Source organism: Rutilus rutilus (assembly GCF_951802725.1).
Source record: "Rutilus rutilus genome assembly, chromosome: 17".
Lineage (NCBI taxonomy): Eukaryota > Metazoa > Chordata > Actinopteri > Cypriniformes > Leuciscidae > Rutilus > Rutilus rutilus.
Genome location: NC_140230.1, coordinates 26703465 through 26830774, shown reverse-complemented (window position 1 = coordinate 26830774; position 127310 = coordinate 26703465). Strand labels below are relative to the sequence as shown.

The window sequence follows — 127310 nt, the reverse complement described above, 5'->3', positions numbered from 1 at the left end:
AATGTCGGTAATTAGACAGTTGATGGTAGCCATTGACTTCCATAGTAGGAAAAAATTAAAAATACTATGAAAGTCAATGGCTACCATCAACTGTCTGGTTACAAACATTCTTTACAATATCTTCTTTTGGGTTCAGCAGAAGACAGAACAGCTTGGGGGTGAGTAAATGATGAAAAAAAAAAAAAAAATCATTTTGGGGTGAACTATCCCTTTAAATCATTCCATATATTTGCAAAATAATAATAATAAAGTAATAAAGCAAATTAAATAAATCTGTATTGAATAAAAAAAAAAGAAAAAAAAGAATTGATTTCATATTTATTGAGTGCATTCTAGTCAAACAAATATAAATAAAATAAGAGCATATATATATATATATATATATATATATATATATATATATATATATATATATATATATATAAAGCACAATTAAAATTTGCTTCAGAATGTGTTATTTTGCAGAGTAATATTTTTATAATGACAAATAACTATATTCTTAATATTTTAAATGTATTGTTATTCCAGTATGATAAGATAAGGTTATTTGAAGGAAAGTAAAGAACTAGAGGTAATCACCCTAAGTCCATATATTAGGTTCATGTCCTTGTGAAATTGTCCTTGCAATCTTTTTCAATACCACTTTTTCTTTATCAGGCATGGACACTAGTAAAGTATGATTCACAGTCTCCACTCCACACACCGTGGGTTGGCCAATGTTTAGCCACAGGCTTATAAAAGTGTTTCATGTGGTTTAAGGCAAAGGCCATGCTGAGTCAAGACAGGAAGACAGCACAGCCTTAAATCAGTTACTGCCCTTTAAAAACACTCTCTGTTTGACATGCAGCGCTGCACCAACCCACTAAATTGAAACTTAATGTTGTGGGTGCAGTTGTTTAGTTTTGGGGGATCTAAAATTGGATACGATCTCGAGGGTCTTGTGCATGCAAGAACCCCCCGGAGGTTTGCTGTGCTCATGAGAACAGAGGTACAGCATTATTTATCTATTAATTTACCCTTTAGTCTTGGGTGAAATCCTTGTGCCATGTTTATTTCACCTGGCACTGATGCCTGAGATAAGTCCCACGGATTTAGCAGTTTCTTAAAGTGACATTTCCACTTTTATATTAAACAAAGAAAATCACTAGAATGTTCTTTACACAAATGCAACATTTTATTTTATTTATTTTTTGCAAAATAATGGCACTGTATTATGACTCATAACCTTTAAAACCACCTGTCTGCAGTACGTATTTAAATATGAATAGGCCTCTGAGCATGTTAATATTAATCTAAAATAATTTCTTACATACATAAACTTTGTCCGTTTTGTAGCTTTGTTCCAGTATACTCATTGGTCTATTTCGTTAGAACTGCTTCATAAGTGAGTTGTGGAGATGGACTGGTTTACATCGTAATACATCAAATTATTATTTTATTCCAAAGAAATGCACATTTATCAAAAATTGACTCGAGTTATGCAGTAGTACTCTACTGCTCAATTAAATAGTGTGTGTACGTTTATCATTCCACACCAAGCGAAGAATGCCAATCTCAAGAACGCACGTAAGGGGGCGGGAACTCCAAAGAACATTTTCTATTGGCTGCGCTGCTCCGTCACTCACAGCATGTGCGTCATTTCCGTTGTCAGGTGGTGCTGCTATGGAAAGATGTGATCAGTTGTCCTAAGAAGGCTTTTCCCTCAAAACCTCTGTCGGTAATCGTGACATTTCTCCAGTTCGCGTGAAACAAACCGCTTTGTGGTGGAGTGTAAATGTCGGTGCGTCCCTGCTGAACATTTAGTCGGCCAGAAATGAGTGAGAATTAGTCTACGACAGAGGATTCCCTCGGCGGTTTTGGTAAGTTGTTAAATGGCCCGTCGGTCGGTTGAGGAGATTTTCACAGTCTGTTAAAGGGACACGGTGAACTCACTGGCTTTGTGGTATTTAATGTCGTCTTGAAATGCACGCTTTTGCAACGATTCAATTGTCGTCCGGTTAAATATGTTGAGATATTGACTATACAAGCAAGAATACAAATACAAAATAAGCAAGTTTCGCTCGCAAATGCTAAGGGGAGTCCAATAGGCTCGTTATTTTAAATAAGTGCACGAGCTTTTGTTTTCTTATACACATTCATTAAGTCATTTATACTAGTGGTTATTGTTATTCATTTTCTTGTAGCAGTTTGACAGCGTTCGTAAGTGTACGCCGTGTACTTTGTTGTGATCAACACTGCAGTGCTCCTGTCTCTATTCCCTCTGCTGTTGTTTAACTATAAATGGAAACATTAGTCACTTGTTTTTACACACCACAAATCTTAGACATCCAAATATCAAACAAAACGTGTGCAAAACGCGCATCTGATACGGGTTGCATCAAGCTGTCAGCCGGTGCCAGGTTCTAAAGTTTGCATGCAGTGACAGCTAGTATATTTAGATCTTATAAAATATTAAGATGTTCTTCTACACTGTGGATCAGAGCGTTTAAATCATGCAGAGATGATATTTCACTTCTCTAATGACTGTGATGTGTGCATAATGCCATAAGATGACCACACTCCATCCATTCAGTTTGTTGAATGCAAAGCAGTATGAGTAATCTTTCATATAGCATGGTTTCATCATCAGCATGTTGTTGTTAAAGGGACAGTTCACCTAAAAAGAAAAGAAAAAAAGATTCGGTCATCTTTTACTCGCTGTCATGTTGTTCAAAACACGTATGAATTATTTTTTTTTATTTCTTCAGTGGAACACAAAAGGAGATGTTAAGCTGAATATTAGGCACTGACAACCTTGGTCACCATTCATTTTCATTATGCTTTTTTCCATTCAATTAAAGTGAATGTTGACTGAGACTGTCTAGTGTCTCCTTTTTTTGTTCCACAGAAGAACGTCATCCGAATTTGAAACAACATGAGGGTGAGTAACTGACATCCTTCCTGAGAATTGTATTTACTGGCTCTGAAATGGATTCAATATTGTGTCTTTGTATGCATATGTGCATCTTAGTGACAGTGAGAGAATTTCAACCACATTCATGTTTGGCATGACCTAAAATGTATTACAGATGGTTTAATACCAACCCGTAGTTTAATTATTTTCCTTTCAGGTTGCAGGTCAAATTTTCAGTCTTGCTGTTTTAAAGATGTCGGCTCTCCAATAATGCATGTCAGAAGAGTTGATGAGAAAGCAATCACGTCTCTCGCCCCCGTCTGTCACATTGTCAACAGTCTGGGTCCAGAAAGACAAAAAGCTGTAAACGTGTAAAATGATCTGCGATAACAGCCAACTGTACCCCCTCCTACGTCCTCGAGACAAGCTGTGTGCTCTGTTGCAGAATTACATTTGAATGTCTATTTCATTCAAAATTACAATTCAACTAAGCTTATAGCGTAAATGTGAATCACAACTGTCTGTTGTAGCTCTGAATTCAAAATGTGGGTGCCTTTTTAGCTCTGCTTTGCATGTATTCACTATTAGAGCACATCGATTGATATTTTATCACTGGGATTTCATGTCCAGTCTCTGTATTGTCCCTTAATTTAAACAGAGTTGAGATTGATTTTGAAGAGCCCGGCGGGGCGCAGAACTGCCCGCGATGCTAAATGCGCTCCCCCACCCCCTGTTCGCATCGTGATATGATGTCTGGAGGCTGCGTGTGTCATGCTACCATTGGTGTCAAACAGCAGCATTTCATATTTCTGACAAATTGCTACCAGTGCAAACCCCAGGGCTTGTGTGAATCACACTATATCCGTCCATAGCACCACTTGACTTTCTGTAGGACCACAGAAACAGTCATCAGATTATACAAGAACCCTTTATCCAACAAAACAAGCAGGCGTCCTCTGAGATAAATAACTCTTTATCGTAAATATTTGTCCATAATTATTGCACTTTGCATGTGATCTCTGAACATTTTTGCTTTCGAAATGTTCCCTGTTACAGACCGTTCAGTATGAAAATCTTGTAATATGCAGATTACGCCACAGAGATTTGCAGATAAACCCATGCAGATTAAGGAACGGAAGGATTACAAATAGTGAAAGGAGGAAAAACATGAATCGCAGAGTGCAGAGTTCAGAGTTCCTCTTTATTTTAGTTCATTTGAGCTCCATCAGTGCTCAACGTTTGCCTTTCTCGAGCAGGTTGTGGTCTGTGGCACCATTTGTAAATGGGCTTCTATTGTCTATTATGGAAGTCACATAAACAGTTCACACCTGCTGCTAATCTTTGCTCATGCAAATGCATGTGGATCTGATGGGTTGCCATTCATACAGGGGCAGAGCTGTTAATGGCGTCTCACTGTTTTGAGGTGTCAGGGAGGGCATGGCTTTTGCTAGATTTCCTTCCCCCACCTGTTATTTGCCCTCTTTATGACTCACACTTTTTTTGGCAGTGTACTGAAAGACCTCATTGGGTTGGCTATTGACCCTCAAAGCAAGAATGCAATGAATGAGTGTCCTAGGGTTATATTGTTTGGGTGCGCTTGAGTTTTGTTTTTAGTCAAGAAGCCACGTTTGCATGTCAGGTTGTTTTTATCAATTGAGTATTGACGCCGACTCAATGTTTTTGGCCTTTTCAGATCTGCAGAATGTCCAAACGCCGTGCTTCGGAACGAGGGGCCGGAGAGTCATCTGGCAGACCCAGCAAGCTCCTTTGTCCTGGGATATCGGGCAACAATGCTAAGAGAGCCGGTCCCTTTGTTTTAGGTAAGCCACCCAGGGTAATGCAAGTGAATCTTCAACACTAGCCCAGCCCTATCTTTTTGTGTTTCTATTCAAGCAAGAGAAGGAGGAGGTATAGACTCCATTCGGAAGCCTGTGTTTGAAAAGAATTGCAGGAATGTTTTGGATTGACTGCTTCACTTCTGAATCCGCAGGTCTTTCCCTGTATGTCACTATCACACTACAGTCTTGCCTTTGAAATGCACCCGTCACAGTTGGAAATAGCAGTGTGATGTGGTGCAGGGCACTGTAATGAGAGTGTTTATGATTGGCTTCAAGGGGGATTGCTGTGCTCTGCACTGACACTACCTTTTGCATCTTTTCACACTCCTTTTCTCTATCCCTCCCCATCTCGACAGGCCCACGGCTGGGAAACTCTCCCGTGCAGAGTATAGTGCAGTGTTTAGCCAGAAAAGATGGGACGGATGATTTCTACCAGCTAAAAGTGAGTACTCTTTTAGGCCTCGTTTACATGGTATTAACATCAAATGGTCAGGTGATCTTTCACAAATCGTTCTAATATGGTGATTTCTTCTTATTCTCAATGTTGAAAACGGTTGCTTAATATTTTTGTTGAAATAAACTTTTCAGGACATTTTGATGAATAGAAAGTTCAAACAGCATTTACTTGCTGTTTTACATGCAGCATTTACATTTATTTAAAGTGTTTGCTGCTCCTTTTGATTAACGTATTACCTTTTTTTTTTTTTGTTTTTTTTTTTTTATCTAAACCTAAACCTAAACCTGACCCTAAACTTTTGAACGGTATTATGTATGTATAAGTGAAATGTAATTGTTTATTCAGTAGCTTCTCTGGATTCAGTAAGTTCATTCAGTGAATGATCCATCAGACATCTTTCTGAAGATCTTGATTAATTGGGGGAAAAAATCTATATGTTCTACCTACAATTTTTTTTATCCATGTTCACTTACTTTATTGGAGACCAGATCAGCAAAAAATTTGACAGTCTCATTCTGTATCACCTCACAAAAACCCTCCCACGTGATTCAAACGTGTCCTGACCAGGGAAGTGAGACTGCTTCTGAACACAAAAGCCCCTGTGTGTCTAACTGTTTGCATGAACCTTTGACCTGCCTCAACAAATCTCTACAATCCTGTCCAATTGATGACCGACTCTGGTTCAGAGATGACCATTAAACCTTTTTGTTTATGAACCATCCTGTTACTGGAGGGGCTTGACTGAAAGGTGATTGTCAACCTTTTGACCCTACTCTTCCATGCCCATGAGTCTAGTGTCTCTCAGATCGTTGTGCAGATGTGTTGAAGGACATGTGAGGGACTTATCTTTGTCTTCTCTGAAGATAAAGCCTTTAATGGACCCTCTGTATTGCCTCAAGATCGTTGATAGCTTAGTATTCCATCACATTGAAGATAAGAGACCCCCAGGACGGTTTAGAACAGGATCTAGTGGCGTGGTGTCTTCTTACCTTTGACCTTTTGTTGTAGATTCTGACCCTGGAAGAACGTGGGGACACGGCGGGAGAGACACAGGAAGAAAGGCAAGGCAAAATGCTCCTGCATACGGAGTATTCTTTACTGTCACTGCTTTCCAACCAAGAAGGAGTGGTTCACCATCACGGCCTCTTCCAGGTAAGACCAATCAGGAGTAGCTCGTGTAGAATGTGTCATTACAGTTTTTTTTAATGACTGTCAACATGCATTATTTGTGCAGCTGCTGGAATTGTTTGGCATCTTGTACATCAGGAGTGGGAAAAACTTTCTCAAATGGTTCTCCTTTGGGCCTCACAAATAGTATTTATTAATTATAAATCATTATGAAAAAACAAAACAATTTAGCATCATGCATTTTACACAGGACGAAATGTATAACGCAACTGAAAATTGATCATCCACAGAAAACGTGCTGATTGATCTCAAAATATACTATGTTTTGCTATAATGGTGCGTTTCATTTTTTTTCAGAGCTGAACCACCTTATCTATTTTATATCTTGTTTTTTTTTCTCTATTTCTATTGTTGGATGAGAGTACACAATCTGCCTTGACTCACCAAAGATTTGTCTTTTGAAATTTGAAATGCATCAACTTGTTTTGGAATCTGTCTGTGACTCTTTAAATCAAAATTGAATCGATTTGAGACGCCTAAAGATTCCCTCCCCTTGTGAATGTCCTCAGTCTCACAGCTTAATTTGTTCCTTCAGTTGTTTTCATTTTCATCACAAAGTGCTAGCAGTGACTCACCACTTACTTTCTCTTTGAGATGCTTTTACCCCTCCCTCTCTTGCGTCGGCTTTTTAACTGTATCATAGACCTCTCCTTTCTTCCCTGGTGAAAATCAGCTGCAGAACAAGCCGTACTGTGCTGTCAGGGCCATTCATTGAAGCTTGCTGTATTGATTGGTTTATTATAGCTTGTCTCTAGAGTGGGCCAGTTAATTATGGATCGCCTCTTGTGTTCGGAGGCGCAGTCATTGCAAACACAAACCACACTGCCGATCGATTTGTGGCCCTCATTTGACCCTGGTCTCAGGTGACCGAAGGAGGGCTTTTATCATTCAAGCTGTTGCACATGTCGAGTCATACAGGAGAATCGCTGCTTTCCTTTTTGTACCACCAGTCCATTAGCGTCATCTTGTACGTGAAACACAGTATTTTCTTCTCCACGCCATTCAAAAGCTTAATGGTGCGGTTATGTATCAGTTTTCTTTTTAGACACTGTTAAATGCACTGCTGGGTCGGCCAAGGCAAAGTCTTTTATGTTGTCCCTGCAATTATTGTCTGTGCAAAACTTTTATAATGCATTCTCTTTCACTTTTCTGTCTCAGGACCGATCCTATGAGATTGTCGAGGACATGGAGGCCAACAAAGTGCGGAAGATGAAGAGACGAATCTGTCTGGTGCTCGACTGCCTCTGTGCCCACGACTTCAGCGACAAGACGGCGGACCTCATCAACCTGCAGCATTATGTCATCAAAGAGAAGCGATTGAGCGAGCGCGAGGCCATCGTTATCTTCTATGATGTAGTGAGAGTGGTTGAGGCGTTACATAAGGTGAGCTGCCATGGTGAACTGGTTTTAAAGCCAAGACCAAATCAAAACCGGACGCATTCGTTTAAGTTTTTTTTTTATCTAATATTTATTTTCTATATCAGCTTTTTCGATTAGCACAAATCATTTTTAGTTTCAATATTAGTTAGTAAAAACTTGATTGCAATGCCAGTCACATTGTGTTCACTTTATTTGTATTTATTTTTTAGCTACTAATTTTTATTTTATTTTTGTACTATGGTTTCTGATGGATAAAATGTCCTGCAATTTTTTCTTTCCTCATTGAATTAGTTTGTTTTTTGGAAAGTTTGTCATATTGCAGAAGTAAAATGATTGCACATGACTTTTTTTTGCTGATTTTAATGTGTAATTCACCTAAAGTAATGTGGTGGATGATGCATGGCATTTATCTGTAATATAATATAACGTTGATTGTCAGGTTGCATGCTGTCCAACTTGTAGTCCCTATATCTTCTGGTATATATTGTAACCGTTCACTGTTTTTACCATTGTAGAAGAACATCGTGCATAGAGACTTGAAGCTTGGAAACATGGTGCTCAATAAAAGGTAAGACGTCTTTCCTCTTCCTTTTACCTGCTGACGCTGTGCTAGTGGAGTTTTCTGTACGCTCAGCTCTCTGTTGGGGTTTCATGGAGCACCGTCTGGCCTCATTGACCCCTCTCCTCTTGAGCTCTTAGTGCGAGTGTGATTCATCCCCACAGGCTGAAGAGGGAGGGGAGGGAGCAGCGGGAAACTATCCCAGTTAAAACGAACAGGCATGGAACGTGCCCCTGGTTCATTCCCTGGAAAAAAGGAGCGGGTGATAGAGCCAGGGAAGGGAGGGGGTTGGTAAAACCGCACATGCTAGCTTGAAGGCATCTGATGTCGGCAAGCATTGTGAATCAGATAGGTCTAGTGGAATTCCCAATCCCTCATCCATAAAGACCCTCTCCAAACACCATATGTGCCATGTTGCATGTGTTTCTGCCGTGTGTGGAATGGGAATGCTTCTAAAAACAGCTCTGTTGTCTCTGCCATTTCAACTGTCCTGAGGAACGAGAGAGTTACTGACTAATTGAAAATCCTCAGTTCTGCCTGTCACATTTGCCAGCATGTGTTGTTCGCCACTGAGTTCTCACATATTGTAGTTCGGTCACATAAGTGCCCAGCTTGTCTAATTACGAAACCCGTCACACCATATAAGCTCAGTGGCATGTGTAGAGAGAGGAGGAGTGGGTCTAGTTTCTTTCATCATCCTCTCTCTCTCTTCCTTGTCTCTTTACAGGCAACTGTACTTGCGTTCTGGCTGGTTGAATAGATGGTATGCATTATGCAGCATTTTTTGCCATTAACCCCTTCAAGCCCACAGAAAAACAAAGCCTACTGTTTTATTATGTAAAAATGCTTCTAACTTACATTACCTTATCACATTACCTACCTAGCGTTTTTTTGTTGTTGTTGTTGAATGAAATTTGATCAAACTTGACAGTAAAGACTTTTACATTGTGAAAAAAAAATGGGATCACTATTTCTTCAAATACACTGAATGGCTGCTTAAATTCAGCTTTGCCACACAGGAATACATTTTACAATGTATTTTAAATTGTAATAATATTTCAAAATGTTACTGTTTTTACTGTGTTTTTGACCAAATAAATGATTTATAAAACCATTTATAAAATGGTTTATACATTTATTTTTATTTTTTTATAAACATTAAAAAACAAATCAACCCCAAATTAATATTTCTTGGGAAACCTTACCCAGATGCAATTCTACATTTTCTCAGAAAAGAGTTGTCGAGTTATGAAATATGAACATTGAGTAACACGAAAAATGCCGTTTCAGTGCATTTGTTTTTGCCTGGTGTGGCAGTGCATTTTTTTTCTCTTTTTTTTTTTTTTTTCATCTTAATTTCTTGCATGTGCCATTGTTGAGTCAAGCATTTTACGCTTGTTCCATTGGAGTCAATTAAAAAGACTGGTATTGCATTGATGAACAGCAAAATAAAACATCCACACGTATGCACACTTGTCACTGGACCCTATGGTGATGAAACCGAGCAGTCTGGTCTGTCTGCTTCAGTTCAGCAAGAGAGCAGAACACTGTGTCCCAGCTGGAGATAATACAGCCCTCTGCCAAAGGATTCATAGCTCAGAGCTGAGTCACACTCATGTAACGCTGGCAGACCTCTCTCTCTCTCCCCCCCTCTCGCTTTTTCACTCTCCAAATACCCTTCTGATCCGACTGTCTGTGTGACCCTGCCCAGCCGGTAGACTGTTGGATATGGGTGGAATGGAAAGTACTCGGTATTAGTCATAAGTGGTCCATGACATGATACTTGGGCCTTCGAAAACGACTGCTGAATGTGGTTCTGACATATAATATCTGTGGAGCTTTCTGCATGCTGCAGAATCAACCTGTGAAGGCTTTATCATCAGCATTTTGTCAGTAACTGCCATGTAGTGCAGAAGCTTCTCTCACAATTCACAAGCGTTGGTGCCATCATTTCATACCTCCTTTCCCTACTTCACAGCTTACACACTCCGCTCTTTAGGGAGCACCATATGGCTGTCAACATTAAGGCTCTATAAAAGTGAACAAATTGCCTGATCTGCACATTTGCTTTCACTATTAGCTTTGTTCCTCGTACAGCACAGATTGCCCAAGCAAAGGAACTCCAATACTAAACAATTGCATCAAAATCCCACATTAACCTCACCCAGCAGAGGCAGTTCTGACCGGATTTCAACATTGAGACTTCCTCTTGCGTTTAAACCATTTAACTTTTCCCATCAACAGGGGCTAATTTTAGCAGCACTGAGAGACTGGGAGGCTTCTGGTCTCTTCACTTGAGCAGGAAGAGGAGAGTGAGCAATGAGAATGTCCTGAGGAGAAACACTTGCTGACTTTTTTTCGTTCGAGAACCAAAGCTCAAACAGTCATGATGAAGTCAGATAAAATCTTCCATTTAGAGTAAAACTATTACAAAGATTAAAACTAGCAGGAATTAGATGCTGCATGTAAAGAACGTCATGTAAGACAACCAGTTTGTGACATTTAGAAGCATGTCATTTGAAAATATTGCCACCATGTGAAATTGCTGTGAAAAAAATCTCCATTCAACACAAAACTTTAGCAAATTGTCGATGAGTGTGAGATATCTGGATCTTAGTGGATCCAGTTAATGCATAAAGATATTGTTGCATTTGATTCATTTTGTTAAATTGACTATTTATACACCATTAAAAGTACGATGAAATTGAAAACTTGAACAGATTATAACTTTTCACATAGTCCATTGTGACTAATCTCAACTCTCTTTTCACTTCTAATCTAATTTAATCATGACCCTCCTTTTTAAATGAAGATGGTAATGAGCCTTAAACCAGTAAGAAATTCTTCTGGGAAAAACAAAGCTTCTGGAACGAGCCTGTTTGTAACTGTTAGGCGTAAGTGTGACAGTCACTTTCAGGGTGTGAAAGTGAGAGCGTAACTGGGGAAGCATGGGAAAAGAGGATGTAGCTGAGAGATGTAGCTGTTGTGGTGGATGTTTTTTTTGTTTTGAATGAAGGGAGATTACAGCTCTTGACTGTGTGAATTCTCACATTGGAGGTCTCCCAGTTCAGCTCAGTCAGCTGACGCGTTAGTTTTGCTCATTGTAAATGTGAATGTGTTTTTTATATATTTCTCTGTATGTTGGTGTGCTTGTTTTCATCGCATGCCTGTCACTGAAAAAGTGCTGTTCTTTCCTTTCTGAGGTGCAAAGATTAGTCATCACCGAGCTTGTGAGAAGCCACAGGTGACTCACTTGTTTGTCAAGTGCAGTCACGGTGTGTTCTGTCATGTTGGGTTCTGCTTTCTGGAAAGGCAGAATGGCTCCCTGCCATAGATTAGATTTAATGACAGAGACAAAAATATCAAAGGCATGTTTGCACAGATACAAACATGACTCGCCTAACAACAGTTAGAGTTTAATTTTGATACGCATATATAGTGTAAAATTGTGTGTGTATGTACGTATATGTATGTATTCCACAATAATCCAGACAGTAGAAATGAATTGAATACAGAATTTGGAGTGGCTCTTTGAGGGGGAATTGAACAAAAACATAAATATTTCTGAATCAGATCGCAATACAAATTTCAAGAATTTAATTTATTCATTTCATTTTCATAAAGAGAATTTATGCCTTTTCTTTAGACACGATAGATTGTCATGTAATGAAAATAATGTTATGCTGCAAAGGAAGGGATAGTTCACCTGAAAATTCTGTCATCATTTACTTACCCAAAAACTGATGGGCCTTTAATATTTTCTTTATATAACATATAATTTTGTCTTTATTTTTGTCCTTTTGATTTTGTGGTGAATTATGACCTTTATTTCACAAGCTGTCTTTCTTGGTTGTTTTTTTGACGTCATCGGCATGTTGTGTTTGTGTGCTCCAGGACCCATCGGATCACCATCACAAACTTTTGCCTTGGCAAGCATTTGGTGAGTGAAGAAGATCTGTTAAAGGACCAGCGAGGCAGTCCAGCCTACATCAGCCCAGATGTCCTAAGTGGTGAGAATCCAGCTTTTCTCTCTGTGTGTGTTTCTGTTTATGTGTGTGACTCACATGACTCACCCTTCATGTCACCACTGTAATCAAAGCTCATAAACCCAACCACCTACACGGCCCTAATCAGGACAGCAGTCACAAACCGTCAGCATGGATGAGCAATAGTTACGTTTATTGAAGTCATTATTTGTGTTGTGTGCCGCAGGACTTGACCTGTTAGCTCAACGACTCGATACCAAAACTCTTCCCTTAAGCTTGTTAAGCTTGTTACAGATAAAATTAACCGCGGTCATATCACGAGGTTTATCTTTCCAAACAATCTCTTTCTTTGTGGAACCGAAGTTCACTCAAGTGATGTAATTTCAGTACACGAGACTCGCTGTTTATCTTGAGTCAAACATTTATGTAGTCGAAAGAGGTATATGTATATTTATGGAGTCAAAAGAGGAAATATTTGGACCTTTTATATAAAATTTAGTTTCTAAAAACATGTTTTAAGAAATACTTACGGTGGATGTCGATGGAGAATTGCACGCTTGCCCCGTGGAACTTCATTATAAGTACATTACTATCAGGATTTTTTTTTTTTTTTGCTTTTCACAAACTTAAATGTGGCTAGGCAATATTGTTTTTGTCAGTGTGCTACATATGCTGTCAATGGTTTAGCTTATGTTTAATTTAAAATATTACTAAATATTTATATTCTTAAAATATAAAATATTCAGGGGGCTTCAGCAGGCCAAATATTGTATCACCAACAATTGTTATGGTTACAATTAAAGTTACTTTCAAGCCACTAGAATATAGCATCAAGGCATCACAGGCTTCTGTCTGACACCCAAGTCTATTCCAAAAGGAAGGTGGCCTCCTGAGATACCTATTTTTTGTTTTGCCTAATTCAAAGACGGCATCAGCTTAGTGAAAAATTAAATAAAGCGTAATGACATTGATAATTAAAGGGATGGTTCGGAGTAATTTCAACCTAGGGTCCTTTGCACCATGACTTTGAGCCAAATATCCATTGTTGCTGAAAACTTTTTTTTGGTATATCCCAAAAAAAAATTCTGAAGTGTTGACAACTTGTATACAACTAATTGTTGCAAACTGGTACTACCAACAAAATATTAGTGCATTCCTGGAACTGGGCGTCGTTACACTACATCCTTATGCATCGCTTTCTGCCAGGACTTTTACGGGCTTTTCCCATATCACGGAAGTGACCTCGACGTCCGGGTTAGCGGTAGCATAAGCCATCAGGCAAGTGTTATTTAAATAAACTCCTGATGAACTTACAAACTTTCCAATGCCTCGTTTTATGAGTACAGAACCTCTTTGTACTACTGCAGAAGTTTGGTACCATTCCGGGCATTATTTACGAGATACAACCTTGGATCCATTAGCGCCTGCACTAAGCCATTCGGCTGATATCTCTAAATAAGCTCTAACTTTAATAATGTTTGACCAAGGGAAAAAAAGCTTCTAGAGGGGTGTTTGGCTCAAGGTCATGGTGCAAAGGAGCCTAGGTTGAAATTACTCCGAACCATCCCTTTAAGTACAAGTATGATTCATTCAAAACTGAAATGTCAATTTAAAAACTTTGTGTGCAGAGTGCTATTTGTATGAAATGGTTAAAAATCCCTGCTTTCAAATCTTTTTAGTTTAGTTGATGCTCTAGCTAAAATATCCGACAACACAACCTTTCCAAAACTGTCTTTCATGTGTTTTCTGGGTTTTTCCGAGACCTCTGTGGATGTAGGCTCTGGTTAGATGGTGCATTCCGAGCATGCATGTTAAATAGAGGTGCAGTCGAGCTCTTGTTTGTGGTCTCCATTCACAGTAAAATGACAGAAAGAAACTGGGAGTAAATCAGCCGAATATGACAGCAGAACAAAGGGAGAGCTGCTTCAGTGAGTCATCACAATGAGTCATGCAGAGAGGAACTACTCTTCCTGCTCTCTCTCCCTATCTCTCTCTCTCTCTCTTCCTCTCACTGTTTTTCCATTGCTCACTCTCTCTCCTCTACCCCTCTTTCGCTTTCTCATGCGTAGGGTCGAAGTAGAAAGAGAGAATGTGTACATTACAGAAAAATATACCATGCAAATCAAGCTGTTTACCAAACAGAAACCTACCCAATTAACCCCTCTTTGAAAACAAGCTCCCATGACTCATTTGTACTCTTTTGGCATTCTTTTGTCCATTTATGGTGGTAAACAAACCAGTATGGTGAGTGTGAATAGGTTTTGGGGGACTATATAACATGCTTCCAAGAGTGTCACCATCTTTTAAACACCATTTATAAGTTTGGGGTCAATTAGATTTTTTTATTTTTATTAATACTTCAGCACGGATGCATTAAATTGATTAAAAGTGACAGTAAAGACATTTACAATGTTATGATTACAAATGACAAATGTTACAAATGATTTCAATTTCAAATAAATGCTGTTCTTTTTAACTTTCTATTCATCAAAGAATCCTGAAAAAAATGTATCACGTTTTTTTTAAACAAAAATATTAAGGAGCACAACTGTTTTCAACATTGGTAATAAATAAAATCATTTTTGAGCACCAAATTAGCAATATTGGAATGATTTCAGAAGGGTCATATGTGACACTTAAGACTGGAGTAATGGGTGCTGAAAACTTATAACGTACTTATCTACGTACTTGTAGCGTTTGATACTGTGCCAAGAGAAAGTTTGAGTCTGATTGAATAAGCAATCTGTTGTAGAGCTGCCTGTTGAAATTGCACTTTGTGTTCCCATGTAGGTCGACCGTACCGTGGTAAACCCAGCGATATGTGGGCACTCGGTGTGGTGCTGTTCACCATGCTCTACGGCCAGTTCCCGTTCTATGACAGTATACCTCAAGAGCTCTTCCGCAAGATCAAAGCAGCAGAGTACTCCATCCCTGAGTGAGTCTCTCCATTATCTCTGTGCTTTGATATGAATCAAATGTGTTTAAACATGCTAATTAGCAAATATTGTGGTGGCCCTAGTTTAAAAGGATAGTTCACTCAAAAAAAAAAAAAAAAACCCACTTGTTCACATCGTGTGTCAAGATTTTCATTAAACTGTGACTAAAATTTTCTTCTGTTCCACACTTAAAATTGTCATATGACATTTGCCGTAGTATAAATAAGGAATAATTGATGATGGGCTGTTGAATTTTTAGAAAATAATGCACAACCGAGGTGGTACATAGACCCACACATAGTTGAATAAACAAATAAGGATTTTGCAGTGTGTTTAATACTAATAGTAATTATAATGAAGTCAATTTCACAAGAAGTAGTGGAGAAGTTCATTTGCGGGTGATTGCATGTTAGCGTCCTTGTTTCCATAGCGACGGAGTCTAGAGAACATGTGCCGTAACCGGGTGTAATGCACTTCTTTTTTTTTAAACCATGTCGAGCTCATGTCCTCTCCAGATATGAAAATGGTATCAATGGGTCTGTCCAGTAACTAATGATGAACGTAAGGCGACCTACACAATTTTATTTGCTCACACGGTGCGATGGACTTAAAGCAGTATACCATGACCGACAAATCCTTACTTTTAAAGGTATAGGCCTATTGTTTTTTGTTTTTGAATTTGGATAATCTCTTAATATAATATTCCATACATTGTCAGAGCTTGGTAGACGGGTAACTATTATATTTGTAGATGTTATTAGACGTATTAATTAATAGATTATAATTAATGTTATTTATTAATTTATCGTTTATAAAAATTAATCATATCATGCATAATTATGCATATTTAGTGCTAATAATGGAGGCTTGAGCCATTGATAGCAGACTAATGCAGTTATGAGAGAGATTACCTGAGTCTGTACGGTTCTCAACAGCGTTCGGCAGCAGCATCTCTAATAGCGAAACTGTAAGTTTATCTGCTTCAAGAACAGAGCCATTATTACCTCGCTAGTGAGAAATGTCATGTAGCTTTTAAGTTGCTAAACGATTTTACTGATAAAATAGTCAGCAGCGCTGACGACACGTTTCTGTGCGAGTGTATGTCCGTACCATAGACTGTAAAAAAAAAAGATGGACGACGCCCCTTCACTCTCTTCTATTGGTGAAAAGTGAAGCCACCAAAGTCCTAATATGGCGCTGACATCTGGCGCAGATTTGGGACCCGATTCATTCACCGCTGTCAATCATGACGTCACATTCCAGTTTTTATAGCATCAAATAACTAAGACCAAACTTATAAAAAAATAAAAATAAAAATAAACACTTAAACTTACATCAGCGTGATTAAAAACGACCTAAAATGACAGAAAACATCTTTGGAAAAAAATGTAAGTGTAATTTGATTTAGTGTCCATCGCGTCCATTAGACTTCATGGGGAGGTGGGGTTTATGACCTATACTGGGGACCAACCACCGGGGGCGATCGAAACGCTTTGGCTTCACTTTTCAGTACTTGTGTGGCATGCTTAGTCCATACTGTATGTGTGCGCTTTTGAGTGGGAGCGAGATAGAGTATGTGCTACATAATAAAACATAATTTTGTGGCAAAAACATGGAAATAATGTGCCGTTTTTATCCTATTGCTTACTATATTTATTTGGTTGGTCAGTGGTGTTTTTTTTTTTTTTTTTTTTTTTTTTTTTGTTGCTGTTGTAGGTTGTAAGGACCTTTTGTAATAACTGAAATCATTTGGCGAAGTGATATGGAACTGTAATGCGATCAAGACCTGCCTGGAACTACTTTAGCTGTGCATTTCCCTGAAAATAATTGCACACCTTAGAATTTTTTTTTTTTTTTTTTTGGTGAGCTATTACTTTCAATGAAGTCTGTGAAATGTTAATGGAAATGCTTATGCGTCTTTGTCTTTTGTTTATGCAGGGATGGGCGGGTATCAGAAAGTACGGTGTGTTTGATCAGGAAGCTTCTGGTGCTCGACCCTCAGCAGAGGCTCACTGCCACCGAGGTGCTCGAGTCTCTGAGCGCCATCATCGCATCCTGGTGCGTCTCATCTGATATGAGATCAGCTTTATAGTTCCATTTTTAGCCAAGAGTTCTTGTCAGAGTTCACATAACTTCTTAGGAATTCATGTAATGGGTGATGTCATGTTGGGTCAGCGATGTTGTCTCACCACAATTTTTGCAATCCATTGCAGTTTTCAATGATGCATTTAAAGCTCCCTTGGCTATACAGCTGAAAATTCCTATTTGTCATTGAAAGATTTTTATTTTTTAAACAGGCAATCTGTATCCTCACTGAGTGGCCCTCTACAAGTGGTGCCAGACATAGACGATCAGCTTAACCACCCCGAACATCTTCAGGAGGTCAGTACCACTCGTAGGAATTACAATTATATGAAAGTTTAAGGGTGAAGGGCATTTTTTATGAAACATTCACAGGACCCATCGTCAAAATTTCTGTGTCCACCACTCTAGTTCATCCAAACCAAACTACAAAATAGACTCAAGGTGTTAAATACCGGAATTATCCTTTAACTAGCATTACTATGATGAGGTTCTTACTGGCTCTGAAACAGTATTTTATTATATCCTCAGGCGAAAGTGACAGAGGAGTCGTCTCAGTATGAATTTGAGAACTACATGAGGCAACAGCTCTTGTTGGCAGAAGAGAAGAACACTATACACGAGACCAAGAACTTCCTCAGCAAGAGGCATTTCGGTAACGTGCCTCCAGTGAGGCGCCTCGGCCACGATGCACAGCCCATCAGTCCTCTGGATGCCGCAATACTGGCCCAGCGCTTCCTCCGGAAGTAGCCCCGCCTTTCTGCCCGTGGGCGGTGGTCACTGGGAGTGGAGCGAGCCTCCGAACTAGGCGCACACTTGTATGTACGGTGTGTGTGAAAGAATGTTTGTGAGTACGCAGCATGAGTCTGTCAGACACAAACAAGGGCCAAGGAACAGCTCAGTGCTCTGTTGCTCCATTCATCCACACAGGACACAGACTCTGCCTATGGGCGGCACAAAGGTCTAATGAGACTCTGACCACCAACACCACCTCCACCATGCCAATCCTTGCCCAAATCTCTCTCACTCACACACACACACACACACACACACACACACACACTTTCAGCAATACCCCAACAGAATCATGTAGCAGATGACACACAACCACCCTTCCCCACCCACCTCTCCCCCAGCACTTTCTACAGAAATGCCTCAGATCACATGATCAACCCTTTCGTTCTGTTCCCCTCAACCAGTTTGTCTGTTCCGCTCCCATCTGCATCTATGACTGCAAATCTACCTCTTACCATTTTTTCTATCTCTCTATTTCCTCCTTTCTTGGTCAGTTTTTAACAATGCTCTCCGTTCTTATGAAAGCAGGACTCCTTATGTTGAGGGGGAGACAAGCACAGGCTCAAGAGCATTAGCATTGTGGTTGTGTAACTATTCTGTGTCAAAACCAGTGATTGGTTTTTCCTCAATCTAAATAAGCTTTTCCCCCTCCTCTCCTACAATAACAGTAGCATTTTAAGTAAGATTATTCTCTTCTTTTTTTTTTTGCCATTTGAAGATGTTAAGTATAAGTTAGAAAGCTAATAACCTCATATTACTGAAATCATAGCAGCGCATGTTTCTCATTCCTCTATTTGAATGGGTTTCTGTTGGCAGCTAGCATCTGTGTCTAGATGCATACAACCAAAAGCTTAACTTGGCATCTAAACCGGCGTTACTGGTACGTTACTCTCCCCTTTTGCTTTCGTCCAATCAGAAGGCAGCATAAATATCAAGACCACCATTTCCTGTGCATTCCCCCAACTGTAAACAGAAATGTACATTTTAAACATGTTTTATGCCACTACAACGGACTCTCGAAAACTGAGCTGGGTGGGACAGCCATGGATATTGGTGTGTATATCACATAGGGACTCTTTGCGGGGCTGTGCTTGGAAAAAGATGAGGTATGGGACAGCTGGTGATGGGATGAAACTGTCAGGAAGCAGGGCGGCTGAGCCGGCAGTCATGCGGAAGTCTAAGCCAAGATAAGCCCTGTAAGCACAGCCCTTAAGCCCTCCTTTCCTTTTGTTTTCCTCCATCTATAGCGCTCACCCTCTGATAGCATGCCAAGCCATCAAAGTGCATCTTCTGCCATGTCCTCTATCTCCGGTGCTTTCGTTCCCCACACAGATTTCAGCTGCAGCTCAGGGATCGAGGATTGGCCGCTAGGGAACGTTTTTGGCCACCGTGATACAAAGAAACCAATTGCATAGGGGACTGTTTCTTTTTGTTTTTCTTTTCATTTTATTCCCTCACCTACCCCTCATTTCATGTATGGTTATTCAATATTTCAAGCTCATCAGGAAGGAAATGCCATCAAACTCACTCCTCTTAATCTGTTTCTCTAGTGAGAATTTTTGCAAGGAAACAGATTCTTAATCTCATTTGACTTTTCCAATCCCATTTAAGCTACCCCATTTGTATAAAGCATAACTGTGGGATATCTAGCCTTAGATTATCGACAGATTCTCAACCATGAGCAGTGAATATGTACTTTTGATGCTAGAATATATCTTAGTATACTAGGCGGTTGGCTTGCATGGACCTGTGGCTTAGTTTGCAATGCCTTTATGTCTGGCTCCACTCATGTCATTAGATGAAAAGGTCATTCAGGACTGTAGGTCTCTGAGCTCATGACTAGCAGCTTGACTTGTCCTTTTTAATCTCCACTTTGATTTCCTCTCTCAAAGACGTAAAGCCTGGTAGTACTTGCTTACCTTTCTGTTTTCCTTTTAATTTATTTGCTGTTTTAATTAATCTGCCATAGTAAATGTAGAGATCATATATCACTCGAAAGCATTGCTGTGATCTCTCACGTTTTTTCCCCTTCTATCTTCAGTGAAGGTTTTGTTTTATTGACTCTTTCCTTCTTTTTTTTTAATTCTTGAATAATTATTGCAACAATCCTGTCGGTATATTAAGCTACACTAATTAGGAGACTGACTTTGCATAGCTCTATTTTAAGTCAATGTGCACATTAGCATGACATGTAGAATCGATGTAGAGTTTATCTGGCGAGGTAAAGGATGATACCGCACTCTGGCCAGTGTGAAAGACATCGTAATGGCGAATGGGCATCAGTAGTGCAAAACCCAGTACAGGGTATTATTATTTTGAAGAATCACACCAATGTTCCACACAAGCCACCTTTGAAAGCATTAGTTTTTCCCAGCTCAATGTGAATTTATTTGGTTAAAAAGCAGTATTGTAGTGAATAATATGTGTGACTTGATGGAGAGGAGCTATTTGTGAGCAAATCAAAGTCCTTTCCATAGACACAAACAGGAGTGCCTCAAGGCTATATACTAGGTCCGCGTAGAGTTCTCACAAAAGCCATTATATCATAGCAAATCTGTACGGTTGCAATATGACTGCTGTTGATGTGGTTGTGTAGTCTGTACCCAAAACCTAGATGAAAGAAATTAGTACATTTTTGTTTAATATGCCCCCTAACTAAGTGACTGCAAGTGCACCCCCCACCCCCCATCTTGCATAGACAGTTTTGTGATGTCCAAATTCTGTCTGCAGCATGAGAAGCGTACTTTGTTGAGCTCTGTATACAGTTGAAAAGCAATTAGTGCATGATTCTAATTAGCAAGACGTGCCATAAGATGCAGCAGATATTGGAGAGAATGTGGTTGTTTTGCAAATGATGAATACTCAAACACAAAGACAGTGCAAGGGAAGATACTGAACATTAAGTTTGACTTTGAATTTCTTTTCTTTCTTTTTTTTTGGCCACTTTGTGCAGATGTTTCATAAATTGGGAGATTTCTCTTTAGAATGGTTACTTTTTTTTGCATCTTTTACTAAAACTGGAAAATCTAAATCTGATGTAAAACGAAACATGATGAAACTTGCCTGAACGTTTGATGTTGTAAGCTGCTTGGTTAGAATGGTGTCAAAGAAAAAAAAAAAAACTGGGTAATTGTACAGAGATGAAAAACAAATTTGTATAAAAGACATATTTTTGTACTTCATCAAATCTCTACATGCATGTCAGCAATAAAATTTGATATGGAAAATCTTTGTCTCTCTGTAGTTGAAGTGTATAAGTTTTATTTATTTTTTATTTGATTTTTTTGGACCAGTATAAAAAAAAAAAAAATATATATATATATATATATATATATATATATATATATATATATATTTATTTTATTTATTTATTTATTTATTTTTTATATAAACAGTATTTAAAATAATATCTTAATAACAGTATTATACTTTGTTCTATTTGAAATGATAACTTTTTATTCATTTTAATTCATTCTAAATGACCTTTAATTTTAAATAAATGTAGAATTTAGGGTTTTTTTACAGGTTTTTTTTTTTTTTGGCATTTAAGATGCAGTTCTGTCCTCTTGTGGTAGACGTGTGAAATTACATCCACGACTGTCTTCTCAGACTGTCTTTTCTGAATTAAATTGATTTGTTTGGGTGAAGTGATGTAGAGAGCAGTTCCAAAGTGTTTAATGGCATCCAGACTAACCTTTAAGATATTATTTTTTTATTATTTATTACAGATTCTTGTAAAAAAAAAAAAAAAAAAAAATCTGTATTAATTTTGAATGCTCTTTTAATCAGTTGTTCAATCATCTGTTTCCCCTTTTACAGAAGACTTTTATTCAAGCACTTCAAGTGTGTGTGTGTGTGTGTGTGTGTGTGTTCGTTAATCATCTGAACGTTTGTGTAGATGTTGGAGCTCTTAGGTTGCTGGTCACTATTCACCTTGCTCTCCTGTGTGCCAATTTTGTGTGCCAGAATAAGCTTCAATGTGGACCAAACCTTATTAGTCAAAGACATGGACACAGAACTATTTTGAAGCAAACCATATCAGTCCAACACATCAAAGTACATCTCCCAGAAGAGTTGCAAAACCAACTATAGCCTAATACTTTACAAGCCACTTTTCTGTTGAAAGCATATTTTGATAGCAATCACTCCCCTGACATATTCAACGCATGTGTCCTCCTGTTTTGTTGAGCGATTTGAACAGCAAGAAACATTCACAATGCACACAAGGCATCCATATGAGCTGTTGAACAAAACTCTGCTCGCAAAGCAAATTCTTCAGCTGTTTGTATTCATTTCGCTGTGCCTGTCCATAGTGTGCTCAAAACAACACATGGAAGTTTACATGTGAGCTCTCCAGAGCACAGTTTAGAACATCCTTTATTGATGATCTGGTTTCCTGTGAAACCATGCTCAGAATACGATATGTATTGGACCTGTTTCTTTATAAGGCTATTGTAACAGCTCAGGCTGCCTGGAGTTAATGTAGCAAAATGGAAGTGTTTGATGAATGATGTTACAGCAACCCTGGAGTTCAGTACTAGTTTTACGACTCAAAATCAGCTTTATCCAATGTGTGAACCGCCACGCTTCACAGCAATGCCCACATTAAAGACAGAGAACAGTGCTGGCTATAACTCAAAACACTGGGGTTAAATTGGAGACATTTATAGCGAATGCTTTGGTGTGGGTTGTGGAAATCTTGTGTACTGCAGACATACAAGTTTCCTGTCTTATAATAACACATATAATAAGACATTTTATATATGTATTCATTTATTTGGTAACATTTTCATATATTAATTAGTGCTGTCAAATCGATTAATCCAGAGGTGGGCAAACTTTTTAGACCAGAAGGCCACATCAAGCTTTGCTAACCAATTGAAGGGCCGCATACTAAATCCATGATAAAATATCTTTTATTTACACTGGAGGTATGCATGAGTTATTTATTTAAATATTCAATTATTTAGAATAATAAGACACTATAGGGCTGTTACCCTAGGTAGGGCTGATCAAATTAAATAATTTACACTGAAAAAATTACAATTGCATTAAATAATGTAATGAGATTGTTTTAAATAATACAAATAAGAAACGTTGGAAAGAATGATACTTTTAAACATAACACTAAACCACCAGTAGGTGGAGGCAGACGACCGTCTTAATGAGCGAGTCATTAATTCGTTCGTTCAAACGACTGATTCATTCAAGAATGTTTATGAATGGGTGGGTCATTGAATCTTTGACTCAACCGATTCGTTAAAAATGCTGAATAACCGTCCTAACCAGACGCGATGCGATAAGATTTCAGCGGCAAATAATTTGTCTGTCCACACTAGACGCTACGCGACTGCGTGATGCGTAAAGATCAATCAAAACCCACAGCCAATCAGAACAGCGTGTGGGCGGGCTCTCGCGGCAAGTGCACCAGCAACAGAGTAGCTTAATCTTGACGGCACTCGCAAAATATTCAGTAATCAAATACAAAAATAGTACACCATTTAAACATTTACATTATATAGCCTAAAATACATAGGCTACTGAGTTACTAAAACAATATTTGTCAGATAATACACTTGTTTGTTCACAGTTTGAACGTTCTTGTTACCATTTTTGTTTAATTTCAAGATCTGAGGTGAATTATCCATTGTTGCTTTTACAGCTACAAAGGAGCACCAACTTATATTCAAAGTCACATTACACGCTTTTAACATTAAATAAAGCACATAAACAGTAGGCTACCTGAGATTATCATTGACACACTTTGTGTTTGTTGTTCCAGCGAGACGTCGCAGAAAAATAACCGTGTCCTAAGACACAAGGGTGTAGTAGCCTACACTTCGCGTGTAGTTAGGACACGGTGTAAAACTCCCTCGCCGTAGTTTGAAAGTGTAGTTATTTAAATTTGTAAATTATTTTTTACATTTATTTGTTTTTATTTTCATTTGTTACATTTATTTTAATAAATTTTTATTTTATATTTTTTAATTTATATATTTAGACCAATGCTTGCTCTTCTTGTCTGGTATGAAAACTGCCAAGTGTAGTCAGATACAGTAGGTCAAGATACTTAAGAATTGCCATAAAATCCACCTGATTTGTCAAGTTACCAGGAGGTAATTACTAAAGTGAGAAAGAATTTGGAGCAGCTAAATATAAAGTTCATGAAAAGAGGGAATCGAATTAATGCCGAGAAAAAATCCACCTGAACTGCTTTTCTGGATACCAGTTTATATAGAGTTTCCCTCTGCTGTGACGGAGTTACATTATAGCTAAATAACTTCTGACTGTTTTAAAGAAAATGCTATCAAGGAAATAACTTAATGAAAAATATATTTTTTGATTTCTAGTAAAAAAATAAATAAGCCTGTTAATCCTCGCCTGTCAGCTTTCAAGAGCAGTGTGAGAAATCTTTTGTCTATTTTGTCAAAACAACTATTTTGTCTTACAGGTATGGAACAACTTGAGGGTGAATAAATTAGGTAAAAGACCTCTGGGGGAACTCTCTTGGTCTATGTGCTTTCATTCCTCTTGAACACATAGCTTAGGCTTTGACAGGATGCAGGGGATTCATGACAGGATACATTTGTTTCCCCCTCTGAGCAGCACTGGAGTTTTGTGTTGTGTAACTCCCTGAATATCTGTCTTTCTCAGTGACAGCTGATCTTAGTATATTGTCTCTTGAGTAAAGTTTGACGTCGTAGGGTCTTACAGATTTCTATCAGATCATTCTTGTACCCAATTAATCGCATACAGTACAGGTCAAAAGTTTTTGAAAGAAGTTTCTTCTGCTCATCAAGCCTGCATTTATTTGATCAAAAATACAGATTTTTTTTTTTAATATATATTGTGATATATTATTACAATTTAAAATAATTGGTTTTCAATTTATTATACTTTAAATGATCATTTATTTCTGAGATGCAAAGCTGAATTTTCAGGATCATTACTCCAGTCTATCACATGATCCTTTAGAAATCATTCTAATATGATGATTCATTATCAAAGTTGGAAACAGTTCTGCTGCTTAATATTTCTTCATAACCTGTGATACTTTTTTAGGATACTTAAAAAAAAAAGTAAAAAAAAAGCAAAATTTTTAAAAATAGAAATCTTTTGTGACAACAATATACACTACTGGTCAGTAATTTGGGGTCAGTAATTTTTTTTCTTTATTTTTTTTAAATAAATGAATACTTTTATTCAGCAAGGATGTGTTAAATTGATAAAAAGTGATAGTAAAGAAGATTTATATTATTAGAAAATATTTTTTTATTTTGAATAAATGCAGTTCTTTTTAACCTTTTATTCATCAAATATATTAGGCAGCAGAACTGTTTCCAACACTCATAATAAATCAGAATATTAGAATGATTTCTAAAGGCTCATGTGATAGACTGGATGTCACATGACACTGAAGACTGGAGTAATGATGCTGAAAATTCAGCTTTGCATCACAGGAATAAATTATTTTTTAAAGTATATTCAAATAGAAACCTATTATTTTAATATTTCACAATATTACTGTTTTTTTCTGTATTTTTGATCAAATAAAAGCAGCCTTGATAAGCATTAGAGACTTCTTTCAAAAATATAAAAAAAACGTAATGTTTCCAAACTTTTGACCTGTACTGTATGATGACACAATGATGTTCAGTGGTCACTCACAGTCCCTAATCCCCAATTTTTAAGTTTAAGCAAGAACATTCGCCTTGAATAATAGTCTTCTTGCTCTGTTGAATTAGGAAGGTCGCCAAGCAGTAACTGAAGTCTCTGTCGTGATCCTCCAGAGAGGATCATCTTTGTTGTCCATTCCATTCTTGACTCTTCCCAGTCCTCCATTCTGGGGCAGTATCCTCCATCCGACCCGAGAGCCCCATTGATTCCATTATCCGCTGGATGAGATCCAGACTCTGCTGTAGTGGAGGACGTGCTGAGTAACCTGCTGTGTCTCTGTCTCAGGGGCTTTTGTGTCCTTGACCTTGAGCGTATGAGGTATGACCGCTCTCACTGCTTTCCCAAAAGCTTTGACACTGACTTATCTGCCACCCTGTAAGGACTGAGCCTGTATGCATTATGTGTATGTATCTAACAGAGCCTCACGGCCCACACGTTTCTTACATGTTTATTCGTGTATTAAATTCCAAACTTAACTTGAACCTCATCTATGAAATATTTAAGTGTAAAGTGCTTTGTGCTTTGTTTAATTAGCTCTGAAATCATGTGTAGCGGAATAGCTGAATGATATAACATGGTGTTCATAATGTATTAAACAGTTCAAAGCAGATCAAAACTTTAACATAGCTTACTGTACAATATTAAACACTTTACCAAGAACATCAAATCACTACCATGAAACAAGGTGCGTTGTCATCTATTCTTCTTCTTCTTTTTTTTTTTTTTTGGCTTTTCAAGATCACTTGAAAACCTTGCATGAATGGGGTACACAGTGTGTATTTTTTAAGTATTGGTGGCACTACGTTTCATGTTTTTTTCTGTTGTGAAAAATATTAAATATATATACAACAACATTTTTTTTTTTTTTTACCAGGATCAGCTTAATTTAGATTCAATTCGTTGTAGTATTTTTATACTGTTCCTTTATTAATAATTGATTAAAGCAACACTATGTAATTTTTTTTACCTTAAAATAAGGTTCCCAAATTGTTTCAGTGGTTCTTCAAGTCGGAACAGGGTGAAAGGCACTTATGCCTCTGCTTTGCGGTCCTGTATCTGCTATAACCATACTATGTAAGATTGCCAGATCAGGTCGCGTTTCTGTAGTTCTAATGAGACATAAGAAAACGACAGATTTTACTTGCTTTACGGCAAGCGTTACAATAGTCATTATTTAGTTTTTCTTCGTTTCTGATGTTGCAATACATCATACTTTCATAAAATCATGCATCATACTCTACCTTGTTTGTGGACATCGTTCATTCCAAAGCCGGTGCGCTGGATAAACAGCGAGCGTGCGTGCGACAGTAGGTTGCGGGCGGCGAAATTATTTACGACAGCGGTAATGGACAATTCCGCTTCCAACCTGTAGGGGGACCGCAGAGGAAAAGTTCCATAGTGTTGCTTTAACATACACAAATAATTATAATAACAATAATAAGAGTAAAAATAGCTTTAAATGCAACCCACTGTGGTACTAGTTTTTGCTCACTCACTCACTCACTCACTTAGTTTTCAATTTTAAAATGTCTATTTAATTAACAAAATCACATGAGTCAGGGCTACATTGTATTTAGTGTTACAAATTATAGTAACAAGTTTGCAAAAATTGCAAGCCTCATGTATGCAGCAAAATAAACGGCTCGTGTAGACAATCAGCATTTCTGGAGTTTTAATTTTTTTTGTACTCCATTCATGTAAAGTGCTATATTTTAGAAACTGTATCTTTCTGAACTCGTCACAATCCAGGTAGGCCTACTCATTCTCCTAATTCTTTTCTTGCCATGTCTGCTTATTTCATGTGTCTCCGTATATTTGAGATTGAAAACAGGCTTAGAGTGAGGTTGTCTTTCTGCACTTGCCTGCTTACTGTGAACATCTGGTTTTGGGGTGAGAGTGACCTCTTCATTGGGAACCCATGTCTCCTCTGTCAACACTGAGGGATGCCAGAGCTGAGAGATGGACAGGGGTGCCTATATGACTGCGGTATGTGTCAGAGTTTATGGCCTGAGTATTCAGTATCCTGAGCATTCTTTTTCTTTTTTGTTAATTTTTTTTGTTTGTTTGTTTAAGGACCCACTGGGAATTTTCTAAAATGTTCCTCCTGTTCTGGGCAATTTTAGAAACACTCCCATTCCCATTTTATTGTCAGCCAGGGAATATCTGATCATTTCGAAAACTAACAACATATAATAATAGACTGCGTGTTTTATGGATATTCACGTCCACGGCACAAATTGTATGGGATGGGTAATGCTGAACATTTGTATTCAGGGTTAGATGTTTATCCAAATGTCCAGATTAATACAGTTCCATCATCGTTACCTGATCATTTAACAGCAACTCTCTCTCACTATCTGCACATCTCATTGAAATCTAAATTGAAATTTAGAGGTTAGTGGCCAAAAGTATGTGTATGTGAAAGTATCATGTACGTTAAGAGAGAGAGAGTGATTACGACTCTAACAGCTGTCCTCCCTTATACAGGCACATCTCTATGGAGAGACCCAGAGGAAGCACAAGTTCAGCTTCCAAGAGAGCTGGAGAGAAAAAGAAAAAAACATCAGGAAAGGCATCTAGAGCTCCATGTTTGATCAATCCTCTCACCACTGGGAGTCGAAACAAACTTTGGCAAAACACAGCATCTACATTCCTTTCAAACTGAAGGCAGGCATTCGTTGGTATGCAATAATGTTTTAGCCATGAGATGTGTTGAAAACAATGTTTCGCCACACCCGTGTCATTTCATATCCTGGCAACTGAAGTCTGTTGTTGTCATTGCTTTTGGCTCCTGTGCAAAGACATCTTATGAATTAAAGATCTTGAATTTTAGATCTTGTCTTCTTAAGTGGGAGAAAGCACATTTGGTAAAAGCATTACACTTAGGAAACTGGGTTGAATGAAACGTTTCTTTTTAATCCTTCATCTGTTCTATGGGTTACCAAGGATGTCTTTTTGTTTGGGGACAAACTGATGTGCAGTAAATAATGAAAAAAATGGTAAAGCATTGCTGACATATGAACAAGCTCAGACGTCTATCAGTGCATTTGAAATCAAGTCTTGCTGTGTGGCCATTAACGCCCCGCTAAGCCTTTAGAATTTCCAGTCCTCTGCATTTCCACTACTTGCTTCCTGTTCTCCCCGTCCTCTCCCGAGAGATGAGGGGGTCATTATTTAAGTTTCCTCTGTATAAAGCGAGCTTTGGTGTGGGTGGCTTGGCTGGAGAAACCTCCCTCGACATGCTATAATCAGAGAGCTAAACTTCAGACAAACTCATAATCTTAGCAAAGCCCATCTTCATAGGACATATCAGACACTGACAAAGAAAACTGTGTGTGTGTGTGTGTGTGTGTGTGTGTGTGTGTGTGTGTGTGTGTTTCCTCTGAAAGAGTTACTCATTACCGCTTCCAGTATTGGCACTGCTCTGACTTATCAAACAACCCTTCCAGTCTTTATGAGTAAAGCTTCCTCTTCTAAAGCTCAATGTGGTGAATATTGCTCTCATTTGAACTAAGTTGCTGTTTGAATGTTTGATGTCATGTATTATGAAGTGACTCCCACTTTCCTGGAATCCTTTTTGCACAGGAGGGAAAAAGAGAGAGAGAGAGAGAGAGAGAGCTTGGTGACATATACACCAGCCTAGTGAAGAATGGCAACTTATTAAGCTTTGTGGTAAACAGCTATTTTTACTAAGCTTTTCCTCTCCGGCCTCTCAGATACTGCTACATGCTCATCATGGGCTTATGTGGGAAACGCTAAATAGTGATGGGAGCTGTCTGGGTTTGGCCAAACCACGCAGAGTGACAAACTGCCTTGCAGGGTGCAATTGTCCCTCTCCCATCCACACCACCATGAAACCAGGGTGGAGTACCAATGGCTTCTTTTGTCATAGTTTATGACCAGAGATGCAATTGTGACCTGCTTTTTGCCAACCACCGTGAAGATAAATTTCCGGTGGTCTGGCACATAGTACTGATGTCTATTGAGCCTGTAGAAACAAATCCCTGCAGAATAATAATAATAAAAAACATTCAATTACATGTTGGTGGTTGCCAAGGAAGGAGTTATGTGGTTGTTAGGGTGTTCTGGGTAGTTGCCAGGGTATGCTAGTGGTTGCTAAGTTGCTTTGAAAGTTAAATAGGGGTTCTGGGTGGTTGCCAGGGTATTGCTATTTAGTTAACAATGTGTTTTAAAATTTAGAAAGGTCTTGTGGATGGTTGCTAAGATGTTATGTGGTTAATACAATGTTCTGGTGGTTGCCAGGGTGTTGCTATGTGGTTGCTGAGGTGATTTGAAAGGTGTTATAGGGGTTTTGCCATGGGGTTGCTATGTGGTTGTTAATGTGTTTAAAAAGTTATTGTAATGTTTAAGTGTTTTAGATGGTATAGCCAGGATGTTGCTATGTGGATGCTAAGGTGTTTTGAATGAATAGTGTGTTGTTAAGGCTTTCTGTGTGGTTTCCAGGGCATTGCTAAGTTGTTGCTAGGTTGTTCTGGGTGGTGATTATTTGGCTTAATATGGTTTAGATGCTCTTTTGATGTAAATACATGTATTTTGTTGGGTGTTTTTTTTTGTGTGTGCAAATTTTATTGCCCATCAGAAAAAAATTAAGTTTGATTGATTAAAAAAGTAATAGCAACGAGATTTGTAGTGTCATACATACTAGCACAACTATGAGCAATAATAGTGATACTTGTCATAGCATGCAAAAAGAAACCTGAAATATATGTACATAAAGTATATATGGGGGAGCTGAAACATTGAACGAAAGGAAAACCGCTCATCTCTGCTTCTGTTGGTGAGTTCAGTCCAAGTTTTTCCCCCCAAAGGTTGTATATATATACTCAATGGCATCATATCTGTGTAATGTGAGAGTGTGTGGGAGAAGCCAGAACTCTTTTCTGGGTGAGATATATGAAACACCATAAACCACCATCTGCTGAAAGGACTTGGATGGGATTTTACTGTGTAATATTATGGGCTGTAAAAATAACTCCTGCAAGAAGTTAACAATACATTATAGAATTGACGGGTGGATGTCTATACCACATTCTGCCCTCTAATTCACGCTTCTCACGAAATCTTTTTTTTGAAGGCTCTCCTACATGAAACTGTAATCTTTCCATCTCAAAGTGAAGTCAAATCTCTGTCTTTGGGGTATTAGGCAATCGTTCTGAAATCCTGTGAAATCAATAGAAATGAAATCCAGTTCCAATGACGAAATAGCAGTAACCATAACACAATAGGATTTCACAAGTGTCCCTTGAGCACCTAGAAAGCTTCAAAGTGTGCAGTCATATTCAAGTTTCCTCTGGGGTCATCGTCATGCTTTCTGACTCATTGGGAACATGTCTGTGTGATGAGGTTTTGGACCCTGGAACCTTTTTTTTCTTCTTCTTTTTTTTTAAAGGTTTCAGTTGACCCCAATAACGTGTGTGTGTGTGTGTGTGTGTGTGTGTGTGTGTGTGTGTGTGCATCTATAAAATTGGGAGGAAAAAACAAGTAACAGATGTAAGGCAAGCTCCTAGGCAAAGATAAATAAGTGATAAAAAGTAAAATGTGTGTTATATTTCCAAATGTGTGATTTTAACTGAAAATAGAAGGCATCTATAGAAATATGAATTTTATAAAAGCAGTTTGATGACACAAAAGCTGTGTCATGTGAAGGGCTTGAATAAGTTGAATCACTGAGTACAATTAAAGAAAAATATATAACTTAGTAAAAAAATGATTTCTCATATATGAGAAGAAAAAATTATAATGCAGTCACATTTGAAGATTTTTATGTTGCAGCACAAAAAAGCCACAGAAAAGATTGAATGTTTAAAATATTAGAATGTAGGGGAAATGTATTTAACATTTTGTAATATTAATATTATTTGTATTAGTATTATTTTGACAGTCTGCCCCAAATGATCTGGTACTATTTACCTCACAGCATTGCTTCATTTAATATTTCATGGCTATTCTTTAGCCGAATCATCAATCATAAGCTCTTTATATAATCATGTGACAGTTTGCTAGATTACCCACTGACACATCTTACCCCAGTCTCCCTTAATTATAGGCCAACTTGTTCTTCTCAATGAATATTGCCTGTATATCATTTATAGTGTTGTTGCTAAAGAAATGTAACTCATCAGTTTCTTTTGGATATGAATAAACCTCTCTATTTTGCCAGATTCCTGACTTTGCCAGATTCTGAAGATCCCTCTGCAGAAAAAGGTATGTTTCTGTTGGACAGCAGGCTCTGCTATATTTATCATATGCAAACATAATATTCCAGTTGATGCGTTATGTTATTGAAGTTCTGAATGAAAGTGTGATTGAGTTAATATCCTCTGTGAGTGGTGTTTATTTCCATATTTTAAAAGGCCAGAAGCTGCATTCATTTGTAAAAGATCCCCTTCATTTCCTGTCATAATGCATGTATCTGAAATATGTGATGGCAACAGTATATCTGTAGGGTTTTATGGAAGCTATGCATGGTTCAGATTAAGAAATGGTCTGAAATAACAAGGATAGAGGAACTATTTCAGAAGTCCATTAAATTAACCCGATAGCATCTTAGACTTTTCCTGTGTTAATTCAATTCAGCTACCAAAATAGGGTGGATTTTTTTGAACTTCGCAGAACCGCAAAGCACTTTCGAAATATTTAGTTTGGATTAAAAAGCCAGAGAATTCAATACAGTGGAAAGTTCAACTATCACAAGTATGAATATGTGATTTATATTAAGCTGGACCGAATAGAAGAAGAGAGAACCAATGATACTTTTGGGAGAAGGAATGGAAATGCATGACCTTTCTAAAAGGGAGGCAGCAAACTCTTAGCATTTGCCAGAGTCACAATTATTTTACCTTCTCCTCTGTTGGAATGTTTTTGTCCCTTGGCGCCGGCCCTGAACTTGTATTGCACAGCTTGGGCTTTGGTGCTGAAAAGCTTTACTGTAAAAAGAACTGTAAAGGATGAAAGTGGTGCTTTTGTTATGTATTAGCTGCCTCACATGTCTTTATCTACTTCTGGCCACCAGTTCCAGATACTGCAACATATGGGTATTTTAGCTGCAAGGGGACAATTTCAAAATCCTGAAACTGTTCAAACTAGTGAATTCAGTAAACATTTTCTTCAGTGAAGAAAGTAAACATTCCATTTCCATTTTATGTTGATTCTAAAATGTATTGCAGGACGTAGAACAATACTGATGGATAAAATTGTGTCATCAATGCAGAAGTAGATTGAGGAAGTTTTGTTGTTTTTTTCATCTAAACCATGTATGTTGAAGTCTGCTGCATGTGGTTTCCTCTCATGTGTAGTTGTTTATAGCTGGTTCTGAGTCAATCCCAGACAGGTGGAAGGAAGTGTCCTTTTTTCCTCTTTCGCATCAGCTGTGTTTACACTTGAACTCATAAATGGGCCACATACACCCATCTGGAGCTCTGGATGAACATAAACCCTGTAATATACTGGTGCTGGTGCTACACACTTTGCTTTTAAAAAGCATTGGTCTTGAATAGATCAGAAGTTCCAAAAATGTGTCTTTGATTAAATTATTTGAAACCGTACTCTTTTTATTTTTTTTATTTTTTTATTTTTAAATGCATTTCATAGCATTTTATATTACTATTACTATATTAATCTATCCATTTTAAATAACGCAAACCTGTAATCTAATGACCTTGTGCCAATTATTTCCAGCCATTATACATTTGAATGTACAATAAATCAAATTTTAAATTTCAATATCAAATTTAAACATCATGATATCATGGCTTTGGTGGAAAATTCAGAATTTTATTTTGTTATGTTCAACCCTGTTACTTTTAAAAACCATTTAAAAATACCAATATAACCAATGAGGTTCATTATCGTGTGTTACGTTTGAGCTTCCGCAAGAACCAATGAGGTTCATTATCGTGTGTTACGTAGCACGTTTGAGCTTCCACAAGAACCAATGAGGTTCATTATCGTGTGTTACGTTTGAGCTTCCGCAAGAACCAATGAGGTTCATTATCGTGTGTTACGTAGCATGTTTGAGCTTCCTCAAGAACCAACGAGGTTCATTCTCGTGTGCTACGTTTGAGCTTCCGCAAGAACCAATGAGGTTCATTATCGTGTGTTACGTTTGAGCTTCCACAAGAACCAATGAGGTTCATTATCGTGTGTTACGTAGCATGTTTGAGCTTCCTCAAGAACCAACGAGGTTCATTCTCGTGTGTTACGTTTGAGCTTCCGCAAGAACCAATGAGGTTCATTATCGTGTGTTACGTTTGAGCTTCCGCAAGAACCAATGAGGTTCATTATCGTGTGTTACGTTTGAGCTTCCGCAAGAACCAACGAGGTTCATTCTCGTGTGTTACGTTTGAGCTTCCGCAAGAACCAATGAGGTTCATTATCGTGTGTTACGTTTGAGCTTCCGCAAGAACCAATGAGGTTCATTATCGTGTGTTACGTAGCATGTTTGAGCTTCCTCAAGAACCAACGAGGTTCATTATCGTGTGCTACGTTTGAGCTTCCGTAAGAACCAATGAGGTTCATTATCGTGTTACGTTTGAGCTTCCACAAGAACCAATGAGGTTCATTATCGTGTGTTACGTAGCATGTTTGAGCTTCCTCAAGAACCAACGAGGTTCATTCTCATGTGTTACGTTTGAGCTTCCGCAAGAACCAATGAGGTTCATTATCGTGTGTTACGTAGCACGTTTGAGCTTCCACAAGAACCAATGAGGTTCATTATCGTGTGTTACGTAGCATGTTTGAGCTTCCTCAAGAACCAACGAGGTTCATTATCGTGTGTTACGTTTGAGCTTCCGCAAGAACCAATGAGGTTCATTATCGTGTGTTACGTTTGAGCTTCCTCAAGAACCAACGAGGTTCATTCTCATGTGTTACGTTTGAGCTTCCGCAAGAACCAATGAGGTTCATTATCGTGTGTTACGTAGCACGTTTGAGCTTCCACAAGAACCAATGAGGTTCATTATCGTGTGTTACGTAGCACGTTTGAGCTTCCGCAAGAACCAATGAGGTTCATTATCGTGTGTTACGTTTGAGCTTCCGCAAGTACCAATGAGGTTCATTATCGTGTGTTACGTTTGAGCTTCCACAAGAACCAATGAGGTTCATTATCGTGTGTTACGTAGCATGTTTGAGCTTCCTCAAGAACCAACGAGGTTCATTCTCGTGTGTTACGTTTGAGCTTCCGCAAGAACCAATGAGGTACACTATCGTGTGTTACGTAGCACGTTTGAGCTTCCGCAAGAACCAATGAGGTTCATTATCGTGTGTTACGTTTGAGCTTCCACAAGAACCAATGAGGTTCATTATCGTGTGTTACGTAGCATGTTTGAGCTTCCTCAAGAACCAACGAGGTTCATTCTCGTGTTTGAGCTTCCGCAAGAACCAATGAGGTTCATTATCGTGTGTTACGTTTGAGCTTCCACAAGAACCAATGAGGTTCATTATCGTGTGTTACGTAGCATGTTTGAGCTTCCTCAAGAACCAACGAGGTTCATTCTCGTGTTTGAGCTTCCGCAAGAACCAATGAGGTTCATTATCGTGTGTTACGTTTGAGCTTCCGCAAGAACCAATGAGGTTCATTATCGTGTGTTACGTTTGAGCTTCCGCAAGAACCAATGAGGTTCATTATTGTGTGTTACGTAGCATGTTTGAGCTTCCTCAAGAACCAATGAGATTCATTATCGTGTGTTACGTAGCACGTTTGAGCTTCCGCAAGAAACAATGAGGTTCATTATCATGTGTTATGTTTGAGCTTCAGCAAGAACCAATGAGGTTCATTATCGTGTGTTACGTTTGAGCTTCCGCAAGAACCAATGAGGTTCATTATCGTGTGTTACGTAGCATGTTTGAGCTTCCTCAAGAACCAATGAGGTTCATTCTCATGTGTTACGTTTGAGCTTCCGCAAGAACCAATGAGGTTTGTTCTCGGCCGTCAAGCAGGTTCGGTTCTGCTTCTGTTTATGTTTGCTGATAAATTTTTAAATGTGAATAAAAGCCTAAATTTAATCTGTTCATCATATAAAGCGATCGTGTCTCTTCAGAAAATTTGAACTAAACCTCATAGTTTTATGATCTCTTAATGAACTTTTTGAAGCGTCAAAGTGGTAGTTGTGGCTGTCAACTGAGGGACATTCGGAATTTGTGTTCCGAAGACGAACAAAAGTCTTACTGGTTTGGAACGATGTGAGGGAGAGAAATTGATGACAGAATTGTCATTTTTGGGTGAACTATCCCTTTAAAACAATACGCTTTCAGCTACCAAATAAATCTGTGGTACTCTTTTCAACATATTTTTACTCTTTTTAAATCCATTCTGCAGAATTCCACAGATTTTATCCACAAAATCAGTCAGAAAATGCGATTAAAAATCCACAGATTCCATTTGGGCCTTCTGATGGGTTTTAAATGTGTAATTGAGCAAGTTTCACGGAAACATCATCATGGTGATTATGAGGCTGCTCTGTGCAGCATGTGAGCTGAACCATCTGCTTCAATCCACAGTGTGTAAAGAGAAAGAGTGCTGGTATCCATCTCTGACCTGTGTGATCCATCTAACCTCTGAACCACAGCTGTGTGACTGGAATGAGCTGTGAACGAAGACATGTCTGTCACAGAATTTCAGGTCTGAAATCATGAAAGTATCCTTGTTGATTGTACAGGGACAGGATTGGGTTATTTGTGACTGTTCATTCAGTATGAGTTTGAAATGCCCCAGTATAGCATCTCTTGTTCATGATCATAGAAAGCAACAGCATATGGTGACTGAAAATCCTAAGAAGGGCTCATGGTTGATAAATGGTATGTTGAAGGTATTTTTTCCCCCCTGTAAGATAGCAATGTAAACAGCCTGACACAGTAAACGCAGATTACAAGCCAAGAAGATAAGTTAACACGGCTGCAGAATTCCACTGACCATATTTCTGCATTCCACTGTCACAGAGTGTTACTTTACTTAAAACAATATACAGCTCCATTATGTCCATGTACAACATGTCTTGTAAGCATATTAGGCTGAATATCACTTTTGTTTGTCCTGAAAGCGCCCTTCAAACTAAGAAATTTCACACTGTTCAAAACTTTGGGGTCAGTAAGATATTAAATGTTTTTGAAAGCATTATTTTCCTCAAATGTGTTTTTTTCTAAAGAGGACATGTTTAAAATGAACATTTCAGTCTAAAACAGAAGCTCTGGATAAGTCAGCTGTGCATGTTTGTACTTGCTGGGTAGTTATTTTTTCAGATGGAGGGGGAATAATGATTAGTCTTTTTATATAGAGTGATGTTTAAGGTGTCCTCACCTGTGAGAAAGCTGTGTGAAAGGAGATAGTGTGTTTGACTGATGTTTACTTCATAGACAGATGTGCAGATAAATGGCACATTTTCAAAAGAAACATGAAAGTATGGGTGTGTTCAGGTAATCACAGACTCCATATGCGTTTTAACCACCATGATTTGCATAGTATCGCTCAGGAAACTCATTTAGAATTATAGTGTAGAAGCACAAAAAGGTTAATCATTGTTAAAGCAGCCTGACACAGTGTTTGTATGCCGCTTTATTTCAATAAGTGACATTTTAGAGTGAAAAGGGATATAGGGTGAAACAAAAGTAGGGTGGGATTTGATTTTATCCATTGGGAAATAACTTGATTTAAAAAATTGACCTTTAAATAACAGGAACGCTGAGAGGAAGGGATGAAAATAAGGATAAAATAAGTTGTTTCAGAGGTAAAGCCAATTATTACATTATGATGAAAGATTATGAATTTAAACTTTTTTTAATTTTGTGAAACTACTAGAAAAAAAAAGAAACTTTACATGTGCGACTCATTTTTAGGGTTTTCTTTTGATGCAGAATTAGATAAGTAAAATGAAACAGGCCTTTATGAGAGAATTCCCGAGAGTCCCGAGAGAACTTAACCACAAGATACAGAAATGAACTGGCAGGCTAATGGCTGTAAGTTAACTGTGTGGTAACAACAATCCCAGAGTGCAGTGGTCCAGCTCAGAGTGTTTGTTTTAATGAATGTTGAGTCATTGTAAAGGAAGTAGAGGACATGGCATTGGGTCTGACCGCATCATGACACATATTCCTGTTATAACAGGGAGTTATTCAAATGTGCATCTGCAAATGTGCATGTTTCTGTGCGAACCATATCTTCCTGTTCGTCTTGAGTATACATTTTTCACCCTATATAATTCTGCTTTAGTGCATGTAAAAGTGGGATCCAAAATAGATCAACATTTTTATATTGCATTTTTCATTTCAAGTTGTCTGCCTACTCATTTGAGTGAAAATAAGATTTAAAAAATGATAATGAACGTCAGATTTTCAGTAACTATATGGTTTCCTCTATACATGTTTGTGCCAAACCCATGTTTCTTTGTAATAAAATGTTCTAAATCCTGTTTATTTTTTGTTTTAAATTAGACTTTTTAATGAGGTCTCAGATCTTTGGATCCTAATGTCGACATATCGTTAATTTGACTGGGTTCTGGCTATATGCACTTGAGCAGATATTGGAATATCCCATCAGTCTGTTTTGTGTCAGAGGTTGGGCTTGTTTGGCCCTCAGGCAGCGCGAGCAACGCTAACCTAACGCTAACCTGCAGTAAAGCTGCCAGCCTGGCTGCTCTCGACTTGCCCTATCAGCGCACCCCTGTAATATCCCAAAAGGACATTGTTCGCACACTGACTGCCCCCTGCCTGCCCTCGATGACCCATAAATCTGCAGCGCTGCTTCTCTTTTATAGTGCTGCTCGAGACTAAACATGCCACATGCACAGGATTTAGCTTAAAACACCTTCTGTTCTTTCTTTTTGAAGCTGTAATTTCCTGCATTTGCTTATTCGGGCAATGAATCTATGTCACTTGCCACAAAATAAGTGACTTCCTGATTGCACAGGCTTTTTTCGGTACTTCTGAGAAAAGAATGTTGATTACCAAATAATGTCAACTCATTTTCTTAAAAAAGAAAGAAAAAAGAAAAGAAGATTACAGTGAGGCACTAAAAGGGGCCACATTTCTGGAGGTTTATAATTTTTTATAAAAGCCCTTACATTCATTTTTCTGTTAAAACTTGTGTATTAACTGATTTGTGAAGTTGTTCTCGTCATTTTCGGTCATTTCAGAGGTTTAGGTAGTGTGTTGTCATCAGTGTTGCCAACTACTTTCAATGGAAATTAGCTGAAGCCTCAAAAAGTTGTCAAATGTCACTAGATTACATAATGCGCCAACTGTCGGCACTTTACATTTGTTTTCTGTTGTGACTGCACTATTAAAAGTGTGAGTTTTTTAATGTTTATGAATTGGCAATGATTTTTTTTTTTTTTTTGGTATAATCAACATTATGGCAGAAATGCTGTCAGTTGAGCTTAACTTATACTGAACTAGGAATAGTCTTTAATTTGATGTGGGGAGTATTATCGACATCTCTCATTTATAAACTCAACATGCTTTTCGTGCTCCAAGAATATGTCTTCTCACTTCACGAGAAATGAGAATTAATAAAAGAGAATAGAACCTGCCAGGTATATAATTACATTCTACATCTGTAACAACACTCTTTGGGTGACAGGAGTCAGACAGTCAGTCTACCTCCTTGTACATATAGCACAAAGGAAAGGATTGTGTGTTTTTACAGTGAGGATGTCTGTGAGGACAGGGATCCTTAGGGAGGAGAGTGGAAACCAGGAAGCAAAGCAACAGAGCAGCGGAGCATGGAGGTTGAGGGTGATGTGATGAGAATTTGATATCTAACCAGGCTAGGTCCCATGAGGCATAAACAGTCAAGATTTGGGGTTTTATTCACAATGAAGCCCTGTTAAAGGTATAGTTCATCTTAAAATGACAATTATGTTATTATTTATTCATTTTCAGGAAAAGGTTCCCTTTGCGTCCTCATCAATTGCCAATGATACAAGTAAAAGTATTTTTTAATTATTTTTGCTTCTAATGTGCAAGAACTTTTATATTAATCATCTATTTATTTTTTAAATGTTTGAGCCAATTATTTCCAGTCATCAAACATTTTAACAATAAAAAAAAAAAAAAAAAAATGTTTTAAATGTACTTTTATTGAAATTTAGGTTTCACTTTATTTTGATGGTCCCTGTAACACATTATGTTGACTATAAGTAACATTGCACCTACATGTCTACTAACTCTCATTAGAGTGTTGTAGAGTATTAGTAGACTGGTAGGGTTAGGGTTAGAATAAGTTGACATGTGGTTGCAAAGTTACTTAAGCCCCTTTCACACAGAGATTCCGGAAAATACATGGATAAAAAGACACGGGATTTGACCCGGGTTCGTTTGATTTTGGTTCATTCACACTGCCAGTGAATTTCCGGAATCAGAGAGTGCGTTCACACACAACCCGTAAAAATCCCGTAAAGACACGTGACATCGATGTGACCTTAATGTCCACACTTGTGCATTTTTTTTTCTGATTCGATCATAAACTTGCGCATTACGTACCGTTTCACAGCTGGCGAACGATCCTGGCTTCAGCGTCATCACTACGACACGGCATTATTACGGCTTTTGTTCACACAGCGCGCGTTCCGGGACTGAACATGGCAATGTTACTAGGTCCCCAACACGGCATCGATCCCGGCATCAATCCCGGGTCGTGTTTGCGTTCACACAGAAGGCGCTCTGGCAATTTGCCGGCAATTTCCCGGGTTCAAAGCGCTGTGTGAAAGGGGCTTTATAGTCAGTAGAATGTCTGTTGGAGGAGAATCACAATATAGTGGCAGATATTAAGCAGACAGTCTACTAAAACTCTAATGAGAGTTAGCTGACACATAGTTGCAAAGTAACTTATAGTCAACAGAATGTTCAAAAGGGGCCATCAAAAAAATTTTTTTACCGAAACTTAAATATCAAGATATCATGGCTTTGGGGGGAAATTCAGAATTTTATTTTGTTCTGTTCAACCCTGTTACGTTCTCTTCACCGTCTAAATTTTTTATAATACATTTAAAAATGAACGTTTGATTTTACAGACATCTTTTTGACCACATGGTTCTACCAGTAATTTTTTCTTTGTCTTTATCAGTATCTTAGAATATCAGTACTGACATCAGCCTTGTCAAGCTAAACATTCTAAAAAACAGGCCTACTGATCACGTGTAGTTCTATGTTTTGCTTCATTATGTTTTGGTTCTGTTTTCCCTGTTCTGGTTTGCTAGAGTTCCCTGTGCTTATTAGTTTCCATAGTTCCTAATTTACGCACCTGTTCTGTTTTCTGTTGATTACTCAGTCTGTGTATTTAAGCCTTCAGTTCATTCAGTTCTTTGTTCGGTCTGGTTTACATCTTTGCTTTATGTTGTTGTTATACTATTACTCTGAGAAAAGGCCGCATGATGCAACCATGAAGTTGCTATAAAATTGGAACAATACAACAAATTGGGTTTCTGCAGAATCGCTGCCCTGATAAAGGTAGAAGCTGATGATAAACAGGAACAGTAGCCTAAAACTCAGTGCAGCAATTGTTCCTGTGGGGCGAATATGTTAACACAGCTGAAAATCACTTCCTTTAGGTAGCATTTGGGTCTTATTGTGCAAGAACCATAAATAACCAGAGATTTCAAACTGACTTGCACTGGTTTCTTATTGGCAGACTAACTTGTTTACTCTTTAACCAAATTACAGCCCAGAACACGCCACAAGGCGCCCACAGACGGTGTTTCCTTCTGAGTAGAGACTTAGTGACTCCCAGCTGTGGCATTTTTGGGAAGGTTCATTTTGGGTCCTATACCTCTCTCTACAGCGCAGTATCACAGACAGGTCAACTCTCAGGGAATGAAGAACTGTCTCCGGTCCTACACAACAATGAAATCTGCCCTGAGGCCTGCTAGTGCTGGATGAACACATTGTTTGTTGTTAGTGGTATTTCATCTTTCTTGATGCAAATATGGCCTTTTGGTGAATATAGGCATAGCTACGTTGACGAGTTTCTCCACATGTTTCAGATTATTGAATTTTACCCACTTTGTTGTTTGCATGGCTGAAACTGCTCATTTTGCCTTAAGGTATAACATTTTAATGCAAAGTTTGACCAATGCAAAAACTGTGGGATTTTCAAGAGGAACATATGCTTGAGCATGCCAAAAAATATTTTCTTTAAGATTGAATTGAGTCCACTGATATTAATTTGCATGAGCTGTTTCTCCAGAAGAATCAAGCAAATCAGATAAAGGCACAAAATCTGTTTAATACAATTTTGCATTTCCCAATCAAAATGTGTTTATTCACACCCCGTTTCTGTATATACATGCTTGATCATAATTTGATTTGAATAACTGTTGAACTGCTACTTTCTGGTAATGGTAATAGTTCTAAATAAGCAATAGTGTAAAATAGTGCTAATTTGTATAAAGAGCTGTGTTTGCACTGAAACTAATGGCATACAAAAGGCTATATGTATAGGCTATGAAGCAGTGTGTTTTTAGAGCTGGTATTATCAAGAAAAAAATACAGAAAAGTGTTGTAAATGTGTCCTAAAGCAGGTAGGTTTCTAACATATTCTATTATCCTGTAATTTCATTGCTTTCCATTTTGTAGCTTTTCATGGTGCAAGATAAAACATTAGTATTTGACCACAGATATTTGAGCAAGGATGTGTCATAAACATCACGATAAATTGTTAGACAGAAAGACAGCTTTGTTAGCAGTCCGCATGTCACTATACCCTCTGGCTTCTCACAAGATCTTCTCAAGAGAATGTTGGTCCAGATGAGGATGGAGTCACATGGCTGCTTGCCGGAGGCTAACGTAAGGATTAGCCCTCTGTCTCTTGAGACAAGGAAAGTAAATATATTCTCAACATTTATTACCAACAGAAGTTACACAGCAAAGAATCATAGTTAAGATCTTTCATGTCCCTTGATGTTTAAAATGTTTTTAGCAAGCTACTTTTAATATCAGTAGGACTCCTATGACCATGTACTATAAATCTTTTATTGAACTGTACTAGTGGTATGGTAATGTAAATGTTAAACATGGAAACTCATTGAATGGAATTGTCAACCAATAAGATTATTGGCATTTAGCAGACTGGGTTATCAAACAGCTTTGAAAATGTTTGTCTTACAGAAAGCTAGAGCTATTCTTGCAGATTCAACTCATCCACTGTTCCATGAATTTAAAAGGCTTCCCTCTGGTACGTTATAGTATGCCTAGACTTAAAAGCAAATGGTATAGGCATTCGTTTATTCTCACTGCTGTAAGGCTTTTAAACGAATGTTGTGTTTGCTGTTTGTGTTTTGTTTGTGTGTTGACATGGTTACAAATTTTATGCTGCAACAAAAATTGCCCTTTGGGCTTATAAAAAACTTTTAACTTGAACTAATTAATATAAAACAAGTAGGGTATTTGAAGCTTAGGGTGTTGTTTACACAACACTGTTTTCAACTAAAAACGGAAAACGTTTTATATGTTTTGGTCGTTCATTTACACAACAACGGCGTTTCAAAGTGCAAGTTTTTGAAAACAATACTGTTATTGTCTCTGTGCAAATTTGTGAAAACGCTGACGTCACGCGCATATTACGTGTTCAGTCTTTAGTAGTTTTTCTTTACAAAGTGACATCGCCAACTACTGGTCTGGCAGGCATACTACAGCGTTTTAAATCGTTTTCGCGGATCACTGTGAACGAGGATCGCTTTTACAACGTTGTCGTCTGTACACAAAAAACGCTATGGAAAAACGTTTCCGTTTTCAGTAAATGTTGTCGTGTAAATGTGCTCTTAGTGTGAGGCATCAGATGTAAAACTGTGGATTTTGATGATTCATTTCTAAAGACTGCAGTCTGTCAATATACACCCTCGACTGCCTTTCCTTCACTGCTGGCATAATTACTGGTTTAGCCTTGTGAGTTTGTGACACCAGCGCCTCATAAGTGCTGATAATGGCAGCTCCAGCATTCCACAGGGGCTAAGCTACAGCTGGAGCCTCAAGGCTGACTGGAGAACTGGCCAAATACACACAGCCTCCCTGCACAACTATTTCCATAGCGTTTTTAATGTGTCTGTGTGTTTTGAGGAATGGATCTGTCAGGTCATGTGTTTTATCACACTGCCAAAATGCAACTATATGAAAACATCTTGGGGCAGTGTAATTGGCATTTAAGCGCTCTTAAGGGAACATTGCCTTATCTAGATTGAAAATTATGTGGTTTGAATTTTGTGGTGAAGGATCGTTTGTGAGTTGGTGTCTGTCTTTGTCAATCAACATTTGAAAATATCCAACAGCTTGAACACACAAGATGTTCTAACTCATATCATTATTAATATTTCTCATACTTATGGTTAGGGATTTGAACAAACCCTTAAATTTAAGTATTACATTTTTGTGTATAACTTGTCCCGCACTTGTTCGTATTACGGACTTGAAATGAAAAATCAAAATGTGAGACTTGTGTACACTTCTGTTCAATAGTTTGAGGTTGGTAAGATTTGATTAATGTTTTTGAAAGTGTCTCACCACAGCTGCAGTTATTGTGTATATTGTGAAATATTATTGCAATTTCAAAATGTAATTTATTCCAGTGATGCAAAGCTGAATTTTCAGCATCATTACTCTAATATTCAGTGTCACATGATCCTTCAGAAATCATTCTAATATGCTGATTTGGTGCTCAAGAAACATTTCTTATTATAATGAATGTTGAAAACACTTGTGCTACTTATTTTTTGTGGAGACTGTAATAGATTTTTTTTTTTTTTTAGGATTGTTTGATAAAAGATAGAAAGAAAGAAAAACTGTTTATTTAAAATAGATTTTTTTGCCTTTGCTGTCACTTTGGATTAATTTAATGCATCCTTGCAAAAAATAAAATAAAAAATAATAATTCTTACTTGGGATTGATAGATCCTAAATCTACAGTTTATGAAGCAATAATATGTAAATTATTATTTTATTTTTTTGGTCTATTTAGCTTGTTTTATTTTGCTTATGGCATCAAGTGAACCAGGACTTTGTAAGGTTTATTTTGTAATAATTAATTAAAATAAAAAAATCAAACCAAAAAAATGTATTAAAACATCCCAGTATCGCATAGCAACACCCTGCATCATGGTGGTTTTCCATTTCTTCAAAATAATATTCAAAATCTATTTCTTAATTCTAGCACTTTTTTAAAACATAATTCTCATACCCATAATGCACTACTCCTTATGTTAAACTCAAGTTTTCTAGCATCAAGTAATACAAGCATTATTTATTCTGAAGACCCTCATACTTTCATAGTATCTCCACAATCAGAAAGGAAGGAACTCAAGAAGGGTTGTGAAAGTGCTCAAGATTTTTCATCTCTCAACGATGCTTGGCTGCTGGGGTGTTGAACTGTTTATGTAATCCCCCCAGCCATCACTCCTCCCAGCCTTTTAGTCCCACTCACTCTGGTTTAAACCTTGTACACCCTTCTTCCCCCTCTTTTAGCATGGGGAAGAACACTGAGGCCTTGTGCTGGTCCAGGCTTGGGGTTCTGGGACCGGTGCCGACCACGGAGGGACAACGTCAGTCTCCCCCGAGCCATTTCCTGTCTTTACCCTCCCATCTAATACCAAACAGACCTCATTCTGCTTGCGTTCCCCGACAGGACTGAGCCAACGGGCGTGCCATAACCCTCCGTGCTCTTTGCACTTATCAAAAACTTCAGAAAAACAGAAAATGTCAGCTTGGAGCGTAGCACCATCGACTCTTTCATCTTATAGTTGTTGAGGGCAATGAGTTTGATCACTTCTGCTATAAATGGGTGTGGCAGTTTCTCGCAAAAAAATCGTATGTATTTGTTTAAAATATAAGAGGGTGGATGCTTTACCTGCAGGGAAATGTGACCAGTCCTTATGCATTAATGAGGTTAATTTGAAGTTAAGGTTCCAGGAATTCTCTAGCACATATTTGTGCATCAAAACATTGTTTTCCTATCCCACTTCTTATTTTTAAAGACTTTAGTGGCATGTTGACATTCAAACATGTTGCTCTTTTCTGAATGCAACAAAATCCATGATCACTGGCTGGTCAGTCACAATTTTGTTTAGGTGCCTGAAAATGAAAGAAATTGAAATAGGAAATATACTCTTTGCAAAAAAAAAGTCTTCTAGACTCTAAAAATTTAATATTTTTTTCAACATATTTTCCTTTCACCTTGAATACAGTCAATCTTAATTATTTTTCAAAAATGTTTAAATCATTTTGTTTTAACTTTTTTTTTATTACCTGGAAGGTTCTAATTATTTTAATACAGAAAATTAATCCTTTAAGCGGCTCATCAAAGGTTTCCTCTAAGTAATTATATGATTGCATTATTGTATTTTTATCAAATGAATAGATAAGCATGACTATACTGGTCTGCAGATTCAACAGAGCCGTGTTGAACCCTCTCCAGGAATACTTGGCATTCGTCTCAGCACATGGTATTTTTTATGCAATAGAATTAGAGATTTCACTATCTTGCTCCTGTTGCAGCATTTGAAATAGCTTATTCTTTTGCAGCTGCAATTATCTCAGTCAATTATCAGATTAGCTGTTGGCTGGAAAACTAGTGACTTCTCTACAGGAAAACCGGTCTCAATTAAAGACCTACTGTAAAAGGAGACAGAACAGTGGCAAACATCATTGGAGTACAGGGCATCCCCACAGCTCACAGCATTAGTCGATTATATTTGGTTCAGTCGGTTAAAGCTATTTTACTCTGTATAGAATCCATATAAAATTGATAGATAGATAGATAGACAGACAGACAGACAGGTCGGTCTCTGTTCCACATCTCATGACTTTCTTTTCATGCACATTCATCAGCTAACACACCTGGTGAGCTTTATCACCTCATTTCACCTCAGTTATGGTCTCAGCAGACAAGCTCGATCTTGCCTGTAATATCCTTCTCTCTCCACCACCCATTACAACAACTTTCTCACATGAACAGGTTTGTGCATCTTTAGACCTAATGGTCTACTTTTGACAAATATGCCACTGATAAGTGCACATCCCAAGCCTTGGATGTCCTTGTAATTTACTCCTCTGTGTTAAAAGGGAGCGCTGGGTTTATGTAGGACAGGTCCAACCAGCTTTTGCCTCCCACTGGTCTGTCTCCAATTTTGCTCCCCCATGCTCCCTACTGGCTTTGAAGAGCCGCTGCACTGGAGTGTAAATCACCCATAGGACAGGTGGAGATCTGCCAGCTGTGTGGAGATCCAGGCAAGGATGTCATAGGGGACGGAAAGCTTTGGTAAAAACCACTGGATCTTCTCTAAAAGTGGAGGGAGAGGTGAAAGTAAATGAAAGTTGGATTGGACAAACATCATTCATGTTCTCTATTACATCAACAGATATGATGCAAATGTTTTTGACAGATAACAATAACAAGTAGATTTTCTGGGGGGAAAAATGGGAGTGGTGCTTGCAGACAGTGTTTTAGAAATACATTTGTGGAGTGAATTAATTTTTTAACATTTAATATTTTTAAGGATTCTTTTACGAATGTAAAGCATTCATTTGAAATAAAAATATTTTGTAACATTATAAATGTTTTTACTGTCACTTCTGATCATTTTAATGCAACTTTGCTGAATAAGACTATTAATTCCTATTCATTCAATTCTACTGACTTTTGTATGTATTCAAAATGTAGTGGATGTATTATAAACATGTTATCTTAGACAGGCCTTTAGTCATTTTTGTGTTTTGCTACCACAGCTATATATAAATCCAAGTATTTGAAAGCAATTACTGGTAGTAAAACATAAAGTAACACGCTAAGTTTGTTGTTTTAAGTGACAGTAAACTTTTTTGAAAACAGTATTCAAGTGTTGTTCTGTACTGCGAACTGCTTTCAATTATGATTAGCTTGTAGCTTGGCAAGCTACAATTTCAAAGTAGCTTCCCCAAAACTGAAGCAAACACTCCCCTCTCAAAGGCTCTTTTATTCTTCTTCTGTTCTGTCATGTTTTATTCAGTGTGGAAAATCTTAGTTAATTGGTCTAAAGTTGGCTTTTCATGGCTGTTTCCTTAACAACAGGGGAAAGACCCTTTCTCCCTCCTTTTTTTCTTCCCCAAACCCTGCCCATTTAAGGCTGGACCTCTTTTTTTTTCCCTTTTCCTCCCTCTCCCTCTCCCTCTCCCACTCTCTTTCCATGTCTTTCTCTCTTCTGCGTGTGAGGACTGTGTGACAGCTTTTCCTGCTGCTCGTAGTGAACGGCTGAAAGGGAGTGAACACACGGCAGCTTGTAATGCGAACTAACCAGAGGCAAACGTATGTACTACTGAGCGGTCATTGGACGGGGCTGTAAAGACTCTTCTCAGTTTGGCCTGTGTAACGTATTGATGCCATCAGGTCTGGATTAAACTTCCCAAGAAGTCTGATGCGGTGTGTGATGCTGTAGGAGAACAACTTTGATATTTTTATGTGGTGAGTTTCTGATCTTTCAGCATGCCATATTTAGTGATATTAGTTGGTTCAACTTTAGTAAACCTGTTGCACTGTATGTAAAGAGATGAGAAACTGTTTCTTCAAAAGAACATTTGTGTCTTGTTTTTCAGCAAAAAAATATGTAAACTATATGTAAAAACTATAGTCTAAAACTATTTTAAGTCAAATTAAGTTTATTTTTGTATTGTTGTTCTTGCTTCTTGTTTTAAGCATAAACCTCACTTTATAGTAAGATTAAAAAAATAAAAAAAACATTAAGAATAAATTAATTATTCTCTATCATATTAGAGGAATTATTATATTAGAAATGTGTGTTTTTTTATATTTATATTTTTATTTATTTTTTCTCTGAAAAACAAAACGAGGATACTACATTTTACAACTATTTTCTAACTAAATTTGCATATTATTTATTTGTTTGTTTCTTTGTTTCTTTATTTTACACAAACATTTGTATGAATGTGATGCTGACTGTTGTAAATAGAACTCCGGCACGTGTCACATCTGTATGAATTTATTGACTCATATTCTCGTGAATCATGTCCTGGAAGGTTGTGATTTATGAATCCTCCAATCTGAGATGTCGTCTGTGCAGATGGAAGTTATTTTAGATCATTTTGCACTCATCAAGAGTGTTTGTGTGTGTCTATGTATGTTTCCCTGCAGGAGAGTTCAAGTCCTGGACAGAAGCATCCTTAATTGAGTTACGTTAGGGCTAGAGCTGCAGCTGTAAATTGGTTAATGTTTTACCGATATCAAAATAAACACCCAGGCTCATTGTGTGCTTATCTGCGGGAAGGTCAATAATAATGTAACTTGACCAGGCAGTTGAGCTGAGGGCTTCATGCATGGCCGATGTATTTCTTCAAACAAAAAGAGGTTTCCTGTACAAGAGCCAAGTGAGTTGTTAAAAGCCCCTGTGTTTGCATGCCACACCTTTTTAGTTACTACTAATTAATTATTAATCTACTAATTACTAATTAATCTTAAATATACCTTTGACACGAAACTCTATACGAAGTTTCGCACCTTTGAACAGCTGATTGTTAAAGTCTTTGTTTGTTTTGGCATGCAATGTTAGTTTGATTTATATCCCGATAAAGAGATGTGCCTAACTCGCAGCTGCTTTTTGTTTAGAGATGGCTGACTTGAGTTCAAATCCATTCAACCCTGCTCTGAGCATCTGCTCTCCTCTGCAAACTCTCTCTACTGCTGTTCAGTGAGCCACCTTATCTTCTTGAGTTAACAGTCTATAGATTTGGAGGGAGATCAGGGGTCAATCCCTGATCTTACTTCATTTCTGTCATGACAACTCTCTGAGGGTTTGTCATGGTAATGAGTATGACAATGTTGATATATTTGGTCTTGGTGGAATAGATCTGCAACGCTGCTGCTGCTGAGCAAGTACAGGACTTGCTACTGCCAATACAAGACACACTACTGTGAGCATGTAAGACATGCTGCTGCACAATATACATAAATTACCCATAGCAGATCTATACAGGTGGAGCTGGGGAAGGTGTAGGGTTTCTGAAAGCGTGCTGCACTGCTGAGGCAAATGCTAACCAAGTATTTAAAAGTTTAGCACACAAGCTCATTGGCTACTGATACAGCAGAAACCTATCTATCAGCTGTGCCCTGTAGAGAAATATGTGATTGCAAGCGTTTGAGTTAAGGACCTATTAGTCTGCACCATCTATAGAGTTTTATAACATAATTTTATATTTGTAAGTCCTGTTGTGTCCGCATTTCTGAATTCTGAGTAATCATAGAAAGCATTATAAACATGTCATAAAAGTGGTTCCTATGACTTTTGACATTATTATATTATATTATATTATATTATATTATATTATATTATATTATATTATATTATATTATATTATATTATATTATATTATATTATATTATATTATATTATATTATATTATAGCATTGCATTGCACTGCAAGTCTTCTTAAGACTTTTCCTCTCACAAGCTTTGTAAGACATTATTATAATAACATTTATTATTATAACACTAAATATCTTCACTTCCACTCTTAAATCAAATATGGCACTGAGAGATTGTTTTGTGATTTGATGACAATGTCATTTGGCTACAATCGTCAATGGCATCCACATGCATTTATGTAGTCTTAGTTGGTCTCGGAAGCTCTGAAATGGATAAAAAATATCGTATATATAAAGAAATTTCTACACACTTAGCCCTCAAATGTGTCAGCTCTGATCTAAAGACAGAATAGGGGAGGATTTGGGCACTGCTATGCCTTATCTGATTTTGATTGATTTAGTGGAATATTTACAGTGAAACTCCTTTTGCTCTGAGGGTTTGAAATGTTTAATGACTATGTCAGTATGTGCTTTTAAACACCTCCCAAACATTCTTTCTCTCCCCCATCTCTGTTTTTATGAGCTTGTTGATTTTGATTGAAAGAATAAATCCCCAAATCCAAATAATACAGCAAACCCCAGATAATATAACACAAAATCTCATCTGAGTGGTATGCATTCGTTCAGTTAATCCCATTGGCTTGATTTACAAAAAAGCTGAGAGTGTCAATCTCATTTTATGGAGCAATAATACAGTTAAAGGGAATTAGTAAAGCCATTGAAATGAACATGGGTGTGTACAAAGTTTAACATCATTCATTCTCTGTAGGCTCTTCTATTTGGCATTAATCAAAGCTTTTATTAGATATAAATCCTAACCTGAGTACTTGTGCTAAATGCTTTGATAAATCTCTATGGGCAGGATGGGGTTAACAATGCCCACCCACCCATGGGAAAGATGGACCACATGTTTTGCGTCGTACAGTAATCAGAGGGCCTGCGTAATGGATCCAGGATGTTTCTAGGGATCTGCAAAGGCCTTCAGGCTCAGATCGATCTGCAGATGAGATCATTGCTCTATTTGTGGAGCTTTGGAACTGGGATCACCTGAGGGTTAGTCGGCCCATCACCCACACACTCTCTGTGCTTTCAAACTGAACCCAAACAAGCAGAAACAAGGCTGCAGATGCACGTGATTAATTCAATCCAAATAACTCCCGCTCTCATTTTCATAATAGGTCTCCTTAGGGTTTTAAATCTAAAACAAGTCTTAATTTTAGGGTTTAATGAATGGGTAGAGATTGTGTTGTGTTCTCACACAGTACATTCCCATATTGAGTGTTTTGACCCTGTTGACCCTAGAGGTGGATAGAGGCCAAAGATTAGGGCATGTGAAAAGTGTTTTTCTACTCTGCATTTGCATAGAAAACTATTGAGGATCTTTGGCTCCATTGACACACACACACACACACACACACACACACACACACACACACACACACACACACACACACACACACACATCTGGTCCACATTAACACCCAAGAGCACAGCCCTCATCCACAAAACCCCCACTGACAACACAGGCTGGCAAATACTCCCTCTGTTATATTAAAAACATTGAATGGCACCAAACACCCAACATGAAAATAATTTGTTGAAGGGACTTGTAACTTTTAGCAGCATTATTGAAGTTTTGGACTGCATCCCAATTAATGTACTGTGTTTACAGTAGTACAGTACTACAGTAATAGTAATAGTAATGCACCTCTTGATGGAAATAACATCACAACATTTAGGTGCATCAGTTTATTGGTCAAGATCATTTACTGACAATGCAAGAGTCCAGCACTCTGTAAAGTCTATCCAGCACATTCCAAAGACTTTCAATGAATTTAAGGTCTGGAGTCACAGGTGCCAATTCATGTGTGAAAATGATTCTTCATGCTCCCTCCCAACCATTCTTTCACAGTTTGAGCCTGATGAATCTTGACATTGTCATCCTGGAATATGGCCATGATGTGTCTTCCTACATGGTTGTTTAAGAAATGAAAAGCTCCACACTCCATCAATTAGGGTTAGAAGAACTGTTGTCAAATATAAAACATGCTAGAAAAAGATTTTCAGAATTCTTTGATGAATAGAAAGTAAAAAAAAAAAAAAAAACAGCATTTATTTGAAATGGAAATCTTTTGTAGCATTATCAAACTGTCAGTTTTGCGTCCTTGATGAAAGAAGTATTAATACCTTTTTTTTTTATCTTTTGATCCCACATTTTTTAACAGTATTTTATATGTATTATATATGGCTATTGATGTGACTGGAGTGTGCATATTCTTTTTTTAACACATTTATCAGAAGAACTAATAGTTTAGAGGGGTAAAATGAGGATTTTTAATGAGGAAAAAATGACCAATATATAGTGAGGTTTATGCACTTGAGGAAATTCAACATAGCAGCGTGTGTGGTGTTCGTTTAGTCTCCTCTTTCTCGGCTGGCATGCGTCTTTAGGGTCAACTCCATATTTGATGCAGGGGTCAAGAATCTGATGGCAACCACATGTATGACTTGGCTCCAAATTAAATATCCCCTTCAGTAAGAGCTACTGGCAGGAAACACAGTCCAAATGAGTTACACAGTTTAATCTGCTAGATTCTCTGTCAAGAGAAACAGAAAGAAAGACACTCTACACTGTTTTGGAAATGTGATGGTGAGATCCAGGGCTGTAAAGGAGCTCAAGCTATTTCACATAGTGAATGCTTTTACCATACCACCCTCCTGAGCAGTTTAACAGGCCACACAGCCGGTAGAAATGTGTCCAAGTTTACTGGTTGGACTTGGACAGTTACCCTCACCTCACCTGGAAGTTACATTGAGCTGCTACCTTTGATTTGTTGAGACAATTCTGGACATGGTTGGTGTTCAGGTGAATCTGGCTGATGGGAGAAAATGAGACCCGAGGGGCTACATGCTAACTGAGAGACTGAACAGTCAGCACTTATACAGTGCTTTTGGACGGTTGTTTATGGAAAAATTCAAGATTATGAGGACGTTGGGGTTGTAGCGTTCTTCCAAACGCAAAAATGATGATAAAAGCAATGTTTCAAAGTTTCAAATGTACTTTCAGGGACACATTAGACCCCCCTCATTCCTTTTTCCAACATAACTGTTTATGGGATAAGAGGAAAACATTTTCTTTCTTCTTTTTGTAAGGAACTTTTCATTTTAAAAGCATAAATACTCCTCGAAGCAACACCAGTCAAGATAAAGTCGTTTTCTACTGAGGCTGACAGCATAAAATAGTCATTAAGAGTATTTTGTATTAAGATTGCGTCCTCTATGCTGTCCACAGTTTGGGAATAGTTTAGCGAGACAAAGAAATACAATTAAATTTAGATTTAAAGTTCTGTATCAGTCACCAAGCCCTTTGCCAAGAAGACCACAAGTGGTTCAATCACTATGCCAGGAAATTCCAGTGGCTGAAAGAACATTTCTAAGTATCAAAAATATCCATCTGCTTGTTTTGGCTGGTGGTGTGTCATATAAACGAAAAGGCTGCACTGGCTGCTCGAGCTATGTTTTTCTTTTGATATTGGAGGATTCAATTATAGCCTTTAATGTCATGGAGTAAATTCCGTTCATGCTTTGTGATGATATTCTTGAGTACTTTACCATGAAGGAGTCGTTCAGTCAGGTTGTTTATGACTGATGTTTCCCTCATGGTCAAGATTGAAGCTTCTGTTCAATGATTAGCAGAATCGCGCCGCAGATTTTTGTCCTATCACTTTGTCCCCCACAAATCATCCACTTACACTCTTTATTTGGACAGACAACTTAAAGTGAAAAAAAAGGATCAAATCAGGGGGTGTTGTTTACGTATTTGCACTAGGTCACAATTTTTCCTGTCGGATGGAGACAGATCCAGGGGAAGGAAATGCTATTGTGGTCTTCTTATTTGTGGGAAAGACAAGAATTATCACCAGATATGACAGTGTCTGGACTTCCTCCGTCTTTTCTATTCCTTTAAACAAACAATGTCTAGTTTAAAATAAGAATTTCTGGCCTTTTCCCAGGATTTGTGATAGGCTGTGTTTATATTGGCATTCATTTGCACTCTCTTTATTAAATCAACTATTAAGTGTAGTGCTAAAAATGTGGTTCTAATCATATTAATGCATGGTTGCTTTATCTGGAATTCTACAACATTTTTCTCTCTCTCAAAATTATACTGTATATGATCTGTGTGCTTTTCCAAACTGCACAGCAAGTTTAAGTCTGAGAAATGGACTTTAGTCAGGGTAGACTCCATATTTTACATGAATTAGAATTAAAGGGGTCATGACATGGATTTTATATATCATTTTAATGTTCCTTGAGGTTCATGTATACAAAGCTCCTAAAAGGGACAAATATGGAATGTGAGGTAAAAATATTTTTCAAAGCTTTTGCGTTCTCTCGCAAAACTTTTGAGTTCTCTCGCAAAACTTTCCCCTAGAAATTCTGCGTTCTCTCGCTAAGCGCGCTCTCGCAAACACAATTGTGTTCTCTTGCAAAACTTTGGACAAGCACTTAATGTTTAATGTCCCACTGGCAGTGTTTCAGACAGCTCCATATGTGAACAATGGAGCGGGTCATAGAGTTTTATTTTGAACTTGGACCTAAAGAAATACAGTCACTGCTTAATTAAAGGAGTTCAGTAAAAATGGCAATACATTCACAGATTTGAAAATAATTGAGTTGGGCCAACTTCATTTTGAACAATTTAAATTGAGTTGTGCCAACTTCATTTTGAACAATGTAAATTGAGTTGGGTCAACTTAATTTTGGAAATGTTTTATTCTAAATATTAATTATTGAGTTGGGCAAACTTAATTTAGAACAATTTAAATTGAGTTGGGCCAACTTAATATTTAACAATTTAAATTCAAAATATTAATTATTGAGTTGGGCCAACTTAATTTTTAACAATTTAAATTGAGTTGGGGCAACTTAATATTTAACAATTTAAATTCAAAATATTAATTATTGAGTTGGGCCAACTTAATTTTTAACAATTTAAATTGAGTTGGGTCAACTTAATTTTGGAAAATTGAAATTCTAAATATTAATTATTGAGTTGGGCCAACTTCATTTTGAACAATTTAAATTGAGTTGTGCCAACTTCATTTTGACCAATTTCAATTCTCAATATTAATTATTGAGTTGGGTCAACTTCATTTTTAACAATTTAAATTCCAAATATTAATATTGAGTTGGGCCAACTTAATTTTGAACAATGTAAATTGAGTTGGGTCAACTTAATTTTGGAAATGTTTTATTCTAAATATTAATTATTGAGTTGGGCAAACTTAATTTAGAACAATTTAAATTGAGTTGGGCCAACTTAATATTTAACAATTTAAATTCAAAATATTAATTATTGAGTTGGGCCAACTTAATTTTTAACAATTTAAATTGAGTTGGGGCAACTTAATATTTAACAATTTAAATTCAAAATATTAATTATTGAGTTGGGCCAACTTAATTTTTAACAATTTAAATTGAGTTGGGGCAACTTAATATTTAACAATTTAAATTCAAAATATTAATTATTGAGTTGGGCCAACTTAATTTTTAACAATTTAAATTGAGTTGGGTCAACTTAATTTTGGAAAATTGAAATTCTAAATATTAATTATTGAGTTGGGCCAACTTAATTTTTAACAATTTAAATTCCAAATATTAATTATTGAGTTGGGCCAACTTAATTTCAAACAATGTAAATTGAGTTGGGCCAACTTAATTTTGGAAATTTTAAATTCTAAATATTAATTGAGTTGGGCCAACTTAATTTTGAACAATTTAAATTCCAAATATTAATTATCGAGTTGGACCAACTTAATTTTGTACAATGTAAATTGAGTTGGGCCAACTTAATTTTGAACAATTTAAATTCAAAATATTAATTATTGAGTTGGGCCAACTTAATTTCGAACAATGTAAATTGAGTTGGGTCAACTTAATTTTGGAAATTTTTTATTCTAAATATTAATTATTGAGTTGGGCCAACTTAATTTAGAACAATTTAAATTGAGTTGGGCCAACTTAATATTTAACTATTTAAATTCAAAATATTAATTATTGAGTTGGGCCAACTTAATTTTTAACAATTTAAATTGAGTTGGGCCAACTTAATATTTAACAATTTAAATTCAAAATATTAATTATTGAGTTGGGCCAACTTAATTTTTAACAATTTAAATTGAGTTGGGTCAACTTAATTTTGGAAAATTGAAATTCTAAATATTAATTATTGAGTTGGGCCAACTTAATTTTTAACAATTTAAATTCCAAATATTAATTATTGAGTTGGGCCAACTTAATTTCGAACAATGTAAATTGAGTTGGGCCAACTTAATTTTGGAAATTTTTTATTCTAAATATTAATTATTGAGTTGGGCCAACTTCATTTTGAACAATGTAAATAGAGTTGAGCGAGCCAACTTAATTTAGGAAAATTTAAATTCTAAATATTAATTATTGAGTTGGGCCAACTTAATTTTGAACAATGTAAATTGAGTTGGGTCAACTTAATTTTGGAAATTTTTTATTCTAAATATTAATTATTGAGTTGGGCAAACTTAATTTAGAACAATTTAAATTGAGTTGGGCCAACTTAATATTTAACTATTTAAATTCAAAATATTAATTATTGAGTTGGGCCAACTTAATTTTTTACAATTTAAATTGAGTTGGGCCAACTTAATATTTAACAATTTAAATTCAAAATATTAATTATTGAATTGGGCCAACTTAATTTTTAACAATTTAAATTGAGTTGGGTCAACTTAATTTTGGAAAATTGAAATTCTAAATATTAATTATTGAGTCAGGCCAACTTAATTTCGAACAATTTAAATTGAGTTGAGTCAACTTAATTTTGGAAAATTTAAATTCTAAATATTAATTACTGAGTTGGGCCAACTTAATTTTGAACAATGTAAATTGAGTTGGGCCAACTAAATTTAGGAAAATTTTAATTCTAAATATGAATTATTGAGTTGGGCCAACTTAATTCCGAACAATTTAAATTGAGTTGAGTCAACTTAATTTTGGAAAATTTTAATTCTAAATATTAATTATTGAGTTGTGCCAACTTAATTTTGAACATTTTAAATTGAGTTGTGCCAACTTAATTTTGAACAATTTCAATTCTAAATATTAATTATTGAGTTGGGTCAACTTAATTTTGAACAATTTAAATTGATTTGGGCTAACTTAATTTTGAACAATTTAAATTGAGTTAAACACTTTAATTGTAAATATTAGTTATTGAGTTAGGCCAACTTAATTTAATTGAGTTTAAATTCAGAAGACTAGTAATGATGTTGAAAATTCAGCTTTGCCATTAAATATTATATATATATATATATATATTTTTTTTTATCACATAAATAGCCTTGGTGATGTGCATAAGAGACATCTTACCAACCACAAACTTTTGAACTGTTGTTTTTCATGGTACAATAGTCAATGCAACGTCTGCTTTGGAGCAGAACATGAGGTCAGAGAAAGAAAACCGGTGGTGTTGGAGTGACAGGATTGCAGGGCAAGAGGCCTGAAAATAATTTCCTCCTTAGGGGATTAACAAAACACAAACAAAACAACACGGCAGGTTAATGGGTGTTTAGATAGAAACATCACGTCTCCAGTAGCTATTAGATTCCACGTAGGCATGACTGCAAGCGAAGGGTAAAAATTCTATACTGTATTTCTACATCATTATCCTTATGGTGTTTATGCCACCCAAGCAATATAATACTTATGTAAATACTTTTTTTAATATTTATACAGGTGTATATACAATCCTTAATGTGTACATCTGTACACATGTCTTCTGCTTACTCCATCTAGATGTATATTACTTTCAGTTTTTTTCTACATGTTAAGAGCTTTCAAGAGTCAGCAAGATCCAAATCGGCACTGCAAACAAAGGGGCTTTACTAAACCAACTCGAACTTTCCCTCTGAAAGAAACTTCCTGCTTTGCACATTTTTCACACCATCTCCCTATGAAATTTGGGCTAAATGTCTAGAAACATAACTTTTTAAGTAGCACAAACTAAACAGGCTAATACTTTGTAGTATATGGAAAGTTTTCAAAAATGAACACAGAGGTTAATACCGAAACATTTATTCATGATGCTTCTGTTCAAGCAGTCATCACACTGTGATTTATTTTTCTAACTCAATTCACTAATGACTCATTCATCATGTGGATGCCCATCTCAGACATGATTTATTGCATTTTCTTTGGTGAAATGTGAATCTGTTTTAGGCTGTTCGATCTCAAGCTGACTTCCTGTGTGCACAGTGCAATCTTTCGCTTGTCATTTGCTTGCGCTGCAAATCCTCAGTGATTTTAGATGTGATTTGGTCTGACATCCGTGTGTGTGTTTTTTTTTTTTGTCATTGTATAGACGAAGGCCCAAGATATACAGAGGACACGGGCAGAACCAGAGTGAGAAGCTTTATCCATCTGAAACAACAGTGCACCATGAGGAGGAACTGACTGCTTTATATGGTATAGTAAATCTTAGTGCATTTCTTTGTTTTTTTGCTTTGTTGTGCTTTAATTCGCTTTGCTTCTTTGGTTTTGTTTTGTTTTTGTCTTTTCTTTTTTAACAACTGTAAAAGGTCTGCTTATCAAAATCTAAACAACTATTTATTAATTCCGCAATAATAAAAATGTAATTAATGTTTTAGAATTACTACTGTACTAAAGAAGTTCACTCAGTATCTTCTTGAGGCCAAGCTGTTAAAGTTATGATAATGGGTAATATCTTAGTTATACAAGTGCATTTGAATCTCTGAGTGAGCATACTCAAACAACATGTGTACAGCAATGATGTGAACAATAGTGAAAGAGAAAAGCCAAAGTCAGCAGGAAGTTCTGTATGACTGTAGTGGATGGGATTTTTTCCTTTTAAAAAAAAGGAGCAGGGGGGTGGACATAGGAAGTGTGGTAAGATCCGGCAGGCGCACATGACCCCAGGTCTTCATGTTTTCTGTGGCGCCTGGCCGCCTGCTATGCAGTGTGGATTGAACTAGGATCAGAACTGTCATAGGGAGGATATATTTGTTTGGGGTTGTAAATATAACCTCTTTAAACTCTTGCCCTCATACTGTATGTGAGGGTGTGGCAGCATTTGTGGAACGCTGGAAATATGAGTCTTCCTTAGGAGTTCACAGTTAGAAGGGAAAAGAGTCAGAGAGGAAATACACTACGGACACATACACTACAGGAAAGGAAAAAGCTGTACGTCATTAGGGAAGAGAATTGTATCATGTCCTTTATTCAGATACAAAAGAGTCTGACTACTGGCTACACTCCATTTAATGGAGAACAGATATGGGCCCCACTTGCTGCTGGCAATTCTGACCTTTTGACCTCACAAAAGGGGCTCACATGGATTGTAGACTTGTTCAGTATATTTTTACTGAAAAAATATATATACTGTGTCTCATAGTGCCAGAGAATTGTAGCAGCTATGTGATTAAATAAAATGCTTAGATTTTTTCAGATACCTTTCTTTCTTTCTTTTTTGGAAAATACAGCATAATTTTTTTTCTTTCTCATCTCAGAAAACAGACAGTCAGAAAACACCCTGAATACATTAGCAGTGCCCAAGCAAGCACTGCTCATGTTTAACAATATTATTTTCCCTTTTTTTATCCGGTAGGTTTGGAAACACAGGACAAAGCCAGGATGAATGTGAAAAGGAAGGAGATGGATTTCTTGAGCAACACTATTGCTGCTTATGCTCACATTAAAGGTCAGTGCTTTTCCCATTTTTAATATGCAACTCAGGTTTAAAGAACAGCAAACTAATATGGAGATGTTCCAATTACTAAACCTGACTTGTTTCCCTCTCTATCCAGCAAATCCAGAGAGTTTCGGCCTTTACTTCGTCATCGGCGTCTGTTTTGGCCTGGTGCTCACTCTCTGCCTCCTGGTCATCCGGATTTCATGCAAGCCTCGTGTCACTACGGCACCCTCCACACCGGAGAAAAAACAGCTGAAAGACTACAGTGAGGAGGAAGAGGAAGACGAGGAGAGCGATGATGATGAGGAGGAGGAAGATGCAGGAGGCATGGAGTCCTCGGTCCAGCACAGCACCACAGAGATCCCCATGAGCAACCACCTCATCACGCCGGATGGGACTCTGAGCAGGAACGTGTTCACCTCAGCCGAGGAGCTGGAGCGGGCACAGCGATTGGAGGAAAGGGAGAGGATCATCAGGGAAATCTGGAGAAATGGACAGCCGGATATCCTGGGAACAGGCACGGGCACTATTGGAAGAGTGCACTACTATTAATGCTCCCAGAGACTCCTGGACATGAACTCAAGCCATTTGACTGCTTGAGTGCAGTACTTTTAAAGACTGTTAATGGATGGTGTTTCCATTGTATATTTTTTATATGTTGGACTGATGTTATTGTAATCCTACAGACCATGGGTACAGCTGTTTTGTATGCAACATTTGGACTGGGAAAGTTGCAATCAGTCCCCAAGTCATGGTGCTTATTGAAAAGTCATTACGACTTTATTGTCTTTATCGTCTGAGTTGATGTTTAAAAAAATATTTGTGAATTGTAGATGATAATTAGAAGCTCACAGAAAGCAAATGCACTTTTGCACTATGCCATTTTTTTTCTGCTATTTTTTGTCATTTAAAAAAAAAAAAATCCCCCATGTAAGTCACATCAAAGCCTTAACTCAAAGATTATAAAGCCACATATAGCTAAAGAATGCACAGATATTAAAATTCAACATCGACAAGATAATTATTTTCATGATTTATACTATTTTGTCTAAATAAAAAATAAATAAAACATTGTTTTAAATGCTATTGTTTTAAATGCTACAAAGTGAAATGGGCATCACAACATTATAATGTACAATATGAAAATATATTTTATATTATATATTAGAATATTTACCAAATATTACATTAAAGGTACTCTAACATTGTTGTTCAAAATTAACTACATTTAAATAATGAGTCAAAACTACATCAATCCTTCCTCCAAAGTGTGTTTTTGACTTTATAAGTGTTCATATTTTAGACCTGTAGGAATGGTTTTCACAGGAAATTGTGTATAGTACTGTACATCACTCACCTGTGCGTGTCTCCTCATATCTGTAAATAGGGAAAAGTTGCTCTGGGTACTTTGACGCATGTATGGTGTTGAAGGTTAGCTGTCACAATGAGCGAGAAAGGTTGACATGGACACGCTAAATCTTGAATCTCTGGAGAATCACCTGTTTTTTAAAAAAATGCAAGAAAAGAGAACGCGACAGAGCTTGTAATAAAACGAGAATCAACATCGGCTTGACTTTCGGAGATGAAGAGAACTGAGGGATTTGAAATGTAAAAGCGATGTGGAGATGATGGCGTTTTTATTACTAAACAGGTAAGGTATTTTATTGAACAGGTAAATTACAATATTTCTCTCTCTAATTAATTATTCATTGTGAAAAGTCATTTCATTATGGTTGTTGTGCTGAGCTGGAATTTATTTTCAATAAAGTCTATTAAGTGTCTATTAATGGATATAGCTTCAGTAACATCTTCAGCTCAGCTTGAGATCCTGTCCATCTAAACTGATTATATCTCTTAAGCCTATTAGTGAATGTTTTATGAGCAGTAGGACAACCATATTCATCCGCACGGTCACACAGAGCCGAAACACAACCAAAACAATGTTCTTCCGCAAAAAAAAAAAGCATGAATTTTAACTGCTAGAGGAACAAAAGATTCATAAGTGTACCTTCAATGTTTGTAAGTTTAATGATGAGCATTAATGGATGATAGTAAAATATAAAAGTTATAAATACACATTTAAAAAATGAGCATAAACAAATGAAACATCCAATACATACCAATATCAATAAATTAAAAAGATAATTCTAATATCAACTTTGTGCATTCCTAAATATAACCAAAAAACATCCTGCTCAACATGGGTCATGCTCTCAGGATCTCAAGAAACAGGGTTATAGCAATCAGAAGAAGCAGTTTAAAACAATCAAGGGTTCATTTTCCAATCAGTCATTACAATAAGAGTATATATGGGTAATACATATCAAATGGCATAATTGAACACCTGATTATTCAGTATTTTACAATACATTTAAGGGCTGTTTTGGCATTACCATCGGTCATCTACAAATAGCGCTTTTATGTCATAAAAAGATTATGTAAAAAAGTGCTAAATAGGCCAAAATCAATGTTTTATGGACATCGTGTCTTTCACGTTCAAGTTATATACTTGCTCTCCAAGTGGCTGTTATTGTATTATTGTTTAATTTCCACTTCCAGTTCATTTTGATTTAAATATTGAGCTTTACATGCATCAAAATCAAAACCCAAACAATTAAACCAAAGCGTAACAATAACTCTTGAGTGCTTGCGAAGCACCGGATGCTATAATATTTCTAATGAAACAACTTCTGTTATTGTTTACATTTATGAAGTACATTCTGATATAAAGATGTTATGAAGATATTTCAACTTGTGAACTGCTAATATGACACATAATATGTATAGAACCCATATAACATTAAGGACAAGCCCCCCAAAAAAGGAAAGAATGTGAGTATATCTTGATTGACGTTACTATGTCATCACAGCAGCTGAACCTACAAACATACAGTATTTCTATTTGGAATTAGTCTGTCTGTCATTAAAAAAAATAGTCCATTCCCAATGATTAGTCAGACTATGAAGATCTAATGTATTCCACATGGTTTCCAGATGCTGTTTTCTGTCTGAAGGGACACAAACCCAGCCTCAATCATGCTAATTCTCCACGAAGGGAAATGGACTGCGAAGTCTATTAATGCCATTCACAAAGCAACTTTTAAATAGCATTTGCAGTGTTATAATATGTCAAAATTGACCTGGAGCCAATTGAATTGTCTTCCATCTTTCCAAAAGATTTATTTTCCATCAGACCTCTAGGGTTATGGAACTTTTTTATTTATTTATCTAGGAAAATTTGATTACTTTATGTTTAAGATTGCTTGCATTTAGATTTGTATGTCATTGATATCTTCCACTCCTGAAATAAAGCCATCTTGTTTCATAGTCTTAACACAGATAAAACTTTAATGCAGTTGCATTAAAAAAAGACATCAACTCATGTTTATAATTTAAGTCTCTGACTTAATCAGGTTTGGAGCAAAAACATTTGACCATCATCAGCGGAATTATTTATTGATTTATTTTCTACAGAATACCACAAAACAGAAACATATTATTAATAGAATGTGTATTAATACGTTAAAATAGGGCCTAGTTTAACCGTGAATATCTTGAATATTTTATATTTACACATTTCAAAATGCACATACATATAAGTGGAGAGGAGTCCCAAAACCAAATGAGCTGATTAGCAGTATATGAAAACCGAAACGTCTTTTTGTAGTTCTGCTCCCTGAATGGAGCTCAGCCTTCTGGTCCACTGGATTAGGAATTATTCAACAAGTTGCAAATGCTGGATTTCCATATCTGTCCGCACATTTTTACATTCCCTCAACACTCCATCATTGTCTTTCTGTAGCCTTTATCTCCACGTCCCAAAGAAGGATCACTTGGGGATTGTGAAATACTCCTGGTGTTCAATGGACACTATTTTTTCCTCAGAGCCTCCACTTCATCCTATAAATATAAAAAATATTGATTAATAAATTGTACTTAGCATTAAAGGTGAGACTATATTTAAATTCGACAGTGCAAAATCTCCAGGTAAACAATCTGCATCAGGGTAGAAGAGATAGATAGTACATTTTTTATTTATTTTTTTAACTTCCAGATATATATTTGGCTATTTTTAAGGTTGTTTATGGATAAAATAGGAATCCTTATGACTACGGTTACGTGATGCAGATGTTTTGTCAGTTCTATCACGTTGAAGAGGTTGTATTTTTAACTCACTGCTGCTCTCTTGAGGATTAAGACAGTATTTATTTAACTGGATTTATTTCAGTTTTTTTTTTTTACTGAAATAGCATTGACATAATTGAAATCGACTTATACAAGATATGAGACTCAAATCTCACAACACTCACCTGTAATCTCATCCGTTTTTCGGACTCGTTCTGCAGTTCATCTTTAAGGTCATTTATGTCTCTTCTGGTGAGGGAAAGCAAAGAGGAATATTGCAATAAAAGAAATGTGTGATATGATCATTCAGGGGTGGTAGTCGGGGTTTATACTCACTCGTGCTGTGCTTTGAGGAGATCCATTGACATACGGAGATCTTTGAGTTCTATCAGCACAGAGGCCAGTGATGCAGTCTCCTCCTGAACCCCAGCTTTGCTTTCAGTCTGTGTCTTGGGTGGCGAAGTGCTCTTAGTTCCCTGGTCTGTCTTGGCGGGAGGAGCTGACAGAGGCTCTGGAACCTGTGAACAAATACCAGCAGCTGAGCAACTGAGGGATGAAGATGGATATAAATCCTAGGACAATATGTTAACAAATGGCTGTATATCACAGTTCAAAGGTTTGTGGTCAGTACTTTTTTTTTAAAGAAATAAATACTTTTATTCAGGAAAGAGGTATTAAATTGATCAAAAGTGACCCAAATAAATCCTGTGGTTTTAAACTTTCCATTCATCAAATATTCGACAAAATTATTAAGCAGCACAAATGTTCTTAACATTGATAGTAATATGAAATGTTTCTTGAGAAAATGAAGGATCATGTGACACTGAAGACTGAAGTAATGATGCTGAAAATTCAGCTTTGCATCACAGGAATAAATTACATTCTAAATACATTCAAATAGAAAATTGTACTATTATTTCACAATATTACTGTTTTACTGTATTATGTTTGATCAAATAAATGCAGTCTTGGTGAGTATAAGAGACTTCATTCAAAAACATCTTACCAACCTCAAACTTTTAAATGATGGTATATATCAGACATTTAAGGAGATGTTTTATAGACAAAAATAATTCCATAACGTAATATTAATTTCCCAACCTTTGGTAACACTTTAGAACAACTTTCATTAATAGGCCCTTAAAACATGATATAATGCTTTACAGATCAATAGTTAATGTGCATTCAAATATGAATATTTATGATAATATTATAGACATATATGAATTACAATTTCTTATATTTGAAGGTACATGAGGTAATCTGATCTGTGAAGCATTATATAATGTTATAATATTATTATTGAAAGTTATCGTAAAGAGTTATCCAAACCTCTGGAATATTTTGTGGTAATCCATCTTTCTCTCCTGAAGTTTCATTGTGGTCAGGTTCATCTGGAACCTTTATGAAAAACAGATGTTATTTGTATTATTTATCAAGACATTACACTGAATATTTTAACTTGTTATTTAAAAAGAATGATTATAATATGTAATTATTATTATATACAATCATGATTAATTATTGTAATTGATTGACAGCCCTAATTTTTGATTTTCCTCATTTTTATCATCATTCTCCATGCACCTCCCCAGACATGCTTTGGCTTGAGTGCCGCATCTTAAGCCTTGAAAAGTTTAATTAAACATTTTTAGGCTTGATTCATTAAATTGAGAACAGTTTGTTTTGTTGCACCTCATCTCTTAAAGACCCCCCTGTGGTGAAAATCAAGTTTTTAATGCTGTTTATAGGTCTATGTAGTGTTTTAAAATATGTTTTAAGACAAACCATGTGCAAATTCATAAGTCAACACCATTGTTGAGTATTTTCTCCTTAAAACGGCAGTGAACCAAAACTCAGTCTGCTCTGAAAATGCAGTTGCTCTCTGCGTCACAAATATGTTGTAACCAATCCCATCAACAAGCAGGGCGGGCTTTAGCATATCATTAGCAATACATTTAGCAATATAGCAGGTGAATTATGTATATGATTTATATTACGATGTTATGATGAACTATATGCCTTTCTCCACTGACATTCTAAGTTGTTCAAAGCGTTTCTAAGGATGATGATTTTTAGAAGGCAGCTGACTGACTCTGAAATGGCGAATGGGAACATGGTTTGTGTAACATTAGGAACATATTATTAGCTGTTTGATAACGTAGTCAAGCCAGTCTAGTCATATTAATTACCGTTATGTGTCTGTCGTTGTATATAGAGAGCAATACATAAAACGCATTACCATTCTGACACATCGACTTTTAGACGACCCTGTGTAATTCACTCTTCCACTTCTTCTGAATCAGTTTCTGGATCAAATATATATATATATGGCTGAATTAAACCAGTTTTTCCACTTGCCATTGTGTAGCGTTTACTAAAGTAATGTTGACCGAGTGTATCAGGTATTTACAATGGTGTGATTGAGTGAAGGCGGAGAACAATTTGCATATTCATGGCTCCGGGTATAAGGGTGTAGTTACATTCAAGCTATTTTAAGGCATGAAGAAATTATTTTCACAGGAAATGTTTAAATATGTCATCTTGGGGTTCAAAGTTGAGTTTTAAGGGATAAAATGATTGACTACAGGGGGACTTTAAACTAAAAACCAAATCAACTTAAATTCTGAAGCGTTTATGAGTGTCACGTCTGTGCCTTTGTGTTAAGCTCACTTGTGCGACAGTGGCGAGGGCTGTTGGTGGTCTTCTCTGTGGAGGTTTGGCTCTGTTGGCCGTGGGATGGCTCAGTTTCTCTGAGGACACGTCTACACCGTCAAACTGGTCAGGTGTCTTATCTTTAACATCCTTGGTGTCTTTAACCTCTTTCTGTACTGGCGAGGCAGGGGGCTGTTGTCTCGGTGAGACAGCTTGTGGCTCTTCAACGTTTCTAAGAAGGGGAAAAATGCATTATGCATATTACACACATACAATATATTAAAATTCAATACAGGTTTTTGTGTGTGTGTGTAAGTGTGTGTAAGTGCATTGGCTTAAGAGAGTGAGGTCATTAAGTGTTTGCAGAAGTGGTGCGTCTTCAGCTGCTTCTAAATTTGTGTCTAATGTGTCTTAAAGTTATATGAGCTTTTTCAAACAACACATTGCTTTGATTTCTTTTGGAAAATATAAGATTAACTGTTAAATGCTTGTAATGTCTTAGTTAGTGCATGCAATTCTGTCAGAATGACAGTTCTTTCTGTAAGATCTGCCTTGAGCACATGGCAGTTTCTATTTTGTACTGTATATGCTCACTTAGAAAAACAGGAAACAGGCAGTTTGACTTTGTTTAGTCCCTCAGCAACTCATTCAATTTCCATCGCTCTTTACAAGACTGAACATTCACAGGCCCTTTAGATTAGAATACCATCTGATGAGGGGGAATTCAGTCCCTGAGGAAAATAATGTTGACCGATGGAGGGGGATTTTATTTTTTTATTTGTTTCAGATTCCTTTTATATTTGGTGTTACTTGTGATGAGAGTCTCATGAAAAGCACCACAGAAGGTTGTATGCTCTAACATGATTTGCTAAGGCATCACTTACTTTGGTATTAGTTTTATGGGCTTCTCTTTGGCGGGTGGTGGAGGAACAGGTGGTTTGTGTAGACCAGGCAACTTGATTTTACCAGGTGGGTCACTTCGAAAGTCTTTAGTGTCTGGTTTCTCACCTGTGTGCAAAGACAAGAGATAAATACCATCATATTGGGTAAATTCCCTTAGACAGCAGTGCTTAAGTGAAGCACTTGTTGTTAGACATGTAATATCAATAAATATTTCATAAAAATTAAATAGTTTTAGGGTGTGTTCACAGTAACATTTCGGTTCTCGGTTCTTTTGGTCCAGACCAAAAGTGAAAACGATACATTTAGTCCTGGTTCACTTAGTGTTCACACTGTCATTCAAGAACTCACAAAAAGCTTCGAAAATAGTCAAAACAGCTCCAGGAATTCCTCCGTTGAGGAAAATAATCTGCTGTATCAAACTGTAATGGTTTAACATCGTAACTATGACGAGAAGAACCAGGTATGCTTGAGCATTCTGTCCTTTTTAGAGTTTGAGACCCACCTTTTCAGAGGTCTCGGTCCGCTAGTTTGGTGCGCAAAAGGGTTCGGATGGCAGCGTTCACAGTTATTAAAATTAACTGCAATTACAGAGCAATCGCACCGGAGTTCGTTTTAATCTAACCAAACCTGCCAAATGTGAACACACCCTTAGATATACATTTACTCCATAATTAGACCGATGTTATACTTTTAAAGGTTATTTATAGGTTTTTTCTGAATTATTACTTTTAGTCTCTGTCTTTGGTTTCGTATCTGAGCTGTTCTGGTCCATCACTGGCATCTGATTCCCTGAGATATAAGAAGATACAAGAATTATTCGTTTTTTTTTCCATCAATGCAACAAACAAATGCAACAAACATATGTAAATGTCATTGTTGCTTCTTCTTCTCAAAGTTAATGGAAGCCAAATGTTGGCATTCCCTCCCATAAATAAAAAAGCCCAAGGCACTTGCGTGGGGTATAATATTAAAAAGGCATTATCGAGATGTTAGATTAAATGGTCACCCGGATGAAGGCTCTGTTGCATTGTGTAGACTGTGGATTTTAATATAAAAGCCCAATTTTAATAAAGCCTTTTTAATAACACACCCCACACGAGAGGACAGTTTGCTGGATGGACTGCCAGAAGGCCAGCCAGAACCCTTAAAGCTATTTTTGCACACTTTAAAATTAAAAATCACAAAATAAACATCACTTTGAAGCACTCTCACAACTAAACAGGACACATGCTGGAGGTCTCCGTGGCATGAGAACTTGTAACTTTCCCTGACAAATGAACATTTGTTTCCTGTGGCTACACAAAAAAAAATTCTCACGGGTTCCCTGAATAAACCCGAATGGCTTTAAGCATTAACAGTAATTAAACTGTGTCCTACAATATAGACCAGCTCTCTGTCCTCATTCAGAATTAGTCTTGTGCAGTCAAAATAAAAGACATTAAAGTCTAATCTAAGTCAAAATCAAATGCTTGCACAGATCTTGCTAGAGCCATAAATATAACATGTAATTATTTTGAGTAAACATCCTCTCTCATCACATCCCATCGACCACTATGACGAGATCTTTTCTTTTGAAACCAAATCTTCAATAAAACACTATTAAGAAAAAACATTCTATGACTTATGTAATTGCAAAGTTGTAAAACAAGGACAAGTGATATAACTGCAAATGCATCTGGAGAAGAAAAAAAATCCAAGAACTAAAAATCCAGAAGAATAAATACAGTCTATACATACCCTGTCAGTTTTTCAACATCACAACCCTATGTTCTTATGGAAATGAAGGCGTATATATAGAGAGCAGAGGGGTGCTCCACTCTGCCCTTGCCTTTCTCTAGAGTATGGTCACATGACATCTCTTCATGGCCTACAACAACTTCCTGTCACAGCCCCACACAGCTGCATCAGTGTTTCTTAGAGCGGTTTGTGGTAACGTGTTATGTGTAAGAAAGTCAGATTCAGCAAATAACAGAGATTTTTGCACCTCATTTCCAGGCTTTTAACATCGCTTTAACACTGTCAAAGAGACAATTCCGCAGCAAAAAAAATATGATCATCCTGGGGGAAATGGCAGAAAGTTTCACGCTTGAGTGCAAAACAAAACGTGAGATGAGCAAAAAGCCTATTTCCTGTCCTAGAAATGAGTTGTCAATAACAGGTGCAGAAACTGAATTTTAAAGTTTGTAGTTTCCATCAGAGAGTTTTTGTGAGCTATCAGACATAAGCTAACTTGTTAATTCCTCAGTAAAAAATAAAATCATATAGCATAAGTTCATAGAACATAGAACGAACATAGATGAAAAAAAAAAAACATACAGTAGCTATTCAGTTGTCTTTATTTGATCATGCTGTGAAAATAATAATAGTAATAAAAGTAAAAAACTGAACTTGAACTTCCTCTAGTTAAGATTCTAAGTGATATCTAATAAGGATTGTGTCTCATTTCAAATAAGGGAAGTATGTGACTACTGTGGGTTAGACAATGATGACATATCCTTCATTAAAAACCATAACTCAAGAGTCATTGTGTATATTTACCACTAATGAATTCCAGCTTTATTGGCATTCAAGTATTTTTGTCCTTTGATAAAATATATTCTTATTTGATGAAGACATCCGAGTTGTTATAAAGACACAAAACAGTTTATAAATTCAAATTCTGTTTATCAAGCTTAGCATATGCCGATATACTATTTTATAGTATATAACTTTGAATGGACTTTTGTATATTGATTTACCGATACTATAATAAAGATGGACAAAAACAATATTTTCACATAACAAAAAGTCTCCCCATGTAGGATACCAACCAGCAAACTTTCGATTCAACCATTTAAAAAAAATTACAGTAACAAGTGCTTCAAAGACAGCCTGACATGTGCCACTATGTTTTCCATCTAATTAAACTTGCTCACACACACACACACAACTATTTCTAGCAGCATTTCCAGCAACTGTACGTTCGATATAATCTGAAGAATCTTGTCGAACCAGCCCTGCCGCTATGACAGGTGCTGATGTCTTACCTGATTTTTTCTGAGAGCCAAGTCTCACCGGTGTCTGGCCTGCATTCCCAGTCTGCGTAGGAAACGAGAAATTGTCAACCAGATATGGATTAGTCCTTTTGAGCAGGTTAACGCTCACACTCTATTCATGTAGGAAGAATCAAGTCACTGTTTTTAGTGTTCCTCTCCTCTAATGGAAACCTCTGAGTCAATCTCTTTTAATAAGCCCAAAGTAACAGGAAGAAAATACAGTCATGTATAGACCACAGTTAGCTGTCTTGTGTATCAAGGCATTAAAAACAGATTTATAACCTCCAGTACGTTCCACCTTAAAACAAAACAAACTATTTGTAAACTAGAATGAATATCCTTTGCGTTAAATCGGTTTTCTGAGCCAGCGCATTCGTAAAAGCCCAGAGCAGTGTTGACAAAAGGGAGACTCCCATTCTCTAACAGTACACAAATGGGCCAATCATGAGAACACTTCTCTGTCCCACACTCACATGAAGAGCATCCCTTGGGATCACCATGACGAAGTTATCAGGAAAAAAGCCCCTGTATCCATTCAGTTCCCCCTCCCACCAGCCTTCGTCCTCAGAGGCCTTCAGGGAAAAGAAAAAGAAATGAAAAACATAAAGCTGACTCACTGAGCAGGAAAAGATACTAACTTGAATATGGGGTATAAACAAACAAATTAGGATGTTGTCAGTTATGAATACACATATGATATCACTCCATTCTCTTTTTGTTTCATATACACACTAGCTAGAAAAGTTTGGGTTCAACAAAATATTTTTTTCAAATACATGTATATTTTTATTCAGCAAGGATGAATTCATGAATGTCTGACATTACAGACATTCATAATGTAGATTTCTATTTTAAACAAACACTTTTCTTTTGAACTTTCTATTCATCAAAGAAATTAAGCAGCACCAATTCAGGATATTAGAATGATTTCTGAAGGATCATGTGACACTGAAGACTGGAGTAATGGCTGATGAAAATTCAGCTATGCTATCACATTAATAAATTATGTTTTAAAATATATCCAAATAGAAAAATATTTCACAATATTACGGTTTTTATTGTATTTTTGATCTAATAAATGTAACCTTAAAAATAAATAAATAATCATGTAATAAGTGAGATATTGTACAGCCATGTGGTCATATGCGGTCAAAATACACCCCTTCAGAATGATACAAAATACAATGATGAATTTTGTGTTGGCATACTGATCACCTTGTCAGGGTTTATTATTTTGCTGTAATCATCAGCTGACTGTACATTATCCTTTACATACACATCAGGTGAGCGACATTGTTTTTCTTTAGAAAATACACTGTGTGTTGTATAAATAGAAAGTAATCTGTTGGTCACCTATGACACACCTTGCTGATAATAGCTATGACGTCTCCCTTCTTCAGGTTCAACTCGTCTTCGGCAACAGCCGTGTAGTCGAACATGGCCCGACAACATTCTTTTACTGTGGAGGAATTAAACATGTATTCATTTACTGCCATTGTGATTAAACTTATTAGCAAATTTTCCATAATGGATTTGCTCTGGCAGGTTTGGTGGGTGAATCTAAAAAGCACATGTTCAAAGCACTGCTCTTCTGGTGTGAAACTCTTAGGGAAGTCCTTTAAGAATAGATCTTTTCATTCACTGATAACTGCAATAGCATTGTCTTAAGATTCTATGTGCTTTCTTTGTCACTGTTTGTTATAGGAATAGTGTTACTCTGTTCTCTTCAAGTTGAAGAGTGCAACCTCAAACTCCAGCTAAACAGCATTTTAATTATTCAACAAAAATCAACTGTATGGTATGTTTTTAGACTTCTCACCGCTTGATGTTTTCCTCCGTAAACTTGGTCTCTGTTGTCCCTTTCCCTGTTAGAAAAAAGTAATATCATAATATATAAATAATGATATAATATTATAACAGAATTATATTAATTAGTGCTGTCAAACCGATTAATCGCATCTAACATAAAAGTTTGTTTACATAATATATGTTTATATATATATATATAAATAAAAAAATATATAACATAATATAATAATATACTAATATATATATATATATATATATATATACACACACACATACATACATACATACACACACACATATATATTATGTAAACACAAACTTTTGTTAGATGCGATTAATTGATTTGACAGCACTATTGTTAATATAATATAATATAATATAATATAATATAATATAATATAATATAATATAATATAATATAATATAATATAATATAATATTCACTTCTTTATTGAAGACATCTTCAGAGAGTTTAGGCCTGGCTTTGGCTTCAGTTATCTTGCCATCTGCAAACATTAAGAGGGTTCAGAAAGACAGTAGCAAACATTCACACAGAACGCATATTTGTTTGAAAAACAAAAATGGACAAAAAAGACCCACAAGGTCTCAATTGTTTCCTGCAAGTATAAGAGATTTTCAGCATTTAGTCATTGTTCTAGGCTACTGATAAACTTTGGATGCTGTTATTTCCATTTGCCAACATGAGGATCAGAGCTGTGCCAGCAAAAGTTAAGAGCCAATTGTGATGATAATAAAACAATAAGAGACATCAGTCAAACCTTAGGCTAACTAAAACCAAAAACAATCGGATATGTCTGACAGAAACACTCTTCAGGAAGCATGTGTGGATTTTTACTATATACAAAAGATTTCTTGAGCCTATACTGCGAGATCCACTGTGAGATTGGTTCATCACAAAAATAGGATGGCCAAGCAACAGTTTGCTGTGTCTTTGTCCCAAAAATTACAGAGGACACTGTATCAATTGCAGCCATAAGACGGCGCTCATTATGCGAAAGAAATGCAAATCCTTACAGCTCTAGTTTTAGTGTACAAGCTCACCTTTTGAAGGGACAACAATTTCCTTCACAAAATTGGACGGAAAGGCTCCTATTTGGTTATTTTTCTTTCCCATCCACCATCCATCTTCAATCTACCAGACAAACAAGAATGCAGATTAATTTGTATTAAAAAAGAAACATGACATTGTTACAAATATAAAATCTGATCAAATCTGACATTTCCAACCATCATATATACACATTAAAAAAAAAAAAATATATATATATATATATTTAATTGATTTCACATATATTTAATTATTTGTTAAGCAGTCACATGAAAAGTGAAATTATGTACTGTCAGACAGCCATTGTCTCAAACACACACACACACACACACACACACACACACCCCTTCAGGATGATACAATATTTTTTTATGTAGGTGCTCTGATCATATTGTCAGGGTTTATTATTTTGCTGTAATGACAGCTGACTGTCTTTACATACAAATCAAGTGAGCTAACATAATAATTTGAAAAGGAGCAGTGTGAACATTCTATCCAAATAAAACTAATACAGATTTTGGAAAGACTTATAAAATAAATAAAATTATATATATATATATATATATATATATATATATATATATATATATATATATTTTTTTTTTTAGTCTTTCTAAAATCTGTATTAGTTTTATTTGGTAGGCCTATATATATTTTTTTTATTATTATTATTTTGATTAAATATTCCATTACGTTAACATGATGAGACTACCACTTAAGCAAGTATGTAGTAAAACATGCTACACGAAACCATCCACGTAAAATCTACTTTGCTCTAGTTGCGTTTATAGAAATGGGGTTAACGTTACCTCTCTGATAATCTCGATGGTCTCTCCGACAACCAGCTCCAGCTCGTCCTCGTGCAGGGAAGTGTAGGGAAAAGCCACCTCGCATTTCCTCGTCTGTACCTTTGGTTTCTTCGCTGGAGATTTTAAGTAAGTGGAAAACATATGGAACATGTCAGTACGTTCAGATGTGAGAACAAACTAAACAGAACTGGACTAGACTGCAAAAAGCACTTCTAGCTTTCACTTTTACAAGTAGCCCTACTTCTATGACAAGCACTGTTTTATGGCGGATATAGGGCAGCTAGCCTATGGATTTTGGTGAGTATAATTTGAGACCGGATGTGGAGGCACAAACCCTTTCATTAGCTTACTTATTTTAGTCTGCCAAGTTGAGATTCTTTGGACAACTTCAGACACTTCGAATGAAAAAGTTTTTAAATCTGCCACTGAAAAACTCATATTCATCTATCACAGATCTGGATATTTACGAGTCTTTATTCTTGTTGGGGACTTTGATTTATCCAAGTTAATTAAAAAAGATTCGCTCACTTTCTGCTGTTTATGTCAGGAGGTGATGACAAGTGTGTGCGAGTATGACTTGTCTTGGAGATGCGGTGAGCAGACCTATCGGTGAATTATATCAAATTATCGCGAGAGCGGTCATACACCAATCCTCTGCGTCGCTTCACACATGATTGAATCACTGACTCAACCGATTCGTTCAAAAATACTACTGACTTCTCAATATTTGCATGACTTTGATCAAAACACAGAAAACGTACAACGTTTGTAATCTGTGTCATTGTGGTTATTCGGGGTGATTGGGACACCTTTTTCCATTAAAATGACTTGGAAAAAGTGTCCCAATCAACCTGAATTCACCCCCATGTATGGTCATCAGCATCATAATTCTAAAACCCCCATCTTGTTTAGTATCACAGCATTCAGATTCAAATGAGACTTGTAAATGAATTATTGTTCACTTAAAAGATTAATTCACTATCAAAATACTGTTATTTAACTTATAATGGTGACTTACGTTTCCTCAAGCTTCTTGGTTCTCTGTTGCTGTCCCCTATTAGGTAAACAGGCACTTCCTGTGGGTAGAGAAGGGCTATTTTGAATGTATGTATAGGAACTAGGGGAGACATGGCAAGGCTTAAACATGACCGCATGGAAACAATGTTCTAATAGATCCAGACCTTGACGAAGTTGCCAGGGAACATGCCTCTCTTTCCTCTCAGATCTCCCTCCAGCCATCCTTCTTCTTTGGCCTTTGAGACATTCTTTACCACATCCCCTACACACACAGTTAACTCATCTGGCATCGTCGCCTCAAAGTCTAGAAGCACAAGCACCTCTAGAATAGACAAAAGAAAGGTGAAGCAATTGGGGGTTAGCAGATTGGAGTGTTTTATACAATATTTTGGCTTGTAAATTATGTTATCAGCTAACCTATAAGTATCTATAACACATTTTAACATATTTATATCTATTCCAAACATTTTCCCTTAAAATCAATGCAAAAATCTAGGCCAGATAGGATTGTTGCACTTTGTCAATCACCAGTAAGCCTTATATTTAATGAAATACCCTACAGATAAATGCGTCTAATTATGTGAAGGCATGAAAAAACATGCCAAAGAGATGTGCCTTTCAAGTGCAATACTGGAGCTGGACATCCATGAGCAATGTGTTTCAACAGGCCTACAGGTATGCGAGTTGAACCTGAGTGACTTGAACTCAGGAATCTATATCAGTACAAAGAGCATTGCGCATGATTCGCAATGGCATTGCATACATCTGATTTCCTGTAAGGAATTTTTGTGTGATTGGTCAGACTGAATCTCAAGTCTCAATGACAGGCAGTTTATGGTCTGGTAAACTCATAAAAACAGCCTTTAAATGAGATTAGTGTGCACATTTAATAACATAAACTGCCATCTCAAGTTTATTTACCATATAATGTAAATTGAAATATATATAATATAGTGTAACATGAAAATACACGCAGAGTAAATTAGTGAATAATTAAATACACTCATTTTGTACATCCATCCATCCATAAATGTTAGTAATAATATTAAAATATTAAATATATGTGACAAAAAGCAGCTCATTCTAAACCATTCGTCACTTATTTGTAACTTATTGCAAAATTATATTACACTAGTCTTGTTATATTACATTTCCCATTCATTTTGGCTACCGTTTACATAACCCAAATATCACGAACACTACAACTTGGCAAATCATAACAACAAATTATTTTAAAACAAGGCTTAAAAACTCACCCATGGCTCCTTTAAAGCTGTGCTCAGAGCACCAAGTCAGACAATGTAGATTCTGTTCAGTTCTCAAAGTGTCACGGAATCCCTGTGAATTACTCAATCGAAATACAGCAAAGGCTTTCTAGGACCTCCTCCTTTCTCTAGTCAAACATTAGCATTGTTGAAGAAAACAAAATTCCCACCTAGTCAAGACACGTTATACAATGAGAGAGAGAGAGAGATAAAAGAGTGTGTAACAGGTGAGACAGGTTTGTATTGGTATGAGCCTCCTGGTGTCATGTGTCACAGCAAACATGACTGACAGTAAGTGTACTCACCTGGAAGGAATTCAAGGAAGAACCCTATGTTTAAATATAACTGTGATTATATGAGTGTAATCTTTGTAATAAGAGTGTGTCTATTTTTTTTATTGCACTTTTATTGAACAGCAGATATATGATTGTACTTTGACTGTAGTGCTTTTATTTAGAGTCTGTCAGGCCAGTTTACGCAGATATAATAAAGCATTTTTAAAAGACCATTCAAATAGGTGTAGGTCACAATATGACTGAATTATAATATGGTGAATAGGATTATGATTTTCTTGGTCAAAAAAAAAAAACAACAAAACAAAACAAAACTCTAATTGTCACGGTTTTTGTTTGTTCAGGTTTAGTTTGTTTTTTGACCTGTTCATGTCTGTTTCTAGATTACTTTTGACTGTGTTCAGTTCATGTGTCCCTGTGTGTATTCCTATCACCTGGTCATCTATTATCTCGTTAGTCGTGTCAGCTGTGTCTCGTTCCTTCGAAAAAAAGTAGGGGTGTGTGTGTAATGCCGGCATCCTAGCCAAATTTACCCCTTGGCCACTGTCTATCATGGCCTCCTAATCATCCCCATATACTGACTGGCTTCATCACTGTCTCCTCTCCACCAGTAAGCTGGTGTGTGGTGGGCGTTCTGGCACAATATGGCTGCCGTTATGGCTGCTCATCTGCTTTTCTGTAGTATGCATTATTAGTATGGTGTTTACTGAGTTTGATAATATCATTTATTTATTTTAAAATCAGTCTAATGCATTTAGCCATTAGCGTTTCAGAGCGCCCCCGAATGTGAATGTAAGAATAAATGCAAGTATATATTACAAGTTTGTGTCTGTCATTGTATTTCTGTGAATGGCATTTTACACATTTGTGACTACTTGTCTGCAGCTTCAAGTTTGACAGGTTTTCACATTGGAGCTGTTAGTGTAAATGTTCACGTACAAGTACGAATATTTATTGTACAAGTTCGCAAATTCACATCTACGTGCTATCGAGTTTTGCTACTCTTTTACCTTCATAGTAGAGGAGATTCCCCCCTTCCATGTAAAGCGCTTTGAGTACCCAGAAGAAGCGCTATATAAATGTAACAAATTATTATTGTTTTATGTTGGTTGTTCTGTTCCTGAGATTCTGTTTTGTTAAGATGAGTTTATTTCTGAATGTACTGTAGACTGCTGCATTTAGATCCTTTTTCATCTCTGCTGCAACCAATGCTGCTGCTAGTTTCTTCTTGACACACACACACACACACACACAAAAAAACACTCAATAGAAAATTGTTGCTTTTTTTATTCTATCTGATTGTGAGTATATAAATGCAAGTCAAATGTATATATCAGACACAGTGCAAATCAGAACCCAGACAATTAAAATCCAATGTTGAGTATGAATGTAAATTACATACATTAGAAAACCCATTATAAAATATGCACACACATATTGTCAAAACCCTGCAACCCGAGAAATCTAGAATTTGTTAACAGTCTTCAAACCATTTGTAGGTACATGTATTTTTTGAAACTTTCTGTAGGATGTTTGTCCAGTTTTAAAGTTGACCACTTTGACTAGCAGTTGGATGAATGTAAATCATTTTTCCCCACATGTCAATCACTGGGAAATGAATGTCTACCTGCTGTTGTTTGGTCCCATAGCGAGACTGGGTCATTAAATCAAGATCTTCGTTTCTATCGGAAGACACACAAGGGTCTCAAAGAGTTTCATTTAAGCCCACAAAATGTCAATATGTACTTTTTTTTTTTTCTTAAGGCAAAAACATAGAACATAAGCAGCTACAGTATAGTTCTATACTGGCATTCTACACTTTAGGCACTATGGCACATCTTAGGCACCTAACATTGAACTAGTAGCCGACCTAAACAGGTAAAAACTTTTTTTGATGCCCGATATCAACATCTAGAAAGTAGAGTGTCCGATGACCGATATATATGGTCACCAGACGATATAAAGAGTTGTACTGTATTTGTAACATTTAATAACTATTCACACACACACACAAAAATGAAATTTCTTACTATCCATAGACAAAGCTGTCAGTAGAATTTGAAAATGAAAAAGTGGGGAAATAAAAACTTCCAATAATTAAGTTCATATGGTTATATTAATAGCCTCAAAATGGCCAATCAATTGGCTTAGCCTTTATATCAGTCTATGATATCACTACTTCAAACTGTGTGTTTTACGTTCGCATGTTTCAAAAGTCTTGTGCAAAAAAGGAGACAGGATTCGCAATGGAGGCGCTTGGGCACCATTTCTTCCAGAGATGAAGGGATAGAAAATAAATGTTGGAGCAGGTGCTTTTAACAGTGTTTGTCATGATTAGATAGGAAATAGGAAATAAAAAAGCAATACAATAAAAAAGCCTCTTTCCTATCAAAAAGATTTGGATCCATAAGGATGCAGATATTATATCCATTCTTGACATGATGAGAGATCTCCTTGTTCTCAAAGTTCCTGTCAAAGTCTTCACTGCTCCATTCTCACTGGTCCTGCTCTACATCATCTCCTTGTTGTTCGCCCTCATCATCAGTGGCCTGGAATTTATCATGGGCCCATTTAGGGCTCGTATTATTGGTGGTTTTGGTATTTGTGGCCCTCCGGAGAATGAAACGTCCCTTTGCACGAACAATGTTACCACGACCAGACCCGCGCGTGTTCATCAGCTTTCTCTCACCTTCACCGTCTCTTTCACTGTGCTGCAAAGACAGAAGAAGGGCTTACAAAAAATATGGACCTCAATTATGTAACGTATACAGTTGTAAGTGGAACTGAAAACCTTGATGGAGAGTTTGTACATAATGAAAACATATACATAATCTGTCTCCCACCTAACTGATTATTATAATTAAAAGGTTTGAAAAGATTACTCAGTTTAAGCATAATCACCTGTGTTATGTTTGATTGTACATTGTCATAAAATTACATGTACAAACCATGAATGTAACTGATAGGTTGCATGGAGCATAACCTACAGCATGTTTGTTGTTCTTGATATGCATATAATAATAATAATAATAATTCATTACATTTATATAGCGCTTTTCTCAGCACTCAAAGCGCTTTACATAGAAGGGGGGGGATCTCCTCAACCACCACCAATGTGCAGCATCCACTTGGATGATGCGACGGCAGCCATATTGCGCCAGAACGCTCACCACACACCAGCTTACTGGTGGAGAGGAGACAGGGTGATGAAGCCAATCAGTATATGAGGATGATTAGGAGGCCATGATGGACAGAGGCCACTGGGCAAATTTGGCCAGGATGCCGGGGTTACACCCCTACTCTTTCGAAAGACATCCTGGGATTTTTAATGACCACAGAGAGTCAGGACCTCGGTTTAACGTCTCATCCGAAGGACGGTGCTCTTTGACAGTATAGTGTCCCCGTCACTATACTGGGGCATTAGGACCCACACAGACCACAGGGTGAGCGCCCCCTGTTGGCCTCACTAACACCTCTTCCAGCAACCTGGTTTTCTCAGGAGGTCTCCCATCCCGGTACTAACCAGGCTCAGCCCTGCTTAGCTTCAGTGGGCAACCAGTCTTGGGCTACAGGGTGACATGGCTGCTGGCATATGTTATTTTTTATAAAAAATTTTTTTGGTTGTTCAGAAACTGCATTAGAAAGGAGATTCAGAATGTGTGTTTACAACGATCACAACATACTAGGAAGTATTTCTTGCTCTTGGGAGTGTATTCTTGATCCCAGTCTTCATTCTTTGTTGACATGTTCATCTGTGAATCACCGTTGCTGTTTCCATGGAAATTTCCTCGGTTCCAACCTCTACCGCGTATGCTAAGCTGCTAAGAAACAGCAAATGGTAACCGTAACTATTAAAGCAATAAACAAATATCTTAGTTCTTCAATAGCACTCAACTTACAAAGCCTCCTCGTGATCTTCCTCTCTCCACAGGCTCCCCATGCACTCTAAACCCCAGCTGGACTCTGGATAAGCCTTCTGGCTTGATCTCAGCCTCTTCTTCATGGTAAGCAGAGGAAGATGAGGAAGATGACTGAGAACGCTCCCGTTTCTTCTTGCTTTTCCTTAGGAATTAAATAACATTAGATTCAGGCATTGTTGATCAATGTAAAAGGTCTCAAAAATCAACTGGATCAGCGATAACAACTTTTGTCGTTCACGTTCAACGTGACTTTATCACGTCATTTTCTTGTCCGCTAACCAAAAAGTCATCTTTACCTGTAGCCTACCTGAAGTGGAAGGAAATCAGGACATTTTCAAACACTTGACAACCTATATTCGACATATTCTAAATATCCAACTGACCAGAAAGACAAAAAGGTGCGTTCACACTGACAGTGATGTAATAGCTGAAGGTGACCAAGTTGCTTTTGTGTTGGGCACAAGTAGGTGTTCCTACTTGAATACAGTACACAGCTGTATCAGGGAGTCAATCATTTGAGCTCTGCTCCCATTGGTAGTTGCTGTATCGTATTCCAGCTCATATGCAAGTTCAATAGCTCAACATTCGCTCTGCCCAATGATTTCTGTCACTCATGTCGCCTCACGTCACCAACTCTCACTGAAAATGATTGACTTCTTGTTTCTGCAGATTGCTGACAGTGTGAACGCATCTTCAGGCCTTTTTGAAAGTGTTTATTGAAGGCCTCCTGAGAGGTTTGACGGTTTCATCTAGTTAAATCTTTACACGACTCAACCAGATTCTTTGAATGTTTTTTGAATGAAGTAAATTTGTTTCTGATATCACAAATGGTTTAATGGTTGATCAAAACTGCAGTTTTCAACTACATTTAGAGAAGTTATTATCACCATGACATTTTTTCACTTGAGGGGTTACAACAAGCCCAAACAGAAATATGATTGTTAGCTGTTTAAGCTGTTTTCTATAACTGAATCTCTGTATTCACAATCACCCTGTAATGTCTATGGAGCATATTTTCTTATGCAGCTTACTTTGTTTTTTTGTGGTTCTTTGAGGCTTTCTCTGTGGATGTTTCCTTTCTTGATTCGGGAGATTGCCCCGATACTCTTTCTCCGTACTCTTCCTCTCTTTGTTCTCTCTCTCCACTCAAGTATTTCTTCCTGCGCTCAATATCCAGCCGAAGGTCCATTGAATCACTTTTAGATTTTTTACCATCGACCTGCCGTGAGGAGAAAGAGAGATGTTGTGGCCAGATGTGGGTTAGCGGCGTGACCTATTAGCTTCATGCAGCATTGTACGGGGTGGGACCAAAACGAAAAACACAGCAACAGCTGACTTCAAACAATCATGCAAATGGATGAAAGGAAGAGGCCTTTTCTAATATCATTTTATGTAGCATTTTGGCTTTCAACAGGCTTATTTTCTCAGGAATGGCAACAGGTCGCAAAATAACATTCGGATTTCCTCTCACTTGCTCGTCGAAATCAAAAGATATTCAAATAAACGAAACAAAATATATAGGACCACATCAGAAAATACTTTCATTGGTGCTCATGAAAGTATGTTGTTTTTACTTTGCCTAAACACCTCACTTGTTCTTTGCAGGCTTTGAAGAAGAATACTTACTATGACTTTTGTTTAGAGTCCTTTGAATGGATTTGACATTGGAACAACTGGTCACTTCCATTTCTGACCTCTGATTTCTTGCCTCAACTGCCTTAGGAAGGCTTGTATAAGGAAGGGCATTTACAACACAACAACCTGAATGCACCTCTTTTTGCATCTCACTTTTTGGACTTTATGCCTCTCTCATCAGAAACAAGAGCTTTTAGAGAGAGAAGGAAGCCTAAGAATGCTTTGGCCACATCACTTGCGCAGCATTCTTTTCCAAAATACGTCATATTTCAAAATTTTTGGTCACCTTGAAGCTGTTTTCCATGGTGCTTTTCATCTCATCAAACAGAAGAGAGTGCCTCTTAAAAGCACTGGGAGAAACATCAATTCTCCTGTGAAAAAAGGAGGTGAAGAGAGGAATATTTTTATTTATGTTGATCCTCCTTTCTTATAGTCTTAGAAATTGTCAAAACAACTAAATTGCTCATACGTGCATGAGAAACCAGCGTGGGAATTTGTCCCTGAATTTTTTATACCTGTGTATCTCTGGACTCTTTCTCTGCTTAATGAGTTCTTTCTCAGCAGCTCTTCTCTGGTACATGGCAAAGCGGTCATTTAGGGTCAATCCAGAAGAAGGAAAATATTGAGCTGTGGGCAGAAAAATCCGTATTTTTTCATTAAACAAATAAAGTATTAAAAACAAAATACTAAAAAAGATTTAGGGGAGTGTTTACACAAGACTGTTTTCAACTAAAAATGGAAAACTTTTTGGCCGTTCATTTACACGACAACAGCGTTTGGGGGCCTGAAAACGCAAAAGTGCAATTTTTTTTTACAATTATACCATCATCATTTCCGTGTAAACTACAAAAACGCAAATTTGTGAAAAAGGTGACATCATGCACATACGTATTATGCGTTCAATCAAAACGCGTTCAACAAAAACAACAATGGCGTACCCATTATGTATATGTATTTTTGTCCCATTATGAATTACAAATATATTTAAAAAACAAGTCTGCAGTAATTAAATGATGGTGTATCATTTTGTAATTTTACAGAGGGGTGATGGAACAATACAAATACTACAGCCAAAACAACCCTCTCACAACCTTAGCTGTACAAGACAGAGAGGTTTCAGTCACCTTTAATGTGATGGACAATTGAAACTATGTGTTGGGCAAACAGCTCAGATGGACTTCTGGGTGACTGCTGAGCCTGAAGATGCTGAAGGACAGCTTGAAACTCCCAATCCTTTTCATCAAGATGCACAAACTCCAGAAGATGCCTTTTTTCATTGGTCAAAACAGATGTTCTGTCAAATAGAACAATGGTGACAAAAGACAAAAAGAAATATATTTAATATGTGATGGTCAGAAGCAGTCATATGCACAACAATGCAATGTTTTGTGAAGATGCAATTAGAAGCAAAAGGTAATTTCTGAGATCTTGGAGGGAAACGAAAATCATTTACCTAGCAAGGTCATCACTGAGAGAATTCATCCTTACACTGAATTCACTTCCTCTTTTCACGGAAGCTCTTGGTGGGGATTCCTCGTTCATAACCACAAACATCTCTTGCTCGCGGTTCTCAGAACTCCTCCTGGGCAGCAGTGTGGGTTTCTCTTTTCGTTTCACATTTGAGAGCTTTTCAGGGGAGGGATCCTTGAGCATGCCACTCAGCTGGTCTCTCTTAGAGAGAGCAGCTAGGATTTTCGCTGCTCTTTCCTGTTTATGGCAGAGCAGGAGAGCCTCCAGCTCATCATCCCATGGCATGTCCTGCATCCTTCTGATTCGCTTCTCGAACATTTCACGAGCGGACAGCGTGACTTTACTTTTGGAGGGACTGTTTTCCATATCCCTCACTCTATCAGAGATCTCCCCTTCTTCTTCTTCGTCATCATCCTCATCATCCTCGCACAGAAATGTTGGGCCCTTTCGTGGACCCATTTTAGGGGTGCTTATGGATAACTTTTTACCATCACCACTCTTTGCAGATTTGCATTTCTCCTTCTCTCCTGCATTGTCATGATCTATAGTGCGAGACAACTCAATGCCCTTTTCAAAGATTCCTCCATTTTCTTTGTCATATACTAATTCTCTGTTACTTTTCCCTTTGTGTGTGTTGTTCTCACATTCAGAGGCCTGTTTTTTAACCTTTTGCTCCTCCAGGAATCTGGTAAATGAGAGAAAGAGATTTACAGTTCATTATTATTTACAATAATGTGCTCAGATGCATCAGTTGTCATTTTGACGTGACCAAGGACTGCTGCTTCATGTCAAACTGACAGAACTATGCATAAACTGTAATGGATTTGGTTCATTTTACCGTGCGCAAATGAATGGCTTCCAGTCTATAACAGGTAAACAAGTGTGTGTGCAGCTGGGAATATATCACTTCTTCCATTTGCAAAGTGCAAATATAAACCTTTTAGACCTTTTTAGCACATCTAAATTACAGACTGTGAGCTGACATTTGTAAACAAGGCATATCTAGCTCTTCATGTTTGGCTCTTTCTTCCAACCGCTCTTTTGATGCATTTGAAGGTCAGATTGCAAACCAAATGTGCAATCTTACTTTGTGTCTGGCACGCACACACAGGATTTATTGTGTTACTTCCACTCTTATAACTGACTAAAATAAAGGTAAAAAAGAAAAAGAAAATAAAGCAATATTCAAATGCATATAGTCCATCAAATATATAAACATCTGTCATCAAAATAGCTTAAAAGGCTTGAGAACAATACCCAGCCCTAGGAAAAACAAGTTAAATAATATAGATTATTGGGTCAAAAGTTTGGAATGATTAAGATTTATTCATGTTTTTGAAAGAAGTCAAGGCTGCATTTATTTGATCAAAAATACAATAAAAAGAGTAATATTGTGAAATATTATAAGAATTTAAAATAACTATTTTCTTATTATATATTTTCTAATGTAATTTATTCCTGTGATGGCAAAGCTGAATTCCCAGCAGCCATTAATCCAGTCTTCAGTGTTACATGATCCATCAGATGGATCATGCTGATTTGGTGCTCAGTTTTATCAATTATTAATAATGTTTCTTATTATTATCAATGTTGGAAACAGTTTTTGCTGCTTAATATTTTTGTGGAAACTGTGATACATTTTTTTTTTTCAGGATTCTTTGATGAATTGAAAGTTCAAAGGATTAGCATTTATTTGAAAATAGAAATCTTTCATAATAAGACATTATGAATTTCTTTACTGTCACTTTTGATGAAATTAATGTGTCCTTGCTGAATAAAAGTATTTTTTTAATCTTACTTACCCAAAACTTTTGAATGATAGTATATCATGGTTTCCACAATTCCATTTTATAATTATAAATATTGAGCACCAAACAAGCATATTATTATGATTGTGATATAATACTTTAGCTTTGCTATAACAAAAATAAATAAATTACATTTTAAAATATATTCAAATAGAAAAATAGAAAATTTTTAAATTGTAATAATATTTCACAGTATTACTGTTTTTATGGTATTTTTCTCAAATAATTAGAGCCTTGGTGAGCATAAGAGAATCTTTTCAAAAACATAAAAAAATGTATTACTCCAAACTTTTGACCAGTAGTGTAAAAATGGATAAATGAACAACATTTAAAAAACAAATTATTAAAAGTTATCCGTACTTACTTCAAAAATGCAGCGGAGATAGCAATTCTATCATCTGTCTGTTGGTCAATATTTGAAAAGAGCCCAAAACCTTTGAAAACTGGGCTAAGGCCTTTCTTTATGGGGCTGTTGTTTGAAGGTGCAGTTGCAACTTTCTGCCAGGTGGTGGCACCATTATTTGGAGCATTTGAACTCTTATGAGCAGGACTTGTTTCGTTGGTTGCAGAGTCAATCGGTTTGTCATTAGTGACAGAGGAGCAAACCTGCAGACTTGTCCTTTTAGGACTAGCGTCATGGCTTGTCAAAACCTGAGAGTTCTCCAAAGTCCTGTCTCCATCAGCATTCCCTTCAACCGAAGAAGAGCCTCCCACCTGCTCTGCCAGAGCCCCATCTCCACCTCCTCGAGTTTCTTCTGGCACTGAGACTCCCTCTCTTATATCTTTGCAAGTGTGTTTGGCAGACCCAGAGTTGGAGGAGGAAGAGTGGTGCGACTGTGGCGATCTTCCTGAGGATGACCTGTCAGAGCGGCGGGAATGGCTGCGGGGCTGCGGGCTGCTCGGCTGCTTCTTGGGAGAGCGTGAACGGCCCCTCTTGGGGCTGTTGGGGTAGTACTGCTTCTGTTGCTGCTGAGGGTACTGCCGGAAGTTTTGCCAGTTTTTGTGATGGTAGTTGTTATATCCACCCCTTGCACCACGCTGAAAGCGGCCACGGAAAAAGCCTTGACCTCTGCCCCGGAAATAATATGGCCTCCGGAAGCCTCTGTGGTTGCCCCGAAACTCCCGTTGGTTCTGGTACTCCCGTGTGTGGTTCCGTTCACGGTTGTGGGGCGGGGAATGGGATCTTGATCGAGAGCGAGACCTAGAGCTTGAAGACAACAAGAGGAAGGATTGAGCCAACAAAAATCCTTGGGATATAGAAAATGACACAAAGAGACATTACATAATATGCAGTTATTTTCCAAGGAACAAAATAAAATAATTTTAAATACAATTTTACATCGATTTTATTCCAGACAACTAGAGGTCATGGTGATCATGGGATTTAAAACTCCAAAGAGGACAAAAAGCACTATAAAATCTACATAAAAGTAGTCCATACAACTTCTTCTGAAGCTTTACACCTCTGGGTGAGGAACAACAGACCAAAAATGATTCACTAGTACTCTTCACCTCCGCTGCGGATCTTAAATCAAATGTTATTCAAATGTAATTTGGTTATGATGTCAAGAGATTTGGCTATGAGACATTTGAGAATACATAAAGTTTGATGTTATTAATGTTCGTAATTCAAAACAATGACTTTAAAGGGTCTCTTTCTCACACGAAAGCTAAAGCTAAAATGACAATCAATAGAGACATAAAATGAAAACTGTATCAACTATTTTAGATCTTTAATTTGTGTAACAGTATGTCAAATAATTATTTCAGGTAACAAACACTGCTGATATTAAAATTGAAAGCTCTTGGTGCAAAATCAACTGTAGCCATACGGTGGCCCTGTTGTTCTATTTATTAACAGATCTAAGTAGTTCTGGTCTCTTTGTAAGCCAGTCCCTTTTCGCACTTCTTAACATATCACAAACACTTATAATCAACTAAACAACTTGCACATGCAAGTACTTCATACTGTGCATTGCACTCTGTTCTCCAATATAATCTCATTGGAAGATGAACAGACACTGAAACATTTCAATATTATGCACACTTCAACTGTATTAGAATATAAAATCGTAGAAGTCATGCAATTATGTCTAGCATTGTATTAAAACCTGCCATTCTATTGCAGTGGAATTTTTTCATCATTTGGAAAGTGAAACAAAGCCTCGCAAATGATTATCCAAGTAAAGCACCCTTCAACCAATTTACCATCCAATAAACATCATGACAGTAACACTAACCTACTTTTATCTACAGTTTCGGCTGGTTTTCTACTCACCCTTTGCGTTTTTTCATTGGAATACAGAGTAAGAAGGTAGTGCACAGAGCAACATGATACTCTCACAGTGAGCAAGAGTGACTTTGCATCTCCTCTAGTGAGCGCGGATGGAAAGAGTCAGTCACATGGGTCATATGGGAAAGATTTCTACTCTCTTTCTACGGAGCAAAGAGGAGGTTCTCAGCCTGCCAGTTACAACACATTAGCTTTGCACAGACAGTAGACTCTAACTGAAGGCAACAATTAACAGCGCCCTCATTTGAAAAGCTATTCGTTAACTGAAGTTAAAATGAAAATTCTGTAATTATTTAGTCACTTGCTGTTTCAAACCCATATATTTTTCTTTCTTCTGGGAAACACACAAGCAGACATTTTAATTGTACTGATTGCACTTTCCCCTGTGATTATAATGAATGGAGTCTCAGGCATTTAATCTTGAAAAAGGGCACAAATGCAGCATAAAAGTGGTCCAAATGAATCGTATGCACTGAACGGCAAAACTTCTGAAGTCGTACGATAGCTTTGTGTGAGAAACAAACCAAATCTAAGCCATTATTATTATCTCCTATAGCTTTCCTTGATGTTCATGAGAGAAGAGGATACATCTGAATTGTGACTATGTCTGAATCAAAATTTCAAATCAGATCTTTTCAGTGAGTTGGTGGAAACAGTTCTCAGAACTGGTCTGAATGATTCATTTCTGAATCAGACTGATCCAGTTCTCATGTCAACTCACTGACTCAATGATCCGGTCACAACAGGCAACAAGATTCTCACTGAAATTTCGGTCTGTTAATCACACAAAGATATTACATGACTTAAAATATAGTGCAAAATTCATATTGATGACTTTTGTAGTGATTTTAAATCTTGAAACCTTTAGTCTCCACTTGTAAAATCACATGAGGGTGAGTAATTGATGATCGTTCTATTTTTTTTTTTACATTTATATTTATTAATGGAATTTTACTTCCTGACACTCATGCCCCATGAGTTTTATTTGGACAGTTTGACTTCATTCAGAAACATGCAGCAATGTTTCATTGCATGACATATGTGTGTCAAGGTTTTTCCAGCTGTGGCATCTCTGCTTTGAAACTGGTCAGCAATGAGAGCCCAGGCTCGCAAGATTTCCCTTGCAAATAAGGGACATCAGATTTAGCAAATTTGCATGAAAAATCAACAATGTACTTCTCTCCGACTCAGCTCAAAGTACACTGTCAACCACACAGGAAAAAGGATCCATGCTTATGGAGGAAAAAAATTATGCATCCTCAATAAATGTAAAACAAAAAACCAGAGTAACACATGTATCCATCCATTTTTGTCTAAACCGGTGCCGTTTTTGGCAGGAACAGTTTACATTTGGCTACCTAAGAGCCCCTACTGTGCTGTAAGCACAAAACCAGCAGTCCTAAAAGAATGTGCAGGGAAGTACAATTTTAGCATGAGAAATAAGAAAGTGCGGTGAGCCTTTCCAAAGCCACAGCCCTTCCCAAATATCAGACTTGATGCAATGCTGATGAATACATGGAGAGTAAAATCACAGTGACTGTGCAGCCCCTTTTCAACAAGAGAGGAAGCCAGAGTAAAGGCATTATAAAATACAGGGTACTTTTATTTATGTACAGAGGTGTACGTTACATAACTTTGGTCTGGCAGCTGCGGCTAGATGGATGACACTGGCACTGAAATATTGATTTTAATTTAAAATGAGTCATGGATGGGAAACTGAGCATGAGTCACATGGTGTGTGTTTACAATAAAGTTCCATTTTGTGTTAACGTACAAAGTGAGAAGTTAACAGTTTTCCAACCAACTCAATCCTTAAGCACATCTGTCAAGACACAGTAAGCCTTATTGTATTTAGATTTGTGCATTGTAGTACGGTTAGAATGAGTAGTTAAAGTTCAAGATTAAAAGCAGACCCAGACGGATTCTGAAGCCACATTTTCTGCGTTCATTCACGTAGAATTGTGTACTGATTCCATCTGGGCCTGATTGCAAGACAGAAAAAGAGGCTAATTGAATCTGCATGAATGACTCAATAGTCAGTAAAATGGAAATGATTACAGCTGATTAGTTTTTAAGTGATAATTTCATCAATTTTTCCTCTTATTAATTTTACAAAATGTCCCTTCTTTCCTATTCATTCTGTTATGCACTAAAATACACAACACGTCACTGGAAGTGATGACTGAAACTGGAAACTGAAAAATCGTACTCAAAACTGAAATAAAAAATCGAAACCAACCTTTATCCCACATACCAGCTTTGTACTGTGCAGTAAAGTGTGACTGTCTCATTTTTAATTGACAGTATATTTTGCATGCCATAGTAATGAACAAAGCCAGTAGATGCTATTTAATTATCATAATGGACACTTACCCATATCTGCGCTTTCTTGATCTAGATCTGGAGCTGGAGCGGGAGCGGGAATAAGAATGGGATCTTGATCTGGACGCCGATCGAGAGCGAGACCTGGACTCTGATTTTTGTGTCTTAGACATTGTCGTTTGTGGTCTCTCTCATATGTGCCTGTAACAAAACGAAAAGCATTCAGACCAGCAAATTACTAAAAAAGAAGTTACTAATCATTAAGTAATTAAAACAACTCCTATAAAGGCGTTTTATATTTTTTAAATCAATTATTATTTCAGCAAAATAGCTAGGAAAAAATTTGGTTTATATAGTGTTACAAGGGCTGAACTTTAAAAAAATGTGTACTGTAAATCCCCACTCTCCGGGACATTAAGAAGGTTTGGCTTGGCAGTATTAAAGTTTCCATATCTCTAAATCACAGTTTGTCAGGCTACAACACTAAAGGTTTGTTTAAAGGCACAGCAGGAATTAATTGAGAAATAAGGAGCAAACATCATTCTACAGGCCTGTTCTTAAAGGGATAGTTCACCCAAAAATGAAAATAAGCCCATCATTTACTCACACTGAAGCCATCCTAGGTGTATATGACATTCTTCTTTCAGACAAATACAATCGGACTTATTTAAAAAAATGTTCAGACTCTTCCAAGCTTTATAATGGGAGTCAATGGGTATATTTTTTTGGAAGTCCATCAAAGCACATCCATCCATGATAATAGTGCTTAAAACGGCTCTGGTGGGTTAATAAAGGTCTTCTGAAGTGAAGCGATGTGTTTGTGTAAGAAAAATATCCATATTTCAAACTTTATCGACTAAAATAACTAGCTTCCAGCAGACGGCCGTAATTCTGACCAGCACTGTATATATTATCTTAATGTTTTCTGCCCAGAATTTTTTTCATAATTTCATTACAGCGTGCAGAAGAATCAGTCTAGCAAATAAGATGAACACAACAATTTCTCAACAAACTTCTGTTTTATACTGACTTTAAGTACACAGTCTTGTACCTTTGTCTTTTATGGGTTTCAAATACTTTTTCGCTTCAAATCAATGTTTGTAATATTGTAATTCACCTCGTAGCTGGCTGGTTTGTGTTCATGGCTTAAAACTCATACTTTTTAAAAATGGGAATAGGAAAAACACTTCCGAAATCAAGACTTTTGTAAAACTGGACAGGCACTATTGCACTTGATTAGGAAGATTCAGAGTGCTGAAGGCCTCTTTCCCTAACCTCTGTACAGATAAAACGTTGTCAAAATAATTATGGTTCGCATGGACACGCGGAAGCGATACATTTTTTTCTGTATTAGGAATTTTTAAGGCCAAACAGATAGTTTGTTGAGGTCAATTTGTAGAGAAAGACTACACACCTGCGCACATATATATTCAAATGCGCATAGCCTACCTATAGACTAAACACATAATACACATTTTTGGCGTTTTCACATATTCGCGTTTTTGAAGTTTTGAACTTTTATTTTGTTCAAAATTATTCAACGCCTGCACCTATTTCAAGGTTTGCTTCTCGAGCCACCAGGCACTGTTGTCGTGCGAATGAGCGGGCCGGAGCGCATTAAGGGTTTTCTGTTAGAACGGTGTCGTGTAAGCGGCCCCTAAGTTAATAACTAATGATCTTTGCAATGGAAGGGAATCAATCAAAACTAACTTTAGATGGACAATAACATTATTCTAGAGCTGCTGTAAAGCCAAAACAATCTGTTACTTTAATTTCCTATTACCACTGTAAAGCTGCTTTGAAACAATCTATATTGTTAAAAGCGCTATAAAAATGAAGGTGACTTGACTTGACTGAATGTTGGAATTGACCAGTTTATAAGTCAAGTCAAGTCAAGTATATTTGTATAGCGCTTTTCACAATACAGATTGTATCAAAGCAGCTTCTATAAAACAGTTTATGTAATCTTTAAAGCTGCAGTGTGTAATTTCTGTACCAAAAGTAATGGGTAAAACAATGAATGGGGGAAATCGACTAACAAACGGTATTTAAACACTTAAAAAAATTTACACTTCAGATTTGATTCATCTGACATTCTTCAAGCCCAAGAGATTTAAATACACACCTTGTGTGCTAAGTCTACTGACGTGGACAAAAGGAAGGAAACGGTACAGGTTTGGCAGGACAGATGTAAAGTGACGCCACATTAGCATGAAGGCGAGAGTGATTTACTGGCTCTTTAATGTTATCCCCAATGTATTTAAAGAGGTGTTGAAAGGTGATTCTGTCTATTGTCCATCATGTGTACCCTCCACAAATGCCCTCAACTGGTTAGCTGAACTCACACTTTGATTTTTACCATAGGGAACACTGGTGATCAAAGAGAGACAACACTGTGGCTCAAAATAGACTTGCACCAGAGATAAAGAGAGGGCTTTTGAGTTGACTGCATGGATGTAAATATCCATATCATAAGCTGGATCTTGACTGCTTGTCATCATACCTGTCATGACCTTAATCATGGATGCACAAATGCACATAATAACAGATCTGTGTTGGAACAACAACAATAAAAGAAGGAACTGAATGAACGTTAAAAGGTAGTACTATTAATTAAAGTTACTAAATAGATTCAAATCCAGAGTCCAGTCTAAATTTATTTGCCAACTTTGCACTTATGACTAAGTATGACACCATTAACTATTTGTTTACTGTGCCATGTGGCACAGAAAGCGGCAAATGACGCATTGCAAACAAATGTAAACCTTTATTTAACCAGGAAAGAAGACCAAATAGTTGTCACTTAACTGATTCATAAGGACTGTTGACATAAGGATTTGAAACATATGCATAAAAACGTTCAGTTAACACCAAGAATGATAACTAATGAAGATAATAACTATATTATAATCCACAGCAATGGTCAATAAGATAACATTCTGTTTCCTGCTAAAGCTCTTTAAAACCCGGCTGGACAACAATATAGTTTTCTTTGTGTTGTTATTGTTAAGGCTGTGGTGTAGTTTGCACAATTCTTTTAGAGTTAGAGTGATTTTTAAAACTTTATGGTAGCCTAGTAATTATTATAGTTATCGTTCTTGGTGTGAATGGCCCTTTTGCATTGCATGACATCCTAGGCTTTCTCTTGGCTCTGCTAGTAAATAAACAAGCCTCAAGATTAACTGGTATTTTTCCGGTAATCCTATGTATGACGTGACGTGCAATTTATCCCGGCACTCCCAAAAAGTTATCTGTGAGCGTTTCCTTTTTGAGGACATCAGACGTAGCTTTCCACACAGGAAATTGCAGACTGAATGCTTAAGCTACAATTCACTGTGGTATATTTGTGCACATCATGCTCTGAATAGATCTGTGCTGCTTTTTTAGTAAACACAGACCGAAATTAACCTAAAGCCTTTTGTTTTATTCCTTTTGACTGCTTGTTGGTTTTGGCCAGCAGTCCATAATTTCCTGCAGCCACCAGACATCCAGACATTTGGCTTACTGTGCAAAGTTTCTAAACTACTTTACTTCTAAATTGAAGAACTATGAGAACGTACTCCAAAGTTTAACCATTAAATGAATGTCAAAAGTATTTATATAGCTACATTCCAGTTAAAAGTTTGGAATAAATAAGTGTTTAAATGTTTTTGAAAGTCTCTTATGCTCACCAAGGCTGTATTTATTTGATAAAAAATACAGTAAAAGCTGTAATGTTGTGAAATACTATTACAATTTAAAATAACTTTTCTATTTCAATACATTTTAAAATGTAATTTATTCCTGTGATGACAAAGCTGAATTTTCAGCTTCATTACTCCAGGCTTTAGTGTCACATGATCCATCAGAAATCATTCTAATATGCTGATATGGTGCTATTTTTTTTTATCAATTATTATTAGAATTTGTTTTTTTATTAACAATGTTGAAAACAGATTTTGCTGCTTAATGTTTTTGTGGAAAATGTGATACATTTTTTTCAGGATTCTTTGATGAATAGAAAGTTCAACAGAACAGCATCTGTTTGAAATACAAATCTTTCATAATAAGACATTATAAAAATGTCTTTACTGTCATTTTTTCCCAATTTAAATCAAAGTATATATTTTTTTTCTTGCTTACTCCTTACCAACTTTTGAATGGTAGTGTATCACGGTTTCTACAAAAATATTAGGCAGCAAAAAACATTGATAATATCAACATTGATAATAAAAATAAATATTTCTTGAATATTTCCAAAAAATCAGCTTTGCCATCACATGAATAAAACACATTTTAAAATATATTCAAATAGAAAACAATTATTAATTATTTCACAATATTACTCCTTTTACTGTATTTTTAAACAAATAAATGCACCCTTGGTGAGCATAAGAGACTTCTTTTAAAAACATGAGGGGGGGTTTGACCGGTTATGTATCTTGTCAACTAAAACATTTGGTGTTCAAGAACCTAAAAACAACAGTTTTCCATTCTTAGCACCTGTCTTTAGAGATTAGCAAAGTTAGTTTCAGAGGCAGAAAATAGCATGTCGCCTGACACTTTCTGTAAACATTATGCTTCCCTTCTGCAAATGGGGTCTGCTGACTCATAAGGGTGGAGGAGTCAGGCCATGACACATTTATGATAATGAAGGCATCTTCACAGTGGTTAAGAAAGTCTGAGGGATTCATTTTAAAGCATAGTATCATAGAGCAGCTGTCCCGTAATCCTCATTTTAGCTGATCCTCAATTTTCCTGAGAGGATCAATAAAGCATCTACGTGTCTAATTGTCTATATGGGAGTAGAGTGTGCTCCAGCCTAATCAAAAGGATTTGATAGCTAAAAATGTTTGTGTCAAACATCTCTGGTGGTCATATTCTTACGCTATCATTACAACATGCACACACATCAGTGACAGCTGCATTTGGACCTTCTCACCTGTTCGATTAAGTGTATTTAAACAATGGTGCAAGTTGTGCAACCCAACACGACCGCAATATGTTCCCAACACTCAATCAGCCGCTTTATCAGTGAGACCACAGATGCGACACCAACAGCACCAAAATCCCATTTGTTATCTGCATTAGCCAATGAAGCAAAAGAGCCACTTCAACAGCCCCAGCAACATTCTTCCAGAGACTCCACACATATGTGCGAAAACCTCTTTGAAGTTAAAAGATGCATGACTTTTGGAGCCTACAGCTTCTGAGGTATACATTTGATTGACTGTGGAGTTTCGAATCAATCTCTTCAGCGACTCTATTAATAAATGAAATACGGGTCTGTTGCGAGACATCATATGAACTTTAGAGATTTATGCAAGCTTTATACTTTTTGATTGCAATGAGTTGCAGCTTCACAAAGCTTAAAGGGATAGTTGCTCCAAAAATGAAAACCCTGTCATTATTTACTCACTGTCATAATGTCTGCATGATTGTCATTTTTCTGTAGATTCACTGTTTTTCCTACAAAGAAAGCAATCTAGAGGCTGTCAAGCTTCAAAAAGCCAAAACAGCACCATAAAAGTCTCTTAACAATTTGAGCTCTCTTTTATGTTTTCTAAAGTTTCTAAATTTCATTCAAAGAAGATATGAATTTATGTGATGTGAATATACAGTAAATACATGTATGTAGATAGATAGATAGATAGATAGATAGATAGATAGATAGATAGATTCAAGTTTTTTTCGTTTTTCATTAATGATGAGGCTTTAACACATGGGGTCAAATACTGGGCCCTCGTTTTGTGATGACTTGTGTCTCATCTTTCTGTCATCACTGCATCTGTTGATTTCACAAGGGAACTCATCAGTTGAAGGTCTTCTCTATTTTTGTCTTATGAGAACTACGTAAAATATCTAATGTAGAATCAGGTCTAATGATAACACAGATATTATTGTAGAAGGTTTGACAAATTATTCTTTTTTTAAAAACTGACTGACCAAACTTTCTAAACGAAATAGTGAGCTACTGAAAAGGCAAGAGGATGGCCTGTTATTGTTCCAACTAAGAGCATGCTTCACGCAGCCAAATGTAATTGGATAGTCTTACACAATGTACAAATCCAAACACAAGTTGTGCTTGAATAGATTTTAGATTAGTCAAAGAAATGTGTAACACATGGTATGACACTACAATGTAAGATCCGATTTATCACACATCGATCACTCATTCATCATTCATTTAAAACAAACCCATTTTCCCCTGAACACTTTCCCAAATAATGGATGAAGGATGGTAAACATAAACTGTCTAAGCATTTCTATAATGACACACACTCACAACAATCGTGCAGTAGAAAAAGAACAGTTAAATAATTGAATCCATGCACAAGGAAAAAAGAAGAGATGCAATACTGACAAAGTAATGCAGCTGATTGTAAACTGATGGTTTCAATTTGTATTCCAAATATTCAGAACATAATTGTTTTACATCATTCATGATTTGCCTGTTTATATCTTTGAATAGGATTTTATAATAAATAATATAACTGTGATGCAACACTATTATCAAACTGTTTTCGTTTACAAAAGTTTACCATGATAATCTTTTACATTTTACTAGAGATTTTTACAACAATAAAACTGTGATAACTTTGCATAAGCAACCACTGTCATCAAACATGAATTAAACAATATGACAGACACAGCCTGAAAGGTCTTACATGTTGAAGAAGCTACCAGGGTAAATTTTGTCGTCCACGTTTCTTTTCTATTCTAAAGTTTCTTTAAAAACACTTACCTATAATTCGATTTAGTCCAGGATGGGAAGATTCAGCTAATGTCAAATGTTACAGGTCAGTGAAACGGTTTCCTTTCGTTTTGAGGAAAAAAACTGTTGAGCGCAAAGTAACTACCTATTTAAATCATCCTCACATCAAAGGCGGCAATATCCAGTTCGCGTCATCTGAAGTATCCGCATTCAAAACGTTGTAACTCGTATATTACAAACAAACGATATGATTATATTTTAATTCCAAGTGACAAACGTGTCATTTTAAGTCGTAACCAAACTCGTCACAAGCGAATACGGTAAACTATTGAAGTCAAATGATGTAAAGCAGCTTTATGTGCTCAGTCACAGTCCGGGAGGTGTGTGTGCGATGCAGCGTGGATTCTACAGGCTGCGCGAGTCAAATTTCTCTCAAGCATTCTCCTGTCAATCAAATTAGGGCTGACAGCTAGCCACGCCCCTAGATGAGTTAAAGGAACAGGCGCGCTTTTTCAGATGTACACAAGATCTTTTTGTTATTGTTAGCATTATTTTAAAACACACACACACACACACACACACACACACACACACACACACACACACACACACACACACACACACACACACACACACACACACACACACACACACACACACACACACACACACACACACACACACACACACACACACACACAAGGTTAAAGGTTCACAGAGCTTTATGACAGCTGAACATCAGTTCACAAATAAAATATATTGTTTAAATTATTACTGCATTTAGATATTATTTTGAAATAAATGTAAAAATGTTAAAAAAATACTAACTTGAAATGTTGAAAATTAGACAATATATAAATGCAGTGTAATTCATATAAAATCAACAGAAAAAAAAAATGCTTGTCTAAATTGAATTACCTAAATTAAATGTTTAACAATTAAATGATTGACAATAAATGTATACAATTTACAGTACAATAGTGTTGCACACATTTTACTAGGGTGCTTGAAATGCGATGCAAAAATAAAATGAAAATCTTTTGGTTTCATGAAAGTGGTGTAGTGATTATTTGACTATAGATAATCTCGCCTCATGTCAAGGTCGGCTGTTGCTGTTGACTTGCCATTTCTAAATATTTGACCTAATATTATAACATCATTTTAATCCAATTACTTGCCGCTTATACACTCCCTCCCACATATAGGAGAGAAATCAAGATGAATTGATATCATGACTGAACAGCTGAAAAAACAATGAATAACAGTGCCAGCCATGAAGTGCATTTTTTATTCTTATTATTAACATTACTTTTCTTCTCATTAGAATTCTTTGTGTCATTCATCTTGACACTAGACCTGTAAATTCAGGAAATAAACATTATGTGAAGCCCAAGGGTTGTGCCAAACCCTCTTACTCCTACGTTTACTTTAGCAAAGGAAATATTTAGCCATGTGTGTTTGGAGGAGTAAATCCAACAAAACCATGATGTGTGGTCCTTCATTTTCAACAGATGATCACATTCAATCAAAAGAGAAAACTACAACAAAAAAGTATTATTTGTTTGTTCATGATGAAAAGTCAACTGACGAACTTACTATATTTGACTATTGACTATACTCAAAGCAAATATGGATGCACAAATTGTGAGCTATTTGTTGACAGCAGCATTATGACAATGGTTATTCTGTGGTTTGAAAGAGAAGATCAAATCTATTTTGTGTTTCACCATGAACCCAAAAATGAAACATGAATATTATTAAGATCAATTGTGTCTGTCTTGTCCTGAACATAAAAAACATAATGGATTCAAGACTTAAACTTGAAAAACATTATCAGCCTTAACAAAAGCAGCAAATTTGTTCTTGCAAATTCTCTTTTATTTTCAAATGGAAAGTCTGCCAAACAGCCAGACCAAAGTTAAAACAGTATGTGCAGTTTTCAAGATAATAAATGTTTGCCTTCTCTGAATACATATGCTGAAAGTGTAGGGGGAAAAAAAAAAGAAAAAAGAAAAGTATGCATAATTCTTTAAATGGCCTGAATTTCCCAGTTTTGGCTCATAAGAGTGTTTTGGTTGATAAATTGAATCATTTTACAATATCTTTTTATCTTAATATTAATTTGACTTGTGCTTAAATTAAATTAAGTTTAGGCCAGTTTTCTCCTCATTTTCAACCTCTTCAGCCTCCCACATTTTAAGGGAATGTGCTGGGTGTGAACTGGACTTATGAAGCACATTAGCTCTCCTTATTTAAGATGGGATAAATGCTCTCTCACTGACACCTACTTTGTATATATAGAGATGATCATACATTATCACATTAGGCAATGCTTGCGCAAACAGATAGTGTTTGATTAAGTTAATGCTGTCCATGTAGTTTTGACAGTTGTGGTGACAGCCCAAAAATATATTGAGTCTGATCTAATGCTAAAAATATTTAGTGGGTGCACACAAAATTTACAAATGGAGACTTACTTTGAGCTGTCGATTTCACAGTTTTTACTGAATCTTTGAGCCAAAGGAACAAAGGTAATGGTTTAACTAATATGTTATAAAACCTGAATGGGTTTGCCTGTGACTCAGCAGAGATCAAAACCAATTGATTTCACTTCCTTTTAACCACTCAGAATGTATTTCAGCTGTCTGACACATATGATAACTATTAAATCTGTGCGATTCAATACTGTCCTTAACAATGACCAGCAGAGATATTTTACAACACCTCAATGGACAAAGCATGGGAGCAGGGAGGAAGAGAGCTTTTGCGCCAGCGTTGTTTTCCCAGCCCATTTTGATTTGTTACAGTCTTCTTTTGCCAGTGTTTTCATGATTGTGGCTTTTATAGCATTTCTGACCATCTGTTAACTGTTACATCAGGTTGGTGTGATAGCCAACACAGAAATACACTAGGTCCCATTGTTTTTTGTTATGCGTCTTCAGTCACAAATGCACAAAATGGGTCTGTGTCTGTGAAAGTATCAGTTTCAGTGCACATGAACTGCTGATTGGCTTGTGGTTTTGATGGATAATTAAATGTTTGCTCGTCTGCATTTACATCGAGAACTAGCTTGAGAGAAACAGTATTATATATTAATCGTGATAGTCTTATCAATGCAGAATAAAGATGCATGCTAGGGACAAACTGGAACAGTTTTTTCATGCATCTGACAAGATTTACTGTTATTCACTGTCTTAGAGTATTTTAGTCTTTTTTTGGATCAGACTTCTTTAAAGAGATTTCTGGAAAGAGGACACTGGCATGATCCAAAATTGTATAACTTCAGATACAGCTACTATTATGCAACTCCACAAGAAGTGAACACAGTATAGAGATGTAGAGAGAAATATTGCCACATTAAAATGGTGGACGTCAAGCAGTTATGCAACACAGAATAATATGGCAATCGATATAATGCCAACAGGGAGTTCTGGAACCGGATAATAGGCCTCTTCTGTTCATCTGGTTTGAGTCCAACCAGATGAAACTGTGAAGAGAGATTTCTTGGAGGCACGTTTTGCTTTACCCATGGAAAATATGGGCTTTCATGGCTTGCTTAATGAAAATCATATCATTTGAATGCTGTTTTGTACAGTTCACTGTTTAGATCAGCTAAATTGCAACCTCCAACTATTTTGCATGTTGTTTTCCATGCAATTACAATGAGCAGGGACTGAAACTGTAAGGCTTAAAAAGAAGCAAAAGCACTATAAAAGTATCAAGCAATGGTCCACATGAATATATGCGCTATATTCACCATGTGCTATGAACCCATGGAGGTGTTTATGGTTAATGCTGAAGGTGACCAATAAGGAATCCATTTAATAAAACACTCAAAGCATATTTTACTTGTCTTGATGTACTTTTATCGGTTCCATTGAATTTACAGAAGTGTCCTCAGTGACACATGACATATCAAAACACAAGACAATCATGGGAACAATTAAAGGGTTAAGTAAAAGTTAGTTAAGACATTGTTAAAATAGTCCAAGCGACTACAGTGGCTCAACCTTAAGTTTATCAAGCGACGAGAATACTTTATCTGCGCAACCCCCCCCAAAAAATAACGACTTTATTCAACTATTCATTTTCTTCCGTGTGGGCCCCTAACGTGAGTTCACGAGAGCGCCACGACGCTCACGATCATTTGATGGGAAAAATGTTGCCCAGTAAACATGCTGCCTATTGTGTTCAGTCTCTGTGGCACCTGTTAGCAAAAGAAATGATCCTCGGTAACAGGCCTGCCTCCAACACCTCCAAGATCGAGGAGGTCAACTTCAAAGTGTTGGCTTTGGAATTTTAAATTAACTATATGGATTAGCACGAGGGGATCATAAAAGGACAAGCATTTGATTAAACAACTGAAGGTGATTTCTTAATCATGCATTAGCTTATCCATTAAACTGTTTTATACTTTTACAATCATCTCTTTTTATGCAAACCACATTTTTCCATGCATACATATTATACTTTAGTTTTTGCTAGTATGAAAGCTGAAAGATTGCTCAATCTCAGTTCAGTACTCTTGTTTCTGATCCATGGCAATTGTCATAAAAACAAAACAAAAAAAGAACAACCATTTGCACAAGACATCAGAGGAGGTGACAGCTATTTTCAATCTATTAACACGTTCTAGTCTCTTCTACAGGGTACGAACCGTGTCAGTCCACACTGGTCTTGTGTCAGCACTGATGGAAGAAATCTGAGAGCGTGGCACAATTTGAAGGTTTTTATCATTGTGTAATTGGAGTCATCAAGCTAGAGTGTTGATGGGACAGATCAAACTAATACACATTATTCATTCATTTGTTTTAATTTGTTTGTTTTTTACAGAAATATGAGTGCAAGTTTAGATTCTGTGTTAGATACATTTCTCATCAGTCTGTGCTAGACACCATATGTTTTTGAAATCAAGATTTGTGAAAGTTCACAGCTCATTGCTGAAATTCGGCATGTCGTGTAAGACTGCAAAGTGTGCCAAGACAAGCAAAACACAATTTTTGGTTCACCTGGAAATATACTGTTACCAACGAACCTTCATCAAACAGGTCTGTATCATTGCATATAATTGCTACTGTATTTTGCTGCTTTATTTAATAATCAAACCCAATAAGCAAATAAACACAACATCCCTCACATAAATGCTTGGTATTGAGGCTGGGCTTGGTATTGAGGCTTTAATAAACATAAAATTATTAAAAGTTCTGGTCAAAGTGTGGATGGTTTTAAAACATGTCTGACATGGAATTATTTAAACCCAAATGTTGTGCTATTTAAAACCAGGCAAGCTACGACAGTGTCCAGGACTTTTCTATGTTTTTGTTGTTTCTGCGGAAAGTCTGGTACTGTTCCATCTGCGTATCTCGAAACTCAAAGCAGAACGTGTATTTAAAAATGCTGGTTACTCCATGTCTCTGGGTGTAGTTCATATTTGAAGTACATCTCTCCATTTGCTTGTTCAGCTCTGTTTGAATACCTGTAACTGCAGCACAGCATCTTTATATTGGAGTCTTGAGAGAAACCAAAACAAATATTTGGACCGCTGTTTGCGTTACCTTGCCTTACCTGATTGGAAGCTTCACCTGTTAGTTCTATTAGAGAGATTGACTGCCAAGCGGCCTGTATTTCAACACTGCTTGTCCAGGAACTGGACTATGAATCTACTAGACAGTTGACATTCTTCAACCATTAACAGTCTTTCCTGTCATTTAAGTGCATGTCAGCTTTACTTTCCAAAGCTCTTTGTGTGCAAATACTGAAGCGAACAGGAATGATTGCGCGTCAGAAAGTCAAGATGAGAAGGGAGTGGATATCCGCCCGAAGCAGAGTATTCAACGGTTTCAAATGCCAGAAACTAAATGGTCAAATTGTCAGGAAGTTAAAAGACATATTCACATTGTTAGTAGTAGTTTTCCAAAGACAATGACATCAAAAAGCCACAGACATTACAGATGGAAATATAATGTAATGTCCTGAAAACCAAAAAGAAGAAGCCAGAATTTGACAAGTATCTTACAGCAGTCTTTAGCATTTTACAAAACAAGAATTTTTACTGATTTCTGTTAACATCACAGGACAGCAGCATTTGAAAAGAAAAATGGCTTTGCGTCAGCCAGCACCTTTTCACTGAAGCAAACAGCCTTGTTTTTTCAACCTAAACGAAGCTGAATAAAAGAGAGTGAGCTCCCTAGACAGACTTCTATCCCTGTATGGGTCTTAAGCCTCCAGTTGCAGCTCCCTGCCAAACATGCAGACCTAATTTAGACTCCTAATATAATGCAATGCGGCCCACTCATAAAAGAAGAGCCCTCGCAGAGACACACATAACAGGTGGGTCAGTTGGAGTTACTGATAAAGAGCAAAATTTGCGTCAAAAATAGACTATACGGGGGAGGGGGCTTTGCAAGTGGATTTTTGATGAATCAGTATCTAAGGGATTACAGGGGAAGCCTTGAGCTAAAACAGGGTCTGTGAATATTTGACCCCACTGACCAACAGTCATTAAGACTCAGTCAAGAGGGACGACTGCAGTCAGATAAAATTCCTTCAGTAACATGATTGGATTTATGACACTTTAGAGTTGTAATTCATTGAAACAGGCAGCTGGTGAAGCTGTTGCTGAAAACAAATACAAATTATGCATGGCAAACTATGCATAAATGAAGTGAATTTGCACGACAAATGGAGAAAAAAAAGTCAACAGTCAAGTGGAAAAAGTAAACTGGAACAGTCTTGAAAGTTTTTAAGAGTTCACTGCCAAACTACGTTTAGATAATAATGCACATGTGTGCATTTTGCAAATATAGCAGCTGATGCATCATATTTTGTACTGATGTTCTTTGTTTTCTCAAAAATTATGACTATCCTCGGCAAATAATCCAATAAAAACAGCTGATCCTGGTTAAAATCAGGTACTGCTGATTGATTGAAGATGTGGCGTATGACTTCAATTGACAAAAGTCTCCACGTGTGCTTTTTTCCCTAAAATACCACATCTAAGGATGATCTGGCGCTTCCCACAATGAGCAGTACAAAATGACACAGCAAATACCTCAACGTTATCTGGGAAGAGCACCAGGAATCCACATTTATCTTGTGTTTGTGAAGCTGTTCACCACACTAACTCCACCATGCTTTTGTTATTCCTTTTGACGTAGAGAGTAGTTGACTGATAAATGTGTGCCCACAGGCACAGTGTGTTGAAAAACATGGCCAAGCCAGCTGCCACCCTCTCTGAAGAGCACTCCCAGAGCGACATGGTGAGTGCTTTTTAGAGGAGACGGCAGCTGAGGCAGAAAACTGCCTCCAAATCCCCAGACGCAGGTTAATCCACCTGGCTGCCGATGTAGCCTACGGCCATAATGCACGCTGGGAGTTTGTGATCTGTTATTTCAATAAAGAAAGTTACAAGGAAGACCTCTCGAGCCACTGCAGTAAACAGGGCTCTTCACAAGTGAGGCAAAACAACTCGTTGAAAGCAAGCAGGCAAATTTCAGATCTTCACAAACGTCCTTCTCAACCCCAACCCCCTCAACACGAAGGGGTAAATTTAGCACCTGTGCTAATCTGTCCCTACCATATGCCATTTTCCTAGCGCTGTCAGTCAATATTTTCAGCTTGTTAACAGTCTCACTTACAGTTGAATTTCCAGCATAGCAGTGATGATTCAAGAGGGTGATCGGTGATGATTAGGTTCACATGATTGGTCAATCGTGGCATTCTGCAGTCAAATATTTTGTGCAATGGCCTGTAAAATTACTTCCTTCACAGCTGTGCTATAGTTTCATGCATTGTTTCATATTGTTTCTCACATAATCGCAAAATAAACCCCTTCAGGGTGATATAAGTCTTATATTGGGTGACTCTGAGAAAGGTTTTAGTTTTGAAAAACCTTGAAACGTGATTCACTGTGGTATTAAAGCGGGGCTCAGTAGTTTCGGGATTTCTTCGCTGTATTCTCGCTTTCTCGCAGGTTTCTCTCTAGAGCTCCCCCCACAGCTTCGGAATAGATATTTGACAACACTGTTGTAAAAACTCGTTGGCGATTCTCAGACACCAGAGGCTAGTAGATCAACGACATCAAAGCAGATGGGACATTCTTTAAAACGTCTTCTTCATTCGGGTTCGAACAGCGTGAGGGAGCGCAATAATGACAGCATTTTAGCAGATTTCTTTTGGCCGTAAAGCAGTTGTTTACATCGCGAGACCTGATATCACGCGATACTTCCTGACGCAGCGGCCGGCGGCCCGCCGGCTCAAAGTTGCAAGTGCGAATTTTCCGCTCACGGGCACCAGGGGGGGTGCGAAACTACCACCATTCAACCCGAAATAAGTAATATAACCATTCCAATGACTCCGAAGCTGTTCAGTTAAGGTAAAAAAGTTACTTAGTTCACCTTTAAGTCTATTATAAGTGGCCTGATGGGATGGTTTTAACTGGAAATTCGTACATACGTCACTCGCTTGTACATGTCTTCTCATATCTGTAAATATAGGGAAAGGCTGCTCTGGGTACTTTGACGCATGTATGGTGTTGGAGTGGCATGGGTTAGCTGTCACAATGAGCAAGAAAGGTTGACATGGAGCACGCCAAGTCTTGGGCCTCTGGAGAATCACCTGTTTTTTTAAAGAACAGAACAGAAGAGAGTCTGCTATCACAAGGAGAACGTGACAGAGCTCGTAATAAAACGAGAATCAACATTGGCTTGGCTTTTCAGAGATGGCGTGAACTGAGAGATTTGAAATGTTGTAAAGGTGAGTAAGGTATTTTATTAAAAAGATAAATTGTCATGTGTCTGTCTCTAACAGAGTTCATTGTAAAGCATTATCTATTGTGAAGTGTCATATGTGCCAAAGCACAACCAAAACAATGTTCTTCCGCAAAATGCATGCAGTTTTTTTTTTCTCGCTAGAGGGCCAAAAGTTACATAGTGTACTTTTAACTATCAAATATATTATATAATATATATTTTTTGCATTTAAAAACCCCGCTGTTCCAAAGGTAATCTCCTTAGCCCATAACTTGATATAAGCAATCAAAGAATGCTATTTATATGTGTGTCATGAACTCTAGACCTTGGCTTCATAAATTCACTTTCAGTCCCTCTGCAGGGACCATTTACAGCTCATGTTACTGAGGGTGTTAAAGAGGGTGTCAAACCCTGCACTGCAAAGATTAGCTGTGACTCTTATAAACTCTGACGCTTAGAGTCTATTATAAAAACAATTCTGTACAAAACACAAACCACAGTATTATCAACCGTCTGATTTACAAAACAAGCCTTATAAACACTTGTCTTGACCCCAGATATACCATGCGACAGTTGGTTATATTTGTGGAGTATTTCATTTTTATTTGACAGTAAAACTCTCTTAAAAGCTCTCTTAAATGCTCATCAACCCACTGTTACTCAAAAGGTAAGGCCAGAAACATACTTAAAACAAATATGCAGACATTAGTGGTTGATCAATGCACTGATGACAGAGCATGTTTTAGGCTAAAGATGTTCTCGTGTGTGTGCCAGATTTAAATGGGTGGAGTGTCACCATGAAAGTTGTTGCCATAATAGCACAGATTTTATGTGCTTTTCACAATCACTATCCTCTCATCACAGATGGGGGGGAAAATACAGGTTAGGAATGACATGAGGCTAGTAAATGATATGAGGCTATTGCTCCAACAAAGCAGTATGAGGTTATTTATTTATTTTAAATTATCTCTAATTAAAATGTATTTTTGACATGCAGAAACTTTACACAAAATGACAAAAAATTATTGACATCCTGACAAAAATGTAACATTGAGTTAAATTTGTCTATTACGTTTTCATTATAAAAGTGTATAAAAAATATTTTTTATATGTTGTTCAAAAAGTGGTACAAAGTAGAAGAAGAAAAAAACCTCAGAACTAATACCTTTAAAGGTTTAAAGGCATGTTTAAGAATGATTAACTTAATACAATTCTGAAATTAAACACATATCTTTTGTTTAGTGATCATTAACAAGATTCAGATGAAAATAACTGGATAATGTCCAAATGTCAAGCTCTCCCAGCAGGTCACCCACCATTAATTAAATCAACAAATGCTTCAAACATTTAAACAACAACAACATCAAAATCAATAAGAGAGAGCAGATGCCCCGAACAACTGCTGGCAGATACAGAGCCGTAAAGGAGAGTTGTGACATCAATTGGAATCACTATCCAATTCTTCTTTATGAGTAAGAGATCTTGAAGAGCTTATGTTCAGGAGAAGTTCAGGAGCAGGATGGAATGCAGTTTGCAACCCAACCACAATGACTCACTCATGATTGGTTCTCTAACCCAACCTCCTGCTTTTGGTGCAAAAATACATCTGGAGCTGGAGAGATGGAGAAAATTGTGGGAACAACAGGAAAATAAAACAACAGTTCGGTTGTGTAGCACAACAATAATGCCTTTAAAAGGCCGAATGAGAGAAAGACGATCATTTAAATTACTAGGCAAAGAAATGAGGTTGTGGTTGGTGGCCGTCATCACTTTTGGGTTGTGACACTGATGTCCAACTCTGAATTTCAGCTGATGCTTTAGACAACTGACATAGTTGTGGCGCAGCATGTGTAGGTTAAAGGAACAAGCTGTTCCTGACACTCGTCCGTTGGGATGGAGTTTTGGGGGAGGAACTGGGCCCAGTCTACTTCCTGTGTAGACAGACTCTGCTGTGATGGGCCTTTAGAGCCAGAGAGACCCAATCATTGAGTCTGCCGCTATAAAGCAAGTCTGGAAACTGTGAACCAGCACTAAATTTGGCAAAGCCGAGATGGTTAGACTGAAAGCTCCAAGAAGGGGCAGAGGCATTCAATGCCTGCTGACACATGTGTGTCTTGTGTTTTCCAGCCATCTCTTAATAGTCATACAGTATTTGGGGCTGGGAAAGAGAGACTTGTCTATCCAATCATGTCTTTGTTTAGAAATTCTAGAAAATTAAGCATTGACAGCTTAAGCAGAGTTTTTGTGAACTCATTTGCAGATGTTGAACCTTTTTACGATTGCTCATCACTTTTTAATGGAGATCAAGTGCAAGGTGTCTGACAATAAATAGAATACATCTCCCATAAAGAATATCAATAGAGTACATATATATATAATTATACATGGTATTGCATTGGAGATACTGGAATGACTCCATTGACTGGATTGATATAATAAATTATAAGTCACTCCAATATGTGCAATGTATTACGTAAAGAATAATTGACGATGGGCAATTGGTTTATTAAAAAAATAATGCATTCATTTCTAATAGCTAACTCAACAGACCGGATTCAGTTATTCTGCTTATGCTACGTTTATCACACCCAGTCAAGACATTGTTCAGATGTTGTATTTCAAGACATTCGTCAGGTTTTTGTCCTTAAAACACTCTTGTTAGGACGCATCTCATCCCACGCCTCCGTTGCTGATTACAAAAGTCATCTTAGAGCTAGTAAAGGAGGCTTGAGCCAGAGCCGTTCATAGCAGACTAATGCAGTTATTAGAGAGAGAGAGAGAGAGAGAGAGAGAGAGAGATTAAGCGTGTGTGAATTACCTGAGTCTGTGCATTTCTCAACAGTATTCGGCAGCAGCAGCTCTAATAGCGAAACTGTACGTTTATCTGCTTCAAGAACAGTGCCATTATTACCTCGCTAGTGTGTCAAGTACCTTTTAAGTTGCTATTAAGTAACTATTTTACTGATAAAATCATTAGAGCAGCGCTGACAACACGTTTATGTGCGTTAGAGTGGAGAGAGTATATGTACATAACAAAATGTAATTTTGTGGCAAAAAAAAAAAGGAAATAATTTTATCCTATTGTTTAATATATTTATTTGCTTGGTCAGTGTCATTGTGGGTTTTGGTCCTTTTGCTGTTTTAGTCTGTAAGAACCTTTGAAATGACTGAAATCATTTGGCAAAGTGATATGGAAATGTAATGCAGTCAAGACCTGCTTGGAACTACTTTAGCCGTGCGTTTCCCTCAAAATAATTGCACACCTTAGAACGTCCGTCAACCAATCAGATTCAAGCATTTAACAGCCCCATAGTATAAAGCATGTTAATAATTACTGTATACTGCAGAATATCATAACATGCTCACATTACAAGCAAACTACAAGACTTCATACGTGCAAAATATTTCAAGTTATTACACACAAAATCCAGAGCACTCCATGTTCTTCAAGCAGTAGTGCTATGTAAAACAAAACTTTCATTTTCACTGCCCGCTTGCAAATATAAACAACTGTACTTCTCCAACATAAATACGACTAAAAACAACCACAGCGCTACTCCTGTTCAGCTAGACATTTCACACAGAATTTGACAGAATTCGGAACAACTTAGTGTTCAGAGTTGGCTGAAACACATAGAAGTTGTTATACCACTGTTTTGAACTCTGGACAAGTTCTCCATGTGGATGTAAACAGTCAAAGGGTCACCTTTTCCAGTCAAATATTGATGTTTCTTGAACACATTTTAATTGGTAGGCTATACCATTGGGATAAGTAAACCCAGATGCTTAGCATTAATAACAAGTGGCTGCTCAACTCATCACAATGTCTCTCAGCCATTAAAAAACAATTAGAAGAAAGACAAGACGCGGTTCAAGGATATAGGCCTAAGTAATGATATAAAGCATAATTAATTATCATAAAATGATTACATAGCAGATTATTAATTATTATTAATAATAATTAAGATTATTAATTATCTTTCTTTCTATTAATTATCTATCTTTCATTAGATAGCATTAGACTAGATTTCATCTAGTCAGTAGTAATAATTAATAAGTGGGTACAGTGTGTTTTGTTCAGCATACACTAGAACAATCTTGTATTACTAACTTGCAAGCTCGCTGCACAATTTGTGAGTCAACAGGCGAAGATACCTGTTTAAATTAATAACTTGGTCTCTAGAGAAACATGTTCTCAGAATCTCATCAACTGTGACTTCACATGTGCACAATATTTGCTCTGAGGTTGTACAGCTGCTCTGTATGGACTGGGTTTGTGCTTGTTGTGTGACTGACTGCTTGGCGATATATTTAAAGTTCACACTCAATAATTGTTCAGGAATATATGAGCACATGCTGTGAAGCTGCAGACATATTATTCGGATTGCTGTGGTTTACAGCTGACATAAAATTAAAATTAGAATTTGGTAAAATAAGCTTCGGCTGAGAAGCACAAAGTCTAGTTTAGAACACTTCAATCCAGGGACGCACAATATATTATGATATATATAACAGACTACTTGTCCCATCATCTGATGTTCACTTAAAGTTAAAGTTAAAACACTATTAATTTAATAATACTGGTAAATGTCATCTTTACCAAATCTCAAAATGAATAGCCATTTTTCATACTGTACATTATAATGTTGTGACATACATTTTAATAATGAATTAATAATTTTATATATTCTAATTTATTTAGATAAAACCGTAGAGAACTTTAATATTGGCTATTTATCAATTAGAAGATGAAAATAATTTTTGGCTTATTTTTGGTATCGGTTAGTATTAATATCAGTACATATAATGTCACATGATGACTCAGTATTTTACCATACCATAAACATTACATTACCCTCTCTGTAATAGATATTAAGGTACAGTCAGCTGTTCACTATTGCAAAATTAATTGGGTGAACAAGAGGCGTCTTGTATCACAGTTTGCTGATCGCAACACAGATCAGCTGACTGAACAGTATTCCACTTAATTCAATCTACCAAAACAATCTAGACAAACAGACATAAAAAAATATTGATTTAAGATTGATTGAAATGAGAGAAATTAAACTAGTACATGTACTGTAGGAGACTGGTTGCCAAAGACAACTGTAAATTATACAGTTTAGATTTCATTATACAAAATATTTTGCCCGCAGAAAGTCACAACCGACCAATCAGTATCATGTATTGTAGAAGAGCATAGTAATCATCTAAGATTGCAACAATCTACTATACGCTCTGTAAGTAATCAGTTATAAGTGCAGCTATCCACACACTGAAAACATAAAAAGACAATGAAACTTATTGTAAAAAAAAATATTTCCTTTTGGATCATAGAGTACATCACTATGAGGGTAATACAACACCCCATGGGTTTACTACCATAAGAGAATGAAATGTAAAAGCTGTTTTACATGAGCTTCTAGAACTTAATGTTTTATGTGGAGAGTCCATCTAAAATAGTATTACATGTGTTGCATGCAGATGTAGGATAGTGAAGAATGTAGTGTATAATATGAGACCCCGTGTAATTCTGTATCACCTAGAATAATCTTTATTTTGTTATCTTTAATTGTAATCTCATCCCAGATGTTCGTTTATATACGGTATAGAATGTTTTATAGATGTTAAAAAATGATTAATTTAGGCATATAGCCTGTACTCAGACAGTTCTGATAGGTTCGCGTTAACAGCTAAGGGTCATGGATGATAGGCGCATGCGCATTTGTTGTAATGCGTTACCATGTGCTTGCGTGAGCAACGCCATCTCATGTGTTGTTCATGTTTTGTAATTTCAGTTTCAGTGTGAGACAGTAAAGAACCTTGATTCCAACACGCTCTGGAGTTAGTGTTATTCCTTGAGTGTGTTACACAGACTTTATGCAAGATAAGTATCGAGCCAGTAAACCACATAGTAAAGGAAGCAGTAACTTGAATGAAGAGGTAAAATCACACTTATAATAATCAGAATGATATGCTCATAAACTGTGCTCACACTTAGATTAGGGTTAACATTCACGGGCACATCTTCAGACAGATCAGTTATGTAAGAGCAGAGATTAAACTACAAATTTTCTCCTTTCTCGCACACTCCCTCTGCTGTCACCGATAGCCAAAACCCAACTATGGAAACAAAGTCCAAGAAGCACATCTGGATTTTATTCCCGTTCACATTTGGTTACTTAACCAAAAATAATGGTTTTCCTCTCACTAGAACAGGCAAAAACTCAAAGACCTCATACGGTATTTATCAGATTATGTGCCATTATCGTCATGCTGCTGACAAAAGATAGATTACATTAATTAACACATCGTTTGGCCGTTATTCAGGCTATGTAGACTCCATCCTGCTATTAGGTTTACATTCAGTAAATACACTCTTACACAAAGCTGCTGTACAGTAGTTTCATTATGTTTTACCACTGACAAAGTGCTCTTAAAAGTGTGAAACTGGCTTATATTTTTCATATATTTTTCAAATCGACCAGTCAAATGGCAGTTGGCTCAAAATATGTTTCTGGATATGACTGTTAGTATGCATTGTGATTGGTTACGAGAGACATAAAAGTATAGTGCCAGTTTCAATTACACCAGCAGTCCCATATACAGTGATGCAATTGGCGACAGCGAATATTAGGAAATATCAGAACGAATATCTGTTGCAACTGACTAATCAGAATCCAGTATTCCATATTGAGTGCCGCGCGATAATTCAGATTAATATCAGAATATTGTTATGCTTGTAAACACAATTAATGTTTTTAAAGCCACAGGCCTAAACCTAATGCTAAAATCTGATTGTTATTCATATAAATGTTGATCGGGGGACATCCTAAAAAAAACAAGTATACTTCAAGTTAATTTTATACTTAAGTAAAGTATACTTTATGTAGTAAGTATACTAATGTCAATGTACTAGTAGTATACTTGTAATTGTACTATTTAAATACTACTTGGGACTAAACTGGCCCACTTTTTAGTGTATAAAGGTATACTTTTAAGTATACTTTGAATGCAACAGAAGTAAAGTTTAAGTACATACCTAGTTTACAACTACGTTTTTCATTTGTACTGCAACTATACTACAAGTGAACTTATAAACTGAGTTTACTAGATAAATAGTACAATATAAGTAGCACATTTTTTATTTGATAAAAGTACACTTTGAAGTATGCTGCAGGGGTCTTGTGGAGACCTTAGGGTGTGTCCAGGCACTCAAGAGGTCACGGTCATCCTCTGCAGCCAAGGAAGTCTCCAGTCGTGACGACGACTCGTACCACTGGACTAGGATTTCCAAGGCAGAGAGAGTGGCTCTGCCCCTGTGCAACAGCTCAACTACAAAAAAAAAAAAAAAAACCCGCACAGGTCATTTGCACAACTCCAAAAGTCCTGCGGCGATAGGGGAGGGGCGGAAGTGACAGGTGGAGGTAACCAGTGGGAGTCAGAGCTTCAAATCTGCACGCAGGCGGCCTGTGGACATGTGGTCGCTCATCTGTGACCCAGGACAACAAAGACGTTCGGCAGCCTCCCGGGCGACTGAGCAGTCCTCCTTAGGATCTGCACTGCTCACCTTCGCATGAAGGAGGGGACTAGATAAGGTGTCCCAAACATTGCTTGTCCTAACTGAACTGGCCAGCTGGTAGTTTTACCCCCTTTAGCGGTCGAAATACAAAAAAAAAGAAAATTAATTCTCGGAGCATGGAATGTCCGAACCCTCATGGATAGAGAGAGCACCATGAGACCAGAGAGGAGAACGGCCCTTGTTGCAAGAGAACTGGCACGCTACCACATTGACATCGCTGCCTTAACTGAAACTCGACTTGCAGGAGAAGGATCAGTTGCAGAACAAATTTCGCTTTTCTCTCAACCAAAATCATAACATCACTATCATCTGTAACTATGCACCTACCCTGACAAGTTGTGATGACACCAAGGACAACTTTTACAGCCTTTTGGACAGTCATGTGAAAGCCACTCCCATAAATGACAAGTTACTTCTGCTGGGAGACTTCAATGCCAGAATTAGCAATGATCAAATGAACTGGAAGGGAGTACTTGGTCAGCATGGCATCGGTAAAATGAACTCCAATGGATTAACCCTTTCACACGTAAGTTTAAAATATTCTAGCTGACCCCCAGCGTAGGTTTTTCAAGGCGACCATTATTTAGAAAGTGTCACTTTATGGTTTCTACGGTGACGCGTCATTGCTTGTCACGTGACACATCGCAGCAACAATAGCGCTGAATGAATGATGATCTGCTTTCATGTATTTTTTCCTTTTTTATTCAAAATATTCACACATTTGTTAGCTATGGCATGAAATATCTGATTATCCGATTGTCAAATATATGCAAGTGGATGTGTTTTGTTGTTTAAACACCTTTATAACGATGCGTTAGTTGAGCTGTATATGTGCATGTTAGTTTGTGCCACAGTTCAGAGAATTGGATCTGTTGGATTTACAACACATGAATTCATCCACTTCTCCCGAAATACATGAAAGTAAGTGGCTGGTGAACTGGGAGAAGAATAGAGTAAACTTTAAAGTTTCTTACACAATGTGTATCTGATATGAATAAAATGTGTCTAATTATAATGAAAAGGATTATTATGGCCTCTTCCATAGACATCAGTGTGTATTTTACAAACTCTAAATTTATTGTTGTTTTTTTTTTGTACTTATGTGAATTTATATGTCTGAAACCTAAAATAAACATTATGTGGTTGAAAACTGAAAAGTTGTGATATATGACAGCGCTGAGCTCGCCTGTCTCTGGCTCAACGCCAGCCAAATGCACATTTGAATTTAGCAGTAGATCACGTGATGCACTGACCGTTCTAATCACACCGGTGTGATCGTACGCTCCAGGGACCAGCCTAGACTGATCTCACCGGTGTGATCGTACGTGCGAAAGGGTTAAGGCTACTGAGTATGTGTGCAGAGAACAACCTCACAGTCACCAACACTCTCTTCAGGCAAACAGACAAATACAAAACAACATGGAGAGCAAAGCAATAGCACATGATAGACTATACCATCTGTCGTAAGAGAGACATCCGTGATGTAAAAATCACAAAGGCTATGCGTGGGGAAGAATGCTGGACGGACCACCGTTTGGTCAGGACCATCCTGTCACTCCACATTGTCCACACACACAGTAACAAGCCGAAAGCCATTAGACCAGTGGTTCTCAACTCCAGTCCTCGTGACCCACTGCTCTGCACATTTTGTATGTCTCTCTTATCTGACACACTCAGTTCAGTTCATGGAGTCTCTCCTAATGAGCTGATGATCTGGTTCAGGTGTGTTAAATAAGGGAGACATACAAAATGTGCAGAGCAGTGGGTCACAACAAGGACTGGAGTTGAGAACCACTGCATTAGACAAACCTTTGATGTTGCAAAGTTAAGGCAAACAAGGCGATGAGAAGAGTTTGCTGACCACCTGGATGAGCAATTTAGATCCCTTGGCCCTCTGACTGGAAGCACAACTGAAAAGTGGAACTAGTTCAAAACATTAGTGTCAGAATCAGCAGATTCAACCCTTGGAAAACTGAAACGTACCCACCAGGACTGGTTTGATGAGAGCGATGAGATCATTGGCAACCTCCTGGAAGAGAAGAGAAAAGCCTTGAGTGGCAAAATGACATCTCATCCACCTCTAAGGGTGATCGTTTCCGGCATCTCCAGAGACAAGCACAGACTATGCTGCGCAAGATGCAAAATGAATGGTGGGAGAGAAAGACTGAAGAGGTCCAGGGATATGCCGATACTAAGAACTCTAAGATGTCCTTCAGTGCCATCAAACAAGTATATGGACCAGCCAAACCTTGTACCACGCCTCTCCTGTCAGCAGATGGTCTTACATTGCTGAGAGACAAGAACAGCATCAACACGAGATGGAGAGAACACTTTAGCAACCTGCTAAATAGACCCTCCACTGTTGATCCTGATGCCTTGAACCAGATCCCCCAAAGAACTATAGTCCAAGCTCTTGATATCCCACCAACAATGGACGAGGTCACAAAGGCCATCAAGCAAAACAGCCCAGGTAAAGCCTCTGGAATGGATGGAATCCCAGCAGAGATATTTAAGTCTGCCGGTCCAGTGGCCCTTGAGGCCTTCAATGCCAGCATTTGGATAGAAGAGGACATGCCAAAGCAAAAGACTTCAAAGATGCCACAGTCGTCTCCCTTTTCAAGAAAAAGGGTAGCAGAGCTGATTGTGGCAATTACCGGGGTATTTCTCTCGTGTCAATTGCCGGGAAGATCTTGGCTAGGGTAATTCTCAACCACCCAATGCTCTCAGCATTGCCAACGGCGTAAAACAAGGCTGTGTCCTGGCTCCTGTCTTCTTCAACCTCTTCTTTACATGTGTGCTGAGCCATGCAGTTAGAAACCTTGAACATGGGGTATTTTTGAGGTACAGGTTGGACAGATCGCTCTTCAATCTTCAATGCCTGAACGCCAGGACCAAAACAGTGGAGAGGAAAATACGTGAAGCACTCTTTGCCGACGACTGTGCTCTCATGACGCACACAGAGCCTGATCTCCAGTGCATTGTCAACAAGTTTGCGGAGGCCTCCCGTCTCTTTGGTCTGACCATCAGCCTGGGCAAGACAGAGGTCCTGTTACAACGAGCCCACGTTTCCAATGCCCTTCCTCCCTCTATCACCATTGATGGGACAGAACTGCAGACAGTCAAAGACTTCAAGTAGCTGGGTAGTGTTATCTCCTTCGATGGAACAATAGACAAGGAGATTAGACAAGATTGGACTCCACAGCCACCTACGAGTCCACAATAGATGAGCTGTGCAAAGTATCATCATCATCGACATAGATGGACTACCAAGATTAATTGTTATACTTGACATATACCTTTAACTGTACTTTAAGTAGATTTGAAGTAAATTCCAACCAGTGGACTACACACAAATTTACATACTTAGGATCTGTTTTCTTTATAAATCAATATCTTCAAACAATGTAAGTTTAAGACAGTAAGTAAAACTATGTAGAAAAAAAGTATTTAATAGGCTACTCAATCAAAAGAGTAAAGACAACTACATGCCAAGTATACTTAGAAGAACACTTAATTATACTTTTAAGTATATATTAATCAAAAGATTGCGTTCAAGTAGGTTATATGTTAGGGTTGGGTTAAGGGATGAGGCAAGTACTAAAGGTGCAGAATGTTAGGGGTTAACAGTTTAGGACCCAAGGACCAGATGTTTGAAAGTTTTAAAAAAAGTTTTACTGAAGATAGTTTGCAGTTTCATCAGCAGAAGTCAGCTTCAAGACTCACACAGGAGTTCGTAGGCCGCCCCCTTACAGTTACAATGATCACAGCAGTTATATCATTTCCTAGGTCTAAGCTACGTCATTGCTTACAGGTTGAATGATTCTCATTGGCTAAGAAATAGATAACCATAGTAATTTTCCACACATATACAGATAGAAAGAAGCATATCTCCATCTGATTATGCCGCTGACACTCAGACCCTGAAGTTAGGCACATCGTGACCTTCCAGTTCTCAGATTTGGGTTGCTGGGTGCCAGCATGTCCCGAACATGTCAATCTCCAACAATGCTAGTGGTTCCTTAACCTGTAACCAAGAAGACTAACACACACACCGACACACAGCTTTTCCAAGGTTGGATTTGGCCAGGCTCTAACTATAAACAGGAGTCTCGTCTCAAAACATCAAGATAACAAGTTATTTTTCCCAAGAATATAGGACACTTTAGTCTAAATGGAAAATATAGGCTTTAACTGAGAAATTGTCCCTTAAACTATTGACTTCAATGACCCCTATATGTTTTAACACATTGAAGACCTTTCTCAAACACAAAACAAGTCCCTATTTCATTTCTAGAAGCCGGGATACATAAGCAAGATATCAAACACAGACATTAAAGAATACACGAAAAGAACATTTCAGTAATCACACTGGTAACTTCCATTACAAAGTAAAATCTCCAGAGAAGTCATTCAACTCATTTGATATTTAGAAGGAAAAATATTGATTAATACCTTGATTATAATTACTCATTACATACATAGACATTGAAGCAGCAGTGGATTCCAATCCACCCCCTTCAAGAACAATGGGCTTTTATTTGTTATAAAAAATAAAACAAAAAATAAACAGGACAGGTCAGCTTGACGAGACTTGGTATTAGGACACAAGGAATGTAAGACAACGAACTGGCACAGGACTGCAAACACAAGAATAAATAGGGAGCAAACAAGGCAGGTAACGAGGGAGAGCAGGTGGGAGAACTGAACCAATATAACAAGAAGGGCCGGGTTAAACAATAGACATGTGAGCACATGACACAAAGAAATAGATATGACAAGCCATGTGCTCCCACTAAACTAAACAAAATCAAGAGCACATGGCCAGCTAACAGTATCAAACAAGCCATGTGCTCAAACTAAACAAGACATGAACACGCAGCTAATGAAGAAACTCATTAGCTTTATATTAAAACACACAGCCAATGAAACACCACACGTGGACAGAAGAGCATGCGGGCCAAGCAAACTCGAAACCACACGCTTACACAACAAGACAGAGCACACAGAGAATGAGTGAATGCTCATCCCGTGCGCTCAGTATTTAACACAAACACAGAGCATTGTCAGAATCCCTACACAGAAACCGAAACCAAACTAGACCAAAGTACTGGGATCCAAACACCACGCTTCGCACACAAAACAACTCACGTAGACAGAAGAGCGTATGGCCCGAGCAAAATCAGAACCTCACACTCACAACAACAAGACAGAAGAAGTGTAAGATCTGTCACCAAACCAAGAATAAACAGACCGAAGTGACAGAATCCTGACAGTATAGGCCAAATATACTTAAGACTCAGGCTTAGAAGTGTAATTTTAAGTATATCTATCAAAAGTAGACTGAAAGTTTTTAGTTTAAAAGAAGTAAACTTTTTTTTTTGTAAGGGAAATCATAGGTCTTCTAAACTAGACCTAACCTTATGAGGCTCAAAGGCAGGTCTAGCAATATACAGGCACCTTTCTCCAATATGCATAGCCTAATACTGTAGTACTTTCTGGTAATTTTTTTTTAGTCCTGGACCAAAAGCTAAAGTTTAAAGGCTAGAACCCAGCATTTTCCACACCGTTGCTTTTGGCTTCACCAGGCCAAAGGTGCTTGGAACAAGGCAGGATTCAGAGCACAAGGTGTTTCTTCAAATTCCCCATTCCTCAGGTTAAAAAAAAAAACATGGCACGGCTCTTTAATTTCCCTACAGCAACAACTGCAAGACAGAAAGGCTTCCCATAGATTATATTAGCTAAATCTCTATTATGAGTAAAAACATTTCAGCTAAAATTTAATTAAAGTGCCCCTATTATGGTTTTTCGAATATTCCCTTTCATGCAGTGTGTAATATAGCTGTTTGTGAATGTAAACGTTCTGCAAAGTTGTAAAGTGCACAATAAATAAAGTTGTCTCCCAAAAGAATCGACTCTGAACCGCCTTTACGAGTTGTTTTTCACTCGAATAGTACTGCTTTACGGTTCTACGTCACTAGAAGATACATTTGCATAATGCCGCCTATGTTGTACATTGTCCGCCCTCAACTTGACCAGCCTTCAAATGTAATTTTACTGAAGACTGCTTCTCAAATCTGAGAGTTCAATGCGGGACTCTTGAAATATGGGTCAGTATTTTATTTGGACCAACTTGCTCCTCAGAATCACAACCTGTAAGTATGAATAATCATTGATGTATATTTTCTACCGGGTGTTCAAAATACGTAGTTTTGTGTTTTATATTGTGTGAGTTTCCGGATAACCGGCTAACTCATTACTGTCTTACTGAAAAACTTCAGCTAAGCAGCTATGGGCCACTATTACCTAAAACTGTGTCTATTAATGCAGATTGTCTGTCGTTCTTACTACTTTGAGTAAATACAAAGGATGGAGCAAGATTTGTTTTACCAACATTTATGTTACATCAATCATTCACGTTAAAGGTGCTCTAACCAATGTTTGGTGACGTCACTTCTTGTTGACGTTCAAAGTATTTTCAAACAAAACTTTCCAAAAATTCTTTGTTATTTGTTCATTGGAACGTCGTCTATTTGGTCTTGTGTCGGCCATATCAAAATTCTCAAGAATATAACATTTTAACGTTAGTCATTGTTAGGACGTCACATCTCATAACTTCCCACTTCATGCTTCTCTCTCCTCCACTCCCCACACCCCCCTTCATGTGCACGCCCCCCCAACCCCCACCCCCACTCCCACTCCCACCCCCAAATCATTCTTGTTGGTTATTGGCTGGAACACTGTTTGTTATGTTTCGTGGTCCAGGCTGGGCCAGTTTATTTTCTTGCCGTTTGAGGAGCCTGGGCTGTCTACAGAGATTGCATTTTTTACAGTGTGTTCAGGGGACAGGCAGCTAGCGGATAGTGAGGAGATGTTTGCTGTATGTGACAAAATTGTTTTGGCTTAAAATACGCGTGACATCGCTTAGAGCACCTTTAATGCTCGGATACCGTATGCGTATGCGCAGTTCCCGCATGTGCACTGCAATAAATTTGAAATATGCACATCTGTTTGTTCATATACACTTGTTAATGCTGATGGTGAGGAATGACAGCAGGAACATCTCATAATGTACTACAAAACGAGTAGTGTATCAGTGGCTACGTTTAGCCACTCAGGCTACTGAGAAATGTCCTGCTCAAGTTGTCTTTGCGATGGAGGTTCGGGTTGAATAACTAGTTCTTCCAATATTTCATCTTTGGACTTGCGCTCACATTGATATGGTAAAATCGACGTAATTGTTACTGTCTTTAATTTACTGTGTGTAACGTTTCAATTGCTGAGCTGTAGGAAGCCTCCGGATGGAGCTTAAATTCAGTTATGGTAATGGCGTGTAGCTTCCGAAACAAACTGGGCCATCTGGCCAATCAGAGCAGAGTAACTGGCGGAAAGGAGGAATTTAGAGAGACTGATTCATCCATCGAGTCACTTGAGAATCATTGAAAAATGTGGTGATGTGCAATGAGAAAATGAGAAAATTATGAGAAAATGAAACTGTTTTTTGACCTTTGATGCATGTAAACCTGTTGTAGGAGACTCCAAAACAACATTAGGAAACTTTCAAATAGCATAATAGAATCAAATCTTTCCTGTTTGTTAAATATTTTGTTCATCTTTGCTCAAACACCAAGACTCAATGATCTCATTTTCTACCCTTTACAAATGGTGCCAGGACGAATTATTGGTTTGAATGGGTGCACTGTTCTGCTTTAGTCTCTGTTTCACCAGTATTTGCTCTTCTGGCTATTTGTTGCCTTCCAAAGTTAAACAAATGGAGTGCTACCATTCTGTCTCCATCGCATCTCGTTTTACATACACGTATCACAACCATTCACACTAGACAACCCCCCGCAATCACATGCACACGGCATACACAAACATGCAACATATTTGCCGGCTCTGATTTCAAATGCATTCACCTAATTTCCATTTTACTCTTGGCACCCACTTACAGTGGGTAAGCGGAAAGAGGATGGTGGCTGTCCCAAAAATATAGAGCGCAAAGCTTCCAGCTTTCCAAAGCAGCTGGGCAGACAAGTGACACCATTGTCAAATCATAAGGCTCTTTCTCATAAAACGTTGTAAACCCTGTATGAAGGTTTGACACTGGGTTCGGTTCAAGGTAATTTCCCCATTGCGTACATTACACCTATTTTCTCACTTTCCTTTCTTAATCCTAACCTTTGAATTGAGCAGCTTCATATGACAAGCATTCATATATTTTCTCAAACCACGATGTAAACTATAAATATCATTGTCCTCTGGTCAACTGCAAAAGAACCTACAAAGGAAGTATAAAGCAAAGAAAAATCCCCTTTTGGAAACATGGCATGGTTGCCAAAGTCAAGTTGGATGAGAATCAATAAACCATATTACTTGCTCGTGAAAGGAACCTCATAGGCAGCAGAAAAGTCCAAACTGAACTCTCAGCCATAAATTATGTTTGAAGCTGATCGTATCAATCATGCGCAGGCAATGCATACAATGGTTCGTATTAACCACAATCTTGCCTTGCATTCATGTGGATCTGGTGCATCTATATATTCTAGATGGTTTGGTATGGTAAGCAAATTTAGTTTTGTTTGTGGATGTAGAGTCCTATGAACAAAAATTAGTGTAAATATTTGCAGCATTGACCCTCTGACGTCCAGAATTGATGGTTACATCACTTCATTTGAACAGACTGATCCAGTTTCAGACTTCCTCAGAGATGGCAGAATCATTCTGGATATGCTTTATTCATCCTGGATTGAATAAAGCATAAACTGCAGAAAAACAACATTGCACAACATTATACACACGTCAACTATTAGCCTACTTTTACTGTATTCTGTGCCAGCTATATACTGTATTGGAGTATTTTTGAGGACTTGAGTATAGGTTCATATGAAAGTGTTAAATAAATGTACCAAGGATGCATTAAATTGCTATACATTTGTCTGAATCACAATCTTGTATTGCATTGATGTAGATCTGGTCTTATGTTAGGATAATATATCCTATATTATCAATTTAATTAAAAAACATAAATTTTTCATAGTGATTGCAAGGATTTGAACACTATTATATATTTATATGTTTCTCATAAAGGAGCCTGAAATAGAGCTGTAATAATTCGAACTAATTCTATCATGAAGCCGCCATGAATACGAGAATGGATATGAGATATGGATATGAGAACCAAGGACACTGCGGATGTTAAGTAGTAGATCTGGAATAGTTGGCATCTCAGTTATAAACGAAGGTTTCTCTCATCGTGCCGGAGGCTAATGCGGTTAGGTCATCATAGCAGTCCTTGAAACAAATCTGACTCGTTGCAAAAGACCTTGTTGCCATGGTGGGTGTCCAGATGCGAGTTTATTTTAATAAAGTGTGCCATGCCAGTGCAATGAGAAGGGAAGAACAGAAAAGTGCTCTGGGCTATGGAGAAGATAGAGATATAATATCCAGAAATATATAGACAAAGCCATCTGCTGTTTCTCTATATCAAGCACACAATAATGTTGCAAAGTTTCTTTTTTTCTATTTGTTTGTTGTAAATAAAATGTCACCCTTTTCATCTTATAATGTTTAATAAAGTTAGACTTTTCTGGCAGATCAATATTTCCATGACAAAAGAGCTTACAATAAGCTTTCTGTTAATGCTGATCCAGATCCATCATGCCTACAGCTTTGACCACAATAAACGTCTCTCTGTAAAACCTCTGAATTTTAGGTAAGATCATTTTGGAAAAGGATGCATTTATATTACACATTTGTTCCGAAAATTACATAATGTTTTGGACCTGAGTATGTCATTCAACCATCAGAAAAACAAGAAGAAAAAAGAACCCATAAAAGGCACAGAAGCTTAAGATGTGTGTGGCAGCCTGCAAGACCAGTGAGGTGACACCTGACCTGTGTGACTAAAAATCGTTTCACTTACACAACAGCTCATTGAACAGTAATTCGCTTCTGTCATGTCATAAAATTTTTAAATAATTACCTGCTATTCACTGCTGTTAGTGTCCTCTTCTCTCCCATTTTTAATGGGTTGAGCGCAGGTTATCACAAACGGTATAACATTTAAATCTCTTAAGTTCCCAGTCATAAAATAATTATATAGGCTATTATTTGAGAAAGCGTTCATGTTTACCTTCCAAATTGGTGGCTTGTAGCTGTTGAACATAATTCTGATTCCACATGATGACATGAATTACACGTAGTATGAAGAGATGGCAGGTGATAGGTCAAAAGTTTGGCTAACTTATATCATGGCTGCAACAAACTGAACTGGGACATGTGAAAGTACAACAAACACCTTTACTATTAATAAAACTCAGTAGACTTAGCTATATGCCTACTTTAGGTTTTATTGGAATGTTTTAGAGCATGTAGGCTAATACGCCACGCCGCGCCGTTCACGTGATGATGACATCAAAGATTCATGTAATCGGTTTTGAAGAATTTGAACCGAAAAAAAAAGAAAAAGAATTTGAACCGGTAAAAAAAAAAAAAAAAAAAACATTTAACCGGTTCATTGAAACGAGTTTTCCGATTGAACCGATTCTTATAAATGAGTCAGACAACGTATACATTTACTCTGCCTCTTTCCTTTGATGACAGCTTTTCTTTTGAGCTTTTTATTTGTATAGCGGAAACAATGATGTGGCACACACACACACACACACACACACACACACACACACATACAAATTAGATTCCAATAGGATACTGTGAGGGATTTTAGGCCCTTTATAGCAGAATATTTAAATGCTGCTTTTAACTATATTTCAATTTAGCTGTATAAATTATATATTATTATATAGGCCTAAATTAGCACTAATTCTAGTTTTTTAGTTAGCTGTATAGGTTTATCTTCTCAAGTTTGATGCTGCCAGTGCCATGCTTGAGACTTCATGTGAGCTCATTCATTCTATAACCAAATTTCTGATTAAATGAATAAATCATCAGTAAATATATAGTTTTATATTTAAAAAATACTTTGCCCCTTAAATAGCTTCAGTGTAGTGAGCTACATTATGTGTAGTAAAGTTTCAAAGTATGGCTTCCCCAAAACAAGCCTATAATCAGGCTTGGGAGGATTACTTTAAAAATGTATTCCGTTACAGTTACAAATTACTTCATAAAAAAAGTATTCAGTAACGTAATCCAAGTACTATAATATGAAAGTAATGTAACTGATTACTTTTGGATTACTTCAAGGTCACGTATATAAATAAAGTCAAGCAAGAAGAAATATTATAAAAAAAACTAAAAAAAACCTTTTATTTATTAAGAATTTGGCTCAGTGTACATTACAATATTTTCAAAATATACACACAGGCCTGAATATATATTTATGTAAAGGGCTATACAGACATCTAGTGGCTAATGTATGGTATTACAGATTATTTTGTTTTATTTGTAACTAATTTTTAACTTAAAAATAAAAACACAACATTTAAAATTTTTGCACAATCTACATATTAGTTTATTTTAAAATAGGCCTACATGTTGACTAAAGCCGTGATCTTTCTTAATTTGCCTGACTGAACTTGTGGCGTTGGCAGTGGGAGTTCCCCTACGTTACCTAGACAGCGAACATCCCGTTACGTGAGAAAAGATTAAGAAAGGACATTTTGAGTACTAAAAAAGATACTCTCCTAATTTCTACAAAATAGCAGCGGAATTTCCATGAATTAAAAGCGATTTTACCCGCAGGCAGCATCATTTCTACTAGCAGCAGTGATTCAATCTGCGTCTGAGGAGATTGTAGACAGCTGTTATTTGCGCATTCACCAGCGCGTGGCACACGTGAGTCATTACTGGCAACAGAACCAGGAACTACTGTATAATCAAGCAGCGCTTAATATAGTGTTATTATGCCAAAATACTTATTTATTTAGTTTTAAATTAAACCATTGTAATCCTGAAAGTATTCCCCCCTTTTTTTAAATGTAACTATAATCTGATTACTACGTTTTTTGACGTAACTGTAACGGATTACAGTTACTGGATTTTTGTATCCTGATTACGTAACGCCGTTACATGTATTCCGTTACTCCCCAACCCTGCCTATAATTTACTGCAATTTCTGTCAAATAGTAGCCTATATAACATCTGAGTGGATGTACAGTATACGTGATAGATTATTCAGTTTTGTACTATAGGGGATCATTTCATTTTTTAAGTAGCCATTATCACTTTAAGTAGCCAGGTCAGAATGGAAAGCAAGGGAGTGTTTACATGAGTAGCCTACATCTGGGGGGAAACCATTTGATTGGACATATGGTTTTGTTCCTTTTTGTCATGCAAACTTCTTTCTAGTGTTTGCACTGGCACTTTCAGTGTCATAAGAAAGACTTAGGTTTATGAAGGTCAACAGAGACCTATATACAAGTCCAATGTCCACAGCTGCAGAGCCCTTTTCTTTTTTCAGCTTTTTATTTATATAGCGGAAACAATGACGTGGCACTCATTTTATTCTGGATATATTAAGCTATTAAAAAATTTAAAATCTAATTACAGATTAAAAGTTTGGTGCTGTAACAGTTTGGAGATTTAAAAAAAAAAAAAAAATCACAGTTATAGGCTTACATTTTTGGAGAAAAAAAACAGTGTAGGGGTAAAAAACATTTTTTTTTTTTGGCATAATCATTTAATTATTTTTTAAATATTATTTAATCTTTTATTAAAATGCAAGGTTAGTTATGTTCAAAAGATATATATATATATATATACATATACACACGTGTGTGTGATATTTATGATCATAATATATGATTACATATTGATGATTATATAAAAGTAATAAAATATACATCTTAACTGTTGTTCTACAAAAAAATTGATTTTCAAAATATATTGTTTTAAAACATGATTTTGAATAATTAAAAAAAAAAACAGGTGTGGGAAAGATTAGCAAAAATGAATCACATTTGTCACATTTCAAATAACTTGGCACTTACATAAAAAAAAAAAAAAAAAAAAAAAAAATATTGACCCATAGAAATGCTTCCAATAAAATGTCTACAGAATCCTAGTGATATACCTATTGTCCAAAAATACACTAATGCTTGTTTAATATTGCTGTTTAATATAAACAGTTGGTTTGCATGGCACAATGAGAGAAAGCTCTATTGTTCAGAAGAGACCGAGTGGTCATAGAATTGTTTGGTCTCAAATGAAGCAGATCGGTGGGATTGATCTTCAGTCATGAGTCAAAGCTCCTCCAGGCCAGCCAGCAACAACAATCCAGTGCCAGTCAAGATGGTTTACAGCTGACCATGAATCTTTCTCTCGCCATAGCCTTTAATACACTTGAGGTGACGTGGCAAATGTTCTCAACTCAAGAAAATAAAATAAGTGACACAGCTGTTGTTCTCCTGCTGTGATAAAAAGACTCTCTATAGCCAGCTAGCAAAACTGGATCCTCGATCCTGACTGCTCCTTAATTCTACTTAACATTGAATCCAGAGCTGAGGACACTGATGTATTTGAGGTATGGTGTGTGTTCAAGACACGGATCCTTTGCATTCAAATCACATCACTGCATGCAAATCATTCAGGATATGAGAGCGGGGAAAACACATGGTACAGTCCTACTGTTTCTACCTCATAACTCTTTCTTACTTTGATTAATGAACAATCATTATATATATATACCAAATCCAACCAAAAGAATGATCTCCGAAGGATCATGTGACACTGAAGACTGGAGTAATAGCTGCTGAAAATTCAGCTGTACCATCACAGGAATAAATTACATTTGACAATATATTCAATTAAAATCCGTTCTTTTAAATTGTAATAATGTTTCACAGTATTTTTACTGTATTTTTGATCAAATAGACTTGGTGAGGATAAGAGACTTCTTTCTCCACTTTCATGTCTGCTCTTTATTATACTCAAGTCAATAAATAAAATGTATGAGTCATACTGTATGTCTTTCACTCATGAAAAGGCTCAGTGACTTATGAAAATAAGAATGTGGAT

At 37.0% G+C, this 127310-nt stretch overlaps 4 protein-coding genes across 10 annotated transcripts; 2 read left to right on the top strand and 2 right to left on the bottom strand.

Annotated features, from left to right (window-relative positions):
- The first annotated feature begins 1623 nt into the window (after positions 1–1623).
- On the top strand, positions 1624–21343 carry stk40 (serine/threonine kinase 40). Of its 2 annotated transcripts, XM_084385782.1 has the most exons (12): positions 1654–1859; positions 2888–2920; positions 4587–4713; positions 5088–5173; positions 6197–6340; positions 7535–7759; positions 8272–8324; positions 12210–12325; positions 15092–15236; positions 17176–17295; positions 17535–17619; positions 17851–21343. In XM_084385782.1, the coding sequence occupies exons 2-12, from the start codon at positions 2915–2917 to the stop codon at positions 18067–18069; spliced, it is 1326 nt and encodes a 441-aa protein (XP_084241908.1). In that variant the 5' UTR covers positions 1654–1859; positions 2888–2914; the 3' UTR covers positions 18070–21343. The 2 variants fall into 2 exon arrangements, with proteins under 2 accessions (XP_084241909.1, XP_084241908.1); XM_084385783.1 differs by lacking the exon at positions 2888–2920 and having other exon boundaries at positions 1624–1859.
- A 26621-nt stretch (positions 21344–47964) lies between these two features.
- Positions 47965–60954, top strand: eva1ba (eva-1 homolog Ba (C. elegans)). The gene is made up of 4 exons (XM_084384849.1): positions 47965–48223; positions 58536–58639; positions 59799–59891; positions 59998–60954. Exons 3-4 carry the CDS (start codon positions 59825–59827, stop codon positions 60432–60434), a joined length of 504 nt encoding a protein of 167 aa, XP_084240975.1. The 5' UTR covers positions 47965–48223; positions 58536–58639; positions 59799–59824; the 3' UTR covers positions 60435–60954.
- Positions 60955–63321: 2367 nt separating this feature from the next.
- On the bottom strand, positions 63322–77305 carry sh3d21 (SH3 domain containing 21). 3 transcript variants are annotated; one of them, XM_084386159.1, is made up of 18 exons: positions 76875–77258; positions 76561–76739; positions 75469–75626; positions 75306–75363; positions 74288–74400; positions 73472–73562; positions 72854–72915; positions 72420–72465; positions 71965–72059; positions 71074–71172; positions 70592–70643; positions 68292–68354; positions 67547–67670; positions 66681–66894; positions 65340–65408; positions 64344–64525; positions 64193–64256; positions 63322–63782 (listed from the first exon to the last, which is right to left on the bottom strand). In XM_084386159.1, the coding sequence occupies exons 2-18, from the start codon at positions 76562–76564 to the stop codon at positions 63753–63755; spliced, it is 1524 nt and encodes a 507-aa protein (XP_084242285.1). In that variant the 5' UTR covers positions 76565–76739; positions 76875–77258; the 3' UTR covers positions 63322–63752. The 3 variants fall into 3 exon arrangements, with proteins under 3 accessions (XP_084242285.1, XP_084242286.1, XP_084242287.1); XM_084386160.1 differs by lacking the exon at positions 65340–65408 and having other exon boundaries at positions 76875–77305; XM_084386161.1 differs by lacking the exons at positions 65340–65408; positions 76875–77258 and having other exon boundaries at positions 76561–76836.
- Positions 77306–78131: 826 nt separating this feature from the next.
- Positions 78132–97438, bottom strand: thrap3a (thyroid hormone receptor associated protein 3a). 4 transcript variants are annotated; one of them, XM_084385913.1, is made up of 11 exons: positions 97035–97438; positions 90362–90511; positions 86060–86902; positions 83871–84572; positions 83542–83711; positions 82933–83044; positions 82704–82788; positions 81814–82001; positions 80762–80924; positions 80546–80683; positions 78132–79573 (listed from the first exon to the last, which is right to left on the bottom strand). In XM_084385913.1, exons 2-11 carry the CDS (start codon positions 90481–90483, stop codon positions 79358–79360), a joined length of 2739 nt encoding a protein of 912 aa, XP_084242039.1. In that variant the 5' UTR covers positions 90484–90511; positions 97035–97438; the 3' UTR covers positions 78132–79357. The 4 variants fall into 4 exon arrangements, with proteins under 4 accessions (XP_084242039.1, XP_084242040.1, XP_084242041.1 ...); XM_084385914.1 differs by having other exon boundaries at positions 80546–80680; XM_084385915.1 differs by lacking the exons at positions 90362–90511; positions 97035–97438 and adding an exon at positions 87974–88092.
- Between the last annotated feature and the right edge of the window lie 29872 nt (positions 97439–127310).

Bases quoted from the DNA above. Each gene is read 5' to 3' on its own strand.
- stk40 (XM_084385782.1), top strand. The intron at 5,174-6,196 runs GTGAGTACTCTT...CTTTTGTTGTAG, and splicing joins ATGATTTCTACCAGCTAAAA to ATTCTGACCCTGGAAGAACG. The intron at 12,326-15,091 runs GTGAGAATCCAG...GTTCCCATGTAG, and splicing joins CAGCCCAGATGTCCTAAGTG to GTCGACCGTACCGTGGTAAA.
- eva1ba (XM_084384849.1), top strand. From the start codon at position 59,825: ATGAATGTGAAAAGGAAGGAGATGGATTTCTTGAGCAACACTATTGCT. The intron at 59,892-59,997 runs GTCAGTGCTTTT...CTCTCTATCCAG, and splicing joins TGCTTATGCTCACATTAAAG to CAAATCCAGAGAGTTTCGGC.
- sh3d21 (XM_084386159.1), bottom strand. The intron at 72,916-73,471 runs GTGAGCTTGTAC...TAATGTTTGCAG, and splicing joins AATTGTTGTCCCTTCAAAAG to ATGGCAAGATAACTGAAGCC. The intron at 65,409-66,680 runs GTGAGCTTAACA...TTTTTCATAAAG, and splicing joins CCCTCGCCACTGTCGCACAA to GTTCCAGATGAACCTGACCA.
- thrap3a (XM_084385913.1), bottom strand. From the start codon at position 90,483: ATGTCTAAGACACAAAAATCAGAGTCCAGGTCTCGCTCTCGATCGGCG. The intron at 83,712-83,870 runs GTAAATGATTTT...TCTATTTGACAG, and splicing joins CTCAGTGATGACCTTGCTAG to AACATCTGTTTTGACCAATG. The intron at 80,684-80,761 runs GTAAGTTGAGTG...GCTGTTTCTTAG, and splicing joins GAAGATCACGAGGAGGCTTT to CAGCTTAGCATACGCGGTAG.